Genomic DNA, 137,707 nt, shown 5'->3' with positions numbered 1-137,707 from the left:
GCTCTTGTGAAATTATGTAGATGCCTACTTTTGATGAAATTACTGTATTTTCTCTGCAACAACCCACTGTGGTTTTGCACATAGATGATAAATCTCTTGCATTTTATGCTTCCAAGAAACGAATATTTCTTCTTGCCTTTCTCTGGGCAGCTCCCACTGGATAAAAAAGGGGGGACAGCGGAGACCTGACATCAATTTGCAATCCTGTCTTGCAGTTTTGCATATTTTTATAATGTTTACAAATTTGCCAGATGTACTTAGAAGGAGATATAAAGCTAGGAGAATCATGACATTTTTGTAACCTACAGATCAATGAACGCTGAAGACTGGGCTCCACCTCTTGCTTTAAGCGTAGCATGTCACTGATTTTAGGCTACTGAAAACTGAGGTTTGGTTAAAAACTGCAAAATTATACAGCATGGATCAGATGCTTCCCTCTAGACTTGCCTTTTTGATATAGTTTACCACAGATTGTATGTCCTCTCAAACCAGGGTCAAGTTCTGTGAATGCCAAAAATATGCAGTATTTCTTCTATAATTGCAAATGTTTTGGTGGACTTGGCTGACATGTCTATTACCGATTTTACATTCAGTAAACATGGAGCGTATCCTTAATGTCTAGCAAGCAGGCTGAGCGCGTTCCCTTTTCCGAGCCAAGAAATCTGCATTTTTGTCACATCCGTGTTTACTTATTAGCTGTCCTCATCTTCTCTTCTTTCGCTGGCATGCTGTTGTGATTCTTGTTGTTTCTGCCAGTGTAGCATGCAGTGCAGTCCAAAGTAACACACTGCTGTATTTACATTGCAAGTTAATTCAGTCACATTACAGTTACTATTGAAACAGCTATTTTGTTTCTTATGTTAAATAAGTTTTTTTTTAAATATCTCCGTTTGCAGCACAATGAGACTATGTAAACGTGTAAACTTAACTTCACAAAACTATGAAGGTTAGCAGTTTAGCATCAGTCATGTGAACGATATAGTTTTTAATCTATCTGCCATTTTCTTATCACCTTTCCTAAATGAATACAGCCATCATCATAAATAGATGCTAAAGCTGCTGCTTCATGCTACATGTACAGTCATGTGAAAAAGAAAGTTTTTATAGGACTTTACACGGTCTTAGTAGCAATATCTTGAAGTAATCGTTTTCTGTATGAGTTTATCAGTCTCTCACATTGTTGTGGAGGAATTTTGGCCAATGTTTCTTTACAGCGGTGTTTCAGTTCATTAAGGTTTGTGGATATTCATTAATGTACAGATCTTTTAGGGTCTAACAACATCATTTCAATTGAATAGATGTCTGGACTCTGACCCCAACCGATCACAGCACATGGCCCCGCCCCTCCCTGAGCCTGGTTCTGCCAGAGGTTTCTTCCTGTTAAAAGGGAGTTTTTCCTTCCCACTGTTGCCAAAGTGCTTACTCATAGGGGGTCATATGATTGTTGGGTTTTTCTCTGTATCTATTATTGTGTGATCTACTGTACAATATAAATATAAATATAAATGAAGCGCCTTGAAGCGACTTTTGTTGTGATTTAGCGCTGTATAAATAAAATTGAATTGAATTGAAATTGAATTGACTGGCTCATTGCAGCACCTTGATTCTTTTCTTTTTCAGCCATTATGCTATATACTTCCTGGTGTGCTTAGTGTAATTGCACTGTTGCATGACCCAATTTGGGCCTAACTTTAGCTGTCAGATGGATGGCCTCATGGTCAACTCAATGACTGCAAGCTAACATAAGCTAACATGGTCACATAAAACCAGGACAAACAGGTTCAGGGATAGCTTCTTTCCCAGAGCTATCACTGTAGTAAATAAGCACAAAAACAATTGAACCTGCTTAGCTATACCATACCGTCACTGTCATTATATTAATGCTGCTATCCTGTATATATCGTACTTACTATTGTTTGAGTACTTGCGATTATTTTATTGTACTTTTTATATTTTACATTTATATTTATTATTTATCTTGCACCAAGGGAGTGGCACTCCAATTTCATTGTACTCTGTACAATGACAGTAAAGGCTATTCTATTCTAACCACGTTCTGTGGCTGCAAGGCTGCAAACAAGCTCAAATCATCACTCCTCCACCACCGTGCATGATAGTTGGTGTGAGGTGTCTCTGCTGATATGCTCCGTTCGGTTGTCTCCAGACATGGTGCTGTGTATTATGTCTACATATCTCTGCTTTAGACATTGTTCCTGATGTGTTGTGGTTTATTCAGATCCAGCTTTCCAAACTGAAACCATGCTGTCATGTTCTTTTTACAGAGAAGAGGCTTCCTCTTGCCAAAACCTTCCTAACAAGTCATACTTGTTCATTAAAAAAACAAAACAAATATAGCGCTGCCATAAACGTAATTATTTGACACGTTAACTGAGCTTCTGAGATCTACATCTTGGGGGTTTTGCAGTTATTCTGAGCATTGCACAGTTTGATCTCAGGTTGGATTTGCTGGGATTTCTACTGCCATAAAATTCTGGTTTTATAGAGACGCTCACAGTTGCTGATCAGTGAGTCTAGTGCATTTGATTAGCAGCATCTGGCTGCTATTAATTCCTACAGAAGTATTAAGGGTGGACTTTGTTTTTTTGAAAAATGTATTTTTCCTGCTAATGTAGGACTCTACATTAGCAGGAAACAAAAAACTGTTGAATCGGATTTATTAAGCAAAGGGAAACTTGATGAGGGGTGTCTTCTGCTGCATTTCTTTCAGACTAAGTGTGTCTCCTGGAAAATATCTTTACATCTACTGTAATGTTTTGGTTGTCACTGTTGTGAAGTTTACTTGTAAGGAACGAGCTCTAATAAAAGTAGTGGCTAAAAATTATGCCTGTCTGACATAAATAGAGAAATTCAGCAGCTGTTTGAGGAGCAGATGAAAAATGTGAGTTATATGTGTACGTGTGTTTGTGTGTTTGTGTTTTGTAACAGTAGGGGAAAAGGAAGCCGTTGGTGGTGAGAGAGTGGCTTTTTTCCCTCCTCTCCCCTTCTCTGATTACTGCTGTTTTGGCAGCTGACACCCAGTAATGGAGACCTGGCTGTCAGGGAAATTTGTAGCTGTCTGCCGTAGCGCAGCTCTTCATTCCAATCAGCAGCTGTCAGACCAGCCTAGGCTGTTATTAATGACGGCCACTAACTGCCTCACAAATTCTCGGCACTATTTGAGAGCCAGCGTGAAATAAGGTTACACTCTCCCAGTGCGCTGCTGTGGGTTAATGGAGAGATCTCAAATATCAAACAAACTACTTCAAAGCCTTCCCTTTTATTTTAAGGACCGCACGCATCATATGAAAAGCAAGTTTGTGATTTTTGAATGCGAGCAATGAGAAAACAGCAAATTAAAGTGTTGTCCTTGAGATTGGCTTAGCTGTCAGCGCGCTGGCGGCTGCCTCGTCTGGCCAGCGCTGTCCATGTAGTCACCCCGTTTTGATTGACTTCGATAACTGCATCATAAAAGCTTCTTTATACCCTTGTATGGCTGAGGTTGCACTAATAGAATTGTGTGTGACGCCATAAATGCGGCGTGACAGAAGAGGCATGTGTTTGTCAGCTGTTAAACATGGGGCACGGGCATTCAGAACGCCACGCTGGGGAACAGCTGCCATATAAATCACTCACCTTTGAAATGCTGCAGTGAGCTTTCCACCCTTCACCGTCACTCCACGGCTGAACACAGAAGCTATTCAGCAGGGAGCAACTGACACCCGGGACGTGACATCGCCTCTAATCTGCCTGGCCAGCCATATCTCCTAGAAATTATGTTTATATTCAGCTAATTTGCAACAGTAAACATGTTTTAGAAGATTGTTTTTTTATTGAACCCACTTTTAAAGTTGCCAAAATTGTCACTGACATAGTTCACTGATAGTTCACTGACACACAAATTAAATCAAATGGAAAACTTAAAAAAAATACAGTAACATTGTCCACGACTATTGCAGTGAAATATCTGCTTGTAGTGTCTGCATCATTTTGCTTTTCAACATAATCTGGCCAGCGACGAGGTTTCATCACAACAGCAACAAGAAAAACATTACAGTAGATGTTAAGACATAGTCTAGGAGACAGAGTTAGTCAGGAAGGAACGCAGCAGAAAACACCGCTCAACAAGTTTCCCTTCGCTTAAGATTGCTACACCCTTGCTTCCTTTTCGCTCAAGGCAAAATGGTGCGGTGAAGCACCGCCCAGAACAATATAAAGAATTTTACCATGAGCTATGCGGTTTACTGACTCACACGGTTTCCCGATCTTTCATCTGCCTGATTACTTATCCGCCCATTTAGTTTGATAAGTTACACCAGAAAGAAGACTGGTGCACTTGGCTATTAAAGGCCTTGTAAAAAGAGAGAAGATTCCTGCTCGGTGACAGGCAGCAATTAAGTCTTAAAAAGGTGTAACAAGGTTCTGGATTATCCTTGTCAGAGGTCATATCAGAGAACTGCATGCCTGCTATTTGTGAGTTGCTACAGGAGGTTTAAGAAGATGGAGTAGAGATTGTTGGGGATTTTTTCTTTTTGTGTGTGTGTGTGTGTGTGTGTGTGTGCATGACCTTCACAGGTTCACAGGTAATCCTTATCTCGGAAATCTTGAGCCCGTTTCCTACCCTCACTCCCAGGGCTATCTTTCCATCCCTGCACAGGAATGCTCACACCTGTAGCTCTTCACCCAAATGTGAAACCTGTTATGGGAATTCATCGGGGCAAACCTTTTGTGAGCACATGCTGATCAGTCCTCTGATAACAAGCTGTTGTTTTGGCAACAGCTAGACATCTGAGAAATGATAGAGCAAAAGGAGGAATGATTATAAGAATAATAGTCACTGTTATGCGAGGTGCTGGCGCCCTGCAGTCTTGTGGCTGTTTGTGGTTCATTAAGACCTGTTCTTCCTCCACTTCAGCGTTCAGCTACATTCCACAGCGTGTTAAGTTGTTTGTTAGTGGCTGTGTCGTGCAGCGGAGGGTGGAGAAGCTTGTGAGTCAGCCGCTCCCGAGATCTGGGATTGAGGCTGTATGACATGCAGCTAACCACTCTGCCATTTGTCAATCCACACACTGTTACCACCCCACCCTGTGGGCACATCACAGGATAACTACTGGAAAAAACAGGATGCTGTGGACACAGTTTCTTTAGCAGGAGGAGCGAAAGGTTTTCTGTGGTGTCAGAGTCAGGTTTATAATCATGTTGTGTTGAGCCGATGCTCCTCCGTGGAGTTGTCCTTCCTTTGGCTGAAAAGCGAAAAGACAAGAAGCAGCTAGCAGCGTAACTGCCAGATCTAGATGTGAAATAATTTCTCATAGAAACTATTGTGGTGGTTGGTTTGTGGTTTTAGCAACCCTCCCATGTACAAGACAAGGCAAAACATTCAAACAGCCTGAAGGCATAGTCACCCACAAAGCAGAGGAAAGGCTTGCATGTAGTTTCAAATACAGCATCGGCTTGTCTAGTGCACAAAGTCAGGTCCATGGGTTTTTGCCTCTCTGCATCGCCACAGTAGAATTTAAATCAAACAACCAAGATGTGATTGAAGTGCAGCCTTTCAGCTTTAATTCAATTAGTTTCACAAAAGTATTACATTAACTGTTTAGGAATTACAACCATTTTCATACATAGCCCCAGTCTGAAAAGTAACTGGACTGACTTCATTTTAAATATAAGGACTTTTTTTAATGATTGGATGAACATTTTTTGACTGCAGGCTGTAGGAAGTCTAGAACCTTCCAACATCACAAATTCCCGCTTCGTCAAACAATTACATGTAAAGTTTCACGTTTGACGCTTCCTTTTTGTTTATTTGTAATCACAGTCAGACCTGTGACGCCATGACACGTATGAAAAGATGAAAGAGAGACGTGCGACAGAAGGTCAAAGAGCCCGAGGCAGACAACGCAGGAATGGACTCGGTGCACGTGTTTTTTCCTTTGCTTGTCTCCTGGCCTGCACCTTCTGAATTAAAATGTTCTGTTCCACATGTTCAAAACAGACTCAAAGACAACTTTCTTACAATATTATATCATTTTAACTCATTTGTGGTTGAATTCATTTAAAAAACAGACTATGACCACATTGGCTCTTTGAGGCTGTAGTCCTGAATATAGCCTAATATATTCACTTTATTTCAGCATGCTGGCAGGCTGTCTTGTTGGTCCAATAATGAGCCAAAGATTCTTGGACAAGGTGTAATTTTGATCTCATGATTGTGGTAGCTGAAAATTTAATGGCCTGCTTAACTTATGATTGTGGGTAATGTAAGCATGCCAGCTAAAAAGACCCAGCATTTAAATGAAGACACTTTCATAAATAAACTTAAGCAAGTGCTGGAAGGATCAGGCTGGGAAATTGTCCACAGTTGCAGTTCCTCGCAGCAGAAAATGGTTTGTTTATTATGTATTTACACTACTGGAAATTCTCTGTTTTAGATGAGGGGTGCTGCTTGGAAAGAGCCTGCAGAAGGCGCAGGCATATAACGACTACTCGCTCAAAATTTACTGGCCTATCTGTCCGCTGGCCTCGCATCGGCACATTCAGACCATTAAATGTACCGCCATTATTAACTTCTTCTCCCTGAAGAGGTTAATGCCACTAAAATTGTCAAAAGTAATGCATCTTTACTGGACCTAGTAACTGTAATGTAATGGCTGAATTTCACATTGTAATCCAAACTATAAAAAGCATAAGTATCACTATAATGTGTTACTGTGCTGCCATGCTGCTGTTTTCTTGTGTGATGCTAAGCTGCCACTGGGATAACATGTATTTTCAAGCATTTATGATAGGCTTCAGAAAATACAGACATTTCCTGTATTTTTTGTTGACATTTTTATAAACCCGAAGACAGAAAACTAATAAAAAGATGAATCAAATTATTTTTTCAAGGCTCTAAATTATGCCAAGATTGGGTAAAGAAAATGCCATATGTTCATAATATAACTGTACTGTATTTGTTCTGTGGAAAATTATCTCACATGTGTAAGTAAGGAGATATGAGCAGATTCACAGACTAGTGACGCTAGGCTCTGCTAAATCCATCAGCCTCTGTTAGTGTAACACCAGACTGTTGGGGGAAATGGTAAACCTCACTTTTGTACATGTCACAAAGCATGATGAACAGCCATAAAACCACACAGCATTAAAACTTCACTTTTCCCATGATGCATTGTCACAGAGCACAGCACGTCTGCAGAACCGCAAGACTATAACTCTTGCACGCTCTATAAACTAATCACTTCCAGGGTTTCCTGATTCCCAGGCAAGACTGTTTCATCCGTGTGGCAATGACAAAGCCCGAGGTTGTCAAATTTACCCTCGCTGATGTATCAGCTTATTCCAGAATACTCAGTGGGCAGAGAAACACAAAAAACGGTTTCTAAAGAGCCGTTACATTCACAGAGTGTCTGCACTCGGTGCATTTTTATGAATCCGGTTTCAAACCCATGAAATAAGATGCCTCTGTGAGGGTGAGACCTAGACGTTGGTACCAGTGGGTGTCAGAATTAAACATTGGGAAGTTGTTTTAGCTCTGATCTCTGGAGGAAAAGAAGCAGTTAAAGTGTACAGTCTCAAATAAGAAAAAAGAAAAGAAAAAAACTGGCTTGACTAACAGCTACTCAATCCTGAGTGGATTTCACACTTCCATGCACTTGCATTTAAATTTCTTTGTCTGGATCACTCTGGATGGGAACGTCACGAAATGAACCCTTTTGGCTCATAAGGTCGTTTCCACTGTCATTATATCTTTAAGTGAATGTATTTGACCATTTCTTAGGGGAAAAAAACTGCAGTGTGTTACACTGGGATCGACATCACAATGATTTTAAAGAGTGCAGAATGGGTAGACTCTTTCACAAAGTGGAGGTTATTGATTTATTCAGTCAGACATTGGATTGTTCACGGGCTACACATTACACAAATGTGGAAAGTTTGGCATCATAGGGCTCGGTTTGTCATGCTGGTGATTCTATTCGCGTCCCATTTAGTTCTTTCTGGAGTTTTTCATTGTATTCTGACATCATGAAACATTTCACGCTGAACTTCCTGTATGAGAAGAAAAATCTGAAATGATGCACAAGTGCAGCTACAATATAACAGCAAAGCAGCAACTGGATCCCTGCCACAGACTGACTGCCATTCACCTTCGAGCTGACTCAGACACATAAAGGGGGCAACGTGTAAATCACAAGATAGGCACTACCTAAAGCGCACAAGAATTTAGTGTCCATTTCGACTCCAAAAGTAACCAAATGTGCATCTTGTTGTATTTAAGAGTTCATAAACACATCATGATGATGTTTACATGTGGAACAAATCAGTTACAGAATTGTTTTCTTCTAAAGCTCTGTACAGTTTCGCTTTTTTTGCAGCCCCTGCTGACCCTTATGAAGAATCCAGATTTGAAGCCTTTCCCCATTGGCTTCACCCTCCAGAGTGAAGTGGGAGGTATTGTAACGTGGGTTGTACTCAGTCGTTGAGAGGAGCAGTAGAAACACTTAGCATGACAATCAGAAAAACACACGACCACACTTGTACTGGGAATTCCACAGTGCTTGTCCTTCAATGCACACTCTCATCATCAACCTTACAAGGCTCGGTTGAACGGCTGTTTATCATACTGAAGCACAGTGTTCCTACAACCCATAACGTTGCAAATTGTTAGACAGGTAAACATATAAAGTCCATGTCTGTCCATACACTCACGTGCAAGCACGATGCTCTCATACTCCACAGAGGGCAGTGGCGCATACTTCTGACATCACTAACCCTTACACACCATTGTGACTGTTACAGTATGCTCATCGTTTTGACCCTTGTGTGATTAACAAGATTGCAATCACAAATAAAAATATGTTGCCAGTCTTGCGGATGATCCACCTGGTCAGATCGATCTGTGTCCTGTATTCAATCATACGTCTCTTTAGCATCACTTATTTCAGGCTTCTGTATGAAAGAAGAGCAGTTATCTGCACTTTTCTGCTGGTGTTCGTTTAGTTGAAGTAGCGCTCCATGATAATGGGTAGATGTTTCCAAGTACCTGCCAGGCCTTTTTTTTTGATAGTTCACTCTATGGCTTTGGACCACAGCCAAGCAAACACTAAAGTTATTTTCAATTACTAATCTACAACCATTAAATATGCGCACTTTGCAAGCAGTGCATTACTCTAGCCATATCACTAATGTTGTGCGCACTTTCCTCCTCAGATCTTTAGCAGCCTATGGAGCCTGAATTGGCTAATGGATAACTGCCAGATCTTAAAGTCTGTTATAAAATTAACAGCAATCTGGACTGAGGATAATATGGAAGCTAATATGTCTCCTAATCCTCGTTAAAAGTGTGGCTGTGATTAACGGCATTACAGCCAAGTTGTTTCATGGATTAAATCACATTATTACAACCCACATTCCACAAGAAGGGTTCCTAAAATGCACTCTGGTTTTAAGAGTCACAGATGCATTTATCATGGAGGGGGAATTTTACGCTGCTTGTAGGCTTTCATGACAGCATACATGATGGAGTGTCGTGTAGAAGCCGGCTTTGTGAAGAGGCACCCACAAATATAGTGGCCTGTTTCCCTGATGGAGTGTTTTGTGGTGGTTTAAAAAAAAATGGATCGTGTGCAACACAGCAGGCTGACAGAGTGACACCAGGGAGCCAGAGAGGAATATCTGCCTCAGTGCATCTGTTATACACCGAGAGCGAACACTCAAACTGGGAAAGAAAACCATGGAAATTAGCAATTTTGTGGCTAAGCTATTAGTGGCTTTTTGGCTGGCAATGCTAAAGATGGATAGCTTATCTGACTTTAATAGCTGGCACAGCAGCATTAGTGCTGAGCTGGAGCAAGGAGAGGAACAATACGGCACATTAGAGGAACAGCCAGCACACGCCAGAAAACTGCTCCAGACTTCTAATTAGCATTCATTAACAGTAGGGGAAAGAGCGATTATGGTCTTTAAGTAGTGCATTAGCTAATGTTGCTTTTTCTCATGTCAGCAGATTTAAATAGAAGTAGTGTTCTGCCACATCCGAGCTGGCACTTTGTGCTGAGTACAGGGTTTCAGTTGATGCTTGTGATGACCCTAAAATACACTGCTGCTGTTTGTTTACACTAGTTATTACCACTAACAAGGCCACAGATTCTGTCAGACATGACTGAGAGTTTGCTACAATCACAGCTGCTTAGCTAAATGTGACACAGCCTGCTTGCAAGTTACAGTAAAACGTGGATATTTAGTCTGATTCTCAGCATCAAAAAAATGCTGCTCATGTCTCAAATTCAAATAATAACTCTGGAGCAATTTAGTCAAATGATCAGGCCTGTGGTCTTTTTTTGCTGTTGGAGACCGAATGTGAGTAGCTGCAGGAACCAAACCAGTGGCTCCAGGTGACCACTTTCCATTGCACAGGTCCTCGAGTGGGAGGCAGTCTGTCGACAGGCAGGACAGCAGTCCAACTCTGACTGCGTGCAATCACTCTCAGACAGACTGGTGAAGGTCTGCAAATAATTGCCATCTTGTTTATACACAGAGAAAAATTTCCATCATGTTGGAGTCGGTCTGCACCAGTGAGCATAAGTGCAGCACGTCTTTCAGTTCAGTTTTATTTACATAACACCAAATCACAAGAGCACTCACCTCTTATATCAAATCAAAGACCTTACAATCTGCAATCTGGGCTTGTATTCTGGTTATATTCATATATAATGAAGAACTAATGTCATTTTGCAGGTAAATTGGCATCCTGCAGCAATTACATCACTATTTCTATTTTAGTTCTGTAAGGTTCCGGCTGGACTCTGAGTGTAAATTTCTGCGTATGCTAACAGGAACAGACTTAATAAATGCTTTGGTACTTACAATATAGTGTTTTTCTTTTCTAACTGAGCACGCAAAGCACTTTTTACTAAAAGCCTCATTTACACAAGCACTTTTTTTTCTATGCCAGGAAATCGATCCACTGACCTTTAGTTTATGGACCTTGGTATTGGTCTCGTGAGCCCACAGTGAAGCTTCGTATTATCACATATTGCAGGTAATTGTCAACAAAGTCTCTGTGAGTGGTCACAGATCTGCTTCCCGTCTTAGAAGCAAACAACTCCAAAGCACTGAGGACACATGTTCACTGTGAACAGTCACAGTGATTTTGGTTGTGCCGCAGTCTCCAACCACTTTGCCTATTGTGACTGTGGCTCTGTTTTGATAGCTAAATGCTCCACTCTTCAGCTAACTTCCTGCTTGCTCTCTTATCTGTTTGTCCTTGTACAGTTTGTTTGTTTTTTCATAGCAGTTATGAAAACCATAACTGCTAAAGTTCAGCCAAGATCATTTCTATCTTTGTTTATCCTGTATTGTCTTTTTTTTTTTTTTGCTAAATTAATTAAGCTCAAAATACAAAAGTACTTAAAAATCATGGCTCTTTACTTCAACATAATGTAATGACATCATGGACTTTACTATCCATGACACTCTACGCTAAGTGGAGAAGACCACAGAGGCATGAATCACTGTGGTTTTTATCAAGTGCTTTATTGTTGTGGGGAATTCAGTCAAAGCTGACCCAACACTGAGGTGTTCCAGCTGCATACTCGAAATCAGTTTGCTCAGCAGCCTGGATTTTAATCACTGTAGTGTGTGTTGTTAAACTGGTGAAGATGCTTTCTCAGGCGGCTTGTGTTTTTTCCCACACTTGTTTTCTTAAGTTAAAAAAAGAAGAAGCACTGAGCAGAAAACCATTACTTCAGCTTATTGCTTCCAAAGGTGGTTCGTGGGGTGTACTTTGTTTTTTCCACAGCGCTGCTTCTGCGCTTTCACTTCATTTCTGTTAAACAAATAAGACACACCGGAACGTGTCGTGTGTTGCTGTTCGTCTGAGGTTGCGTTTAAATCGTTTTAGAACCTGTTAAAGACCAAATTATTTCTGTTATTATGTCCTGATAGAATTGAAACTTTTACCATGGCTATATTCATGACTATCAAGCTTACCAATTCCAGCTACAAATACTGAAATATCAGCTTTCTGATGTGGATAGCAGATCTGTTGGCTCACAAATTGAGCACAAGACTAAGACACTGATTAAGCAAATGAATGTATTTATGTTATGATTACATTTGTAATAGAAAAGAGTAATCAACAGGCAATAATCAGAGTGTGTGGCAGATGCAGAAGCCTGATGTTTTTCTACACCCCCCCCCCCCCCCCCCCCCCCAAATTCTCCTACTGAATGAATCCCGAACAAACAGAAGGTGCAGATAGCTGATGGGCTCATAATTTCCTCTTATTCAATAACTGCAAATGAGGCAAAACTCAAACATTATTTAGCTGCCCTCTGTAATTAAAACTTCATTCAGCCACAGATATGCTTTATGCCACTACTTGTTTCATGTTGTGAAATCACAGTAATTGAGCATTAGTACTGACTACACTTAAAGTTTACTCATCCACACCACATTTGTTGAGTGGAAGAATTAATGTGGTAGTTGTGCAATGCGATACTGACGGTATCATAATGAGGCTGTTGATATTGGCAGCTGTTTGACCTGAAATAAACTCTAATAAAACCTCTTTAAAGGCTGAGCCAAAGTGCTGAGCTCTTTGCGTAGGTCTGTCAGCAAGTCCAGGCTCGACTGCAGAGTGTCCTCGAGCGAGGACTGAGAAAGGCCGAACGCAGGAACTCTGACGTCTAACAATAACATCCACGAAAGGGTGATAAAAGAAATGTCACTCTTGGCGAACGCAGAAGCCGCTGAGGCAAACGTAAGCAGGAGTTTGCCTTCTTCCTTTTTCTTATTGCCTTTATTATTATTGCCTCGCCGTGTGGTCAAGGTTCACTGATAGAGTGCGCTTAACCATGTATCCTGTCACATACACAGCCACCAGCACGCACACACACACACACACACACACACCTCCTGTCTCTCCTAACACCGGGCCTGCTCTGTGTGCTCTGCTAATATTGACTCTCCTGACTAACACTGCCTCTATTGAGTCAAACACAGAACTGTTTGACTAGAATTAGAACATCATTGAGATAACAGCCGTGGACCTGTCCAGGCTGGAGCTGCGGCGCTAATGCAAAGCAGAGCAGGAGAGCCACCGCCGATGAAGGCGCAGAGGTGGAGCTCGCAATCTGCTCCCTGCTCAAATGTTTTCTCACTCTGACTTTTATCGCCAGCGCACAATAGCAGCCACTTGTGAAATGTCTTCCTGTGAAATCACACGCCGCATTCTTGTTCCATGTGGGTAGAGCCGTGTTTATGTGCGTGGCACTTCTGTCATTAAGCTCATTGAGTCCTTGAAGTTGTAAAACTGGCTCGTCACTGGGGCCATTGTGTGTGTGCGTGTGTTTGGGGGGGAGGGGGGGTTGTTGTGCAGCTCTGAGATGAAAACAAAGTGCTGTCAAAGTTGTTGGCAGCGGGAATAAAAGCCTGTATTATGTGCCAAAGCACGTTTTTTAATCTCAATGCAGGTATTAAATTCTTATCTTCAGTTACACAATGCAGTCATAATGTTAACAGCTCTACCCAACCATAAAATACACACACACACAAAACACACAGATAAGAAAGCCTACTCGACTATTCACCACATGCAGGCCTACTCGCTCGCCTTATCGCTCTCTATCTCTGTCTCTCACATTTCACAGACTAAGGCTCTGTCCGAAATCACTCCATATTTACCAACCGTATTTACACCGTACCATTTTTCCCTGCTTGCATTTGTTCGCTATAGTGGCCTGAAATGTTTACGCATCCACAAAAACAGCAGTCTCCGTGGCACACAATGCATAATGATGCTTTACGGATGCAGGAAAACATGTAGTCCATTAAAAAAATAGTAAAAAGGGGGTGTAGGCTGCTTTATGTGACTGCATATATGGCTTTGTACTAAAATTCTGAGGTGAAAGTCAACAGATCCATTCCATTTAGCATCTCCATGTAAGCACAAACAAACAGATACAAACAGTACTCTTCTACAATAGTTAGTCATACAGTTTTAAGTATGATGAGAAATAACTCTTTAGTTTAGGACAACCCTGCGTAGCATCTTACATGTTACATATTGTTTTATATTTTTCAAATGGTTGTTGTAGTAAAGGCTTTCAGATGATTTCTTTTAAATGTGGACTGGTTTTACAAAAAGGGTCCCATTATGCATTTCCTTTATGCTCCGCCATATTTATTCTGTTATGATGGTTGATAGTCATATTCTTTCGGTGCTTGGATTTGTCTGGCGCCCTTGTCATCTCAAGTTGGTCATCTTTGAGCAGTCCCGCCCACGCGCTGTTGCGGATGGTCAGTCAGTGGATGAACTGGGAAGCTGTGCCAAGGACCACTATAAAAGTCTGCACGTGAACAGGACATAGCCACTGGTTGTGAGGGGGAAAAGTGTATTCCCAGAATGGTTAGGGAGTGGTTTCTGGAGGTGGGTGAAATCATAAAAAACATGGACTTAGCGTCCTCGTTAGAAAATTAAGCCGATGCAGACGTGCCATTGACCTGCATTCTATCCGAGAGCCACCAGATGCCGATAGCTGTGGCTACAAAAAGACTTCCAGTCCTGTGGAAGTCTATGGGGAAACAGTAAACATTTTACTGGCAGGTTTATGGGCTCAAGCACTCATTTTGGGTTAAATTGAACTAATTTAAAAATGAAGGCAATTTTGTGGTGATACTATGTTTTGAAATGAACGATTATATGTGGCATAAAACTGCACATCACTGGCTAATGACTTGTCAATTAGTCAAATGCCACTGAGTATGTATCACAGTCATATGTGCCCTGGGTCTTTGCGACGAAGATAAGGATGACAGAAATTTTTACTTTGAGGCTTTAAAACCGGACTTTGAAATCCAGTGTATGAGTGAAATCTGTTGCTAAGAGGATGCTGCACACTGGGGGGGAAAAGTCCTCAAGATTGCTTTGGTCACTAAAAGGATGCTCAGGCTGTATTTTTACATGAAAGACACTATTTTGTGTGTAAACAATTTAACTACTAGCCAAGTGGTAGTAAACCTCGAAAAGCTTTTACTTTTTCAAGGTGGGGCCTTGTTAACGTGACCCAAAAGGGTCACATGTCCAGACAGATGTCAGCTGGTTAACAGTCACGTGACTGCAAAACATCTTAAGACAAAGAAGGATTATTTTGGGTTGTGAGCCATGCTAAGCTTCTCTTAGCATCCAGGAGTGAAAATACAGAGTTGAAGTAAGCATAAAGGAAAATATTTCACTTAGCCAAAGTCACATGTAACATTACTTAGTGTGTGCAGTTCAGAGTCCTCAGCATTGCCCCTTATTCCTTGGAAACACCCCCCCCCCCCCCCCCCCCCCCCCCCCCCCAGAGAATTTCCACACAGACACAGCGAAAAGATAGAAAAGCACCTACAGCTTTTATACATTTGGCATTTGCTCCTGCAGACCCTTTAAATACCAATGTCTCTCCTATATTCACAGGCACTCCATGTCAATATGAAGAATCATGAAAGGCCAGGTACTAACTTTAACTGGGCAGTTCCTGCAGGGGGATATTTAGGGAATGGTCAATTCAACAATAATTCACTGTTCTATAAATCATCACTCGCTGTATTTAACTGATACACATTATTAGCCCAGCCATCTGGGCGAGGGAGCAGGCCGCGTTCGTCAACCACATGAAAGGGGAAGAGCTGAATGGCAAGTTGCTGCAGATGGCAGTGCGGCAGTGTGTTTTTTTTTTCTTTCTTTTTCTTTTTTGCTTATGTGGTTTCATTTTATCCCTACAGGCCCTCATGGTATTTTGAATTGCCCTGGGTTATGTATTCACTCGGTCATGTAAGCTAAATGAACCATCCATAATGTAAATGAGAAAGAAAGTGCAGACTGAGAAAGGGAGACAGGGATGTAAATGCAGTGGTGCCCCTGGTGTTAGCCAGGAAGAGAAAGAGATGTCAGCATTTTCCCACATTTCACTTTCAAATGAGCCTCAGCTGACTGGAGAGTCAAACCTTCCTTCTGCATATAGCAAATAGCACAATTACTTAGCAAAAGATGCAACAATTTGGAAGATGCAAACGGCTTATTGTGCAATTCGTAGCAAAGAGCTTCTCATCCTTGTCTTGCAGTGGAACGAAGAGAGAGGGAGATGATTCATCACTCTCTGGTCCATCATTTAAAGAGCTGCTGACTCCCTGAATAGCTGGCACGAGCTCTGTGCTTGTGTTTATTGTGGTTGAACATCCACCCTCCCCTCTCCCCCTCTCCCTTGCTTCTTTTATACCCACAACCTCCCAAATGCACTGTTTTCCCATTTAAGAGAGGCACTTTGTAAATAGTTAATAGCTTCCTGGGGACACGGGTCATGTTTGGAGTGCAGAATAATCACTGTTGGAAATTCTTGTCTGGTGGTTCAAGGCGCAACACAAGGTATGCATATTACAACACTGCTGTTGTCTGCACTCCATTTCAATCAGCCATAATTACCCGACATATTTGCACTTGGCACTGCAAAAACATGATGCAAGTTATTTTGTGTCCTTGATGAGAAATATTTCCTGGCATTTCACTGCTTCCAAAATGTTACAGCCAATTTGATATTAGATAAATATTTGAGCTGGCATGCAATGAAGCGTATGTCAGATGAGCAAAAAGCACTGGCACTACGGATGCATTTAGCTGCTCAAAGGGAGGGAAAAAGACAAGGGAGAGGCCTTGTCTGTTCTCCATTAGAATCCACTCAGTTCTTCTCCAAACAGAGAGGATGCTAGCCAAACAAGCTTATTCAAGGGGGGTTCTGTGTGGACCGTGTTAGCTCAGCAAATCCAGCTCCACAAACATGCTTCAAAGAATCCTGCTATCTCCGCAGAGCCTTTGATGCGGGTATTGATCATGCAGCGGTCTGTGAGAAAGAGAGGGATGCAGTACAGGTTTAGTATTCTGTCCTGGCTCAGATTGAATAGATAATAGCAAAAACATGCACTCCCATCACGCCGCGCTGTGCTTCAGTTATGACAGCTGTACAACCATTTTCGAGCTCTGAGATGGATGTGATTAAGGGTAAAAAACAAGGGGAGAGCAAATCAGATCATCTGCCCAGAGGACAGGTCACGGCGTATTATGTTTACCACAGTAGAAGAGGCCCAGCAGAAGCAGGGGGGGGGGGGAAAACCCAATCACTTGACAGAGAGGAGCGCCTCACCTCCAGGTGACAGTGGAAACAGTTGGGGATTTGTCTGTGCACTTCTAAAAGCGTGAACACGTTCCCATATTGTGAGGTCACCTTATTGTCTGGAGATAAACAAGTACAACAACAACATTTTTCTGCTAGGTTTGGGTGTTGCACCAGAGCGGCAAGGAAAGCAGAGCAAACACAAACAAAGCTAACATTTCCAGAATCACACAGTCACGCTGTATGCTATAGAAAGACAAACAAAGTCTGTTCTTCTTAGCATGGTAAAACAACCACCCACAGCCCTGCTCCTGTCTCACACTGAGACCATTAGTCACAATGATTTCTCTGCCAGCTGTCCTGGTGTTTGCTTAAGCTAGCCTCACAGGCAGTTTGGGCCTCATTTGAATTCTCACTTCACTTTATTAGGCGTGCACCGACTCATTAGCACCCAGCGATTCTGATGCAGATGTGTAAGGTCCAAATGCAAAGCCGAGCAGCCATTAATCGTGTGGTTAAGCATACCATGAAAACATCATGCTTTGTGCAAACCCAGTCATCTAATGGTTTTTTTGTTTGTTAGCTTTTTGCCTTTTACAACAACTCTCCCAATCACCTTGTCAACAGCAATCACTTCCTACACTCTAATCTTATATGTGGGCCAGGATGCTGTAATCTCAGCCTTTATACTCCTACCTGTCCTTATGTGATAAAAGTTGGCGCGCCATTAGAATGAATGAACTTTGCAACTTAGCCGGATCCAATGAATTAAATAATAGCTCCTTAATGTCTATGTGTAATTGCCTAGCATTTACAAAGTGCAATGTGCAAGGTACTGGATAAGAGCAGCAGTGCTGCAGACTATTTTAAGATAAACAGCTGATGTGTGTGTTCAAAGAGGCTTTTGTGTTTGCTTTCCCGTAGGAGTTTGTGTGGAGGGACCTGACTGAGCTTTATGCAGATATGAAAATCATGTGGTGCCATTTCACCCTCCTCCAAATGCCACCTATGATTGTTCACAGATAAGCTAGCTCCAGTGTGAGTAATTTGCATGAAAGCACAACAAAGGTATGAAATGCCGTTCTCCTCTTTTCTGTAGCGAACAAGGACTATAGATATCAGTTAAGTGGGTTAATGCTCATTTATTCTTTGTCCTTGCAGCACAGAAGCTAGTTGAATCAGTCTCAAGCGCATCCAAATACCATTTAGTCATCATACATCATCCTGCATTGTACCATTGTCAGTAACAACCATTTCTGGCATCTCCTCTCATTTCATCAGCAAACTGCTTGGAGCGCTGCTTAAATAATCAGCCAACTGCACGCAAAGCCCGGTTACACCGCGGCGTTAACTAGATGAGATCAACCACTTGTAAAAAAGCTCCCCGACTTTTCTGTGAAGGACACGTTGTGGTCGCGTTGAAAGTGAGTCAACGGAAATCAGTCATGGCGTACTGTCACCACAGTAAGGACGCAGCCAGCTAAAAGTGCAGCCAAGCCACATATACTGGGCAAAGAGAGTACACTCAACTGACAGCTGCAAGCACTTAGTCGGCCGCCAAGAACAAAGACAGAGAGGAGAGGGGGGGGAAAGCCTCTATTCAGTCCAATTTCCTACAATGAGCCAACACAACAATAGCTTCCAATATTTTCAGTAAGAATTCAGTCATGTCTTGAATTGTGTTTGTCAGAGGTCAGCTCTCGCTGCGCTCATGTGTAACCACAACAACAAGCACGGCAACAAATAGATTCCTCATAACAACTTGAGCTCTTAATGATAACTTGGACAGGAGGAAATATAATAGGCAGTGGCAGGCATCTGTTCTAGTCATCTTTGGAAAACTCGTCAACTGCTTAAACTAAGGAATAGGATCAGGGAGGTGGCTCACAGTCTGAATGAAGCAGCTAGAAGGGCTATAAAGCAGAGCTGGGAGAGGAGGCAGCAGATGGGATGAGGGGTTCTGAACCACTAACCACATGCACTTAAGGGTCAGAGCAATTCTCAGCCGGCGCGCCTCTAAACAGCTGAAAAACCAAACTTTACCTCCGGGAGTCTCTGTGAGCTTGTGACTCGTAAACCCATCTGTTTGTCACAGCCGCACCAGCAGAAAAGAGAGCGTGGGAGCTTTTACCTCTTATTAACACTGAACACGGTGCCTCGTGCCTCCACGGTGCATGTTAGTATGCATTAAGGCAGATGAGTGTGAGGCGAGAAAGCAGTGAAGAGGAGCGCCGTTAAAAAAGCCAGATGAGTCCCGAGTGCCGGGGCGATGGGCTGAATGACAATTGACTGGCTGTCAGCACTCATCTGCATTCGCGTATCTTTCTGGCCCGACTCATTTAGCTGGCAGACAGCCACGGCCTCGACATATGAAGATGTAGTGTGCAGACCCCGCTCGGAGCTTTGGTTTGCAAACTCTGCTCTCGTGCAGTATTTACGTGTGTTTCCCACTAATTGACTTTAATTGTCAGGGATTGTTATCCTTGCCACTAAGAGAAAGCAGAAAGCCGTGTAATGGGTTTTGGTTTAAAGGACAGCTGTGGCTCTGATTGAGTCACTTGCTCCGACATGCCCTTGAAATTAGTAACCGTTGGCACATCCAGCTTTGGAGGTAATGCAAACAGCCTACTTCAGGTGCCCCGCACAGCAGGTTACGCTTTCATCACACCTATTTAAACTCATGCTCACTTTTCAGTGCCTGATTCAGCACAGCATGTTAACCACGTAAGCAGGTAGAGGTCATAGAAAGTACCTGCTACTCGAGTCAGATCGCACAAAATAAACTTGAAGGCACTGTAAGTGATATTTTTATATGAAAAGTTGGATAAAATAGCAGCCTGAGAAGTCATTCTCATAGTTTTGAACCACAAATAATAATACGTGATTTTGCGGTACCCCTTAGCGCTGTGCAGCTCTTTTGGTTTTCAGGGCAGTTGTGTCGTTTTGCTCTGTAACAGACGCTTTGTTGTTTACTGATTCCTGATCAGGTTTCCATGAAAAAGAAGAGGAAGACAATACATACTTAATAAACACAACTAAAATATAAAAAATTTGGTTTATTTATTTAAAAAATGAATCATTAAGCAAAATTTGCCTGGTGCAATCTGAATGTATACCATTCAAATGAATTTAATTTCCATTAATTAATGTATCCATAATGTAACATTTTCCATTGTATTTATTTAAAAATGAATGTGGAAAATTGACATAGTCAAATGAGTTAAAGTCAGCATTTTAGGTAGATTATTTTTTTAAGTGCAGGTTTTCATCAACAACACAGCTGTTTTATTTCTGAATAGGCTTTCACATGACCCAGGTACACTGTATTATGAGTATTATGTTGTTTTGCAGAGCTTGGCTATCAAAAAATTATAGGCTGGTATTGAAAAGCAGTGAAAATCTGGTTGGATTGAAAAATTTGTTACTGCTTCGCAATTTCCATCCCTTACTTTACGCAACCTGTTCTGTGTCAAACACCAACCCAACGCAGCTACGAGCCTGTGAATGTTGTCCGGCGTTCTAGCTGCTAAAGAGCCAAGACCAAAAACAGACCAGGAGGAGTGGATTTTTGAGCTAATGTGCCAGATGGATGCAAACATGATCGCTCGCGTGTAGTGAACACATTAGCATTGTGCTGAATGTGTAAACAGGCAACTGTTTGCCAACAAGTTCATCATACAAATGTAATAGCTGAAGCTATGTCACTGTTGGGTTGGCAGCTTGTTTTCTAGGTGCTGGTGACCAAAGGCAGGCTCCTAATCTATCAGTCAGTACAACAACATATAATAAAAGCAGAAATTATACACTGATGAGCCACAACATTATGACCAGTCTGTCTAACATGCTGTCGCTCACCAAAACAGCTCAGTGAGGCATCAATTCTAAGAAATCCTTTTGGAAACGTCACAGTAAGCCAGAACTTAATATCCAACAAATATCATATGCTGTTAGAGCCTAATTAACACCATTTTCTTCCTCTGCTATCGGTCATAATGTTTTGGCTCAGTGATGCTCTTTCAATCATAAAGGACTTGAGAGGAAATTATTGCATGACAGGTAATATAGTGGGCGATGCTATTTTGAATAACTGAAATATGAATGGCCCTCATCAGCATCCTAGATGGCTGTGAAAATTACTTCATCCTCCCTGTGCCAAAAGGCAGCTTAAGACCTCTTTATCAGAGTCATTCAAGCAAAGAGTCAATAAAACACTGCAATTAGGGCTGCTCTTTTAAAATCTGAGACAGTCTAATTGACTGTGTATTCAAGTAGAACCCCAGAATTTGCTTCAGCAAGTTTAATAACATTGATAAGCAGCATAATGCATAATCATAAGCTCAAAGCTGTGGAATACAGAAAGATGTAGTCTCACAGTACAGCTGGATGAGGAGCTTTGTCTTTGACAGTCGGCCTGTGTTTATGGCAGGTCTCTATGTGCAGTTTCATTTATTTCCCTCAAGTGTCTCTTTGAAAACTGGCAATGTTGATCAGGGGCTCAACAGGAGCTTCATAATAACATCTTTATAATGCTCACACCACTTGGTGGTGGAGGGCATGCGGTGAGGAGCCGGGGATAATAATGCAGTACAGCACATCAAACAGAGCCTGGTCAAAAAGCAAAGCACTCAGTATCTCATAGGAGTGAATTTAATGGCCACTGGTTGCTCTGGGCTCTTGACCCTCTCCAAGAGGCTCCATGTTAGTCACTCTCCAGCGCTTTCCAATTGAAACTCAGCCAGACTGGTAGTAGATGAGATTTCAACTGTCTACTCAAAGCCTGGATTACTATACCACTAGCTTCAGCTGGTCATCACACCGGCGGTGCTTGGCTCATAAGACAGTTACTCGTATTTTCAAACTCCTGTCTGCTTATAATTTACATCATATGTTGTCCTCAAATAGTGGTATTGAGAAAAGCTTTGAGGTACGTGTACTTCACTTGAGTACTGAGGTATGTTTCTCAAAGTTCTACTCTACCAGATTTACAGGTGTATTGTACTGGACAGATATTTTTCTGTTTCCCTTCAAGCTGTTTTCTCACATTAACCTTAGACAATCTTGGGAGCATCACATAGGATACAGTTGCTGTTAGTCGCATGTGGCACAAAGCAGGAAATAGTCTGCTTCCAAAGCAATCACACTGCCTGGAATACTGATTTTGGGGAGGAGGCTGCCAAATGTACAACCGTACAGATGTTGAAGTGGAAATTTGACTTCTATGGCCGTATTGTAAGAAGTTATTTCTTTGTGTGAAAAGAGCGTGAAGATGATAAACCTTATGATAAACAGTGTTCAAGGTCATGAGGCACTTTGTGTGTCTTGAAATAATTCTCAGAAAATCAGCTTGTTTTCGATGCTCAATTAATTTTTCCACAATGGAAGCACATGATGTCGGTGCCCTATTTAATATAATGAGCATCTTATTAAGCACAGAAAAGCAGTCTCAGCAAACTAAAATCTAAGTGTATTTGTATGATAGAATGTTGCACTACTCCGGCCACCCAGTGCACTCGCTTAACATTAAATCTCATTTTATAATTGTGAGATATACATTTGTTTCAACATACCTGCCTGTCAGTGATTCTTTAATACAAACAAACAAAAACAAGGTCTAAAATTTGTTTACATAAAAAAAAAATATGATCCTCTTTGCGTGGTGTATTGTTCTCATGCCTACAGAATAGTGCAGTACTAGAGGCCTGCTTGCAGTCATCCACCCAGTGACTGAGGATTTATAATTGTCTTGCGTTCCTGTGCTGCCATCTAGTGAAGAAAAGTGAGAAAGGAGTAAAATGAAGACAGAAACTCACTTTTTCCAAACTTGAAGCTCAGTTAATTTCACCAAATCAGACAAATTGTATACAGGAGACAAAAATCATTACAGGGCAGGTTTACAATAACTTGTGTGCAGATTAACATATGTGCAAACAGTTTGTTTTTTTAGCTGTAGAGCCACAGTAACTAAAGATGCATATATCTGAGTGAACAGATAAAGTTATATGCCAAAACAAGCTTTGGTGACTTAGGTATATTCTCTTCTGCATATTTATATAAAAACATGAAAAGCATTTAGCCTGAAGCCTTCACTTCACTCAAGCAGGAACGCTGGTGCTACTGTAGTGATGGCCAAATGAAGCTTTCTGAAGCATTGAAACGCTTCATTCCTCGAAGCCTTTCAACAGTCCTCTCTGGTGACATCTGGTGGCCAAAAATATGAAGAGCAGCTTGAATCAACCAAATAAAATGAACTGCTTCATTATGACCTCTATTATGACCGTGTGAAAAAATTGTTATGTTTATTTGTTTAATAAATAATTTTCATCAATAAACTTTCCTTATTTAAACTGTGGTGTGGTCTATCTTTGCTTGTGACTTCTTGATGTTGGTAAATACAATGGATGAAATGGACATGAAAAAAGCATTTAAACTGCATTTCAATGCAAAACAGAGAAAAAAAATATCCCTGGCCAAAATTGGGCAAAGTGCCATTTTAAGTACTTTAAGTACATTTTCAAAATGGTATTGTCTTTAAAAAAGAATAATAATAATAATAACAATTTCAACATAAAGTGCAGCTTTTCTTCTTAAAAAATAAGGCAGAAACATAAAAGTTTATTTGACCAGCTTCACCTTTAAACTCTGAGTAACCTTAGCCAACATTATTTTGTATATTAGGCTAAAACACGGTGATCATCAAACATTTTATTGCAAAAAATAACAAACCCATTGGACTCACAATACCTCCATGCTTATTTACTGTCCGTCTCTTTCAGCCAGTTACTTAGACAAACTAGCCTGTTCACATTTTTAGAGCTCAAGGCAGCTCTATTTTTGTTACTATGTGATCTGCAGGTGAGAACAGTCTCTCACGTGGGACAGAAATGGCAGGACTAATGAAATACTTCCGGGCCAGGACATACAGCTTTGGGTGGGTTGCTGCTTGACTGGAACACCACTGCAGCGTGGAAAGTCTGTCTCACTGATGGATGATTCTGCTCTGTAGAAACTCAGGGCCCTGTTACACAGGGCTTCCTCATCTGAATCACAGTCTGAAGACAATGAAGAGAGGAGGCGGCTCTTTGTGGTGGCATCGTCACACTGTTCCTGCAACAGGGTCTCAAGGCTGGACCATGGTGTGATGCAGGTGGCAGAAAGCAGGCAGAAAGCTAGCGCTAACAGCTCCCACAGTTTCTGTGCTTGTTGCAACATGTTACGCATTTAGATGATACCGTAAGGTTGAAGTGCTTTGGTGGTATGCAAACTCTTTTTTGCATTTTGCACAAAACCACGCTTTTATCAAAGCTTCCGTCGGGTAGTCTTTTTAAATGACATTTGCCTCCGATCAGTCGTAGTAACGTGCTATCTTCTGATTCTTCATTTTTGTAGCTGTAAAATCGTGCATTGACAAAAGTTCCCCTTTGCTTGGAATGCAAAGTACGATTAAATGCGTAAATTTTTTAACACGTTATTTTTCGAATTAATTGATCGCTATTAACGCGTTAAATTCCCATCCATAATTATAATAATTGTTTACTCAATGTCCTTGATTCTCTAGTTGCTGTAAAAACCCAGTTTCCTTCGCGTGTTCTGCTCCATGGTTTACCATTGACCTCTAAGCATTGAAGGTCAGTCTAGGCCATCTTCTCTTCATAATATACATCCTCCCTCTAGGGAATCAAATTTGATCTTCAGTTTACCTGTTTTGCTAATGACATCTAGTTCTATCTCTCCTGCAGGCCTGATTCCTCCTCCCTCCCACCTTCTTCCCTTGGAGAATGCCTATCCGAATTAAAATCCTGGTTCAGCTCTAATTTTCTTAAACTCAATGAGGATAAAACTGAAATCCTCCTTATTGGCACTAAATCTAACCTATAGCGGCAACCTTCGGTCCTTCTTTGCCGCTTCTGCAGAACGTAAAGTTTCTGACTCATGCTCTTGTTAAGTCTCTTGGATGCCTTCCGGTAGCAAAAAACGAGGCGAAGGAAAAAAGGGGCAAAACATTTATTTTCCTTACAAATCGAAAGGTACAAAATAAATGCCTCTGGTGGGAGCTCCGTTTATATTCCCTTTGTGTTACAACAAAAAATGACATTAAAACAGCGACGGTCAGAAAACTGTTGCTCCACGTCCTGCTTGCTTACCTAACCTTTTACCCACACCCCTCCGCATGCGGTCAAATACACACCCCCTTTACGACATCCACCAACACTTTACAACAACAACAGACTAACAAAGCAGGATTAATTTATGGAGCACAGCATATTACATTATAACCTAAAATGATCAAGATTATAATAAAAACTTAAAGATCATGACAAATACTTAAATATGGCATGATGTAACTGAGTAAAATATTGGCCTGGACTTGGCTCCAACATAAGCTTTTGAAGCCAAATCATTTCTCACTCACTATTGATGACTCCACAGTTTTCCCTTCAACTCAGGTTAAGAGCATTGGTGTCATCCTAGACAGTTCACTATCCTAGAAATCTCACATCAGTAATCTCACTTGTTCTGCCTATTTCCATCCACATTAACCATTACGTCCTTCTTTCCACCCAGTCTACGCCCATTCTCGTTACTTCCAGCATTGACTATTGCAATTCTCTCTTGCATGGTCTCCCCCAAAAATTCCTCCATAAGCTTCAACTGGTTCAAAACTCCGGATTATTACAAGAACCCCCTCCTACCAGCTTACCTTTCTGACCTGTTAAGCACTACCTCTTCTATCCAGCTTGCTGTGCCTTCTTTCAATCTCAGCACTATGGGGAAAAGAGCTTTCAGTTGCTCTGCACCCAGGCTGTGGAACTCTCTAGCCCCAGATGTAAGAAACACTTGTTCTCTCCCTCAGTTTATGTGTTTTATTCTATTGTTAAGTGTGCTTGGGTGTCTTGAAAGGCTCTTTTAAATACATTTTTTTTATTAATATTATTTTTATTATTGCACAACAGCCAGGTGAGGATAAAGGGGAGTGGTCACTGTTGATCTGTTAGCAGCTTTTAGGGTTTTCTGCGCCTGTAACAGAAAACCGAGTGAATCACAATCTGTAGTTATGTATTCTGCTGAAAACAACACTTTACTCAGAGGCGATGCAGAAAGTTGACAGCTTACTTGGTGACTGCATGATGCTCCAACCCAGGTCCCAAGTTTGATCCAGCCCTCATCGCCACAGCCACAGAGCACTGCGAAGAGGGAAAAGATTAGGACCTAAATCTATTTGCAAGTGTTCTGAATAGCTCAGCCTGATTCTGATACTAGAAGGAGAGTTTTTTAAATCAGCTTACCCTCGTCTCCACATCAGTCAAAGCTCTATCTCCACTGGCTGACACGCCTTCTGAAGACTTCCTCTTCCGCCTTCAGAGATTGATACGTAAAAACATTAGCACACCTTCAGCAGCTTGGAATCATATTTAACAACTTAAAAAATGTAAGACTCAGGAGGCACGTTAGGTAATGCATGTACAATTATTAACAATATTAGCAACAATAACAATATTAACAATACTAGTTTGTTTGTTTTTTTACAAAATTCACAGCAGTAGTGAAATAAGATAATCAAAATGTCCGATGCTGTGTCCTGCTGTTATGAATTAAATAGAATAAGAGATGAGTTTTTGCTCAACTGAGCTATCAAGTTGATCTCAGTCAAAGACGTACTCTAGAACAATCCCAGCACAGAAAGCAAACCCTAGTTTTTTTTGTTATCCTGTTATTACAGAGTGAAATATATTTAAACCTCAGCAACACAACGATTATAACATTCCAGAATGGAAATAAACTTGGTGGTTAAGTCTTATTTTCTATTAAGAAGAAGAAAAGTATTATCTGTTTTTTGATAATGTGGCAGTATCCAGAAATCCAGTTCACCATATGGAACATTATATGGTCAGGTAACACATCTAAAAATGTTAAACATTTTTTTAGGGTGCAAATTCAAGACATTTTTATAATTATAAATTATTACCTTGGGACTGTAGTGAGCTCCTGTTTCAGTGTCTCAATGTCAGTGAACTGGACAGCTTGCCCCCCTCCTCTCGTTTTGATGACATCGCCCTAAAGAAAAAAAACAAAAAGAACCACCATTAGATATCTTTGTTATTTAATATTTAATACAGTGCGAAGCCCTTCTTGTGATCAGTAATTCAACCATCACAAGAGTTTCCTTTCTAAGGATAAGCATGCACGCTACTACAATCATGCAACAGAACATTGAGAACCACTTTATAGAAATTATTTAAATTCACTTCTTAAAACGGACAAACTTATTCGAGCAAAGTGTAAAACAAACAGTTACAAAACCACACTGACTCAAACTCAAGTTGGCAAATATGCTGCTGGTTTGCTGAAAACTTGCCAGTGTTGGGGAGTAACGGAATACATGTACCGCCGTTACGTATTTAAAATACAAAATACGAGTAACTGTATTCCGTTACAGTTACCGTTTAAAAAGGTGGTATTTAGAATACAGTTACTTTGTTGAAATAAATGGAATACACTGCAGTACTTTCCTGTTTCATTTTGTCGCGGGTCAGGACTGTTTGGGTTTTGTTTGACAGCTACGTTCTGTTGTCCCAGGCGGCAGCGTTACGGTTGCCATGGTTACAGGGCGATGCTCTCTCTCTCTCTCTGCGACTGTGTGTTTCCTGGGTGAGAGAGGCCTTTTCGTTGTTGTTGTTGTTGTTGTGCTAAGCTAACAGGCAGAATGCTACAAGCATAGCTCTAAAGAATGTAGCATCATGGGCAGTGTAGTCCGTGTTGCAGGGAGAATGGACTGCCACACACGTTATGGGTCTGTGAGCGCGAGGAGGGAGAAAAAGGCGAGTGGAAAGGTACGAGTTGTCATCGAGGAAAAACGGGAGCTGGAAGCATGTAAATATAATAATAACCACTGCAGCCAAGAAGAGTGCCTGACGAGCCCAGTTGTAAGTAAGCTATTAAGACTCGACTGTACACCGTGTTCGTGTTTTCCTCCGAAACAATAAGTTCCGTTGGAGCAGCCTTTCAACGCCTCTCTCTGTCTCTCGCAAGAAAAGTTGACCCACACAACAAAGTAAAGCTATTTTTCGGCTACGAGCCGACAGGGACCCCGCCGTATTAGTCAGAGGTCCCTTTACTACAGTTCGGAGACGCGGACCTTCAGTAACAGTAATAAATCACACAGCAATAGTACATTCACGTTGTTGTAAAAAGCATGATAATATATTAAGTAATCCAAAGTATTCAGAATACGTTACTGCCATTGAGTAACGTAACGGAATACGTTACAGAATACATTTTGGGGCATGTATTCTGTATTCTGTAATGGAATACATTTTAAAAGTAACCTTCCCAACACTGAAACTTGCTAATATAAATGTCTGCATGAGTAAGGAAGTGTAACCAAATATATCATTCTGAATATCAGTAATATGCTGTGCTGCATACTTGACCTTTATAAGTTTGGTCTGTATCTCGCCGTCGGAGGCAACTTCTTGGTGCGTTAGCACGTATCTGTCACACTTGGACAGAGCCTTCTCGCTGGGTGCAGACACCTGGATGGCGTTGGGGATGACCGGCTGCAAAACTGTGCCCAAGTCCATGCTAGACGATGGCTTATGGTCCACCCACTTCTCCCCACCAGCAGAGCGGGAACAACGGTGCAGCAGGCGTACTGGTGTTGTCGTCTGAACAGATCAATGGGAAATGATTTAAAAAGGGAAAAATCCCACAAACAGAGTGAACAAAAACACAGAACTTGACAAAGCATTACAAAGCTTGACAAAACAAATCATAAAACTTATACATTTTGGGGGGCAGGGTACCCCACACCCTAAACTTGTAGGAGCCAAAATCCTGACACATTACAACCTCATGCTGCTGCCTTTAGCTAACTCACTGACCCTGTATCTTCTTTCAATTAGGTCTACATGAAACGAAGGGGAAGGGAAGCAGTCTCTCTCATCCACGCTGCTCAAGCACACAGCTCTCCTCCTGGCCCGGCTGACTGAAGTGCCCGTTGAGGCCTGGGGTCTTGTGGGTGTTCTTGTGGGTGTACTAGGGGAACTGTAACCCTGCATGCTGTCCTGAGCTGCCTGCTCCTCACATGCAGATCTAGCCACAGACAAAAAGGTACTTCTGCTGGGGACGGGGCAGGTGAGCCTTGGGTTCGTCTCATCCTCCTCATCACTAGCAGCACTGCCTGACTGTGACTCTGGCTTTGGACTGACATGAGGGGAATCGACTGGGCACTGGAGAGTGAAATGGAAAGACTAAATGGTCACAGTTAGACATGCAAAAATTAGACGTTATAGGAACGGGATACATTCACAGTCTAATGTAGTCAAATGCAGCAACCACTTTATGTAAAGTACAAAGTTCATGTTTTTCCCCATACCTGGTGAAAAACATGAACACTGAAATGTATATTTACTTAAGCTGAGCTAAAATGTTCTGTGAGTTGATGCAAATTTATCTGCAACATAATTCATTTTACAGTTTGTCTTATTTGTTGTAAATTCAGTATCTTTGATTTTTAAAACTATAGATTCAGACCAATAAATTTAGAACAACCTACTGAGAAATCTACAGCATCAAAATAACTCTTACACATTCACCAGGAATGTAATTTCCTCAGTTTCACAGTGGTACTTAATTGCTGAAGGACTACATGATCATATGCATGAGGCGTTTATTATAACCTGCCTGCTGCTGTGGCACTGGGATTAGTGATGTTAGTAGATTAAGAGAGACGAGTGCAGTAGAATTTAACTTTGAATGGGCAGAATACCATTCAACACCCTTAAAAACATTCATCATTATGGTTTTTAAACACAACATACAGGGACAGGTGAGGGTGATGCTGATCTCTTTGGCGGTAGGCGGTCCTCTTTGGAGGGTCGCTGAGAACGGGGCTGATGCTGTGGTTGTGGTAGAGGCTGTGGCTGCGTCTGACGGGGTGGAGGTTCAGGGCGACCTGGAGTCTTGCTCTCTGTCACGATGGCCTTGAGCTGCTTCAGCTTTTCGTCTTTCACCCACAGCTTATTTTGCATCTCAAGCTGCAGTGCATTAACACGTCTCTCCTGCACAGTGAGGATATTGCAAAATGTTCAAATGCAATATTATCCAAGTTGCTTGAATAAGACAAATTAGCTTCCACTATAAAGACTAAAACAATGACCAACAAGGGCTGTTTGCAAAACTGATAGTAAGATCTAAATTTTACACACATTTCAAAGTAGGTCTTTTTTTGTTTGTGGTCTTTATTGGAAATCTATACATTGTTGAATAAAAGGAAAAAAAGATATTTGAAACTCACACATTCTTTCTCCCACTTGAACTGGGTGTCCGAGATCACGCCATGCATGCGCTGCTCCATGCGTCTCTTCTCTGACAGCTCTCTCTGAAGCCTCTGCTCTCTGGTTTCCAGCTCATGCTGCAGCGAGCGCTTGTCATCTTCAAAGATTTTAGTTGTTTTCTGCAGGATGTCAATCTGAAACAGAGACATTAATATTAAAGAAAAAAAAGTGACAACCTTTAAATCTGCAGCGTGAATGGATTAGTCTCCCACCTTGTGTTCTTGCATCTTTGTTTTCTTCTCTAAACGTTCAATCTCTGCCTTGTTGCCTTGGATGATTTTGTCTTTCTCTATCAGTTTGCCGTTTTGTTCCTGAATAAAGTTGTCTTTGGAAATTAGGCTGGTATCCAGTTCTTGGAGCACAGGCTTCATCATGTTGGCTGAAATAACATCAAGAGAAATGTGAGCCAAGAGAAAGAACACTATTCAAAAACGGATCTTTCAAAGCCAAAAAGTATCAGGTGAGCTAAAATGAGAACAGACACCTCTTTTACTGTAGTCCTCAATCAGCATCTGCTTGATCCTCTGCCTGTTCTCCAGGGCTTCAATCAGCCTGGGCAGCGTGATGTCATCATGTGGGTCAGTCAGCTCACAGGAGGGTAGAGATGGGAGACTGAGGATCAGAGTGTTTGCAGCAGCAGCAGGCATGTCTACAGAAGACAAGGAATCACAAGTCCTTAAAGCAATTGTGTGGTTGTTAATAATCATCACACACAATACTGTTAAAACATTTACACAATAGTAGTTCAGATTAATTGTGTTTAATTTTAATGGAAATTACGTTTGCAAGAGTTTGGCTTGTCCGGTAATTTGCATGTTTTGTGTTTCCAAAGAACTTCTTGAAAAATAATGCATTCTCTCATTTTCAAATTAAACCTTTACACATAGTAAGTTGATGCCCGAGTTTTCTAAAATTGTGAATACAAGGCTGAATAATACTTTAAATGTTGCTACAGTTAACTATGGTAAATGGACTGTTTCTTATATCGCGCTTTTGTACACTGAGCGCTTAAAGTATCTTCCCCAAGGATATTTGGCATCCAGACTGAAGCAGCCAGGGTTCGAATCACCAGCTTTGCGATTAGCAGATGGCCTGCTCTTCCTCCTGAGCTACAGCCACCTCCAACTACAATTCTCCTTGAGATGATAAAATGAAAATGAAAAGTCTATGTAAAAGCTGCCACTGTGCAGCCATCTTATTTGGGCTGTTATTTTGAAGTATCAGCTAAATCATTGTTGTAATTTCAGAGAAATGATGCATTATCCTGACATTTCTGGCCATTTAATATACAATTCACAAGCAACCGATGACAGTGGGAAGAAAAACTTCCATTTAATAGGAATAGGAATGAGGGGATGAGGGGAGGAAGACAGCATAAAAGATGTGCTGTGGAAGAGAGTGAAAAGAGGTTAGTGAAGAAGCCCACAGCAGCCAAGACGTATTGCAGCATAAACAAGCCGCATAATTAATGGACAGTTTACAGTCATCTGATGAATACCAAACTATAAGAAAGTTTTAAGCCTAATCCTAAAAGCAGAAAGAGGGTGTTTCAAATTCAAACTGGGAGCTGGTTCCACAAAAGCAAATATGCCCTCTTCTGAGATGCTGTTGGCACTCTCGCTGTTCTGGATCAACTGAAGGCTTTTCAGGGAGCTTTTGGGACAAGTTGATAATGAATTACAAGAGTCATAGTAATAAATGCATGAAGTAACTTTTCAGCATCACTCTGACAGAGGAGATTTCTAATTTTAGAGATACTGCACAAACGCAAGAAAGCAGTCCTACATTTCTGTGTGAAGCACTTTGTGATCTTTGTCTTGAAAGGTGCTATATAATCTGAATTTGGAAGCACACAAAAATGTGTCCAGTGGATTATTAAATATAACAACAATTACCAGAAGTGGAAAAACCCTCATTATACACTTGGTGTTTAAAAGGTTGAGTGTAAAACTTCAGTGCGCCTAAATTTAGGCTAATCACTTGATTAATAATAATAATGGATTGGATTTATATAGCGCTTTTCAAGGCACCCAAAGTGCTTTACAATGCCACTATTCATTCACTCTCGCATTCACACACTGGTGGAGGCAAGCTACAGTTGTAGCCACAGCTGCCCTGGGGCAGACTGACAGAAGCGAGGTTGCCATATCGCACCATCGGCCCCTCTGGCCAACACCAGTAGGCATGAGGGTAAAGTGTCTTGCCCAAGGACACAACGACCACAACAGAGAGGCCGGGAATCGAACCGGCAACCTTCCGGTTACAGATATGCTTCCTAACCCCCTGAACCACGGTCGCCCCAGGGTGTTAAATAAATAAATAAATAAATAAAAACTTAAGCACAGTATTAATTTTTTTTACCAGGAATTATTGGGCCACTGCGTTCTTCCAATCTGTGAGACAGCTCATCTTTGAATGCCTGGTTTCTATGATGACGGCCTGGAGTAGCGCTACAGATTGGTCTGTCCGCTGGCCTGGCCACTTCCTCCACTTGCATCATCTCTGCAAACTGCACCAAAAGCTACACAAACAGAGCATTTCCTTTATGTCTGGAAAAAATAAATAAATAAATAAAATTTCGGGTTAATTAAAAAGACACAAAGTAAGAGGGCAGGGTCAAGTTACCAGGGTTTCCTCATAGTCATCAGTCTTGGGATCGACACAGACAACCATTCTAACTTTTCCCTCTCCATCGAAGTCGTTTTTAAACCGGTGGGTTATTTTGGAGCTTCCAAACAGCTCAAGCCGAGCTGTTTGTCTGATACTCATTTCTATTCTTGGCCATTCTGGTCAGTTTCAATGAAAATCTTAACATCTTTAACTCTGCCACCTCCAGCACTGCCTCCCATCTTTTTTGTCAGTGCCACTGTCTCCAAACCATACATCATAGCAGGTTTCACTGCTGTCTTAAAGTTTAAAACCTCAGTTAGATGGCAGTCAGGTGGCACTCCTCTCAATAAAACTCTTCCAGATGAAAAAGTCTAAATCTGTTGCCTTTGAGGAAGAAAACTGATGGCTGCAGAACGAAACTGTGGGCTCACATTCAGGTTGAAGAGAAACTGTCCAGAAGAATTTTCACTCTGTCAGTAAATTACTCCACTCTAGGTTTAAACATTCCCTTACTGGAATTTTTTTCCCACCCAGTGGAATGTATGAGATTCACATCTGTGCTGTCTGCCAAGTTGACCTTCTTTAAGAATTCAGGGACACTCACCCCAACTGGGTCCGTCTGGTTGCTGGAGGGTTTTTTTGGAGGAGGCCTGCTGGGGGTTTTAACCTTCCTGTAAAAGTAAATAAATACAAAGTCATTCACAATTCAAACAGAAGCGTAAGCGTTAACAATTAATTACTTTATAATGGCTTAACAAAGCCACTTGCTAGATGGCTAATTAGCCCCCTGCTAACAGTAAAGCAGAGCGTCAGCGTCCGTTGTTAACTCCTTAAACTTAAATTCACCATTTAGTGACAGGGTAATACACACAAACAATATAGCCTGCCTGCAACATATATAATATAAACCTATACTTACACTTCTCTCGTCATTGTTACGTGGTACCTATGCTGAATTCACCGTTTCTATTTGTCTAGTTTTAAATCGTTCCTCCACCTCGACGCCTCTTCTTCTTCTTTTAAATTTGATTGACGGTTGGCAAACAACTGAAGGATGCATTACCGCCACCAAAAAAACCCTCAAATCCTCCCAAACAATTTACTTTCTTTTAAAAACTGAATTAAGGCCTGATAACTTTCACTTCTTGAGACCATTTGCAGTAAATCAATAAGATCTAGCTTCATTTTTATGTTTCTGAGGTTTCGGGTCAGTTGTCTTTTCTCCACCTGATACTTCTGACAATATAACATGTTCTCTAGTTTCCTCTTCTCCACAGTAGTCACATTTCCCTGTATTATGTTTCCCTATCATGAATAGTGTAGTGTTTAAACCAGTATGTCTTATTCTCGATATGACCACGATATGTACCACCTCCTTTCTCCTACTCCTTCCTGTGGTTCTCATTTCTCCTACTCTCCGCTAAATTTTATAGGAGAGTCCCCTCCTTTCCCCTCCCACTGTTTTCCCACCTTTTCTTCATTTCTTGCCTTACAATACTCTTTATCTCTGTCTTACAGAAGTTAATAACCAGGTCAACTACCCCATGTTTTGTGGCTTCCTTCGCAGCTCTATTTGCCATTTCATTTGCTTTTACTCCACAGTGAGCCGTAATCCATAAAAAGACAGCTGTAAATCCCATCATTTGTATTATGTAAAGTGTTTCCTGAATTCCTGTTAGAACATCTGCTCTACTTTCCGAGTGGCTACACTGTAAACTGGCCAATGACGAGCTTGAGTCTGAACAAATGACTGATTGTAACAGCCTCGTGTCTTCTATCCACTGAACAGCTAACAGAATTGTGAGCATTTCTCCAGTCTCCTTCTCCGACAGTCCATCATTGATCCTTTTCCCTATTTTGACTTTAAACTCCAGAACAACACTGGTTTGACTGGCTGTATTCTTTGATGCATCTGTATATATTTGTACATAATTATAATACTGGTCAATGTAAACCTGTATGTGAGTTTAAACTAAATGCCCTTCCTCCCAGCAAGGTTTCAGTACCTCTTGTGTTGGGTGATCCTGTCCATGTCCCTGTAGATTTGCCCAGTAATTGAGTGTTAGCTGTTTTCTTCTGATTCCTAGTGGCATCTCACCCATCTCTACCTGTAAAGCTGCTGTTGAGGTTGTTTTAAATGCACCTGTGCAGAGTCTTAGTGCCTGATACTGACTGAAGTCTAACTTTAAAAGACTTGTGTCAGCCACGAAATTATATGCTACACATCCATAATCTAACACTGATCTAATCAACCCAGTGTATATGGCCCTCAAAGACTTCCAATCCGCTCCCCAGTCCACCCCAACTAAACATCTCATTATATTTAATACCTTTCTGCATTTATCCACTATTTTCTGAATGTGTACAGCCCATGTTATATCCAGCCACAATCCCAGAAACTTAAATTTACTTGTTCTTTCTAACTCTTCACCATATTACTTTAGCTTGGCTTCCTCACCAACTCTTTTCCTTGTAGAAAAAAATATTGTCTTTGTCTTATCAACTGCACATTTATTTTACAGGCGTTAAATATTAAAGCTATAGGTCTGCAATTTCCTGGATTTTTACCATCGTTTCTTGGCTTACCTATGGGCACAACCACTGCCTCCTTCCGGCTTTGCAGCAGTTTCCCACCCTCCCAAACTCTGTTATATAACTCTAACAAAAGATCTTTAGCTGACTCACTAAGATGGTTTATCATGATATAGCAAACCTGATCTTTTTTCGGTGCTTATAATTTGGATTTCCGAAGAACTCGATTCAATTCTGACTTTGTAAAAGTAATATTTAATAAACCATCTGTATCTTCTACTTGTTTCAGTAAATCCTTATTCTCTATGGTTGTCATTTCTCTTCCACTTCGCCCTTCTCCACTAGCATTGCCTGAACTATGGATTTTAACAAAGGTTTTGCTTTTTCCTCATCTTTTAATGCTGTTGCCTTTCCATCTCTCAAGATTGGATATCCATACTCCCTTTTTATACCATTCATCCTTCTAATCATTGACCAAACATTGTGTATTTCTGTCTCCCTCCCTACTGGATTACAAAAACCCCTCCAGAAGTCCCTCTTTGCATTTTTAATTGTTCTTCTTACCTTAGCTTGTAATTTTTTATATTCAATGAAATTCTGAAAACTGCGATTCCTCTTTAATATGTTAAAAGCTTTATTTAATCACTTTATCACAATCCTTTGTCCAACAAGATACAATCTTCTTTTCCCTTCTTTCCTCTTTATCGCCCAGTTTGCTGCCTCTAAAACTGCCTTACAAATAGAATAATTTAAATCATCAACCCCAACATTCATATCAATCTTTTGCATTTCACTAACTAATCAAAATGTATCCCAATATGCATTACTGAAACACCACTTCTGCACACCCCTATGTCATGTTTCTCTACACTCAGCTCTATCTCAGTCATTATAGGATAATGGTCACTGCCTACAGTTGTCTTTTTTTATTACCTGCCATGAATAAATACCTGCCAATGAGTGTGACACTAATGTAATGTCACTTGCTGATTCTGCACCTGTTCTAACTTTCACTCTTGTACCACTTCCATCATTCAGACACACATTTTTTTTTTTATCTCTATCAATCACTGCTCCATTCTGATCCTTACAGTTACCCCATAATGTGCTGTGTGCATTAAAGTCCCCACACCATATTACTTTCCCACTTAAATATGTGCCAAGTTCCTCTACTGATAACAGTGTTACCCGGATTCAAAAAATTGACTACTCTGATGCTACTATATCTTGACCAGATTTTCATTACAAAGTATTCTGTGTTCCTATAGCTAGGACTCTATATTGGGTTCCTTGCTTTACAAATTTTACAAACCCTCTTCCATTACCCTCATTTCTATCTCTCCGGACATCATCATAACCTTTAATAACAAAATCCAAAGTAGGTTTAAGCCAGGTCTTCTGAATACAGATTATTTATTTTCGCATTTTTTGATGAATCCTTTGAGCCCTTGTCCATTTGCAATCAAACTTGTGGCGTTCCACAGTGATCATACTGTCCTCTCATCTCCCTCTCCTCCAAGTCTTATATTGATATGTTCCCGAGATATATCTTTAATGCCAAAAGACCTCTCTGCTCCTTTCACAATTATTATAAGTTTCTGTTTTGTGTTTCACTTGATCTATGCAATTTATAACATAGGCAATAAACAAAATCATCTTCTCCACTGTCAGTCCTGTATGAGTTCCATGTGTCTGCACGAAATCTGATGTTGACATCGGTTGAGCCTTTCCTGTTTCTTCCTGTGCCTTCTGTTCCCTCTTGACAGCCTCGGTGTAACTTGCGATGTGAACTACTTTAACTTGTTTGACCTCCATGGCCTTCTTTCTGACTTAACAACCCCATAACTTACCCCTTGCTGCCCCCCACAGTTACTGCATTTATCCTACACTATCCCCACATTCCTCATATCTGTGTTCACCTCCACACACACTACCCATTTCCCATTTGCAAACTGTAGAGATGTGCCCATATCTTTGCCATTTATAGCACTTGAGGGGCAGCGGAACATATGCTCTAATCTAATAGACTGAACATCCTTACAGAATATGTTAGCATTAAAAGACTCAATTATGTTTAGATGGGAAATTCAAATTAGTCAACCTGGATACACAAAATCCTTATATGCAAATTCAGGAACCACTCTATTGGATTTTCTTTCAGTGTAGTGAAGAAAAGTGAGAAAATTATAAAATGAAAACAAAAACACTTTTTCCAAACTTGAAGCTCAGTTTAATTCACCAAAATCAGACAAATTGTATACATGAGACAAAAATCATTACTGTGGAGGTTTTACAATAACTCGTGAGCAGAGTAAAATATGTGCAAACAGAATTTTGTTTAGCTGTAGAGCCACAGTAACTAAAGAGGCATATATCTGAGTAAATAGATAGTTATTTTACACAACAATGCTTTGGTGACCTATGTATATACTCTTCTGCATATTTATATAAAAACATGGAAAGCATTTAAATATCATCACTAGAACTAAACATAAAAACAGAGGTCAGACTATTGCACAACAGCCAGGTGAGGATAAAGGGGAGTGGTTACTGTTGATCTGTCAGCAGCATTTAGGGTTTTCTGCGCCTGTAACAGAAAACCGAGTGAATCACAATCTGTAGTTATGTATTCTGAGAGAAAACTACACTTTACTCAGAGGCAATGCAGAAAGTTGACAGCTTACTTGGTGACTGCATGATGCTCCAACCCAGGTCCCAAGTTTGATCCAGCCCTCATCGCCACAGCCACAGAGCACTGCGAAGAGGGAAAAGATTAGGACCTAAATCTATTTGCAAGTGTTCTGAATAGCTCAGCCTCGAATCTGAGGAGAATTTTTTAAATCAGCTTACCCTCGTCTCCACATCAGTCAAAGCTCCATCTCCACTGGCTGACACGCCTTCTGAAGACTTCCTCTTCCGCCTTCAGAGATTGATACGTAAAAACATTAGCACACCTTCAGCAGTTTGGAATCATATTTAACAACTTAAAAAATGTAAGACTCAGGAGGCACGTTAGGTAATGCATGTACAATTATTAACAATATTAATATGTTTGTTTGTTTTTTTAAACTGGATACCAAACTGACAACAGTAGTGAAATAAGCTAATCAAAATGTCCGATGCTGTGTCCTGCTGTCATAGAATAAGGGATGTGTCTTTGCTCAACTGAGCTGTCAAGTTGATCTCAGTCAAAGACAGACAGGAACTGGATATCGGTTCCTGTCTGGTATCTGTCTGGATACCAGACAGAAAGCAAATCCAGTTTTTTTGTTATCCTGTTATTAAATGCCTTTGTTCCCCTTTTGTTAAAACATAGAAAAACACTACACAAAAATACTGCAAAAGGAAAAGGTTGCCTTATAAGTGTATAAACTCAAAATGCACATTTCACTTAAAAATTAAGATGTGCAAATGTGAATAAATCAACTTGTTCGAGATATTCATCTCCTGCTGAGAAACAACAAAACAAAAGAAAACTGCACCAAACACCCAAAAAATAAGAATAAGTCGTCTCATCAGATACTGATGCTTATTTCCTATATGCCACAAAAAAAACAACAACAACCCTTGACATTAAAATTCAAGTGTATTCAAGGATTTCAAGCACCTGTATAAGCCCTGTATTAAACATTTCAATATATATTTTTTTGGTTAAGGTTATAAATTATTACCTTGGGACTGTAGTGAGCTCCTGTTTCAGTGTCTCAATGTCAGTGAACTGGACAGCTTGCCCCCCTCCTCTCGTTTTGATGACATCGCCCTAAAGAAAAAAAACAAAAAGAACCACCATTAGATATCTTTGTTATTTAATATTTAATACAGTGCGAAGCCCTTCTTGTGATCAGTAATTCAACCATCACAAGAGTTTCCTTTCTAAGGATAAGCATGCACGCTACTACAATCATGCAACAGAACATTGAGAACCACTTTATAGAAATTATTTAAATTCACTTCTTAAAACGGACAAACTTATTCGAGCAAAGTGTAAAACAAACAGTTACAAAACCACACTGACTCAAACTCAAGTTGGCAAATATGCTGCTGGTTTGCTGAAAACTTGCTAATATAAATGTCTGCATGAGTAAGGAAGTGTAACCAAATATATCATTCTGAATATCAGTAATATGCTGTGCTGCATACTTGACCTTTATAAGTTTGGTCTGTATCTCGCCGTCGGAGGCAACTTCTTGGTGCGTTAGCACGTATCTGTCACACTTGGACAGAGCCTTCTCGCTGGGTGCAGACACCTGGATGGCGTTGGGGATGACCGGCTGCAAAACTGTGCCCAAGTCCATGCTTGACGATGGCTTATGGTCCACCCACTTCTCCCCACCAGCAGAGCGGGAACGACGGTGACGCGGGCGTACTGGTGTTGTCGTCTGAACAGATCAACAGGAAAACGGTTTAAAAAGGGGAAAGAAAATAAATTTAAAAAAAAATCCAAAGTGAACAAAAACACAGAACTTGACAAAGCATTACAAAGCTTGACAAAACAAATCATAAAACTTATACATTTTGGGGGGCAGGGTACCCCACACCCTAAACTTGTAGGAGCCAAAATCCTGACACATTACAACCTCATGCTGCTGCCTTTAGCTAACTCACTGACCCTGTATCTTCTTTCAATTAGGTCTACATGAAATGAAGGGGAAGGGAAGCAGTCTCTCTCATCCACTCTGCTCAAGCACACAGCTCTCCTCCTGGCCCGGCTGACTGAAGTGCCCGTTGAGGCCTGGGGTCTTGTGGGTGTTCTTGTGGGTGTACTAGGGGAACTGTAACCCTGCATGCTGTCCTGAGCTGCCTGCTCCTCACATGCAGATCTAGCCACAGACAAAAAGGTACTTCTGCTGGGGACGGGGCAGGTGGGCCTTGGGTTCGTCTCATCCTCCTCATCACTAGCAGCACTGCCTGACTGTGACTCTGGCTTTGGACTGACATGAGGGGAATCGACTGGGCACTGGAGAGTGAAATGGAAAGACTAAATGGTCACAGTTAGACATGCAAAAATTAGACGTTATAGGAACGGGATACATTCACAGTCTAATGTAGTCAAATGCAGCAACCACTTTATGTAAAGTACAAAGTTCATGTTTTTCCCCATACCTGGTGAAAAACATGAACACTGAAATGTATATTTACTTAAGCTGAGCTAAAATGTTCTGTGAGTTGATACAAATTTATTTGCAACATAATTCATTTTACAGTTTGTCTTATTTGTTGTAAATTCAGTATCTTTGATTTTTAAAACTATAGATTCAGACCAATAAATTTAGAACAACCTACTGAGAAATCTACAGCATCAAAATAACTCTTACACATTCACCAGGAATGTAATTTCCTCAGTTTCACAGTGGTACTTAATTGCTGAAGGACTACATGATCATATGCATGAGGCGTTTATTATAACCTGCCTGCTGCTGTGGCACTGGGATTAGTGATGTTAGTAGATTAAGAGAGACGAGTGCAGTAGAATTTAACTTTGAATGGGCAGAATACCATTCAACACCCTTAAAAACATTCATCATTATGGTTTTTAAACACAACATACAGGGACAGGTGAGGGTGATGCTGATCTCTTTGGCGGTAGGCGGTCCTCTTTGGAGGGTCGCTGAGAACGGGGCTGATGCTGTGGTTGTGGTAGAGGCTGTGGCTGCGTCTGACGGGGTGGAGGTTCAGGGCGACCTGGAGTCTTGCTCTCTGTCACGATGGCCTTGAGCTGCTTCAGCTTTTCGTCTTTCACCCACAGCTTATTTTGCATCTCAAGCTGCAGTGCATTAACACGTCTCTCCTGCACAGTGAGGATATTGCAAAATGTTCAAATGCAATATTATCCAAGTTGCTTGAATAAGACAAATTAGCTTCCACTATAAAGACTAAAACAATGACCAACAAGGGCTGTTTGCAAAACTGATAGTAAGATCTAAATTTTACACACATTTCAAAGTAGGTCTTTTTTTGTTTGTGGTCTTTATTGGAAATCTATACATTGTTGAATAAAAGGAAAAAAAGATATTTGAAACTCACACATTCTTTCTCCCACTTGAACTGGGTGTCCGAGATCACGCCATGCATGCGCTGTTCCATGCGTCTCTTCTCTGACAGCTCTCTCTGAAGCCTCTGCTCTCTGGTTTCCAGCTCATGCTGCAGCGAGCGCTTGTCATCTTCAAAGATTTTAGTTGTTTTCTGCAGGATGTCAATCTGAAACAGAGACATTAATATTAAAGAAAAAAAAGTGACAACCTTTAAATCTGCAGCGTGAATGGATTAGTCTCCCACCTTGTGTTCTTGCATCTTTGTTTTCTTCTCTAAACGTTCAATCTCTGCCTTGTTGCCTTGGATGATTTTGTCTTTCTCTATCAGTTTGCCGTTTTGTTCCTGAATAAAGTTGTCTTTGGAAATTAGGCTGGTATCCAGTTCTTGGAGCACAGGCTTCATCATGTTGGCTGAAATAACATCAAGAGAAATGTGAGCCAAGAGAAAGAACACTATTCAAAAACGGATCTTTCAAAGCCAAAAAGTATCAGGTGAGCTAAAATGAGAACAGACACCTCTTTTACTGTAGTCCTCAATCAGCATCTGCTTGATCCTCTGCCTGTTCTCCAGGGCTTCAATCAGCCTGGGCAGCGTGATGTCATCATGTGGGTCAGTCAGCTCACAGGAGGGTAGAGATGGGAGACTGAGGATCAGAGTGTTTGCAGCAGCAGGCATGTCTACAGAAGACAAGGAATCACAAGTCCTTAAAGCAATTGTGTGGTTGTTAATAATCATCACACACACAATACTCCACTATTAAAACATTTACACAATAGTAGTTCAGATTAATTCTGTTCAATTTTAATGGAAATTACATTTGCAAGAGTTTGGCTTGTCTGTTAATTTGCATGTTTTGTGTTTCCAAAGAACTTGCCCAAGGATATTTGGCATGCAGACTGAAGCAGCCAGGGTTCGAATCACCAGCCTTCCGATTAGCAGATGGCCTGCTCTTCCCCCTGAGTTACAGCCATCCCCAACTACAATTCTCCTTGAGATGATAAAATGAAAAGTCCATGTAAAAGCTGCCACTGTGCAGCCATCTTATTTGGGCTGTTGATTTGAAGTATCAGCTAAATCATTGTTGTAATTTCAGAGAAATGATGCATTATCCTGACATTTCTGGCCATTTAATATACAATTCACAAGCAACCGATGACAGTGGGAAGGAAAACTTCCATTTAATAGGAATAGGAATGAGGGGAGGAAGACAGCATAAAAGATGTGCTGTGGAAGAGAGTGAAAAGAGGTAAGTCAAGAAGATTGCTCAGTGTATCATGGGAAGTCCACAGCAGCCTAGGCCTACTGCAGCATAACCAAGCAGCATAATAAGGGACAGTTTATGGTCATCAGATGAATACCAAACTATAAGAAAGTTTTAAGCCTAATCTCAAAAGCAGAAAGACAGCATCTCAAATTCAAACTGGGAGCTGGTTCCGCAAAAAACAAATATGCCCTCTTCTGAGTTGCTGTTGACACTCTCGCTGCAGAGTTCTGGATCAACTGAAGGCTTTTCAGGGAGCTTTTGGGACCGATTGATAATGAATTACAAGAGGCATAGTCATAAATGCATGAACTATTTTTTCTGATTTTAGAGCTATTGCACAAATGCAAGAAACCAGTCCTACATATGTGTTTAATATGTGCAATAAAGGACATATTCTGGTCAAAAATTACTCCCAAGGTTCCTCACAGTGTTACTGAAGGTCAAGGTAATGCCATCCAGCTTAACCTTGGTTTTATCTGAATTTAGAAGCACACAAAAATGTGTCCAATGATATTAGTGAATATAACAACAATTAGCAGAAGTGGAAAACACACTTGGTGTTGCTCTTGTTAAAAGGTTGAGTGTTCTTACATTTCGGCTAATCTTTTGATTAACAGGATGTTTCACACACATACCAGGATCTATGGGGCCACCACGTTCTTCCAATCTGCGAGACAGCTCATCTTTGAATGGCTGGTTTCTATGACGACGGCCTGGAGTAAAGCCACAGATTGGTCTGTCCACTGGCCTGGCCACTTCCACCTCTTGGGTCATCTCTGCAAACCGCATCACCAGCTGCACAAACAGAGCACATGTTATATGTCCGGGGGGGGGGGGGGAATTAAAAAGTAACAAAGTAAGAGGGCAGGGTCAAGTTACCAGGGTTTCCTCATAGTCATCAGTCTTGGGATTGACACAGACAACCATTCTAACTTTTCCCTCTCCATCGAAGTAGTTTTTAAACAGGTGGGTTATTTTGGAGTCTCGATAGGGGACCATCTGGAAGAGAAAAATGTCAATTATATACATATTTTATCAGGAAATGAAATCCAAGTCCATCTTCAGTTTGGCAACACATACCTTGTTTGTGCCACACATTTGGTTTTCTCGAAGTATCTCGATGCATGTCCTCAGATTCAGCAAAGACTGATTTATGTTACCTGAAAGGCAAAAAGTGGTTAAAGCTCAAATGAACCCCAGCTAAATCAAAGTCCATAGGCTTGTATATAAACAGACTTGTCTTAACAGATGGCCAGCAGGAGACAGCCCTTGTATGCTACATAAATAAGTCATATATGAATAAAAGAAAGTGACAACTACTACTATTCAGGTAATCTGTTAACAGACATACGTGTGTTTTTTTTCTATATCTTGTTTTGTAAAGTATAACTAGTTTAAGCATATTCTTCTGGAATAAAAATAAGTTTTTAGGACACTTTTGGCTAAATTGTAACTGATAAAAAATCAGCAGCCACTTTTATAATGTCCATTATTTTGGAGCATTATCTAAATTAAAGGTCACCACTGCATTCAAAACTTCAAGCAATTCTGCTTCAAGTTTACCGAACTTGTCCAAAATAAGGATTTAAATATTAACAAACCTGCTTCACGTATACGAGTGCCTTCTGCCCCTGTCCTGCCAGTTCGCTCGCTTCCTGCCAAGTCCACCAGGCACAGCTGACTAACACTTATCTGGTTCTTATCCTAACAATCAAATTAAGAAGAAAAATATTTGTCAATTATGGTTTATCCAAGTATGTTACCAACAGGGCTCTGGTGTGGGGAAATTTGGTTCAACTTTTAGCTGACCTGGAGAACGTTGTCGCCATCTGCATCAAGAGGCGCCTGAGCCAGTTTAATAATGAACACACTGTGGGAGCGACTGGACTCTCTATTCAGCCGGGTGTTCGCAACCTTCCTCTTTTTTTGACCTGGAAAAAACACAGTACAGGCCATTTCTAAAACCACATTTCTTTCCAGACATTTTTATGCACAATTTAAAAGCCAAACTATTTCAGACACAAAACTCATACTGAGCATTCACATTCCTCAACAACCTGCTCAGAGAGAAGATTAACTGAGGTCATTTACTGGCCAGAGCCGAACCCAGAGGGCAGCAATTCCAGGTCAGTCACATCTACGATCATCACTGCAGGGTACTTTATTTTTTCTTTACATTCATATGAGAACAACTCACCTCTCCAGAACACTTGAAAAGCCTCCTCGGCAGATTTGACTTCAACCTCCAGACAACCGGCCACATACATGATGTGATTCTGATCCTCTCTGAGGATTTTAGACTGAGGCGGTCTGCATTTAGAAAATAATCATATTAGGGAACTGCTTTTCCTTCAATCTGCAAGATGTTGCATACCAAGCATGGCAGGGAGTCGAAGACATTAATGCTGGTTGTTTCCAGCCACAGAAAGTAACCAGTTACAGTCATAAAGCATCACAAATAGATGTAAGAACATTCAGCGTTGCCAGAACAAACACCAAAAGCAGCAGGGGGAATATAAGGATTTAAGGCTAAAGTAACACTCATCAACACTGGAGACATTACCTCCCATCAGCAGCTCTGTTATACATGGTTTGTGCGTGGTTCAGAATGAATGTGTCCAAAATACATATGTTTTACCACTGAATGTGCTCCCAGATTTATACTTTTTGCATGACGTAACTCTGAATTTTGGACTACAGCTGATTATTTTAATAATCAATTCAATTATTTGCAGACAAAATAACTGATAACTTGAGCTCAAAAAAACAAGAGAAGCTTCAAATTTTGCACACCAATCATCCCAAAAATATAGTCAGTGTACTATTATTTAAAAAACAAAACAAAAAAAAAAAATCATCAAAACTCATTTTTATGACAGCAAAAACATCTGTGAAACTTAGGAAATGTCTCCAACACTGACAGGTTACTTTTTTTGCACATCTGTATGCAACAGCAGAAGCTCAGCTAAAAATCAGGCTGCTACAAATATTCACTGGTCACATACATCAACTCGGTGTTCTGGCGCACTGGTGTGCCTCCACCATTCCACCTAGTAAAAAGAAAAGACAACAGTTTTGTCTCCTGGCTAATCTGCCATAGAAAATAAACTGAACTACACCTAATATTTTACTCTATTACTCTAATGAGATAAAACATGATCCACATACATACTGTACACATGAATTGTGTTCCTTTTGTTGTATATTTTTCTAAACTCACTTTGGCTTGATTGCATCTTCCTGAGTTTCCTCCAGGAGATCATAGATGTAGTTGTTGTAGATTTCTACGTAGGAGACGAAGACGCTGTAGCTGCTGTCGTCATCCACGCCATCTGATTTAGAGGTCTCCTCTGGCTTAATCATGTCAGCAATTTCAGGATCAGCCTTTAGCCTAAAAATCAAAGTAGAAAGTTGCACATTAAAACCAACATCCCACTATACTCAGAACTGAGGCAACAATGCAAGCTTAACAAACCCAAAATATCTTTCTGTTAACTAGATTCACTTATCCTAACATCACCAGTCAGGTGAAACAGTGACACAGAAATAAAGTCTTAGCAATTTTACAGTGCTGATTCTTCCTAAAGGGTAAGAAAGACTCTTGAATCAATTGGCCAATAGGTGACAATTTGATTTTAATTCTAATTTTGAACATGATCTTCTCCACAGCAGTAGCAGCACAAGTTACTCTGGAATAGTTAATAAACCTAGGACTGACTTATTCAGGTAACTTCCGGTTACCTGAATAAGTCAAAGTCCTACTTCACAGACAGTGATGATTTTTACAACATATGTTTCGTTTCTTGCCATTCCACTGGATGGATAAAATGGGTCTAATAAAATCTAAATCTGTGTCAGGCTATAGAACATCAGTTTGAAAGACAGATTATTTAGTTGTACAAAGTAAATGAAGTGTAAGAGCAAAAATGTGTTGATAATTCTTGTCATCCATGACTTTTACACTGTTGAAATGCAGGACTGTACGGCATGTCTTTATTGTCAAATTTGAATGCATAATTTCATGTGATATTGGGATTTGGAGTTTTGCAAAATTTTGCTGTAGTCTTTCTTTAGCAACAAAGCTCCAAGTCAGTAGGCACATCTCACCATGGGATGTAGATTTTTGGATTGCTGACCGCAGATTCCACCACATCTTTCTCAGTAATGTGAACTTACATTTCACACCCATAATTAAAAAAAAATGTAAAATGGGCCTTTACCTGGTGGAGGGTGTTTTAGGAACAGACAAGTTGTTGTCCCGCCTTTGGCGCTCCAACAAAGCATCTACTTCAGTCTGAATCTCAATACTGTTTTTCTCATCAGTCTTAAATACCTGAACAAAGAGAAAAAAGGAAATTAAATTAATAAATAAGCAAATTACTCAGTTATTCTGGTGCCAAACATAATTAACCATTTTTATGTGCCATTTTCGTACATATCTCTTGGCCTGGTAAGGACCTATACTGTTGAAAATCATGTCAAGGGAGCGAGGCAGAAGTCCACCCTGGCCTGGGGAGCCTGTCATGGTGAAAGTCTTTCCACTTCCTGTCACCCCGTACGTGAAAAGCAGACCTGACACAAACAGAGAGGAAATCAGCTGCCAATAATGAACTCAAGGCTAAAGTAGGTTAAAATGCAGCTGTTAAGAGGGGAAACAGGTCACTGTAATTTAAAATGTTACTGTACTTTAAAATAATCATTGCATATTACTGATGTGGCCTTTGCTTTTACCATTTTTTCCACGGATGAGGTCATCAACAAGAGGTTTCGCCACATGCTCAAAGAGCTCCATCTGTGATACTGAAACTCCAAAGACTTTTTTGAAAGAGTACTGTGTCTGTGAACCAAAAGGGATTACAAAAAATAAATACATAAAATAAATAAATATACGTATGCATGCTTTGCTTGTTCTGGAAGACCAAAATCAACCATGTGTTATTTTTTCTCTTGTACTTTCTAAATTCTTCAGCATTTCTGGGGATACGCCTGAAATGAAGCCTTCTACAAGGCTAGACAAACCACTTCAGCTATGCTCATTTATTACAGAGGATGAGTAGTTCTATTCATATCTCCTTCTCGATGCCTAATCTCCACTCTTGAAGGAGGTCATCTAATCCGGTCTGAGAACACCTTGTTCCCCACATCTACAAAAGTTCAGTAACTCCATAAACAATGCATTGTACAATTTAACAGATATTGATACATCAAATTATAACAGACTATATTTGGGATATGGAGATGCAGCAAAATGATGTGTACTGAATAAGAAGGGATTGATTTTTATACATGATGGTAAATAAGTCAATCTGGGTAGTTAGCTAGCATGGTTAAGACTGTTTAATATTCAATCTGATTGCTTCCTACTTTTGCATTCTCACAGCTCTTTTTAGCTTTTTGTTCCATACCACTAGGTGTGTCTATATATCTGTTTCCCACTATCATGTGCAGTTACCTGAAAGACCTGTGAGAATGCAAAAGTATGAAGCAGTCAGGTAACTGCACATGATAGTGGGAAACAGATATATAGACACACCTAGTGGTGTGGAACAAAAAACTAAAATAAATAAATAAATTGTGGTCTTCAAGGCATTTGTAGCTATGAGAGGTGATAGCAAAAGTCACAACAAACTGGGAAGTGTGCCCCCACCTGTCCAACATCACTACATCTCATGTAAAATTACACAAAGAAAGGCATCAGGGCAAAACAGGCCCAGTCCTGGCACTCTATTGATGGAGGGAAAAAACAAAAATGGAATAATTTGTCTTTAACAGTCGTAGAGTTTTATGACACAGGAGTAAGCTACGAAATTTCCAACGATGCAAACAATATTTATGACTGGATTTACTTATTGTTGTTTTCAGTCTTTATGCAGCTTTTCCTGACAATGACAGAAACACATAATCTCACTACCTTTAATCAATTACTACTCCAAACTTATCGGATTTCTTACCTCTTTGTATTCTCCATTGCGATTTGTTTTGAAGCCCTCCGGGGTGTGCATCTGGATGGTGGTACTGCTGATCACCTCAATGCAGCATTCCTCATCCTCAGCTCCCAGGGGTCGCACACGGCAATATACCTGAAGAACAAAACAACACACATTAAAACAAGCTCTAACGGTACATTTTGAGCTCGTTACTACTGCAAAGGTATTTAATTTGCCCAAGAATATCTGATGAGCGATTAAAAAAACAAAACAAAAAAACAACCACCAAACAGACTGACATTCTTGGATGCAGTAGGATTTTTGCTACCATTTGTTTCAGCTTATTACCACTTGGTGAAACTTTTAAACATACTTTTATTAAGAAACTGAGGAGTCTCGTTATTCACAGCCAGAGTCTTTATACTGTTGGGTTTTTGTTAAAGAACAAAAAGGGGGGAATTTTGGTTGGCCCAAAAAACTGAGGAGAGATAGCAATCGAAACTTTTATTGCAAAAGCTTCTTCTTTCTGCTGCTAAAAGTCTAAATCTGCCTTTGAGGAAGAAAAGTGATGGCTGCAGAGCGAAACTGTGGGCTCACAGTCAGGTTGAAGAGAAATTGTCCAGAAGAATTTTCACTCTGTCAGTAAATTACTCCACTCTAGGTTCAAACACTCCCTCACTGGAATGTTTTCTCTTCCACCCAGTGGAATGTATGAGATTCACATCTGTGCTGTCTGCCAAGTTGACCTTCTTTAAGAATTCAGGGACACTCACCCCAACTGGGTCCGTTTGGTTGCTGGAGGGTTTTTTTGGAGGATGCCTGCGGGGGGTTTTACCCTTCCTGTAAAAGTAAATAAATACATAGTCATTAACAATTCAAACACACTGTAAGCGTTAACCATTAATGACTATGTGATGGCTTAACAAAGCCTGTTGTTAGACGGCTAATTAGCCCCCTGCTAACGGTAAAGCAGAGAGTCAACGTCCGTTGGTAACTCCTTAAACTCGCCATTTCGTGACATGGTAAAACGCATAAACAATACAGCCTACCAACGACATATATAATATAAACTTGTACTTACAGTTGTCTCGTCATCGTAGCGTGGTGCCTGTGCTGGTTTCACTGTTTCTGTTTGTCTAGTTTTGAATCTTCCCTCCGCCTCAAAGCCTCAAATCAGCGACTTTTTCAAAACGGACCCGAAGCAACCAATGGGATCTGGCAACGGCAAACACGTGTTTCCGCCTTCACCTCCGAGCCTTCACTTCCGAGCCTAACCCCCCCCCCAAACAAACAAAAAACAAACAAACAAACAAATAAATAAATAAATAAAAAGTTGGCAAATGCAATAAAAATATAAAATATAATGTACAAACGTCTTTCAGCCGCTTTCATTCTTCATCTTCATAAATAGTCCTTGATGTCTGCACCAGCGAAATGTAAATCCTTTCTTTGTTTTACACAATTATTAAATATTTTATGAAAATTATTTAGTTTAATAATTTAACATGACATTGACATAACGTGACATTTTTATTTATTTGAGCAATGAATTACTTCGCAATCTTCTGTGAGCATTTCGTTGCCGTTACCTTACTTTGTAGTTTGAGTTGTTTGAACTCCAAACATGGTGCACACTGAGATTTCATGGTGGCTCTACAGTGCCACCCACCGTTCACCAGCTTTAACAGACACAAGTTACAAAACACACATTTTTCAGCACATAGTCACGTGTACTGTCGTGTTATGCAAACAGAGAAGTTCTTGCTGTTAAACTGCAGGGTTAAAGCACTAAACATCACAGGTAAGCAGCAATATGAACATTAGAAGTGCAGACAAGTGCACAATCGTCCGCGTTGTGACGAGTAACTGTTGCTTTGTGTGTTTACAAGGTAGAAATGAAAAGCAAGCCCACGAAGTCAGCTGCAGCTGGATCAAAGAATAAAGTGAAGAAAACACCTGAGGGCGTCTCCGGTCCAACTCTCTCCAGAAAACTACGAGACAAAACAAATGGCGAAACATCAAAATCAGGTATGAGGCTCTGAAAACACCTCAGTCCAGTGACAGCACTGTCTTTGTGACACTTGAATGGGTTCGTGTGTCTTCTAGCGACTGCTCTCAAGTCTGCAGGAGTCCAGAAGAGAGGTTGGGACGGGAGCATACTGCACTATATCTACAAGAGCACTCTGGGCCAGAGTTTGCACTCACAGATGAGACAGGTAAGAGAGCCTGATGTGGTGCTGGCCCCAATGCTGCTCAAAATACTCACACCTGTTCCAATAGTAATTAAAAAAAAAAAAAAATCTAATCCAGGGACAAGTTCATAAGTCATAGTCCATCTGTTACCTCTCGTTTCCTTTTACTGGATTTATTCAGTGCAGGTGTGAATCTAGCTCTTTTGTCTCTCCAGTGTCTCCAGGAACCTTTCGTTCGCTCTCTGTCATCCTATCATTTCCACGGTGGCAGCAGCCCCTTCAACCGCAGGATCACCTGTCTTGAGTGGCATCCGATACATCCTACTACTCTGGCTGTGGGGTCCAAGGGTGGAGACATTTATCTGTGGGACTTTGAGGCGCCTGCCAAGAAGACCTTTATTCAAGGGGTTAGTTCCTGTTTAATGGTTTTGATTTGTTCTTTCGATTGATCAAAAAGACATTCAGCAAACTGATTTTAACAGAGGTCAGATGCATCTTCAGGCTGTGGTGCATTTCAGAGCGGTGCGATGTAGCTGTACTTAATGAAACACTGTTGTTGGCTCTCTGGTTAGATGGGGGCTGGAGACTCAGTGACAGACATGAAGTTTAACCACTTAAATCCCACTCAGCTGTTCACCTCATCTATGGGGGGTACGACAGCACTTCGGGATTTCAGTGGGACAACGCTAACAGTGTTTGCCAGCACAGAAACACTGAAGTAAGACTGGAGTGTCCACTTGTTTTTCTTCTGTGCACTAAAATCAAAAAGCGTTAGGGGTTAGTCTAGCATCAGTCTTCTTACAGAGAGTTCAGAGATCTCTCAAGGGAAGTTGTAATCAAGGCAAGGCAAGTTTATTTATGTAGCACAATTCAACAACAAGGTGATTCAAAGTGCTTTACAGAGACATTAAAAAACAAAAACAAATAAAAAGCATGATTTAAGGCCGGTGCTGGTGTGAACGTTTGTGTGGTAGTTGTAGTCATAACTGCTGCCTGGTGACAGACCTACATTTGTATTTGTGTGTGTAGAACGGAGCAGGAGACTTTATCGGAGGGATGAAGTTTTGCCCCACAGACCTTTCTAGAGTCTATGTGGCCTCTGGCGAGGGCACACTGACCGCACAGAGTTTTGAGGGCCGCGCACCCACTGTTCTGTCCAGAACTCAAGACTGCGGCCACGATCACCACAATGTTTGGTGAGAAACTCCTAAAGAAGACTGATGCTCGGCATTATGAAAAAGGGAAAGTTCTTTCATTTCCCTCTACTGTGTCTGTAGGAATCCTGCTGCCACATTTTTTTAATAGCATTAAAAAGGTTTCATATTTCTTTTCCTATTTTATGAAATGTAATTTGTCAGGGCTATAATACAAAAAAAATAAATGGCAGATTTCAAAAAGCATGACTATATGCATGGGTAGACATCAGTAGAGGTAAATGAGAAAACATAGATAGCGGAGAGCATTGTGCATATATAATGTTATCTCTTGTTGAAGTGTCACGTAGTATAATACATCCTATTTTCAATTAAAGCTATGATTTGTGGAAAACATTATTTTGTAAATTCTTACATGTAGCTCTTTTCTTCCGTAGTTTTTGGTACTGCTGCGTTGACGTGTCTGTAAGCCGACAGATGCTCGTGACAGGAGACAATGCGGGGCAGCTTTTACTTCTGGGTTTGGATGGCCAAAAGGTGTGTGCCTCTTTCTTAATGAGGGCTTTCACTGGTTTTGATAAATTAAAGGATCAGTTATAGTTCTTATTTAACACAGAGCACTTTTTCTTTCGGCCCTTCCCTTTAGGGGTCGCCCAAGCCAATCATCTGCTTCCATATCACTCCTATCGATTGCATTCTCCTGTGCAAGTCTTCCTTTGTTACATCCATGAATCTCCTCTGTGGCAATTTAATGTTAATTGATTTGCTCTGTTTTAATGTTTCAGATTTTCAGTGACAAATTGCACAAAGCCAAAGTGACCCACGCAGAGTTCAACTCCCGATGCGACTGGTTGCTGGTGACGGCCTCAGTTGACCACACGGTAAAGCTCTGGGACTTGAGGAATATGAAGGACAAGAAAAGCTTCTTGTACGAAATGCCTCACGAGAAAGCCGTCAACTCAGGTAACACTTCCTCATGGAAAAACCTCTCATGCTTACTACTTCAAAAAAAATTAAAAAAGAAAGAAAACGTTTTCTAATTGTCTTTAATTCATTTCTTTGATAGATTTTTAAGTTCTAAACCTAAAAGATCTGCAAAACCTCTTGACAAAGATTTTCATATCTCCTCACAGCCTATTTCAACCCTTTGGACTGCTCCAAGCTGCTCACCACAGATCAGTACGATGAGATCCGCGTCTACTCATCTTCTGATTGGTCAAAGCCTCAGCACATCATCCAGCACCCGCACAGGCAGTTTCAGCACCTCACACCCATCAAGGTTTGGTTCCTGTCTTTGGGCTTAAACTGTTCTTTTTGCACGTTGGAATTATTGTACAACATACATCTTTAATGTCTTTAACAAACAAGAATTGCGTGCACAAGTAGTTTATTATAGATTTTTACACAGAGTCAAAAGTATACACACATCTGCACTAGTATTCTGGCTGGATATTTGACCACTCTTCTTGCAAGAACCGGCAGAGTTCATTTAAATCAGCCGTTTGCCATCGATATAGGGTATAAGAATTTGTTGGAGAGATGTTAACATTTTCATATAATTGGTGACAACAGATTTTTCTGCTTTAATTGTGCTGTAGGCCACATGGCACCCTATGTATGATCTAATTGTGGCCGGCCGTTACCCCGACGATCGCTTCTGCGGGGCCGACCTGAGGACCATTGACATCTTTGACTCCAACACAGCAGAGCTCGTGTGTCAGCTGTACGATCCCACTGCTTCAGGGATCAAATCTGTGAGCATCATTTCATTGTAAACATAAAGAACTAGAACTTTAATTATTTTAAGATCGCGGCTTCTGTTTTTACAGATCAACAAATTCAACCCAATGGGCGACGCAATTGGATCTGGCATGGGTGAGCACTTGGACAAGTACTGCACATTATTAACAGCCATGGTTTTTATTTACTTCCCACTAAAGCGCTGTCCTGCTCACTCCCCAGGTATAACTGTGCTGGTCTGGGACCAGAACGAGTCACCGATGGGCGATCACCACGTTCAGCAGGAAGGACCATTGAACTCAGTTTTAAGAGGGCAGCGGAGGAGTCAGCCACACTCCAGTGGGAACCGGAGGGGTCCTGCTGTGGATGCAAAGCTTAAGAAAAAGCTAGCTTCACTGGAAGAAACTGAGACTAAAACCAAGAAGGGCCGCACTAAACAAAAACAAACACAGATGAGGAAGAAGTGAACTATAAAACAGCCGAGGTCTTAAAAAGCTGTGTTTCATATGCTGTTTATTCATTGTTACTGAGTCTCCACGTTCAGAGATTGTCTGCATGTTTAAAAAGTCTTTATATATATAAATGTGTTCAAAAGCAGTGTTTTTTTTTTTTTTGTTTTTTTACTGTATGACAATAAAGATGCTCATTTCATTTATGGCTGAGTCATTCTTTGATTACATATTTCTTATTAATACAAAATCCAGAAACATTTAAGGCAAGTGGTTAATTGCATGCAACTTTATTTTAAGAATATCTGAAGAGATGATTCCCTCGGAGTTCGTGTACCGTGATGTTTGCCAGCTTGAGGAGAACTTCACCCCAAGCTTCCTGTCTCTCTTTCCTCTTCTCGTGCCAAGCCTGATGCGCAGTGTACACCATGCTCAGCACGACATTTTCAAACTGCCGCTCCATCATCGGTCTGCTCCTCTGGCCCTCGAGTGCATCTGCCATCTGCTCCATGGAGCTCAGACTTCTGGGAACATTGTCATTGATCAGAGACAGAAAAGCTCGCCCCTGCCTCATCGACGCCATCTCCTCATCGAGCAGGACGATGTTGTTGTCCTGATCGAGCTCCACCCCACCCAGCAAAAGCTGCACGAGTAGGGGGGGGACAAATGTTCATCAGTTATTTGTAATATTTAGCTTGCCTAAGTGTAGCCTTAAGTAAAGCAAAGAAAAGTACCTCATAGATCAGGTTTGCATTGGAAACTAGTGGGTCGGTGTTCTGAGGAGCTGGACTTAAGCCTTCAGCCACATCTAAACAGGAAAACACTGAAGTTTAGCTGCACTGTAATCAAATTAGTCAGTGGTGACAAACTGTCAGGGTTCAAATAAACATCTGTTCATCCATTTTGATACATACTGCACAACTGCACGCAGTATTCAGTGACAACATTCAAATTTCTCTCTTTTCTTCGCAGCCATGCCAGCGGACCTTCTGTTACTCACCCTGCAACACCTGCTCAAAGCAAAGCCACAAAAGGACCTGGAGGAAGATTTTCAGTTGGGAGCTCGCGGTCATTCTTCTTCTGATTGTTATCGGCAGATAATACACTCCTCACCTCATCTCCTCACCTCTACTCTTCCTAGTACTCTTTTGTGACTTCAGGCAGGCGCAGCTTAGACTGAATACCGTGCATTTTTCCACCTTGGAAAAAGAGACCAAAAGCCAGTTGGCAGTGATGCAGAGCAGACAGAAACGGATGGAAAGCTTTCAGCGAGCAGAGCTCAGAGAGGCAACTAATTCTGTTGTTCTTTTATTGAGCAGATTTCCAGCATGAACATCAAACATAGGAAGCACGTGAATGCACAGTATATTCATGTAAAACAAGAAAAAATATAAATACATGAAATTAGGTAAAGTGGATTCAAGGTGAGGCAACTCTCAACATAAATAATTCAAGGAAAGAAAAATGGTGAGTCCGTATTTTTTTCCTTCCTAAACTTTAGTGTTTTTGTGTAAACTTCTTATCTCTACCAGGACTTCCTGTCAGTGAGTCAGCCAGCTCTGCACATGTAAGCAGAATTCCTGCACTGATTCACAATCTTTTATGCAAGAATTCACTGCATGGATGACATTCATTCAAGTTGTCAGAGCTCACCCTCTTTGTTAATAAGTGCAGCTCGATGGAACACGTGTCCCTTGCTATTTTTTTTTAAATTATGCATGATCAAATGTTGCTGTCAGTATAAGCAACACAGAATACACGTATGTGAATGACAGGGAGACTCCTGTTCCAATGAAGCTGCAAAGAGAAAAGGCAGTTAAGGTAGTTGAGTTTCAATACTGGTGGTTAGCAAGGCTGAGATGGTTTGAATGCATGCGGATGAGGGATAGTCTATATATTGCACAAAGGATGTTGAATATGGCAGGAGGAAAAGATAAAGACCACAGAGAAGATTCATGGATGTAGTGAGGGCATGCAGATGGTTGGTGTGACAGGATGCTAGGGATGGGCTGAGATGGAGGCAGATCTGCTGCGATGGAAGGAGGAAGAAGAAGAACATAAAAGGCAAGACGAAACTGGCAAACTCCGAAAATATTGTAGAGGGTCAGGGCTGTTCGGGGTTCTGTTTGTACAGTTATATTTTGTTTATGTTGCCAAAGTGACAGGTGACGCCCTCTCGCTGCGACGGTGTGTCCTTCCGGGGTCAGAGGGCGCCCTGTGTTGTTGTTTTTTCGCTGTGCTGTGGCTGCGCTGAGCATTAGCTAGCGGCAGAGTTTTCTAGAATTGTTAATAAACGGCTGTGCTCCCTGGCTAGCTCACGGAAGCAAGACCAAACGACACCTCCGTCTCCTCCTTTTCTGAGCTCGCCACAATATTATTCAAGAAGCATGCCACCCATACCAAGACAACACACAGATGTACATACCATCCTAAGTGTCATAGCTGTGAGAGAGAGCGAGAGAGAGAGAGAGTACGTCGACATGCTAGAGTGCATGGCATGAGTTGCTGTATGTGATTGGCAGATTAGATAGATAAACAGGTGTGTAAACCATGTGGCTTTGGGGATTCGTTTTGACGTAAACATTTAATTAGGATGATTTTTTTGTATTTTTTTGGTTTTAATTTTTTGTATGTTAAGTGAGTTGTCGCGCCCCACGTGTAGTATCCTTAGGGCCCAGCAGGGGGCTGTGGCACACACTTGACTGCAAGTTGAAGAAACCGCAGTAACACAGCTTAACCACAGGGATGCAGTAGCACCCATTGGTGCCGGTGAATGTGTCATATTTGCGTTCTGAAAAAGTTTATTTACTTCCGGTGAACAGTTTAGCTCCTTCTGAATGATAGAGTAGTGGAGATAAAGGTAACCGTATTTGTTTGTTACTCACATTTAAAGCCTTGCGTTTTTATTTTTATTTTTTTCCACATTCACAGCCCTAGTAATAACACAGTCGACATAATTTTACGGTGGAATTTGTGCTCCAGAGGATTGTAGTCTGCTAACTGCTTTAGTGCTAATGCTAGCTAATCCTATCCGTGAACGCAGCACAGCTAACACGATTAACGTAGTAAATATAATGTAACTGCAGGGTTTTATCGTTACATTTAATGGCATCTTGACAGAGTTTTGAGCAGCTAGCATGGTATCTGCACTCACTGAGTTGTTTATTTGTGAATTAACTCGCTAAATTCCTGATGTTGGCGACAATTTAGAAACATTTGTGAATGACACTTAATCGGCCAACGAATAAAATTTACAAAGCATGTGGCAGCAACTTAAAATAAATGGCAAGGTTATGTGTAAACGCTCTGAAAGACTTTCTGTTTTAAGTTTTAAGGATGTATAGGACAGCTATTCAGAGTTACATACTTAACCGTGTTAGAATGGTTTACATTTATGTTGTTATAATAATTCAAATAGTCATTAATTTTAAAGAGTTCGAGAGTTTTCTTTATCATCTGTTTTTAGTTTATACTCCAAAAGTGACTCATTGCCTATTCACATATACTTATGCGAATAGGCTAGTTAGTTACATTCACTGAAATTTGAACCATATCATCTCATTGGAGACAGGTTTTATTGGAAAATTGGCATGTTATTATTAACTAGATATGCTGAAAATATACTGACATCTGAGTATAAACATGTCGATCAGTGTTTGTTACTTTTTCACAGGCGAGCAGAAAAGATGGAGTCCAGTGAGGAGGGTGGCCTCAGTGTTGGGGGATCTGTGGGCGAGGAAAACTACTTCCTGGGGTACACGTTCACGGACCGCTCCCACTCGAGCCGAGTGGTGAAGAGTATTATGGATCTCTGCCTGGAGGACGGCTTGTTTGCTGATGTCACCATCACCGTTGACGGCAAAGAGTTTCACCTGCACCGCCTGGTGCTCTCTGCGCAGAGCAGCTTTTTCCGCTCCATGTTCACCTCCAATCTCAAAGAGTCGCACAACCGCATTATCGAGCTTAAGGATGTCAGCGCTACCGTCTTCCAGCTGCTGATTGACTACATCTACCATGGTACCATTAAACTGAGGGTGGAGGAGCTGCAGGACACCTATGAGATGGCGGACATGTACCAGCTGACTGCTCTGTTTGAAGAATGCTCGCGCTTCCTCTCCCGAACAGTGGAGGTCAAGAACTGCTTGCAGGTGAATTATTGTTTTTGTAACACCTGTTCTCATAGTCCTTGCTTCTTGGCAATGGTGCTGCAATACAAGTAATTCCTTTTTCATCTAGGTGATGTGGCTTGCAGACAGACACAGTGATCAGGAGCTGTATACTGCAGCGAAGCACTGTGCTAAAATCCACCTGGCCCAGCTGCACCAGACTGAAGAGTTTCTAAATCTGCCCCTCTGTCTGCTACTAGATATCATCAAAGGTATAACATTTTGCTTCTCTGTCACCAGACTAGCAATTGTTTTTACATATTTATTAAAATACATTTAGGATTTTAATGTTGCATTGCTAATTATTATTTTAAACAAGGGTATTATTATTGGCTTTGAGTTCAACAATTGATGCATTAATATTTATTTAAATCCTGAAAGTAGGATGTGTGAATAATGAACACTGTGCCTGAACTAATCTGAAAACAACAACAACAAAACAACGCTAAATCTAGATATTCTTCAAAAAAAGGCCTTTTTAAATTTTTACAATCTTAACGGAGAAAACATTTTTATGATCCTTTAACAGGAAAAAAACCCACATCTTCTGATCTAGTTTCAAACATGCCTTGTGTTTGTGTTCAGATGGCGTTCCAAGTTCTCAGAATCCAACAGTGGCCATCGAGTCATGGATAAATCACAATAAAGTTGAGAGAGAGGAGTTTTCTTGCATCCTTCAAGAAAATCTTAAGGTAATTTTCTCTCATATGGAGCTGTAAAATATTTTAAAAAAACATTTACATTGCTGATGTTTCCTTTTCTTCGTCTTCAGGAAATTGGTGAGAATGTCCATATTTACCTGATTGGCAAGGAGGAGACGAGAACTCACTCTCTGGCCGTGTCACTGCACTGCGATGAGGATGATGCGATCAGTGTGAGCGGCCAGAACAGTTTATGTCATCAGATCACCGCAGCCTGCAAACATGGAGGGGACCTATATGTGGTGGGGGGTTCTATCCCGCGGCGCATGTGGAAGTGCAACATGCACACGATGGACTGGGAGCGTTGCGCACCACTTCCCAGAGACCGCCTCCACCACACTATGGTGTCCGTCTCCACTGAGGATGCCATCTACTCACTGGGAGGTAAAACGCTGCAGGACACGCTCTCTAATGCCGTCATCTACTACACAGTGAAGGACAACATGTGGACAGAGACCAACCAGCTGGACACTGCAGTGTCGGGGGCTGCTGGCGTCAACCTGGGAGGCACCATCTACCTGCTGGGAGGGGAGGAGAACGACATGGATTTTTTCACAAAGCCTTCTCGCCTCATTCAGTGCTTCGACACCTCCTCCCAAAAGTGCCAGATCAAACCTTACATGCTGCCGTTCGCCGGCTGCATGCACGCAGCAGTCCACATGGACGTGATTTTTATCGTAGGAGAAGGAGACTCATTGGTGTGTTACAACCCACTGCTCGAGAGCTTCACACGCCTGCGCTTCCCCGAAGTGTGGAGCTGTGTCCCGTCACTGTGGAAGGTGGCCAGTTGTAATGGCTGTATTTACGTCTTCAGAGACAAATGTAAGAAAGGAGACGCAAATACTTTAAAGTTTAACCCGGCGACGTCTGTCGTCTCCGTAATCAGAGGTATTAAGATCCTCCTCACAAACTGGCAGTTTGTTTTGGCCTAACCTCTCCGCGGTATGTTCACACTGTGGTCAACACACCAGCCACAGAGAATCAGGGAAGACTGTTGGTTGACTGACCAAGACTTCACTCATGGAGACGTCCTGTGAAGAAATTTGTCCACGAGTTGTATTTACTCAGCTGTGTCACTTATTCCATTCAGACTCCACCACCGGCCCCACAACAACAGTTCAGCGGTGTGTCGCTTGTACTACAACGTGTCTCATTGTCGGCTCCTTTGCCGAGAATCTAATTTGTGGTGATGCTGTGAAAAGTGATGAACTAATCTATTGTTTTCTGTGCACTCCTCATTTACTGACACGCATGAACAGCTTCAGTGTAAAAATATTAATGAACACAAGGCATCTGTCACTATATTGTAAGTGTGTCATGATATTGTAGGTCAGATAGCATAAGATGTTTTTAAAGTGCTCATGTTATACTTGTTTTCAGAGTCTACTAGAATAAGTTTACATACTTTAATGTTGAGTGTGTACACGGCCTTTTCATTCCAATAACTATTGCCCTGTTTAAAGCCCACTCCGGAGAAAAACACTTTGCTCTGATTGGTTTGTTAGAATGATCAAAGCAAAGCAAAGTTGCCTAATGTACATAACCCACAATGGTTATGGAAAGCTTAAGCTATATTCAAAATATATTGCAGCATCTGACTTTTTCTGAATGACTATTTTTATCTGTAAATATAAATATTAAACAATAGCTCCAACTTATGTGAATGGTCATCACATTTCGTCACACAGTGTTGCTGTTAGCAAGATTTTAGCCGTGAAGAGAAAATATTGATTGGGAATTTGCTATTTTAAAAAGAAGCAAAACAAAACAACAGCTGTTTTAGTTTGAACATGACAAGGTGGGACAAAATATTAATAACACAGTATATATCATAGGTAAGAAATTCACGGGGAGCTAAATATAATGAATTGGCATTAAAATGTAAATCTTACTGTAATGATTTTAATAACTATAGGTTTACAAAAAGATTATAAATCTTAATTCTTTTCATTTTTGTGTCCATCTGTTTCTTGTTTTTTGACTGAATTTTGTTTGAATCACCACTGAATCTGGAATGAAGGCTTGAAGCACAATGTGCCAGTAATAATAAAAATAAGAATAATACATGTATTATTATTGACACCACAGTGCTTAAATACATAACTCATACTTTTTAATGCCTTTCTAGGATTATTTTTCTACAGTTCCACAGATGTGAAGTATTGCAGAGGATACTTGCATTATGATAACCATTGTTGTAGTATTGTACCAGGAAAGTTTTTTGTGATTCCCAGGAAATTATGGTGGATTGTGGATGTAATTCAGGCACCTTTTTTAAATTAAACTAACCATCGGGCGGGTATTATGCTTATGTGTTACATAAGATAAGTCACAGAACAGAAGGTAGGTTTACATGCACTAAATGTGTCAGACTGAAGGTTAATGGAAACATGAAAGCATAGTACGGGCACTTTAAGTTGGTGTGTGCAGACATGATAACAAAGGGTGTTTTTTAACTTTTCAGATTTTCTTGTCTCAAGATTGTATTTTTTGATGTACACCATACATGTTCAAGTTAACCATTATCTGAAATGTTAAATATATTGCTGTAGCTACAAGCTTTGAGTGGTTGTTTTGATATTTATAACCTTTAATGAATTAACAATGCTACCATTGATCCTGTGTTTAGATACAGTGATGCACTTACAAATTGTGCCTGTGTAGGTCTGGAAAACTTTTCCTGAAAAAAGAAAAAGTACTTAATTAACATTTATCTGTTTATGTCCTTGTGAGATAAAAGGGGCATCGAAGGAGAGAAAGCAACCACACAGACGCCAAAACTTTGATCCCATTGATGTTTTGCAGGAGGCTATGCAGCTGAAACCCAAGCCCAGTAACATGTCAGACTTTGTGAACTATTCTAAGCATCAGTTGATGAGGGGTGGGGGTTTCTGGGGCCACATATGAGTCTCCATAAGGACTCGCAATAGGAATTGAAGCTAAGAGCACCAGTAAGACGGGCGCAGTTTGAATGTCTGGATATAAGCTGCTCGCGAAACGGTGTCACAGTTCACCGCCGCCCATGTGAGGATCTGGTCGGATGTTTTTGCAGATGAGTGCTTTTAAGTCTACAGAAGTTTGTGATGTCACTCGTGTAGTTAGTCCTTGAGTAATGTTTAGTGTAAAGGTAGATTGCTAGGAGCTGTAGTGACCTTGGGACGGTTTGCTGAGGGCAGAACATAATTCCTGAAGGGACACATGGTCTAGAGTGACAGGGCCATCTGCTGTAGCGCCAGCAGTAGGAGGAAAGCGGAGGGGGGCGGGTTGGACACCGGGGTGCTGAGAATTCCTTTCGGTGGGTGTGGAGGGACTAGATATTCTGGGATACCACTGCTATCACACTGCTTGGGAAACATTTTTCTTTGACGTGTTTCGAAAGGAAATCTGAGAGAGAATTTTGCAAATGCTTAATGGTGAAGGGGAAACGTGGCTCGGTTAAATGGGGAGGATATTTGCTTGGCCCTTCAGCTCTCCGTAAACCGTTTGGTAATAATGGTCTTGGTGTGTCGCCTTCTCATTTTGGTGGATCCAGTTTCCTTTCCATCTCAGCACAGCCGGAGCTGATAGAGCGGGATCCTGTGGGCCTTCTGGCACAAACCTCTCAGAGGGATCATCTTCAGGGGATCTTCTTTGGAGTTGTACTGTTCATGGCAAGGATCTATTTTCTTGCTGCCTCACTGAAATTGCATGGCCTAAACGAATGAATATTTTTATGAGGCACCTTGCACCAGAGATGGGCCAGGACCAAACCAAGCAGCAGATAGAGAAGGGTCTAAAGTTGTATCAGTCCAATCAGACAGACAAAGCTCTGCATGTGTGGACAAAAGTGTTGGAAAAGACCTCAGATCCCGGAGGAAAGTTTCGAGTGCTGGGGTGCCTGATCACAGCTCACTCAGAAATGGGAAAGTACAAAGACATGCTAAAGGTAGGCTATCAAAACCACAGCGAGCCACGTATAATGGTATAGTATATCTAGCATTTCTGTAAAGGAGTAAAAAAATCTACCTCAATAACCGTAGCTCATACTTGTATGACTCATATTCCAGGACTAAACAGCCACGCTTTATTTATATTACTAATGTTAAGACATTATTCACATTTTGCATACTGTGCGATTACATTTTTCTTAATGCAAACAGCAGTAGGCGTGTGTGTGCAGTTCCTGTTCCAGTTACTAAATGTCACTGAATATCTCATAATTTTAAATGTCATCATGTCAGCTGTGAAGTGCCACCGTTTACACAGTTGTAGCATTGTAACATTTCCGCAATGTGTCATTGATTATTTCATGAGAAGAGGTCAAAGGTTACCTTCTTCCAACCACAGCGAACTTGAGAAGCATGGGTTAATTTGTGGCTTCCACATGATGCGGAGTAAATAAGTGCTCTGCAACCTAAGTATGAGTGTGGGGTGTCTTGTTGACATAATCATCCTTCCTGAAGCAGCGCCCGCTCTCACTAACTCGGCTTTAATGAGAACTGTAAAAAAGTAGGGGTCTTATGTCTGAATGAATTTAACGAATTAAAAAGTCTTTGAATCTGCGTGAAGTTGAAGACTATGCCTGTTCCCTGCAACATTTATCCTCTTACTCTATCTGCAGTATGCCCTTGAACAAATTGACACAGCCAGAGAAATGGAGGACCCAGACTACCTGACGGAGGGCTACCTGAACTTGGCACGCAGCAACGAGAAGCTGTGCGACTTCCAGAAAACAGTCTCATACTGTAAGACCTGCTTAAACATGCAGGGCACCACTGTCAGCCTGCAACTCAATGGCCAGGTATGTCTTAGCATGGGCAATGCCTTCCTGGGTCTCAGTGTCTTCCAGAAGGCCCTGGAGAGCTACGAGAAAGCCCTGCGCTATGCACACAACAACGACGACAAGATGCTGGAGTGCAGAGTCTGCTGCAGTCTGGGAAATATCTACGTCCAGCTTAAGGTACTCAAAAAGCTGTTTTTCTGACAAGCGATTCTTGTTTTCCCATCATTACATTTTGCTCAGTTTCAATAAAAATGAGCGATTACCGATAAATAAATGTAAAAATCGTACATACTTTGGCTGTTCCAAACGTCTCCGCTGTGTTATTTGAGTAAAACATTCACTGGACTGCACGTGTGATTCCACAATCAATGATTTTGCCAGCGTATTCACAGAGTATGACAACACTGCAGAACATCTGAGCCAACATCATCAATGCTTAGCCTGTGTAGTGCTGGGCATTGTAAAACAAGAGCTGAGTGAGTTGGCCGGCTGGTGTGTGTTTTTTTCTTTTTTGTAGTACCCTTGACATCTGAGATTTGTATATGTAATCCTCTGGCTTCCCAGAGAGGATTGGTTTCAATGGGATAGTGATGAAGTTCTGCTTGAAGAATGCACTCATGTGTCACGTTATTTTATGACACAAAAAAATATTACATCCTGCATCGCAACGCGATTTAATATTGTCTGAGTGCTCTTGTTAAGAAGATTAAAAACCAAAATGCTAATGCTAGTAGTATCTAAAAAGATGTGGCGCCCTTTTCTGGTGTCACCTAAGTGGTCATTCACATGTGCCTACAGGACTTTGAGAAAGCCCTGTTCTTCCCCTGCAAAGCGGCCGAGCTTGTCAATGACTACGGCAAAGGCTGGAGCCTCAAGTATCGAGCCATGAGCCAGTACCACATGTCTGTAGCCTACAGGAAACTGGAGCGCCTGCCAGATGCCATGGAGTGCTGTGAGGTATTGTTTTATAACACATCATTACTGTCCTCAGAGACAAACTTACATAACTCAGAGCCTTCCTCGCCATCTTGCTGACCCAACCCCCGTGCCTTTGATTGCTCTGAAGTTGGAGCTGCAGAGACAGTAGATGCTGCGCTGCCGACAGGTGCAAGTGGCAGTTGTTCTTTTGTACGAGGCCTTAGACCCTGACAAAAATATGCTCAGAGAGGCTCGGTTTAAAGTGTTAATGAAGAGGGTGGATTTAGTCTTTGCTCTGTTCTAATTATGTACTGGGGGGGTGAAAGATAACTCGATTTCATTGCCTCTGAGTGTAGAAGTATAGTAACAAGACAGCAGGATGCATTTCAGATTTATCACATTTAACCCAACAGTTTATGCATCCGGACATACTCAGGATACCACGGACAACGGCTCATATTTATTCTATCACATCTCTCTTTAAATGCACACTGCGATACAAATAAATCTGTGTAACTGCAGTTGAGAGGATGCAGCTTAGAGTTTCAATTTAGTTCAGGGTGTTGGTGTTACATGATGGAGGTAGGACTCTTCTAATGTCTGCTCTTTACTTTGTACCAATAACTAATCTGTCTTTTGCTTCAACAGGAGTCCATGAAGATTGCCCTGCAGCATGGTGACCGGCCTCTTCAGGCTCTGTGCTTGCTAAACTTTGCAGACATTCATCGCTGCAGACATGATGTTGATGTACAGTACCAATATTGCATTCACATTAATGTAAAATTTCAAAACTGGTCATCTACAACTAGTCTGTGCATTTACCTTTTTGGGTTTTTTTCTCTTCATATGTTCAGAAAGCATTCCCTCGTTATGAGTCTGCGCTGGGTATTATGACTGAGATAGGAAACCGTCTTGGGCAAGCACACGTCCATCTGGGAGTGGCAAAGTGCTGGCTTCTGCAGAAAGAATTTGACAAGGTGCCCTACAGTTTACACAAATATAAATTCTGACAGTAAAGGGACACAATGTTTTATTTGTACTCAAAATAATTATCTGGTATTTATAAAGTGTTCCTGTTCCTGTTCATGTTCCAGGCTCTTGATTCTTTGCAGCGAGCACAGGAATTGGCGGATGGAATGGGAAACAAGGTAACTGAACAGGAAAAGAGCTGCAGGGATAGTTTAGCCATTTCTCATTCTAGATTTGTTTTCTTTCAGTCGTAGTTGTAAAGATGACTGTTGGTTAAACAAAACAAGACACCTGAAGATTTTAAGCACTAGTTTCTCATGCTTTTAAACTTTAAAGCAATGACATTGTGATTCTTTCTCTTATACAAGCTGTGCACACTGAAGGTTCACTGCTTGAGTGAAGGGATTTACCGGAGCAGGGGGCAGCTGAATGAGGTCAGAGAGCAGGTGGTGAAGTTCCTCCAGTGTGTCGAGGAGCTGGAGCTCTACTGCGGCATGTGTGGAGAGTCCATCGGGGACAGGGACCAAAAGCTGCAGGCCTTACCCTGTTCCCACATTTTCCATCTCAAGTGGGTGTCTGTTCAAATCTCGCCTGGTATTAGTTACATTACATTGGAGAAATGCAGTGTTTTCAGTGGGAGAAAAACGAGGCACTTGGACGAATGATGAAATGTTTTGCCACTGATCCTACTCGATTGGGCATGCATCACAACTTTGCAGAAACAACAAAGTGCCGATTGTGATTCGGATTTTCTTCACCTATAAATTGTTCTCATAACCAAATCTAGATGTAGTTTAAAGAGTGTATTTCCCATATTTCTTTGTCTTTCAGGTGTCTCCAGACAAATGGGACAAAAGGTTGTCCTAAATGCTTCAAGTCCTCCATGAAGCCGGGATTTGTGTGATTGCGAGGCTGCGTTTGAGCGTTGGATCTGCAGACACGGCATGGTGCCTCACAGGCTCCTGACTGATCTGAGAGACGCAGGTAGCCTTAGGAGGTGCTGAGGAGTGTTTCATTGCTCTGAGCAGAGGATGCTGAACTGAATCCAGAATGTCGAAGCATGTTGCTCAGAAGACACGATCAAGGCATCCATCTTTCTTAGACAACAGTCTGAAGCTGACAAAGGAGGTATAACCGATGGAAGTGTTGCAATTCGAGATAAGCTGAAGAGCCTACATGGTCTCTGATGACTGGCCGTCTGTTGCAGCATTTAAACAGGAGACCGACCGTAAAAAGAACATTTACAACATAGTGTGATTGTTATTTTATACACTGGAATTGCTTAGTACAAAGTGAGACGAAATTACATCTCCCCAGACTTAGTGTCGTGACTTTTTGTTCAGATTCAAAGATTCAATGCTGACTTTTTACAGCACAACAGTTGAGCCATATTTATTACTGAAACCTGTGTACATACTATTCTCATGTTAATTTCTTTTAAAAGTTTGATTTATTTGACGTGTTTTGTAAGTCCTGAAACGAACTAAAATCTCTTAACCATTCAAAAACTAGTATGTCTTTACAAAACAGGTACATGCAACTGTTTTCTTCTGTCCTTATTCACAGAAATCCAGGAGCCAGCCAGTTTCCTTTTTCCTTTCATTGCTGGGAATGTTTCACATTCATTAATTCAAAACGGTTTTTTTGGGTTTTTTTTCTTTGCCTGTCCCATTTGGTTCTTTAGCCGTCAGAATTGTTGCCTGAAGACCAACAAGGATACCCAATGGATTTACTTTGCCAAATGGATCATCATGGCCTTGTCGTATTGGTCCATTTGATCGACCTTTGTTGTTATTATTTATTTTATTATATTTTCAGTTGTTACAGACGGGACAGACATGACTGAGGGATAGGAAACGGAGAAAGAAAGATGAAGGAAAAGAAAAACGGAAGGGAAGAGGGACAGTGAGAGAGGGCACTTAAAAAGAGAAAGAAGAGAAAATAAGCAAAAAAACAAACAAAAACAGAGCAACATACTAAACCCAACACCATCACATTAATCTAGCTAAGTGTAAACAGCAGTAAATACGAAATGTTGAATGTTGTTGTGTAGCAAGCAGCGCACATTGTGCTTGGAAATAGCAGCCAATAAAGGTGTAGTTTATGTCTATGAACAGTGGACACCCGTGTGCACACCTGTTTTCACCTGTTCAAAACGTTTTGAGAAGAAAACCCTACGGGGAAAGGATCTTTGACCAATCACACACTTACACACAGTTATTTGGGGGCAAATGCGTTCAGTGTATTTTAATGTATTGTATTTGTGAAATGGTGAAATCTCTGTATATTTAAAATATTTACTTGGAAAGGTATTTTAGCGAAGCCACTTTAACTGAGATATCATGTCAGTGAGGGGTTGCATGTTTTTTTTATTTTATTTACGATGCAGAAAAAAAAGTTTAGATACTTCAAAATATGCACCCATGTGACTGCATAAGTATTTCTTTCTTTCTTTCTTATTTAGTGGCTTTTATTATTCGTATCCCCTATAAATCATTTCTAAGGAACGCTATGGAAAGAGCTGTCATAGACTGAGGTTTCTCACGTAAAGCCACTTTTTCTCAAAAGCTAAAACTCCTTTCACTAAAGTTCCTGTTGAGATTGTGCTTGTAGATAGCTTTAAAGTACTCCCGTGGCCGTTAAAGGGACACACTGATAAATTCAACAGCATAGTGATAAGGAGATAAAGATCTGATTTTGTGTTGACAAATGACAGGAGCCTTTTGAAATACTTTAAGTGCACATTGGAGATAGAGAAAAGTGAGAGCAATACATTTACACAAGTGTTTCTGAACAAGCACTTATATCTCTGATTATAAGAGCACCATTTGACCTTGCTTTTAAATGGCATCTGAATCTTATTTGAGCTCTCTGCATTCAAAATAATGCTGATTCACTGTTTACCTGTAGCTCACTCGCTGTAATGCACATATATTATCTGCCGGTTATTCTTGTTGTCTTGTCTGTAGTATAAAAAAAACAACTTTACTGACAGTGCAGCCGCCACTCGTCTTTTAACAATTTAAACTACCTCTGTTTTTGCCTTTGCGGATTAATGCAGTAATACCACAACATTTAAATACATGTAGATTTGTTATGTTTTTCTAGACGTCATGATATAAACATGATTTATTCGATAATGTCTCAGCTGTCCAGACATGGATTGAGCCTGGATCATGGAGACCTTCACTAAAACTTTCTTTCTGTCTCGGATGAGGGTTAATCCATGTCTGAGAAACTGACTGTAAGAGTTTGACTACGATGCATTGTTAGTAAGTTTATGCATTTAGTCAAATGTCCTTCTTGTGTTTAACATGATGGTAAATAAAAACACTCTTGAAGGTGACGACTGTATTTTTGTATTTTTGTTTGGTAATTTGGCAACAAAATAATTTTTCTGACCCACTACCACAGCTTCAGGGAATTCTGGATGACTTGCACGATTAACCAGAAATACCAGTTGGCCATCTTTTACTGAAACCGCCTACAGTCACAATGCCTTGAAATTTAAAGGAAGTTTTCTTGTAAACTCACTCGATAGAAACCCTTCAACCTGATGGCTGCGAAAACGACGGTTCCTGAAGAAGACATAACTTGCCCTCAATGCACGGACATTTATTGCCTTCCAGTTCTTTTAAAATGTGGCCACAACATTTGCAGAGTTTGCCTGTTTAACTACTGGGAGTGGAAAGGATTGCGAGAGTGTCCCGTCTGTGGCATCGTGTCTGACACCAAGAGACCTCCTATTAATCTGGCACTGCACAATGTCGCAAAGGAACACAAAGTGCTTATAATGACCAGCAGTCAAAACAAATGTTGTCAACACAACGAGATGTTGAAGATTTTTTGTCACAACGACGGAGAGCTCATCTGTCTTGTCTGCCAAGTTTCAAAAGAGCATAAAGTCCACGAATGCAGCCCAGTAGAAGAAGCAGCCGAACAGAAAAAGGTTTGTGAAAATAGAAATACTTCCACCACAACACAGTAGAAGAAAGTCAGTTATATTGTCTATTTGTTAAATTTTAATAGAAAGAATCTTAGGAGGCCGGAACTGATGAACAAGACTAATCAGCTGTTTGTTTGAGCTCTGAATGTTTAATTTCTTCTTGAATTTCAGGCAGAAATATCAGCCAGCCTTGAGTCTTTACAGAATAAACTCGAAATACTGAAGAATACAAAGGAGAAATGGGAGGAAACTAAAACCTATATCAAGGTAAAAAACATTTCCAGTGCCTCTAGCATTTTGACCACGACTCCAAGCATGCAACTTTATTTTGCCTCCAGCTTAGATTGAAAAATCCCTCTGCGTGACAACAATTCTTTCTCTTTACTGGCATTAAAAAAACCCACATTCCTGAACTTGCAGACGCAAGCATATGAAAATGAGACAGCAATCAAGGAGGAGTTTAAAAAGTTCCACCAGTTGCTTCAGGACGAGGAAAACACAAGGCTGAAGGCGCTCAAACTGGAGGAGGAAACCAAAACTCAAATCATGCGTAAGAAGCTGGAAAACATCAGCGACCAGATCAACACACTCTCCTCCACCATCAGTGATATTGAAAAAGCCCTCAAAGCACAGGATATACAGCTTTTACAGGTACATTTACTGTCATTATTTACAGACTGCATTTATTTATAATAACTTCTAGATTATTTGTCATAAAAACAGTCAAGTAAAAATTATTTAATTAAAACAACAACAACAACACATTAAATATGAAAAACAACACAGTAGTAGTAGAGAAACATCGGATGTTATATATGGCAAATAAACATTTCTATGAAGCTTCGCTGTGCACAGTCCCGACAGTAACTTTTTCCTGTTATTGTATTTTGTTTAAGAGGAAAGGCTGCATACAAAAGATTAACCATGGCATAATGCATTTATCATGAAGTCACCTTTTGAAGCTTTTTGTTTAGAGTCTAAATCGTGTTCATTTAAAACCACAGCTTTTGGCTACAGCTACCTGTGCACGCATCCACCTATCACTTAGCAGCCACACTCCTAATATAACACCGTCACTGAGGGGGAGGTCACTGAGGTAGTTAAATAACTCTTGGGTGGTAGGGCCACCGAGGATGAATTCAAAGCTCTGGATATTGTGACTCTGCGGTGGCTGACATGTCTTCGTAGCATTGCAAGGAAGTTGAGTACAGTGCCTCTGGATTGGCCAACTGGGGTTTTGATTGACCTTTTCAAGAAGGTCAATCAAAAGTGTTTTCCAGCTTCGAAGAAATCAGACTTCTCAGCCTCCCTGGGAAGGCACATCAGTTGATCCTCAGATTCAGGGGGAACAATGGAGTTTCAGGCAATTTAGCACTAGATTAACTTTTTGTCCTCCTGAACATATTGGAGGGTCGGTGGGAGTTTGCTTAAGTAGTCTAGAGGTTTGTGGAGGACTTTGAAGGGTATGGAAGAGTTACTGCTTCAAGTATAGGAATTTAAGCATCTTGGAATCTTGTTTATGAGTGAGGGGAGAGTGGTGTGGAAGATTTGGCATAAGAGTAAAGTTGCCAATCTACTTTCCCATCCTGTCAAAATGCTTGCCTGGTGGGTGGAAAATGGATGAATGGATGCTGGCCACTATATTAATCCACAGTACAATCTGAGCAAATTAGGTGGTTCGTTGTATTATGTTTTGCATGTTCCCAATTGATACAAAACTGTATAAATCAAACTGATGTGAATATTATAGTTTAGAAGGCTGTTCGATCATAAACAGTATTGGACACACTGAAGTTCGGCCTAATGGTGGCGCTACAGAGTTAAATTTCAGCAAACTGTCATCTAATTATTATGATCATTAGTATCAAGCATAGCATAAAGTTTTCCAGACAAGTTCAATTGTTCAGAATTATTCAGAATCGTTCCTCTCTGTTTCTAGTTGTAATAGTTGCTGTTGTAATGCAGTGTATCACCATATGTCGGCACCTCCTGTCTCATTGTCTGTATCTGAGTTTCCTGTCGATGCATCTGTCACAGTTTTCACTGTGTATGTCTTAAATTTAGGGTTAGGAGGTTGATGACACCTGCCATCATAGCGCAATTTATCGTTTGTACATATACAGTATGTGTAGTTTTGAATTATTGTACATGTTTGTTACCTTTCAGTCAATAATTTCCGATAATACAGCTGTACTGCATATGTGATTTTGTAATGCAGCATGTCCTTAATGTACTCTCTTTCACATTCTCTCTTCAACTTAAGGACTACAAGAAGACAAAGAAAATGTAAGCATAACCCACTATCTACCAAAATCAGCATCAACCCTTTCCATGAGAGAATGCTGTAACAATTTTAACATGTTTCAGGCTCCAGTGCAGCATTGGAGAGCCAGAGGTAATCAGAGATATCCTGATAAACTCTGCAAAGCATCTGGGATCGCTTAGTTTTCACATTTGGAAGAAGGTGGAAGACATTGTCAGATGTGGTGGGTTAAAGAAAAAATTCAAGTTTACTCTAAATTCTATCATATTTTCAACTAACTGAATTTTACGGTTTCCAGTTCCTGTTGTTTTGGATCCAAACACTGCCCAGTCCAACCTAGAGTTCTCTGAAGAACTATCCTGTGTGCAATACAGCAGCAAGAAGCTCCTACCCAACAATCCCGAACGCCTCATCAACCGTGTTTCTGTGCTGGGAGCCACTGGTTTTACATCTGGAAAGCACAGCTGGACTGTAGATGTGGGCCAAGGCAAAGACTGGTACATCGGAGTGGCTCTAGACTCCATCCAAAGAAAGAATACCATCTTCCTCAGCCCTGCTGAGGGTTTCTGGGTAATTGGCTTGAGCAATGGAGACTCACTGTGGGCACAGACCACACCTCGCTCCAAGCTCCCAATGAAGGAGAAGCCCAACAGGATTACAGTCGAGCTGGACTATGAGAAGGGAAAAGTCGTTTTCATTAATGCTGCAGATTCTACAAAGATCCACACATTCAAAGACAAATTTACTGAGAAGGTTTTCCCCTACTTTTCCCCCGGATTGTGTGAAGACAAAAAAAAATCAAGCAAACTGAAAATCTGTCCCCAGGTAATAAAAGTACAAGTAGAATAGTCAGAGGCTACATTTTATTTAACAGGCTACGCTGACTGATAAATCAATGCTTTACACATGGAATTCAGGAGGAAACAACTGTCTGAGGAGTGGAACTCAGACACTGTTTTTCTTTTGTATGTGGCATAGGTATAACTATGGGAAAAAACAGAGACATGTTTTCAGGCAAAGTGATATTTTAGCTTCATTTTCAAACATAGTGACAAAGGTTAATAATAAAAAACATTAGATTAGAATAGTATAGAACTGTATTAATCCCTATGATGAGGTCAGTTTATTGTTCATTCTTGAGGATGTGGTTTCTGTGTCTGTTCTTCCCATCCTCACATACAGATCAACTTTTAAAAGCAGTGCAACTCCATGGCTGCAGATGTTTGTATGTTTCCTGTGTTTGCTAGTACTTCTTAATTAAAGGATCTAAGCTTTTTTTCTTTCACCGCCCAACAAAATTCAAATAACTACATAAAAAACTGAAACAACGAAAAAAACAAAATAACTTTAATCCTTTATCAAAGGGAGATGGAGAAAACAAGAAGCGAGACAGGTTCTCTCTCTGAATATTTATAGTTTCCCTTTTCAAGTATTTCTAGCACACACTATGACAGGCAAGGACAGGTAAAAATAAAAACCATTTTTAGATTTTAAAATAAAATGTTTTATTCATCTAACTGTGCAAGAGGTTGGAAAAGTAAAGCTTCAGTATCTTACCCAAGGATACTTCCATATGTAGAAGAAACCAACAAACAACATGAAATAGCTGGCATCTAGTGTAAAGGTTAATGACATTTCTGTGACAACACATATTAGGAAACTAAGCCATGCTGGTAAGCACTCAGACACTCTTATTAGTGCTGTCAATTCCTGAATAGTGGAAAAAGGTTATCTTATGTGTGGGCTGCAGGTGTGTTGTTCTGTGACATCACCGTAAACGTTTCCGGTTTAAAAGCCTGAGGCTTTTCTGTGTGGAGTCAGACATGCCAGGGGCAGGATGATTAACTGACAAACTATTATTGCAGCACAACACAAAACTGAAGTAAAAGGATTTCCGTGAAGGTAAAAATCAATAAAATCCATTCATTTAATTTTGAATTCAAGTTTATTTATATGGCTTCAAATGCAAACAACAGCTGCCTGTCTCTAATACTGTAAGGTGTTAGAGACAAGGCCAGCAATCTGATGATCCCCTATGAGGAAGCACTTGGCAACTGTGGGGAGGAAAAACACCTCTTTGGAAAGAATATTGTAGTAGTCCTGTTATTGTAGTAGTTGGAGAGTCTCCTAGTGTGTCGAAGCTTTACAAATTTGCAATTATATTTGCATTTCAAGTTATGACAATGATTCGCTAAACATGTTTGTGTTTGTTACAGTAAAAAATATAACTTTTTTCTACGCTGATTTTATGTTTTTTGTCTGAATTTAGATCAATTGTGTTAATATAGTATGTCAAAATGAAAAACGTGAGGTTGTGCTTAAAAAATGAATGATACCAAACAAGGAGGATAAATATTCTTTAAAGGTGAAACGTAGAGATGAAATCAAAAGTAGTCAAAGATCCTGGACCACAACTAGTCATATTACTCAACTTTGCAGACAAACATCACTGCATGTCTGCATCTTGATGTAAGGTGCCCAGCTGTGGGTCGTGACCGAAAGAACGAGATCGCGGATACAAGCGGCGGAAATGGGTTTCCTCCGAAGGGTGGCCGGCCTCTCCCTTAGAGATAGGGTGAGACGTTCGGCCATTCGGGAGGGGCTCAGAGTAGAGCCGCTGCTCCTCCACATTGAAAGGAGCCAGCTGAGGTGGTTTGAGCATCTGACAAGGATGCCTCCTGGGCGAGGTTTTCCGGGCATGTCCCACCGGGAGGAGGCCCCGGGGCAGACCCAGGACACGCTGGAGAGATTATATCTCTCGGGTATGCTCAACATTTAGAAATACATTTTTATATAAACTTGTTAAAATTGTTTATTATGTTATTATAAAGCAGCCATGTTCATGGTGCAGGCTCTATATTTTTGCAGTCAGTAGATGAAATGGGGAACAAGATAAATAATCGGAACACGAGCTGCAATGGTTATCAGTAGCTGATACATCAGTAAGATTAATTCAGCCATTTCTCATTCATGATTTTAAACTCAAACAGAACAGGCACATTATTAAAATAAAGGAAATGAACGTAAAGTTTCTGAGAACTTTTTTATTTTTAAGCATGTATCGAGGACATTAGTCAACTTCTGCATCTATATCATCTTTGGTTATGTCTGGATGACTTGCATGATTACCCAGTTATACTAGTTGGCCAACTTCTACAGGAAGCTGTAAATATTCCCAGTTGTACCGCCTACTGTCACAATACCTGAATCAAAGAACATCACTTGACAGAAACACCTGAGCCTTCAGCCAGGGAAGTGCACCACTGTTTGCAGAGTGTGATTATTTAACTGGAAACAGAAAGGATCTCAGTTATGTCCACAACTAATCAAGACAAATGTTTTCTCCACAACCAGAAGCGGAATAGTTTTTGTCACAATGATGAAGAGCTTGTCTGTCTTGTCTGCCAACAATCGAAAGAGCACAAAGTCCATGTCTGCTGCCCAGTAGAAGAAGCAGCTGAACAGAAAAAGGTTTGTAAAAATATACATTTAAAAAAACTAATACTGGGATGAAGTTGTTGGTAGACTTACATCACAATGTAAGAAACAGATCTTTAATTAATGACTTCCATCATCACGTAATGTGTCATTTGTTCCACGAATTCTCATTATTCTTATGTCTGTAAAATGTAAGAAAATAGTGAAATGAGTGCACCCAATATGACTCAAATAATTAACAATTTTAATTCAATGTGATATTAAACAAAACCACAAAGAAAACTGATTATCAGGAACTACACAGAAATGCTATATTTTAAAATTCTTCTTCGTACATTTCAGACAGAAATCTCAGCCAGCCTCGAGTCCTTAAAGAAAAAACTCAAAGTACTAATCAACACAAAGGAACAATGGGAGGAAATAAAAACCCATATCCAGGTAAATGGTTTTGCGTTTCGTGAAACAATGCTGACTTTTACTGGGGCTTTTTAATGTTGCTTCTGACGAAAAAATCCCCAGCATGACAAACATTCCTTCCATTTACTAGCTTAAAAAAAACCCCACATTCTTTAAAATTACAGACGCAGGCATGTGAAACTGAGACAGGAATCAAGGAAGAGTTTAAGAAGCTCCACCAGTTCCTTAAGGAGGAGGAAAACACCAGATTGCAGGCACTGAAACAGGAGGAGGAAACTAAGACTCAAATCATGTGTATGAAGCTGGAAAACATTGAAGAGCAGATCAACACACTCTCCTCCACCATCAATGATATTGAAACAGCTCTCAAAGCACAGGATGTACAGCTTCTACAGGTGCATTTACTATCATTATTTACAAGCTGTTTTTATTTATATTAACTTCTAAGTTATTTTTCCTAAAAACAGTCAAGTAAACAGTGAAAATGGCTAAACAGGACGCCCAGGTGATAATGAACATCAATATAACACACAGCATACAAAACAGTAAAATTAAAAGTATTTAGTTAGTATACATGCAAACAAGAAAATTACTGAATATTAACCAAAATCATATTTTGCATAAAATGTTTACCAACTTTATTTATTAAATTTGAAATTTCGTATTTCTTAGATTTCTTGGATTCAAACTTGGATTAGTTTGGATTAAAACATAAAATGTCAGACAAGCATTTCTCACAGACCTATTTTCCATAGTCTGGATGTAAAATGTTAGTATGCTGTATTGGTTAATCAGTATGGTCAGTTTTAAAGACACATGTAGCGTCTGACAAGTGGGGCCGACTTCAATGTGCCTGCGTTCTTTTTAATGGCCACCAGGGGGTGATCCCTGTGATTGCAAAAAGACTTCGGGACCCATTGAAGTCTATAGAAATATCGTTTTCTACCTTTACCACTGTTAACACTTTCCTGTTGAGTTCATGGTCTCAGTTACATATTTAGGGTCATATTAAATTTTAAAAAGGAGTTAATATCATACATCTTGGTTATACTGTTTGTCAGAAAGGAAGTAACAGTTTGTGATTGACAAGTTGTTAGTCAATGAGCGTGTTACGACCCCCTCTGCTAGGCGTCAGGGAGGGAGTAACATACACGAGCCCCCCAACACAAAACTGAGTAAAGCAAAAGGTTTTAATTCCAAACTTTAAACAGAAAACCGACAGGGCTGTGCAACAGACCACTGGGCAGACAATTATTACATAAAGAAAGAACAGTCACGAGTAAAAGTTAAAGGGTAACTAAGGCAGGCTGGCCGCACACAAAATAAAAGCTAGGGTTTTAACTAAGGCAAGCCAGCTTCACGCAATCCTACTCACAGCCAGCTAGCAGCTCAAAACTCTAATCAGGCTAGGTTTAAAGCATGCACCAAGGTTCGACAAAGGTCAGCAATATGAATAAGGTCAACAAAGATCGACGAGGGAGGCATGAAGGGCAAACTGCATGTTCAGTCCTAAGCAGCCGCCACTGAGTGAAGGACCTCCAGCCTTTTGTAGCCACAGGTGGGTACGATCAGCCACTGATTGCCTCTTGGAGCATCATGGGATCCCGGGGCAGCCAATCGTCCGTGTGGTCTGGCACACTTCATTCTGCATAAGTGAGGATTGGCACGGGTCTCCCAGTAACCAATCACACACGAGTCCTGGAACACATTGATTTACCTAGAGCAAACACTGTGGAACCATCCTTTTGCCTACTTGATGGCAGTGGTGTTTCACGGCCCAGGCAAGCCTCTTTGTTTTATTCTGATGCCATAGTTAGCTTCCATGGTCTGCTCACAGACAGAGGGGGTTGTAAGTAATCCAGAAAAGTTGGAACACTTGTAGGAAATAACAGCACCAACTTTCAAGGCTTGATCAACCTCTATTACTGCAGAACAGCTTTAAATTGTTAAACCATTTTGTGTTTCCTAAAAAAGAAAGAAAAAAAGGCCTTTTTGTATACATTTAAAATGTACATTATTTTTTAGTTTTGGGTAACCTTATCTTTTTTTAGCCTCTGGCAGTTCACCGCTTACCTTTGTACCATTTCAAGCTATTCATTGGAGTTGAACGACTTGAATTGCAATACAAAACTGAAACTTTTGAACGGTAGTGCACATATGTGTGTCTTTGAATTACTGTACAGGTTTAATACTTTCAGCCGTTTCCAGATGTGCAACTCTATTTCACACATGATTTCATAATGTACTCTCTTTCACATTCTCTCTTCAACTTAAGGACTACAAGAAGACAAAGAAAATGTAAGCATAACCCACTATCTGTTAAAATCAGCATTGATCCTTTCCATGAGAGAATGCTGTAACAACTTAACATGTTTCAGGCTTCAGTGGAAAATTGGAGAGCCAGAGGTCATCAGAGATATCCTGATAAACTCTGCAAAGCATCTGGGATCACTTAAGTTTTCACATTTGGAAGAAGGTGGAAGACATTGTCAGATGTGGTGGGTTAAAGAAAAAGATTTTACTCTAAATCTATCATATTTTCAACTAACTGAATTTTATGGTTTCCAGTTCCTGTTGTTTTGGATCCAAACACTGCCCATTTCAACTTACTCTGAAGAACTGTCCTGTGTGCAATACAGCAGCAAGAAGCTCCTACCCAACAATCCCGAACGCCTTGTCAGCCGTATTTCTGTGCTGGGAGCCACTGGTTTTACATCTGGAAAGCACAGCTGGACTCTAGATGTGGGCCAAGGCAAAGACTGGTACATCGGAGTGGCTCTAGACTCCATCCAAAGAAAGAATACCATCTTCCTCAGCCCTGCTGAGGGTTTCTGGGTAATTGGCTTGAGCAATGGAGACTCACTGTGGGCACAGACCACACCTCGCTCCAAGCTCCCAATGAAGGAGAAGCTCAACAGGATTACAGTCGAGCTGGACTATGACAGGGGAAAAGTCGTTTTCATCAATGCTGCAGATTCTACAAAGATCCACACATTCAAAGACAAATTTACTGAGAAGGTTTTCCCCTACTTTCCCCCCGGATTGTGTAAGGATGTGCAAAACGCGAGTCCATTGACAATCTGTCCCCAGATAATCAAAGTGAAAGTAGAATAGCTTCCCATTTCTGTAGAGTTAAAAGGCAGGCTCCATTACGTGTCATAACAGTACTAGTAATGTATGCAATAAATATTGTGACTGAAACACAATGAAAATGTTTTGTAATTAAAATTATTTATTTAAATAAGAGTTTTTCAGCAGGAAATTGTACTTTACTGTATCAAACTGAGGTCCAAAGAGCAAGAAAATAAAAAATTTCAAACACTCTTTTAGCTTTCTCAGAACGAAGTCTTTAGATTTATTTAAATTTAGTGTCAAGTTAACCATTAACCATCCTTCTCTTTGTTTTTTGGCTTCCTCTGTGACGCCATGTCTTTTAGCTTAGAGTCCAATTTTCTTTGCAGATAGGCCTTCTTATTGTGGTCCATAGATTTGTCTTTCTTCCCACTCCCAGCATAAAGAACACCCTCTTTACTTATCCTCATTCGAGCATGAGACTTGGCTTTATCTCCACAACCGTGAACCTGAAAAGTATTTGCAAGACGTCAATCAGACTTTCACATAAAAAAAACATAAATTCCACAGATGCTTGGCAGGTGTTACCTGTTAACCTACACGTCAAACATACTACTCAGTTGAGGCGTGCCTCTTACCTCTGGTATATGATGACTGAGACAATACTGCCTGTTACAGAACAGGCAGAGCTGCCCGAGTGTTAGCACAGATGCTTTGCACTTGACAAAACTACAAACACTGTCGGCCTTCATGACACTACTGATGAGTGTGTCGAAGTCGTCATCTGGAGCAGAGGCAGCAGCGATGTCGCAGGCCCCAGCCTTGGTTCGATTTTTTCCTGGGGTTGAAACATGATGCAGAGTTAAGCTGTTAGAAAGCTGATGGGTAAGAAAACACCTTTAAATGCTTTGTTTAGACTCTTCTGATGCAAACCTTTTGCTTTTTTTGATGAGTGGCCTTGAACTGGATGAATGTTGTTCTGTTGCTTTTTTTGTTGAGCGTTTTCTTCCCTTTTCTTCTGCTCCCTCTTCATCCTCTCTAAATGTAAACTTTTCAGGTCTAAGGGGGGTTGAGACGATGGCTCACTTTTTGAATCTGGGATCGTTTCCTCTTCCTCTTCCGTTGCTGCTCGTGCTTCCTCTTTGGCTGGTTTTGACACTGGGGGTCTGGAGACAGTGATACACCTCTCACTTCCCTCTCCTTTGCTCTCATGAATGAGGCCCAGCTCCTCAGCGATCTCATGGACCAGCAGCCGGTCATGAGAGTTAAACGATGACGGAAACTGTAGCTCACTCTGGTTTAAGTCCTTCATAAACCTTTCCACCTGCTCTCTGATCTCAGCGCGTCTGCCCTTACTCTGCTCTTGCTCTGCTGATGTGCTAGACTTTGTTTGCTTCTCTGAACCAGCTGCATTTTCCTTGCTGCTGCTACCACCAGCAGATTTTTTCTGTCCTGGCTTTGCTTTACTGGAGGGCTGATCCTTGACCTTGTGTTTGGTAGATGTGGAGGTGCTGGAAGAGGCTGTTTTCGCATCTTTGTGGTCACGGGTGTAATTTTGTGGTACGATGTCTTGAATGTACTCGAACGCTGTTCTGACCTCACCAAACTCAGTCATGTGATCAATCAGGGATTTCAGAAAACCGTGATTCTGAACGGTTTGAGTGTCACACACGACAGCGATGTGTCGTCTTGCACGCGTAACGGCAACATTTATCCTTCTGTCCTCTGCTAGAAATCCAACTTCACCTAAAATAAATGGAATCAGTGGGAAAAAAAAAAATTGTGATAGCCTGTTGTTTATGTTTAATGCAGCTAACATCTGCAATTCTGTGACAGAATTAAAAGGAATGTCATGAATTACCTTTTCTGTTGGATCGAACTAACGACAACACGACAGCCTCTTTTTCCCTGCCCTGAAATCCATCCACTGATTTTATCTCGAGCTCTGGATGCTTTGCAGAAAGTTTTTGACGTAGAAGATCGACCTGTACGGAGAGAAAAACGGTTGTTATATTCAAAACAGCACTGTTATATCGATTTTCCTTGGCAGCTGTGGTTTAAGTGGTATAACGGAATGTCTACCAATTAGAAGGTCGGAATGACGGAATGTCTGTGAGCCCGAGTTGCCACCAATTGCAGTGTGAGTGTGTGAATGTTAGATAAAAGAACTGTATGAATGTGTGTGATTGGCTGAATGAGACTTAGAAAAGGCTTTGAGTGCTCAAAATTAAGTAGAACGACATTATATAAGTACCAGTGTGTTTACCATGTACCATTTAAATGATAAAGCTTCGGGTGTTTATTTTTATCAAAGGGAAAGATGTTTTTACATACATACATGCAAATTTATTGCACACTGTGGTCAAATGTTTGTGCACGTTGGAGGTATTTCTTCTCTGTTGGGGGAATTATTTATTTTTTATTTTTTTAAGCAATGTAATACAAATATCACTTTTCTTTAAAGTAATGCATTAAGTTACTTAAAAGCTAAGTCATTCTTTATACTAGTCTTTACATCCTTTTTGCATTTCCCTAATCACTGTGCTATGATGATCTGACCTTCAGGAAAAATTTTTTAATAATTCTCCCTGGAATTTTGAAACCAATCAGTTACTTTCAGTGCTGCCAGTCTCATTTCTGTGACTTACTTGTAGATTGTATGGAGCAATAACAGCTATGTCTTTAGCTTTAACTCCAGCTTCAGTCAGAGCTTTTATGTGCAGATCGACGATGTCGACCTCACCTGAGGAAACACATCACACGCTGTTAAACTGTCATACCACACAAGCAGTAAACATAGATGGCTTGTTTACAAGCTAAAATTAAAAAAGAATAACCTGTGTTGCCTTTGGACTGCTCATCTGCGACCTCCATTTCACTCAGACCACACCCTGCTGTGTCAATAAGAAGCAGCGGCGTGCTGGTCTCTTCAACGCATGCGACTCCTGCTAGATCTCTGTTTTGAGCGACATTTTTAAATGAATCCAAAGATTCATCCGTCACCAGAACTCAAATATGAGATGCTTTAAAATAGTACATTGAGTCTCACTTCAGTAAATGTCCCTCCACAGAGCTGTGAGCGGTCAGTCTTCCATGGTACATCTCCTTGGAGGCCCACTGCATAATGGCACTGTTCATGCGGTACTGAACTGTCAGCATACGAACCACCGAGTCCCCGTACATCTGGATAAGTCTCTCCATAAGACTCAGAGATAAGCCTTTTGATGCAGCCCTGTATGCAACAGAACAACATAAAAATTTTAGAGATTTACATTTTAATTTCTGAAAACCAGCCTCATTCGCATTCACATCAACGGCCAATTTAGAATACACATTTAACCCAACCCCACTAACTGCACATCTTTGGACTGTGGGAGAAAGCCAGAATACCAGGAGAGATCCCTGCTGTACCCTGCCTCTCGCCCTGTGACAACTGGAATAGGTTACCGCCCTGCACAACCCTGAATTGGAAAAGTGGAAAAAAATGGATGGAGCATCGATGACTTCTTTCTATAACTGATTTGATACTGGGATTAAAAGTGCATTAGGATGAGATCTCTGAACCACCAGTACACACAGAAGAGCTGATTAGAGCTAGAAAAACCTGTTTCGGTGTTTTAAAAAGCAACAGACTGGAAAACTATGAAACCTATCCTTTAACCAAGCTTGTTGTTTTTATAATCAGAAATCTGAATGCTTCAGAAAATGTGTCAAAAGTGCTTTTTAAAGGAAAAATTAAAATTCTAAAAACTATTTCTAGTGACATCCTTTGGATTTTGTCCTCCACTTTTAACTCCAGAGGCTTAATAAAAGCAGGCGGTGAATGTCTCATTGTTCAGGTTATGTTACAATTCATTTACATACTGGCAACAGATAAATGCTACATCGTGTATTTTAAGGTTAAAAACTTCTGGGACTTGAGGAAAAAAAGTCACAACGGTATAGATATCAAATGCTGAATATTATGAATGCATAAAAAACCCAAACTTGAATTTTTTACATTTGTGATTTAATGGTAGGTGGTAACTGCTTGTAGTCTCCAGCCAGGATGCACTTGCGCGCTCTAAGCAGGGCGATCCAGCAGCTGCTCTCCAGTGCCTGAGCACACTCGTCTATCACCACCCAGTCAAAATGTTCAGCTGGCAGGAACTTCAGAGGCCCGTCATCGCAGGCACCTGCACACACGCAGACAAGCGCTCTCCGATTACCTTTCATCATTACTCCAGCATCTGAATGACACTGTCATCGGGCCATTACTCACCTGTGTTGGTTGATAACACAACGTCAGCACTTTTAAGGATCTGGGCGATGGCTGCTGCCTCTCTGCTTTTCAGCTCTTTTCTCAGCTCTCCTATTTCTCGTTTCATGTTCCCCCGTTCTCCTTTCTCCTTTTTCATTCCCGTCTTGGAACAATCACAACATCACAAATCATTTGAGACGGCACTAAAATGACATGTTAGCGGGACACCACACTATAATACTCACAAATGCTTTATCAATGTCCTTCCGGATCTCAGCGATGATGTTTGCGTTGTCACTCTGAGCCAGGATGGCATCCAGTGAATGTTTCTGTATGGACTCCAGTAGCCTGGCTGGGTGACCCAGCCTCAGGACCTTGGCTTTGCCCTGGGCTAACCTCTCCACTAAATTATCCACCGCCACATTTGAAGGAGCACAGCACAGGATCTGCACAGTCACAAGAGCCAAAGTGATCCTGTCTAGACTAGAGTTGTGGCATTGATAACATTCTTCTTTATACACTAACAAATTCACATTTTTGCACCTTTTGCCCCTGTTTGACAGCTTGCAGGATGATTTCCACCACAGTGGTGGTCTTCCCAGTGCCCGGAGGCCCATGAATCACTGCAAGCTCTCTCTGTGACAGAGCGAAGGATACAGCTTCTCTTTGGGAGTCATCCAAGTTTGAGTTAAAGAATTCAACCTTATCTGATGAAATAAAACAGAGGCAAACACCAATGCGCTGAATGTTATATATGCATATGGAAACTTAGATTTCTAAACAATCTTTTAATTAAAACAGGAGCTAATATTTACTCACTTGGTTGTGACTGAGAAGTAGGTTTTGTGTCTCCAAAGAGGACACTTATTAAATTGGAAGCTGGTCCATTGTTGTATCCATTTAATGTATTCAAAGCACTGCAAGCAGAAACCCCATGGGTTAAGTTTCAAAAGTGTACTGATTCACATGCACCGAGGTATTTTTGGTTACAGATATTCCTCACCGTTTCATTCGTTTGTAAGTGACGTCGTTTGCTAACTTTAAAAGGTTGTAAAGTGCATCTGAATCTAAACTGTGGCCATCCTTTAAATCATCAAAGGCCACATTTACAGATGCTTGGCCGACCCTTGTCACAATCCCAGTACTGATCTGTGAGGCTGCAGTGCATCCAGTAGTGTCATACAAGCCAACTATATCACCTGCAAAGACAGACACATACCTCACTGTAATATAAACATAATTTAATTACATTTTATTTATATAGTGCAAATCAGAACAACCATTTCTAAAGGTGCTTTATATTGTGAGGTAAATCTCTATAATAATGGAGAGACAACCCCCTATGAGCAAGCACTTGACAAAAGTGGGAAAGCAAAGCTTTTAATAGGAAGACACCTCTGACAGAACCAGGCTCAGGAAGGGGCAGCCATCTGCTGCGACTTGTTGGTGTTGAAGAGAGCCTAGTCTTGTTACAGGATAACTAAGTGAGGATTCATGGTCACCTGATCCAGCCTTAACTATAAGCTTTATCAAAAAAGAAAATTTTAAGCCTCATCATAAAAGGAAAAGGGCCTCAAAGCTGAACACTCTGCCTCATAAAGTAAAAACAGACGTCAATCTCACCAGGTCCGAAGCTGTTGCTTGGCAGAGATGAGAACCCAAGATGCTTTCTTGGCTCCAAGATGACGACTGTGCGGCCGTAGAGGCCTGTGGACTGACTTCCTATCTGCAGTTTCAGCAGGCAAACACCTTTGTTTTGAAGATCCTTGAGAGAAATGTTCTCCTGCCATACCCTGAGGGCACAAAAAAGGGAAATCACGAGTGACAACTGTTGATAACAACATTTGGTTTTAGATTATTTTCAGGAGAAATCTCTGTGTTTAGAAACAAATCCATTTTTTAAAACCACACCTTAATCTCTCTGAAAACAATTTAAATACAAATAATAAAAACATCTTTATGTCGCACAGTTCAGCAAACTAAATTCTGCAGTGTGACCGTTTGACAGTGCAGATGTGACATTACATACCTGGTCTCCTCTATCTCAGCCTCCCGCTCCTCCTGCAGAAGCTCGAGTGTCTTTGACACAAACTTTTCCAAGGCCATTACTCACTGAAATGGTAACAGAACAAGATGTTTCTAGCACATCATCTGATTTTTAGAAGAACATCTCTACATGCTATAATATTTATAATGTGCAAAGATTGATAAATAATCTTAATTTTGTGATTTATGGATTAGTTAAATTGACATTTCATCCACTTTAATACTAAAGTATAGTTTTGCTTCCAACGTTCATGCTTCTTCTACCTTCTGTTTAACTTTTTTACAGTTTTATTTCTATACACCTTTTCTCTGGGTTACAAAAAAATGATTTAATGTTCTACAAAAAAACTCAAACAAATAACAAACAAAATATTCAAAGCAATAATAGTTATTCATGATCATACTACTACTAAGCTGCAGCAGCTTCATTGGCTCCCAGTCAAATATCGTATCAATTTCAAAATACTCTTGTACACATCTATGGCTATTCATCATCTCTCTCCTGCATATCTCTCTGATCTGGTTCAGATCACCACCCCATCTCTGTGTCTTAGATCTTCTTCTCTTTCTCTGTCCCCTCTCCCCGTCTTGCCACCATGGGGAGCAGGGCTTGCTCTGCTCCTCGACTCTGGAATTCCCTACCTCCTGATTTAAGAAATATCACTTCCTTCTCTCTCTTTAAGTCCCAACTCAAAACTCACTTGTTCAAAATAGCTTATCCCACATAACCTCTCCACTCTGCTATTTTAAATTTGTTTTATGTCTTGTGCTTTTATGATTGTGTAAACTGCTTGCTTTTAGTGTTCTGCTGTGTACAGTGTCCTTGAGTGTTCTGAAAGGCGCTTTCAAATAAAATGTATTATTATTATTATTATTATTATTATTACGACACAGGTTAAATTGGTCTTAACCATATTTAAATATTTTTGTACTTTTTCTGTACTTCTCCTCCTAAATAATTCGTCCGAAACTGAATCTACTAGCCTGTACACCCACTACTGTATTTATTTTATTTTTAATTTGGGGAAAACGACAAAAACAACAAAGGAAAAACTGTAAAATTTAAAAAAAAGCTGTAAAATAAAAAGCACTAGGACCCACACTTAGTTATTATAGATGAAAGTAACCCTTAAAAAAGAAGCAGGGTATAGGTAAATCGTTTCAACGCACAAACATGTTAAAGCTAAATGCTAACATCACAGCCACGGTCATTTTACTTTACGAGCAGTTAGCAAGCGAGAACTGCACTCACCTGTTAGCGCCTGAAACCTAAAGACGGAAAAGCCAAATTTAACGTTAGTTAATCATGCTAAATAACTTGGAAATGTAACACCCTCTCTATCATTACTCAGGTGGATTTGTTTGGTTCCTGTTCTCTTCCTTGTTTGTGTTTTACTGGTTGACAAACTCGGCACACTGCCACCTATAGGCTCGGATGTCACAAACACGCACCTTTTATTTTGAAAAATGCAAACCCCGGAAGTTTCCTGGCGAGGCTGACGCTTCAGAAGCACATTGAGATAAGTTGTCAGTCAAACAGACACCAACCGCCTGACATCAAAAGCTTTCAGTCTGTTTATGGTTATTTAGGGTAGTATGTTTTAGCAGGACGAGCCGGGCCGCTTTGGGTTACTGCTCTGCTTGATTTTAGGCCGCGGGAGGATATGGTGGTTTCTAATCTCACACATCCCAGTAAAGGAAGGAAACACTTGCACTGCAAATCTGCAGACCTCAGCTAGCCAATCTTATATTTAACTGCTCTGTGTTTTTTAAATTGGCTTTTTGGAAATGAGAGCCTCGTTGGTCTTCCTTCATATCGTCTCAAGCTGCTGGCTGGTCAGTGCCACACTTTCAAAAACCGATGCAAAGAAGTCGCACAAAGCTGAAGCTGAGGTGAGTAACTTCAGGTCTTAATCTTTAAACTGGTTCGAGCTGTTCTGTGCTGTCAGGTCAAACAGGTCTGAATGCGTTTGCCTAAAATGTCCTTGGTCTCCTGTCTCCGTCCTGTCGTGGTTATCTGTTACTGAAACGGGCTCTTTTCTCTTTGATCTCACTTGTTTAGACATCTCCAGCAGAATTATCTGTACTGGAGAGAAACCTTGTTGTGTCAGACCCGCACTGGAAAGACATAGCGAAGGAGGAAAAGAGATACTGTGCACACATCAAGAAAACGTTTCAAGGACCAGTGCTTGGATATGTGACACCCGTAAGTCTGAAATCCAGTCACAATTATATCTCCTTGTTCTCCTGCTGAATTTAAACGTTTGACAATAGTGTGTAAGTGATGGGACAGACCATAGCCATGTGGACTCCAGTGAGTAGATTTATCAGTTGATAGATAATGAATCATTAACTGGTTTGATAATCACATTCTAATTTCTTAATCTTTATTAGCTGTCACCAAAAAATCTATCCAATCCCCCCTCATCTATGACACTGGTAAAACTTTAATTTAATATGCTTATGGTCATGTAAGAAAATTAAAAACCTGCCCTTTAGGGTTTCATATGTACGTTTTAGCACAGTCAAAGACACAACTTATTTTTCTCATCCTGCAGTGGAATTCCCACGGCTATGACGTTGCCAAGATGTTTGGGTCCAAGCTAACTTCGGTGTCACCGGTGTGGCTTCAGCTGCGCAGACGAGGACCTGAAACCTTTGACGTTACGGGACTCCACGATCACGATCCAGGCAGATGATCCACTTTTTTCCTTAACTTTATCACTGATTAAAGCCTCACCTTAAGTCACGGATGAACATGAGGTAAAAGAGTGTCTTTTGATCTTTTCAGGCTGGGTCAAAGCTGTACGCAAGTCTAACAAAAAAGTCAGGATTGGTGAGTGAATGCCAACTTTACTGCCCACAGGTACTCAAGTCTGATTGTGTGGATTCAGATTAGTTCATTTTCTTTTTTAACCATCAGTGCCTCGGCTCTTATTTGATGGCTGGTCCTACCAGGACTACATGGCAGTATTTGGAAGTGAGGATGAAATTGACGAGTTGGGAACTGAGCTGGTGGATGTTGCAAAAGTAAATAAGTAGTGTTTGTGTCTTTAATTCCAATAAAACCTTGTTTTTGGTTTATTCGGTGACTGATTAACGTAAAAACCGTGGTTTTGCAGACTGAAGGTTTCGATGGCTTCACCTTGGAGTTGTGGAGTCAGCTGGGAGGTAACAAAAGAAAGTGAGTGATTCTGTTGCAAGCCCCGATCACAAGTTTTGCTTTGTCTGAGGTTAATCAATAATCAAGCATTTCTGATCTACCCACACAGGGAACTGGTCCATTTGGTGAAACACATATGCGAGACTTTGAAAGCTAAAAGATTAGACTGCATTCTTGTTATTCCACCAGCAGTAACAAGGTGAATTCATTTATTTTGCATTCAGCAGCTATAAATGCTAAAAAAAACAAACAAACAACAAAAACAATCAGTGTGATTGGTTTAGATTTGTTTTTCCTGTGAATTATCAGCACAGGGCAGCCGGGTATGTTTGGCAGGGAGGAGTTTGAGCAGTTGGCCCCAGTCGTCGATGGATTCAGTCTCATGACATATGACTATTCCAGTGGTGCCAGGTGAGTACATGGCACAGGTGATGCAACAAGAGGATTCAAACTGGCGTTAATCCAGTTTTCTGAGTTGTGTGCTGTTGTTGTTATAGGCCGGGCCCTAGCTCTCCGCTGCCCTGGGTCAGAGACTGTGTCCTCCAGCTTGCACCAAACTCTCAGTGGAGGGAGAAGATTCTGCTTGGACTCAATCTGTACGGCCTTGATTTTGCAAGCCAGGGAACAGAGCCAGTCCTGGGAACAAGGTGAGCTGAAACTCTAGCTATTGCTGCAATACTTTAACCTCCTAAGACCCGAACTCTTCCACGGCATGCATTTTTAATTTCTCTTTGATATTTGGGCTGATCTGAAAAAGTCTTTTCCTGCTTTTTCACACATTTTCAGTCCAGTCCTGACAATTTCCATTACAGTTTTTTTGTTAAACCACTTAACCCTGATCTATAAATCACTCAGCATAAAAAAAGGTACCTAACTCGAAGGACGCACTAGTGTTGTGTCTGCACATAGTAGATGACTTGGCAAAGAACCAGTTTTGGAGTTTGACACAAAATCATATTTTTGCAATAAAAAGGTGATTCTCAAAGAGTAAACATAGCATACCTCGACAAGGTGTGCAGCATCCTTAAACATTTACTGCATAGCATTCAGACTGTGTTGACTTTCAAGCTCATTAGAATTGTAGAAACTCTGGTAATTCCACGTATGTTTGCATGGATTTAAAAAAAAAAAAAAAAAAAAATTGGTTCCCTTTCTTTTAGCAAAATAAAAAGAATTACAGGGTGGCTCAGGACTTTTTCACAGTACTAAACGTAATTTTCTGACTGCAAGTAGCATGAGCTTTTTATTTATAGTAAAAAATGGCGATAAGTTGGAGTAAAGAGTCGATTGAGAACTTTGACATGGACTTGAAGCCTCTTACCGCACTCGTCTGTGGTTTCCTGCAGGTACATCGAGATCTTGCGAGAACACAGGCCAAAGGTTCTCTGGGATGAATACTCTGCAGAGCATTACTTCACTTACAAGAGGTATTAATTTAATAAAACATCAGGGTTTAAACAATATTTCGAGGTTATTTAAATGTCCCGAGAGCTTTTCTTGATTAAATATCCTGTCCTTTGCCTTTTATTTTAGGAACAATGCAGTTAAGCATGTGGTGTACTACCCTTCACTGAAGGTAAAACTGTTCACTTCTGCAATTAAAAGAATAGGAGTATTAATCATCAATGAGTGATTAATATTATTTCAACTGTTTTACAGTCAATCGACCTGAGGATTTCTTTAGCTGCTGAACTGGGAACAGGAATTTCCTTGTGGGAATTGGGACAAGGACTGGATTATTTCTATGATCTGCTATAAGAGTTGGACTTGTTGGCGAACACTGTGAATCTCGGATTGACACAATATATCTATATTTTTTGTCATTGAAGTCAGTGCCGTTTTGTTTTTTTTCCTATCTCGACATCTGCAGTGAGCCACTGACGGGGTTTAATTAACGCTCAACTTGTTTGAGGGTCGTGAATGTATCGAGCTCTTGAATGACACGGCGGTTTATTTTTAGGCATCTGCAACCAACAAAAAAAGGTACTTCAGTGTATTTTATTTATTTTCTGTGATGATACGATTTAAAAAAAGAAAGAAAAAAAGTACAGATTAGTACATCTCTGCATTCAACAAAAGAAGCTGCATGATTATCAGTATGTATCCATTTTAATTAAGGGTTTATTTATATTTGGAGGCCTTCAGACATCTGCAGCATCGCTTCAGTCCAACGCCTAAAATCATCTGTGCTCTTAAAAAGATTCATCCATCAGCAACAATACATCTGCTCCTGATGCTTTATTTTTTATTATGTTTGAATCTACACAATCCTGTTGCTTTTACTCGGTTTATAATAACAGCATCAACAAATAACCAAGTGGTATGTTGCAGTTTTGCCAAACATCTCTTTCTGACCCAGCATTTTTCTGATACTTGTTCAAAATAAATGTTTAATTACATGAATATAAAAGTGGGACGACAAAGCTGTCGAATCGGAGCATTCCTCGTGTATTATTTCAGGTTTTTATTTGGCATTACAGAGCAGGATTAGATTATTTACAGCGAGCAAGGTTGATTGCATGTTCTGTCCAGTTATGAGGTGCCTGTCTACGACCACATGCATGGCATCTTCTTGACTTGCTGCAAAAAAAAAAAACAAAAGCCCACAGAGACGAACATCAGACTGTTTTAGAAATAATTATTTGGTATTTGACTCTTCTGTTATTAGCAGGGTAAGCTCACCTGTGTACGATCCACCGCTGTCTTTCACGAAGTCTTCTACAATCAAGGGCAGGTTGGCAAAATCAGGTTCCCGCACCAGTTCAAACACTGAAGGCTATTAAGATCAACAAGTTGGTGTTACTAAATACAGCAAACATGTGATAGCTGAACAAATATATGGGTTATATTTCCCCTAGTGAGTTCACCAAACACTAACCCCTGTTAAGCTGTAGCCACTGAAAATCCACCTCTGTCCTTCAGTGGCACAACACAGTGCAGACACTCCCTGTCCCACTGCACACACCGGCTCTGCACAGAGGGGAAAAAAAACCAAGCAAACCACATGTACATGTGTTCCTAAAAAAACAACAAGAAAAATACATACAGATGTTAAAACAAGCCCCAAGCTCACTTTGTTGAGAGATGAAGTGCGCGAGAATGCGGTGCAGAGAGCCGCTGTGTGCCAGGTCATTCAGCGCTCCAGGGCAGTGTGGGATGAGCAGTGCCTGGTATCGGGCACCTTAAAAGGGGTCATCGTGACACAAGTGAGCAGATAGTAGTTAAAGCAGCAGACATGAAAACGGCCGAATGGGCATGAAATAAATATTCTCACCATCTATGGATTCAAGTTTGGCTGGTGTTGCGTAGGGTTTCACACTGAAGTCCTGCACCCATCTAGCTGTGCTTTCATCAACCCCAACAAAGTCTATTGGCTTCCCCTGCAACCACAGAAACACTTCTGTACAGGGTAACATCACACACCCAGGGTAATGATCACAAAGTGGACAAGAACTATTTCCAAGAACTGGGTTGCATCTTAAAGCGCATGTCCGTGACCTTTCAGATGTAGTAGTAGGGTGAAAGCAGGGTATAAAAGACAACTTTTTTTTCGGGTGTGTAAGTCCATCTCTACAAACATGGATCTAATAATGTATCTTTGTTGCGATAATATTTAAATTCTTGAAACTGGTGGTTGATAAATATTTTAAACTCAGGGTTCTGATCATTTTACCTGCCCTACCAGGATGAGCTACCAGTAGGAGAAAAAAAATGGATTTTGCGATTGGCAATGTAGCTGCAATTTTATAACAAACTTGGATTTCAGGAAAAAACACTTTTTTTTTTTTTTAGTAACACCCATATATTTGTATAAATGTGATGCTACTGTTGCACAGGGACAATGGGTGTCACAGTGAAACGAGGTACTTGTTTGTCCTGGAGTTTCTTTTTCTTCTTTCATTCATCACCCTTGATTATACCGCTGGTCTTTTTTTTTTTCTTTTTTTTTTTAAATCCTACAAGATACATCACTTTCTAATTTTAGCAACACTCCACTGACTAGAAGCACCACTCTGTGGTCCTTTTGGTAACTATCTATTCTACATGCACCTATTTCAAAGTTATTTGAATGAACTTTAATTTCAGTACTCACCAGGACATAAAAACCGCATACAAGGAATCACCACAAAAGTTTAGTGATAAAGAGATTGCTGAATTTCCCCAAAATAAGGTACCCCCCCCAAAGAAAATATCGTGGAATTTTTTTTCTTTACCACCATATTTAAAAACAAACAAACGAAAAGAAAAAGTAAAAAAAAGAAAAGACGTGTTTATTTATTTATTTAAATTTCTCCTTTGATTTTTTTTTTTTTTTTTTAATCTGCGCAGTTGTCATGGAGACTGTCTACGTAAGTACGGACTAACGCGCTTAGGTCACGACAGCTGTTCGTGTATCTGCTATTTGCTTGTCAGGTGGAGTCTTACCCCTGGTGTGGCTGTCTGTAGGTTAAAGACCGGACTACAAAGGCTGAAGGACTGATGGAAAGATTTCGCAGACACCCCTGAATAAACAAAATGTGTGAGATAAAACGCTTTAGAGAGCTCATGCTAGTTCTGCAGCTCTAAGTAAGTCAAAGCTAACGGACAAATTCATGAATGATTGAGAACAGCCGAGCTGTTCAAAGTAAAGCTAACGGGCTCACCTTGAGAAGAAGCACTCGCCACTATCAAACACGTTGGTTTCGCTGACATTTTAATAATATTTGCTTTAAATTATAAAGAAAAACCTTGAGGGTGAGACGATGCAAAAGAAATACGCGAGGAGGGTGTACAGTCAGCTGACAACAACATCCGCTTATAAGTTTCAAAATAAAAGTTCAGTCGGAGAAATTATCTGAGAATTTGGGTGGAAATTATAAGGAAGTATCTTTTATTTGCATCCAACAAAGAAAAATAGTTCTTTATATTAGTTTTTTAAATACACATTTGTAATGACTATACATAAAAAAGCAATTAAAAAGACAAACAGAGAAGCGGCCACAACATGCTCATATTGCTCTGCTTTTTAAATATACACCACTCATTTTAAAGAGTTAAAAATCCTTTGTGACCTAAATTAAAGAATACATAAACACATGCAAAGCTGTTTTTGCGAGAACAAATGAGCAGTGCTGTCCTGCAGCATCGCAGTGTTTGAAGTAACTATGCAGCATCGTAGGACTGTGGGAAAAAATACTTTTTTGGGGTGGTGGGGTTATAATAATTTGGAAAACATTTTAGAAGTTGTGTTAAATTTTGTTATGTTTAAAAAAACTACAGTGATCCCTACAAGGGTGTCACAGTGGTGTGGTGGTTAGCATTATCATAGCAAGAAGATTCTGGGTGCAAATCCAACCTGGGGCCTTTCTGTGTGGAGTTTGCATGTTCTCTGCAGGTACTCCAACTTCCACCGACAGTGTGCACAAGGTTGGGTTAATTGGTGATTCTAAATTCTGTTGGTGTGAATGGTTGTCTGTCCTCATGTATTAGCCCTGTGACAGATTGGTGACCTGTCCAATGGTGTACCCTCCCTCTCGCCATATGACTGCTAGGATAAGCTCCAGCACCCATCCCCACGGTCATGAATTGGACAATTGGAAGAAAATGAATAGATGGATGGGGAGGGGGGAAGTACAAAATTAGTATGGATCTTCTTTCAAATTCCGGTAAAGGCAGCATGTAAACATCATCCCCAGAAGCTGAAACAAAACAGACACAAAGACCTCATTATTTCCAGACTCCATTAAAATAGATGTTCATATTTATCTCCATTTTGCTCAGCAGTAAAAGCTTTCACCTGTAGAAATGCAATCCCTATACCAACTGCACTGAGAATATATAACTGACTCAAGAGGAATTCCTCTAACTTCATGATGCAGCCTCCCTGAGAGCACAAGAACAGGGGAGAAAAAAAAGAATAAATAATAATATCTTGTTATCATGTGAAATTTAGCCACGCTGCGTCGATGGAGAGCTTTCTCGTTTTTACCTCCACTCTGTAGATGTTGGAGGGATGGTCCCTGCGGCCGCAGAGTTCACCTGGAGTTTTACAGCAGCTATCGGGAACAAGACGCTCGTTCTCTGCTGCCTGGATCCACACACTGTCGCTCCAGTCTGAGAAGTTGTGGCTACCACAACACTTAAACTGAGAGGGAAAATAATGAGAAAATTGCAGTTAACACAGAATTTCATTATTAATCATGTCCAGTCTTACTGATGTTACTCATTTTTTATTCGAGCCTTTTTCTGAAACAAATTCTCCTTTTCCACACCTCCTGATGTAGTTTGTCCACAGCCTGTGTGATGCTCTCCTCTCCTGGCTGCTGGTATTTCTGCTGCATGGTCACTTTCAGGTTCTGTTTGAGCTCTTCATCCAGCTGTGAGACAGGAGAAGCTCTTTAGTACCTCCCATCAACAAAAATAGCTCCTGATCAAGTTTCCTCCTTCCCCCGTAACATTCCTGTCTACCTGAGCAATACCCACAGATAACTCAAAATATATGAGCACAGATTCTATGACCTCACTCCCTGATTCTAATGAAGACTCTTGCAAATAAAAATAACCTCAACCTGTCAGAACTAAAACAGACTGATATAAAGGAGAAACACACTGCAGTAGATTACCTGGTAGCAGAAAGGGAAACACTAGAGCAAGAAAAAAAGGGGGAAGAAAGAGAGGCGTGAGAAGGATGGGGGAAAAATGGACAAATGAACATGCACAGAAAAGCATGTAAAACACACTTCACAAAGGAGTGCAGCAACTGAGTGGTTGTTAGATTTGACATTAAAATGATGCAAAGCTAGGAGAAATACTTGAAAGGAAAGTAGAATTAATAAAATACACATAATGCAAGCAGAAAGACAAAAAAAAAGACATTTGTAATTTCTGGGGTGAAATTTAAATGATGAATAGATATAACCATAAAAAGTACTGGAAGCTGTGCAAGTTATAGCAAAATAAACTGTATGTCACTATTTACTTTTGTCTCTATATACAAACAGATACAAATAGAAAGTATGGCACCTCACCTCTTGGTAGTTAATGTATGCCAGAACACCAGCAATGATTTCCAGAAGGAAAATACAGAGCAACAAGATCAGATACTGTAGGCAGAGACATAACAAAAATGACTATGAATACAGTGAAATGCCATTATTTTGCACCATTTTGCAGGTATAATGTCACTGAACATATCTGTGCATGGCTACAAAATACAAACATCATACTCCAGAAAATAAGTGATTAAATGGTGGGAAAGGAAGGTGCTCATTATAAAGATTGCGGGGAGTATGACCATAGAGATATACCACTGAGTCTGAGTGATATCCTCACAGACCCTCTGTCTGTCTGTCTGTCTGTCTGTCTGTCTGTCTCACTCACACACACTCTTAAGTCCAAGCAGCAGCTTGTGATGCCCTTCATTCCTCTGGCATGAGCCACACTCTATATCTAAACTCTTAAAGACACACTGTGCATGACTTTATCTGTTATATCTGACAGGCATGCCTGGCATAATGAGCTGCACTGAGTGCAGGCAGACGAGACAGAAGGTCACCAAGGATTAGCTTTCAATACACAACCTGGACCAGGGGGTGAGAGTGTATAAACATGGACTTAAAAGTGCCATGGTTTCTCATGTGGACTAATGAAAAAAGGATTTCAGCTTCTGTGGAGTGAAGTGAAACGGGCAAGAAAAATCAGTTTTTCTGTAACAGGTAGTATTTTGTGGGCGTGGTCACCGTACCACAATCAAAAGACTCTTCATCTCGTTCAGCGTGGCACAGCAGCCGATTATCCCGGTCACTATCACGATGACTCCAGCAGCTATCAGGATGTACGCCGAAGTTGCATAGAAGCTGGAGCTCAGCAAACTGATGTAGTCGCTCTTTTCCACCAGAGTCCACACGCCCACCGCCAACACAGCCCCACCTGCCAGCTGACAGAACATACCGTTACCAGCTCAACTCAAACCAGATGCTCGTAGTGAGAATGCAGCACATAAGTTATAACTTTGCTCTTAAAATGTGATCACACTGGACAACGCCTCATTCTTTCAGTGTAAGCCCTGAGAGACTAGAACATCAGTCTATTCTTAAAGCCTAAAGGAAATTGCAGTTAATAAAGTAAAAATAAGTAAATAAAAAAGTTTGTATGTTTTTTTTCCGTTTTTTTTTAATGTGTCTGTGTACAAAGGAAGTCATCTTAATGTCTATGGCATTTTAAGCACTGCACAAATTTAATGTTGCAACTTTAAATCAATTACAACTGACTGAATTAAGATGACATCGTTCAAAAGTTGCTGGTATTGATGGTATCGTAAAACCATTAAAATATATATTCAACTTGTCGTTTCAAAAAGGAGTTTTTCCACAAAAAATGAAAGTTGCTAAAGTTATTCCCATTTACAAAACCGGTGAAAGACATCATTTTACAAACTATAGACCAGTGTCAATACTCTCCCAGTTCTCTAAGATACTGGAAAAAGTCTTCATAAAAAGATTTGACAGTTTTGTGGAAAAATATGAATTAATGACAGATAGTCAGTATGGGTTCAGAAACAACAGATCAACAGCTTTGGCACTGATAGATCTAATGGAAAAGATAACGGAATGTATGGATAATAAGAGGTATGCGCTCGGAGTTTTCTTAGATCTAAAGAAGGCGTTTGATACTGTTAATCATGAAATTCTATTAAAAAAACTGGAAAAGTACGGGTTTAGGGGAGTGGTTTTGGAATGGTTAAAAAGCTATGTAGGGAATAGGCAACAATATGTACAAATAAATGAATATAAATCTAATTTGATGGATATAGCTTGTGGAGTACCTCAAGGTTCAGTACTGGGTCCAAAAATGTTTATTATGTACTTAAATGATATCTGCAGAGTATCGGAGATTTTAAAGTTTGTAATATTTGCAGATGACACAAATATACTGTGTGCAGGTGGGGAATTGCCACAGGTTTTGGAAATGATCACACAGGAATTAACGATATTAAAGAAGTGGTTTGATATAAATAAATTATCATTGAATCTAGATAAAACCAAATTTATGTTGTTTGGAAACCAAAAGAAAAACATCGAAGTAGAAATATGTGTTGACAATGTATATTTAGAAAGAGTAAATGAAATAAAATTTCTTGGGGTGATCATTGACCACAAGCTCTGTTGGAAGCCACACATTACTTATGTTCGGGGGAAATTGGCACGGGGCATTGCCGTCCTGGGAAAAGCAAAGCATATGTTGGATCAGAAAGCACTGCACATTTTATACTGTGCTTTACTACTGCCATATATGAGCTACTGTGTAGAGGTCTGGGGAAACACATACAAAAGTAACACACAAACAATAACTATAATACAGAAAAGGGCCATTAGATTAATAAATAATGTAGGGTACAGGGACCATACAAATGCACTCTTTGTCAAAATGCAAGCTATTAAATTCCAAGACTTGGTGAAGCTTAAAACAGCGCAAATAATGTATAAAGTCAGAAATAAATTGCTTCCCAAAGAAATCTGTAAATTGTTCATAGAAAGAGAAGGTGGGTATAACTTAAGAGGGAAATGGAATTTAAAAATACAAAGTGCTAGAACAACTTTAAGAACTATGTCAATCTCAATTGCAGGAGTTAAATTATGGAACAGTCTAACAGAAGAAATAAAAGACAGTCAAAACATAAAACAGTTTAAAGTAAAATATAAAAACCTAATTTTAAATAAGTATAAGAATGAAGAAAACGGGGTTAACCCAGGATGGTAATGTTGCTGGTAATGGTGTTGCGGTTCTTTTTTGGTTGTTTTTTTGTTTTTTTGTTTTGTTTTGGTTTGTTGTTTTTCCATAACTTGTGTATCTGCAAATATACACATTCTGTATTTTTCATATGAAAGAAACTATACTGTGGTGGGGCTTGCTAATTTCTTGTTTTTGATTTATGTATGTTATGTTTTGTTTTACTTCATATGTTTCATATGTTGTTTGTTTAATTTAAGACAAAAAAAAAAATTAAATGAATGAGAGGTAAAACTTGAGGGGGTAGGGACAAATAAGTAAATACTTCAGCCTACTCCTTTTCAAACAAATAATGGAATGATATTTTGTAATGATTGTGAAGGCACATGTTTGAAATGTTTGAAATAAAAATGAACTGAACTGAACTGAACTGAAAAAGTTGCTTTTGTAATCTAAAATTCAGTGAAAATCTTTGCACTTTTATATTAACCTACCCAGAAAAGAACATTGAAAAGAAAAAGAAGATACTTCAGACAAATCGTCCCGCAGGCGTGCTTTTTTTCACGTCGAACTTCCATTCTGTTAAAAAAGGGGAATTATTAATGTTAGCAGTGTTCAAGCTGATACAGTAAAGAAACAACCAAATATTCGATGGCACATCTCAGTCTCCCCCTAAAGGGATTACTACAAGATACTGAGAGCAAAACTGCAGGCTATACCCCCCCCACTGCAAGATTTACACAGATTTCTGTTCCTATCCTTTATAATGGAAAGCTGTATTAGTGTCATATGTGATGTAGTTATACATGCAGTTTATTTGTATATCAGTTTCCTCTTTCAGTTCCCTTTAGTCCTGCCTTTGCCGTGGGTTGCAGAACAATTGGGCTTTTTGTGACAGCTATTGTTGAGATTGTACCTTAGTCTTTGTGCAGTAGCTCGAGGTGCTATAAGAGTGCAATGGAAAAGAGCTCAGAGATGAAATCAAATATGTTGTGGGGAAAACATACTTAACGTCCTGTGTCACATATCATCCAGCAGACACACATCCGTCCCCCGTTTCAGTAACATAATCTGATCGTCTCATTCTTCAGTGATTTTGTGTTAGCTTTTCACTCTTTACTTCAGGCTCAAGTCAAATGTTGTTATTCTTGCCTAAACAGAACTTTCCTGGTGCTTCTATTTTGAGAGAAGTCATGACCCTGAGCATCATGGGAAATGTTTTTCTTTTCTGTTTTTTATATTTTAAACACAAATGAACATCTTTGTTTACAAACATATATAAAGAACAGTTAAAAAGATAACACGTATAAACCTGATTAAAATATACTTTTAAGACAATCTTAATGTGTAAGTACGACTGAAAACAATATCACCGTGGTCATATTCAGAGTTATTTTTAACTCATTATGTCATGGAAAAACTGCTCTGTTTTCACACAGACCAAAATACTCCTACCTGGTTTAGATGGTGGACCTCCCAAAGGATGTAGATTATCAGGGTAACGTCTTCTCAGAGTCCGCCGACCTCAGCGTCCAACTGTCTTTGAAGGTTGAGCGCAACAATGTAAGTTCTCAGCTGACAGTCACACTCGAGCCTCCCACTCAAGGGTCTGAGCGTCTGTCCTCTTTTGGCACAACAGGCTGCTCGCCCCTCTGCAAGCTGTACTTGTCTGCCCCCAGCTGGTTTCCCATGCATACGAGCTCTACTTGCTTTAAAGCATGCAGCTTAAAGGTTTAACTGATTTTTTTAAAGACACATGACAAAAGAGCAGTCATCAAAAATAGATTTTATTAGACATTTCTGAAAGATGCATAAACCCAAAGGAAAACATTATTCTATTCAGTAAACTTGTTCACAGAAAAATGCCTGATGTGACGTCACGACGTGGTGATCTGCTGTTGGTGTGGGATACAACGTGGCTCCACTGAACCAAAGAAGAACACCTGGAGGCAGTTTCAGTCTTTTCAAAAGCCTGTCCTCAACTGTTCATGCACAGCAACTTCTTTTAGGCATGGTTTCAGTCAGTAGAAGTGCATCTTCACACTGGCGTTCATGCTGAGTTACCAACATCCTAAAACGTACAGAAACCGCAACATATGAGAAGAAAAATCTGTGATCTTACTGTAATATCAGAGGAAGTTCATCCAGCTACCAGTTTATTAGGTAATTAATAGATTAACAGTAGTGGAATCTATTATGGAATCTGAGATAGAATATATGTATGCTGAATTGCTTGCTACTTTGATCCCTTTGTCGATTCGTCAGATAAAACAACTACCATGGCAATTTTAAAAATGTTACCAAAGCCTCCCTCTGAAGATTTGCGTGCATAAAACAAACAAAACAAAACAAAACAAAAGACAACATTTACACTCAGCACCTCCCTCTTCTCATTTATTATTAGCCTTTGATAGGATGTTTAATAGGGATTACATTTAAAAGTCACAAATGGGCAAAGCTACAACAGAAAAGTACAGAAGGATTATCTGTAATATTATATAAATGCTCCAGAGGATTTTCATAATGTGATTCTGTAAATCACAAATATGTGATGCCATACCCTGCCAGGTGATTCATTAGTTCCTCCACGTTCAATCCATTCCTGGCACTGCACTCATAAAACAAAGCTTGATGTTGCTGTATAACCAAAAAAATAGACTTTTCTTTTTATACATTTGTGGCTTTCCAATTTTAGAAATTTGGGTGAATAGTCTAATGCGCCTCACCTCTGCCAGTTTTTGACCCTCTTCTGTTCTCACTTCTCTACACTGATTGTCAGCCAAGTCCAGCTTGTTCCCCAGCAGCATTAGTACAGCACCTTCACACATCTTCTCCTGAGACAAACATACAGCGGGTTTATAGTACACGCTATACATAAAGGAGATACACCAAAGAGGTCACCCCAATAATAGTAAAACTGAGCAGCTCCTTCAGTGGGAGACTGCAGCACCCACGGTGTGGGACGGAGAGATTTCGCAGGTCTTTCCTCCCCACTGCTGTCAGACTCCACAACAAAGACTTTTGCAGCTGATCAAACCCTCACACGTGCAATAAGACTGCTATATGTGCAATTCTAAATGCTATATGTGCAATTCTTATACAATTCTTCTTCTGACGAAGTTGTACTTTTGTATTTTCTTACTCAGTTGTATATAGCATTTGTATTTCTATTTTATTCTATTGTATATATTATTCTATTCTATTTTATTGTATTGTATATAGTATTTTATTTTATTTTATTGCATTCCAGTGTTTTTCTAATTTCTGCTACATAACTTTGCACTTTTGCTGTAACAAAACAAATTTCCCACCTGTGGAACTAATAAAGGTCATCTTATATAAAAAAGGAATCAAAGTTAGGACTGAGATTCGTGCATTGCCATTACGTCAGTAACTTTCACGTATATTCAAATAAAGATCCACTGTTTTGCATGCTTTTACATCAAACCATGGTAGTGCCGCCTACTCACCCTGATGGAGTCCATCCATCCTCTCACTGCAGTGAAGGAGGCGGAGTGCGTTACATCATACATGGCAAGGATGCCGTCGGCCTTTCGGTAGTACTGCTCGGTGATGCTGCGAAACCTAAAAAACAGATTCGATGTAAAACATTCTGCACCTCGGATGATTTTGTGTGCTTGTGTAAACATGTCTGACCTCTCCTGCCCTGCAGTGTCCCACAGCTGCAGGATGATGGTGGTGGAGTCCACAGTTATAGTCTTCATCTTAAAATCTATACCTATGAACAACAAAGCCTTATGACTTCATGCTCGACTTCAATACATATATCAAACATTTACTTCAACATACACACAGTAGTTTTCTATACACTGATGAGCACGTACATCGCTGTGAAAAGACTTACCAATGGTAGTGCTGACTTTACTGTCGGAGCGCCCTGTGCAATAATACTGGATGAAGGAGCTCTTACCCACCCCCGAGTTACCCAGAAACACAACCTTGAACACTTGCTGAGTACTGACAGCTTTGCTCTAGAATTCAGATAAAAGAATCAAAGGTGACATTTTGATCAATCTAATATTTGAAAAGTTTAATTTTTATTTTTTTTTGAGTGACCAGTGGTTGTTTAAGCCCTAAACCAAAAGCCTCAAAACATAATTTCCATCATTACTGCTCAGTTTTGTTGCTGCATCTGCGCTATTCAATAATTATTTCTCAGATATATTATGTGTATTTGTAGATTTTACATTTTCCCTACCTGAGTTTGGGTCTGTTCAACATTTTCACCCCTGACTCTACATGACGGTTGGTGTTTCTTGGATGATATTGTCACCTCTGTCTTTTTGTCCTGCTCCAACTCATCAGCAGAGCATGGCTGTCTTCAGAATCAATAAATACACAAAATTAGTGGCTGCCTATATCCATCTGCTACATCACTGCAAAAATGACAAACAGATGCACTATTTATACAAACCTTTTCATTGGCTTGTCCTCCAGTAAGTAGTTACCTATAACTGACCCTCTCTTCTGCAAAGCCTGTGTGACATTTGGAGTCTACAAGGTTTTTGTAGAAAGTGAGGCAGAAGAAATATGTAGCATTAAGATTTCATACTCGTCCACAGATTTATAAAGTATTAAAGATTTATGGATGTAGCATGGTGCATATCCAAGGTAAATGCGCTTTGAACCGAACCGCTCAGTGCGATGTCTGGTGAAAACCAAACACAGGATATCAGCACAAAAGCCTCATGTGGTGGTGGAGGGTTTATGATTTGGGTGTTTTGTAGCCACAGACTTGGACATATTGGCTTCATTCAAAACGACTACTTCAAGTTATTGTGCTGAACTCTACAAACTACTGAATTATGTCTATGGTGTACTTGATTTTATCACAGGACTGCACTCATGAGTGTGTGATCTCTGTAGTAATTCCACTTGCTTCCACTGGTAAACTATTTACAGTGTACATTTAAAATGCAGGAATGCAGTCCAACTATGATTATTCATTTATTTTTAACTTTGCACTCGTGTTTGTAGATTTAAAAAAATACAATAGGTAAATAAAGAAAGAGGCAGTCTTTGCGTCAAGGTTGATTTTTTTTTTTTTAAATAAATACTCATGAGATTATTTGCACATTTTATACAAAAATGCTTCATGTTTGTTTTGTGAAACAACAAGGATGAGCTGAACCTGCTGAAAGTTGCTAAATTAGATTATCAGTCATGAAAAGTCTGAGAAAAAGTTTTATTAGATTGAAAAAAAAATACTTAGTTCACCTGAATTTGTACAGTGAAATGTGACCAATAAACATAAATATAAATAGAACATTTTCTTTTCCTTCAAGTTGACACAGGACAGAATAAACGTCTAGTCAACAAAATCCTTCAGTTCACTGAGCACATCCACAGAAAAACAACATTGCAAAAGGCTGTGTCAGCAACATTAATTAATAACCAAAAAAATAACAGCTGCCCATATAAATAATAACAGATGATGTAAAACATGAATCTATTCCAAGTTTTAGCTTAGGGTGGATCAACCTGCTGTGTCCACAGCATACAAACATCTTCACTAGGTAGGTAATATGTTAAGGGCAGAGGAGGAAGGACAGCATGTCTGTGACTAACCCTCTTCTGAGACTGTTGGGCGTCTTTCTCATCTCGCAGCCTTTTGTTCATATCCCTGACACACACACACACACACACACACACACACACACACACACACACACACACACACACACACACACACACACACACACACACACACACACACACACACACACACACACACACACACACACACACACACACACACAAGAAATCTATTTAGAGACATCCTCACATGGTGAGACCCGTGTCTCAAATGGTGAATTAAATTTAAAAAAAAAAAAAAAAAAAAGACCACGGGTAAGTTTGAATAGTGCATTTTCCTTGGGAAGCTTCCTAACTGAGAAATGTGAAAAGGAAATATCTGCACGGCATCCGCAGTAGGAGCTGTTTGAACTCTCCAAAAAATAAGGAAAGGCGCTTTGATGCTTCCTTTATTACAGGATACACCGGACCAATCTTATTAAAGGAGACAAGATGGTGCTGTCCCAAAATCATTTCATGCCATAACCTACTGATATGTTTTGAATTTTTAAAAACAGCTTGTTAAATGCACAGGAAAGGAAACTGACATTTGATAGAGTGGGTTTCACTTTACATTAGCAGTGTCTATTGCTGTATTGCCAATGTGCTTTCTGCTACAGGTCTCATTCAATGAAGTGATATTTTTCACTGACTGTTCTCATTTCTATGACCTGCATAAAACAACAAGGTGAGATGAAGATATGAGTTTTGTAGTTTATCTTATGGCGGTGTTAAGGAGTCTAGTGTAAGTGTGGCGGGATTTTTGGACTATTCAAACATACCTGTAGTCTGTGAACTTGGCATTAACTGAAACAGCAGACAGTTTTAGACTTACCTCAATATCTCCAGTTGTCTCAAAAGACTCTCTTTCTCTTTCTTCATGTTCCTTGACACCTTCATCACGTTTCTAAGTGAAGCAAACAAAAGATTTGAAATCTTTACTTGATCCACATGTCTTAGCTAATTACTGACCTATTTCTAATCTTTTATTTAAAGAAATCTTGAAGGAGTTGTTGTAAAATGGCCAACTGATCATTTGCAAGTAGAGTTCAGCCTTCTCACCATAGCACAGAAACAGCACTAGGGAAGGTTACAAATGATGTTCCAGTGGCCTCTGACAGCAGACTCATCTCTATCCTTGTCCTGTTAGACCTCATTGCAGCATTTGATACCGCTAACCACAACATTTTACTAGAGATTAGAACACACTGCTCATCTTAAAGGGCCTTTAATACATATGGTACCTGGTAGAGATATATGTGAGATGCACTGGTTTAAATCATAGATAATCATGAAAATGGGGAATCTTTTTAAAACATGGAAGTTAGTCATGGAGCTCCACAGGGCTCTGAGTGGGAACCAATAGTTTTTAATATTATGCATGCTTCCCTTAGACAATATTGTTAAAAAAACACTGCATACATTTTCATAGTTATGAAGATGATACCCAGCATTATTTATCCATGAAGCCAGATGATAAAAATCTACTACTATCTAAAATGGGTTGATCTGATATCCTCGTGTTGGTGTTGTTCCCAGATCATCATACTAAATGTTGCTCCAGGATCAACATTGCAAGTGACCAATCAGAATGTTGTGACGTCATACTTTTGCGACTTCGGGAAAAACCGGCGTAAAACAAAAAACTGTACTAAAGCTGCGTGAAACCGCCTCTGTCCGCCGATCAACGGACCCTGACCCTAACCCTAACCGTAACCCTTTAATAAACAGTAAGCAGAATTGATATTGTCCTTGCAACATTGGAATTTCATAAATGCACGAATGGCTTGGCGCGCAAAAGAATAACGTCACAACAATGTGATTGGTCACTTGCAATGTTGAACCGGGAACAACATTTTCATGATTGTCTGGGAACACCACCAACACGAGGATATCAGATCATCCTCTAAAATACGTCCTTCAGCAAGCACATTAAACAAATGTTTTCTTTAATTGCTGCTTTCATTCATTTGCACAGTGCCTCTAAAATCAGAAGCGTTCCTGTCTCAGAGTGATTCTGAAAAAAATAGCTTCTACATTTATTACTTGTAGGCTAGAGTATTCTAATTCACTGTCATCAGGTAGTTAAAAACTCCCTGATAAGCCTTCAGTTGATCCAGAACACTGCAACAAGAGTACAAACCAGGACTAGAAACAAAGAGCACATGTTTCTCCCATATCAACTTCTCTTCATCACCCGCCTGTTAAATTCAGAATAGAATTTATAATCCTTCTCTTCACACTCAAACTCTTGACTGACTCAGATGTCTGCCCCTACCTGAGCCTGGTTCAGTCAGAGGTTTCTTCCTGTTAAAAGCGAGTTTTCCTTCCTTTTGTTGCAAAGTGCTTGCTTATAGAAGGTTGTGTGATTGTTGGGGTTTCTTTCTAATATTATCTCCCTTACAATATGCAGGGCATGGGGTCTGTCATTGTGAATTGGTGCCAAATAAATTAAAGTAAATGAAATTAAAATTAAAAAAAAATTTTTTTTTCAGCCATACCACATGCAGACAATGTTTTTAATGACTTCAAAGCTGGTGCTAAGGCATCATCTGGACCTTGGTTAATCACCTCTGTCTGGCCAGTTGTTCTTGCGCATTGCTGATCTGCGCCAAGTTGAGCTGAGCCAACGCAGCCTGCAACTGTTCTTTGTTGCGCTCCACCTGCTCCTGTAACTGCATGTTGAGGTCCTGAAGCTGCTGGTTCTGCTCTTTGATGTTTACTTGCTCGTGGCTCAGCTGGCGCATTCGGGTCTCAAGCTGAGAACAAAGACAGATCCTGTTCGCATTAAAATATAACGCCCTTCATAATGGCATGAGTACAGTTCGGATGCCTACCTCCGTCTGTTTTTTCAGTGTATTCTCCAACTCCTGTTCCCGCATCCTCAGCTCCTCCTCAAGTATTTTCCCTTTCTCCTTCTGTTTAATACTGTCCTTGATTTCACAATAAATTCATTAAATGCTAATTTGAGGTACACCTGCTAAAAGGAACAACAGTGCAACTACCACATATCTATACCTGAGCAAGGAGCTTCTCTCTCTCCTCTCTGATTTGACTTTCCATTTCCTCATATATAGACCGAACAACCTGATCATGTTCGCTCTCCCGTCTAATGCAGAAAAAAACAACAACACAAAATCTCAGCATAATCCAAACACTCACAGTTAAACTACTTAAAATGAATGTACTGGAAGGAAGGTGTGACCTGCGTAAGGCTTGTTCCAGACTGTCTCTCTCTTTCATGGTGTCTTGTAAATGGGACACTGCATGGACCAAGATGCCCTCTAGGACGCTCAGCATCTCTGGTCGGTCTCTCTGGAGCTCACACCACAGAGTACACAGCTCCTGTTGACTGACACACAGCACAATACACAACTGTTAATGTGACCGAAAAACAAAACTAACTGTGACTGCACGACATCACTTGTTTACATGAAAAGAGAAAGTGCTGAGTTTAAATGCTGAACTGCATAAATACATTTACATATTGAAGAAGTCCTTGAAGATTCCTTTAAATAAACAGTCCTTTGAAACATTACCATCTCCTAATGCACATTACATTAAACCTTGAAGTAGCAGAAGACCACGCCTGGTGTCAATTTTTCAGTCAAAAATAAAACTCAATCGCAGGAGATGATGCATTTAAACCATTTTATGAGAACAGTATGAACATAGTGTATATGCTAACATTTGAGGATGAAGGTGACGTTACTGTACACAGCTGCTGCAGTGAAACTGAATGGGGAGATCTTGGTGGACAGTTTAAAGGGAAGCTAATGGTAAAGATTTTAGGGCAGAGTACTCACTCTTTGAAAAGTTTGTCAGTGCCAAGTTCCATTAGTATGTTTACAAATCTAACAGCACTGGGGTCCTGAGAAAAGTCCGCCTCGTCCAGTTCTTCTTCTGCTTCATCATGATCCAGGTCTGTCACCTCCTCCAGCTCCACCTGCTCACCTACACCACAGAAAATAGAACCGAGGAATAACATAATGTGCTTATTTAATCATCCGCTTTTAAAACTGTTCTAAAATGACTGAGTGCAGCGTGCTCACCGAGCCCAGTGTTGAACTCCACAGGAGTGAGGTAACCATTGCCCTCTCTGTCCAGACTGTCAAAGACTGTTTCTAGCTGTTCAGGGGTCAGTGGCAACTCCCACTGTAACCTCTAAAAGCACAATAATATTAGTAATAACAAGAAAAACTTTAATCAAATATCAATTTGATAATCAGACTTTCGAAAGTGCTGTGAGAAAGTCAAAAATAATCAGAAGGACAAGGTCATGAAAGCTGAGAATAAGTTAAAATAAAGTTAAAAAGTAAGAAAGAGAACACAAGAAGAAAAGGAGGATCATGAAAATACAAAACATTAGTGCATAGAAAACTGAGCAAGTAGAGGAGATGACAAAGTTCAAGACTCTGCAGTCAGTCTAAACGTTGCTCCTCTACCACATTAGCTGCTCACCTGCATGTCCTGCTTTGTGATGAACCCTTTTCCCTCTTTGTCACAGAGCAGAAACAGCTGTTTGGCCTTGCTCATGGTCTTTGCCAGTGGGCTCAGTGGAACTGGCTCCCTGCTGCGGGGTGAAGCTAGCGGACTACGCCCGTGGCCTGATCTGGGGCTCCCAGGAGGCAGAGTCCGCGCTCTGGGGCTCAGTTGCACTGCCTCGCCACTGCCTTCACCCACCAGCACCTCATCATCGTCCAGCCACTTAGACATTGCTGCACAGAGACAGATGGGTGTGGGTTTGAATGTGTCTATCATTAAGTACAGGCTATGTAAACATGCTTATCTTCTAGTATATCACATGATAGAGAACACACGATCGTAATAATATTTCAGCTATGCTAAATTTATTCATCCAGGAATAACGCTGCTTGTCCGGCACAGTTTTAGAATTACATTTGCTTACATTTTTGGGTCTAGTTTTTAGTATTGCAAGATAGTGCAAGAAACAGGACCTTGACCCTCCCTTGTCAAACAAGAGGTGCAGAAAAAACTAGCTATTGACTCTACACATCATGTGAGCTCCTGTGACCGGCTGTCTGATCAGTCGTGTCTATGCTACATTTTAGGACATTTTTTAGGAATGCAGTGCGACAAACTTTGATAAAGAAAATGGTTTTCATAGAACACATTTTGTTCTATAAACATTTTCATAGATAATTTTGAATCCCCTGAAAGGCTTGACAAGAACTCCTCATTCAGATGAGCCAGTTGTCCTCACTGTTTATATAGATTAAAAAAATCTAACCTATGAATGAGCACCAGGATGCGTGGAAGGTAAAAAAACAGGATGGTGTCATGTGAAAAGAATTAGTGTCCTCGAATGGGAGGGAGGATAGCTACGGGAGAGGAGATGCAAATTAAACATTTGCAGTTGTTTGCATTGTCAGAACAACCACAATTGCAAACAAATTTTACTTGCAGGAATTGTTGGGGGAAAAACAGCCTCCATGACAACATGACTGTTCATATAAAACAGTGATTTATAAGGGTTACCAGCGTCACACATGATCATTCTTCAAGTAAGATGACATTGCTATTACTCAGGATAGCCATTTCAGTGTAAACACAACTAAACATACTACTAAACTGATCCAGAAGTAAGAACTACTTTCTTTCTGGACATCCTTACGCTACATTGAATTAAAAAAAAGGTCTGCCTCAGTGGTTGATAAAATATTGCCTTTCTTTCCATGGCGTGCTATCTATGAAGGCATAAAATCCAAAACACTGATTATCGCAGTAAATTATCGTACTGATTATCTATGAAGCCTTCAAAACTTGGGTGTAATAAGGGATATACTGCAATTTCAGATAAGAGACCTGTGTAAACACTGTATGCTGAGGATTTTGTATGACACCTCAGATTCCCAATAAGCCAAAGGTCATATCAAAACTTTTAAGCACTTAAAAACACTTCTTAGTAAGCTCTAAGTTTGGTGCAAATGTAGGAAGCCCCGGGGAGTGAGACAACATGCTGTAGGGTACAAAAATAACTGAGGCAAACTTAAGAGTCAAGCATTAGATCACATCCTGTCTGACTGTGTGAATGTATTTAGAACATATGTTGAACATGTGCTGAGTTCCTCTTCATTAAATGCGACAGTTTGTAAAATGCAGTTCAGCGTTGATGGCTGTAATTTAGCAAGATCACTCACAATTAATTAAAGTGAGTAAATATGCCCCGTTTTAGAGCAAAGTGTCAAGCACGGGAAACTAAAACCAGCGAAAGGAGACGTGTGCATTTATTATTAACGGGGGAGAGAACCTGCACTACAAAACAACAGGTTGTCAACTTGACACAACACAGAGAAGGTGGCGATTAGCGCGACGAATAGCATTTCTAAATGACTCGCTTTACTGCGCTGTTTGACAACTCTAGGAAGTTGAAGAAACTTTCACAACTTACCTGCGGTGTGCTGAACTCAGGTCTCCAGTCATTACCTTTGATCACCTCGGAGGCATTCAAAGACTTACTCACGCCGCTGGGTGGCAGTGACGACCTCGCGTGACAGGGAGATTACCGTAATATATGCCGCAGCACGGCGGATTTGAGACACTCGGAAATTTCTACTAAGTTGTTACGCTTATTCGTTCAGTTTTTAGAAAGCAACCATCCAAGTTTCCACGATACACATTAATGCCCTGCCAAATTGGTGAAAATTAATTACTTTGGGAATTTTGTATTTTTGCTTAATTCTCGGAAAAAAAGGTACTACCGTTATTACGGTAACAAGAAGCGTTACCATGGAATTAGCGGAAATACATCTGCTAATGCCGAAAATCAGAAGTAGATGCTTGAATAGCGGCGTTTGCGAATAAAAAGAGAGGTTTTTGTGATTTATTAGTGCTTTCTGCCTCACGCAGACTTGGTTTCATCATTTTTGTCTCGTAAGTATATGTCAGTTAAATTATGTTTGTGAAGCCTGCTTGCGTAACAATGAGCAGCAATGTTGTGTTTGCGTAGCAAACGTGTCTGGGGGGAGTTCATCGCCAGACGGGTGATTTGTTGTGGAAAAGATAAGCCTATAGTTCCTCTATTATCCGTCTTTTGGATTAACTCCAGACTGGACTAAAAGGGCAGCCGTAAGATGTAGATTAGATAGATGAAAAGAAAACAAGAACGAGTACTTCGAAAACAGCGACTAAACAAGAGGTGTTTCAGTCTGAGTAAGTTTACTTCGGTCAGATCTATAATCCTAGTAGTGACCTTTCCATGCCCGCCTGTGTAACAACACGAGCATGTTGACCTTACGTGATTAGGTTCAATGCTTATTTGGCTCGACTGAGACAGAAATTTCATCAACCCCTCGTTCACAGTGGAGATGGCTAGCGGGCTAAGATATGAGTTGGACGAGGTGGGCATTTTCATCGCTTTTAAAATGTCTTTGTTGTTTCAGTTGCTTCTCTTCTTCCTCTCAGGTAGTGCAGCATATCTGGAGATTTCCCACATCTGAGATGTCAGCATGCTGCTTTTGGCAGGATTGAATACATTTCATCAGATATCTTGGACAGGCAGCACTCATCGCAGAAATATTTTTTTCATCTAGGACAACTAACATGTTCAGTGACAGCGGAGCAAACCGGATTGGAGAATATAATATGTACAATTTAACGTAAAAGCGACCAGTGCTTACTGCAAATGGATTATTGTGGCTCATTAATGTCTTGCTCCAGATAAGTCGTTTATTGCTGAAGTATGTAGGAGGGTAGAGTTGACCAAAGACGTCGGTTTCACCACCAAATACCAAGAAAAAAGGAGACTTTGAAGAGAATACACCGTGGAGCTGTGGGGTTGCACCACCAGCCCTTGAAGATGCTTCAGACCGGCAACTTCTCACTGGTGCTGCTGATCCAGCTGACACTGTTGGCCTATGACCTCTTTGTCAACTCTTTCAGTGAACTTCTGAGAGGAGCAGCTGTCATCCAACTTGTGCTTTTCATGTGAGTCACAGAGCTCTGTGCTGATGAGATTGAATTATTTTATAACCGATTAACAAACACATGCACAATTTCTCGATTTTTTTTTTTACTACATACAGAGTTAGAGATATTTGATGTCATCTTTCATTATATGAATTGAGATCTCTAGAATTTGATAGATGTTCTAACAATGTGCATTTTTTTGTGTTTATGTCACTTGCTTTTCTTGTTTTTAGTGCATTATAATGAATGTTACTGCTAAATTTAATAGGTTAATAAGTACTAAAATGTGATGGTTACATTAAATATTTAACGTTTTCAGATGCAAGTTAAGCCCTTGTTTATTAATCATCTAATTCTTCTCATCTAATGCAATAGACGACTTAAAGCCCAGGCTTATGCTGATTTAATACTAAAAAATCTATTAATAATAATAAAATAATACTTTTATTCCTGAAAGGTTACTCTTTGTACCATTTATGTGTCATTTATTAAGTGGTTGGTTTCTGTTACATAGCCAGTTTTCCTGACATCAAACATTTTGCACTCATTAGAAGAATTCTTGGCTGTTACACGGACAGCGTCTCACTTTAATGTCTGACATGCAATCTAGTTTTTGTCGGTATGATATCAATAAAAAAGAAAGCCGTACTTAAAAAAATTAACTATTAAAAAAACTGTGTTTGCAGCATCCAGGACATTGCCATCTTGTTCAACGTGATCATCATCCTCCTGATGATGTTCAACACGTACGTGTTCCAGGTCGGCCTGGTGTCGCTGCTTCTGGAGAGGTTCAGGGCCCTGCTGGTATTCTCTACTCTTTACCTGACCCTTAGCATCTGCTTCCACTGCTTGGTGCTGGTATGCTTTCAAACTGTTGTTTGCAAATTAGAAGTCATATATGAAGATCCATCTTCTGAGACTTTTCTTTTGTTTTCCTTTTTGCCAGAACCTAAGATGGCTTAATTCAAACAGTTTTGTTTGGACAGATGGTCTCCAAGCTCTTTTTGTTTTTCAGAGAACAGGTAATTGGCGAATTAATTTCAGAGCTACATCTCCCACCCCAGCTATTCTGTTGTCACTGACTAACTGTGCTTCTTTCTGTTAACAGCGGCTGTGTTTTATTACTACTTATACAAACGTACAGCAGAGTACATGGGAGACCCGAGGCTGTACGAGGACTCTCTGTGGCTGCGTGATGCCTTCGCCAGAGCTCGTCAGTGAAGCAGAGACACTTTTTAAGAAACTGTGGAAAAACATATCACTGGGCATCACTAGCTAATCCTTCCTTTGGATAATTTTTTTTTAACCCATTTTTATATTTGGAAATCCTTTCACTATTAACCATATCTAACAAAGCAACACTGACATGTGTGTGTGTGTGTATATAAATATATACATATATATATATATATATTTTACACACAAATGGAACTTAATAACTCATAACAGGGATGAAGCAAAGTGTCAACCGCTGTTTGTTTACTGGCTCTTTGTAGCCAAGAAGCTGTGGGTTAAATGGTTTACAGTGGCAGGTAAGCCAAGTGTGGCTTGTGAGTATCGTATTAATAAGGATGAGTCAGTTAATCTATGTGGCCTTGTAAATCAGTTTGGGTTGCAGACAAGACTGCAACACACTGAGAGAATGTTTTGAAAATGACCAGGTGTAAATGCAGATTTTGCCTCGTAGAACAAGTTCTTTTTTTTTTAACTGTTTCAATGGGTAGCTTTTAGAAGAGCATATGCTCATAGTTTTGTTGGAAAGCAGGTTTCCCCTGCAGTGAAAGATCAGGTGGTCTCTTTTGCCTTATGTAAGATTAGTATGTGCTGTTTACACTATTGTTATTTTAATAATTCAATTTTCACTTTGAATTGTGTCTCCGCTGCTTTTATTAAATAAGCCATCTCTAATTCCAGTGTAATCCTTTCATCTCGGGGGTATTCAGTATTATCCAGGAGACAAGGTGAAACAGACTGCTCTATTTTTAACACAAAGATTAATCAGGGATTGAGGGTTTTAGGCGCCACTACTGAAACACACCGCGAATAGCCCCGTGTGTGTCAAAATAACCTTGGATTTCTTAAAGAAGTGACAGGTTACGTTCCACCTCAGGTCTGGGCAGATCCCAACACATCAACACTTTATATAACCGTAAAATCTGTTTCATTATGGGATGTGTTGATTACTGTAAACACTGAAGCTGTCAGGATGAACAAAGAAACACACCAAAGGTTGTACAAATCCCCTTTACTTGTGAAACAAAATCCAGAGTCCATGTGATCCCAAAATATTGTCAGTGCAGTCCAATTAATCCAAAGTCCAGTTCATGTTGTGTGTGATGTCCTTTGTTACACTGGAATGTGTCTTTCATTTCTTTTCTTTTTTTTAAAGTCAGTCACCTGAAACGGCAGAAAACAATGAGTGTTGATGGTTTCAGCAACTCTAAATTAAAACTACTGCATTTAAAAAAAAAATAAGGACAGAGTTTGAATGTACCTTCATACATATATCCCAACCCAGAGTAGTAGGAACAGCACACCAAACCCCATGAAAAGTGATGCCACGAGGGAGATCAGCAGCTCTTTGTAGACGTCCCGTGTGTATTTTGTTGATGTCACCTCATAGCTGATGAAAAGCTAAGGCCAACTCAAAGATTAGAGTCTTTGTTCTATTTTAAGCCTAATCTCTTATGCAGCACTGCTGAATATAGTTATGCAACCGGTTTATTATACATGATGTACTGCCTTCATTATTTAAAAAAAAAATTGTGACAGCTCAATCTAAAATTAAGATTTTTAAAATAAACAGATTGGATACCACTGCTTAATTGGCATGAACTAGATGTTTATCTAACATCAAAAACTACTTCTTTAACAACCACTTATTGCAAAAATCCTTAACTCATAAAGTCAACATTAAAGTTTGATTTATACAGTATTTTTCAAAAAATAGCTGAATAAATAAAAATATTCTTATGGCGTAAAATGCTTAAAAAGTGAACATATAAACAGGGTGGTTGGCATACATTAATTATCTAATTCCACTCACCGGAGCCTCAGTCATTTACATAATCTCTATATCATCTGATAAAGAAATCTAAACAGACTAATGAAATGAAATCAACTTGCAAAACAAACAAATGGGTAATGCCATGAGACGCACAATAACATGTTAATCGTCCTTGCATAACATGGCTTGATTCACATCCTGCAATACTTAATTTTAGACATATTCCCTACCCCAGTTTGGGAGACAACCTCTTTATTTAAAAAAAATTAAAATAAAAATAAAAATCAGGCTTGCAGCTTTCTTTTCATAAAGCTGGTAGTTTTGCTAGATTGTTTGACTGTGTAACTGCTCATTATTTACGCTGATATAGGCTCAGAATACTGAGCTGTTTCTACCCCACTACTCTGTGTTGATAACATTCATCTTTCCCAAAGTCTGTCCTCTATGCTCTCCTCTTTTGTCTTCCTTCCCCTCAGGCAGTCGACAGCTGTCCCTCCCTAAACCTAGTTCTGCTAACGTTTCTTCCTGTAAAAAAATGGGTTCTTCCACCCCAGTGTCTCCAAGTACTGGCTCACAGGCAATCATCTGATTATTGGGGTTTACTGTCCAATGGCATCGACTATGAAAACAAGTTCCAGTATGAAGTTTTGTTTTCTTTAATTACTGCACTTAGTGACGACTTTGGCCAGCTCTGATGCAAGTTAACTTACAGTAAATCGACTGCAACATTCAAAAATTAAAAAGGATACACGAAGAACCAGGCGGTGAAGAACATGCCGATAGCCAGCAGCACCACAGTGAGGTGGGGGAACACAGCCGGGTTCACCGGGCTGGTGTATCTGGTCATGGCCTCGAGTTCCTACAGCCACAGAAGAAAAACAAAACAAAACAGAAACAAGCCGGCACAAGGGTTAAAAAAAAAGTTGTTGCTCTAATTCACACTCCAGCCATAATACAGAGAATCTTCAAAGGAGTGCTGCAAATGAGCTAGTATCTCATTTAGCTAACACATCGGCTAACGTCAATGATTTTCACTGATAACAAGGTTTCATATAAAACTCATTTTTTACTGGTTCATTGCAGAATCACATTCAAAGATAAAACGTCTATATTTAAGAGTCAAAGTAAATTAAATAATATTAAAGCGACAGTTGCTACCATTTTGTAATGAAGCGGAGCTCCTGCTGCTGCACAGATGAAAAGGCCACGTACTGACTAACACTTCCTGGTATCCTGACGCACAGATGACGTTTAAGGAAGGGGACATTCTCCCTGCTCATTTTAGCCTTTCAGGCGCTTATTTCTTTGAGTGTGTCTTTCTCCTGGACTGTCGATTTTCAGGTCTACATGTCCACTCTACATGTGCCGAAACTGTCATATTCCGCTATGCTAATCATTTGCTGGATTTTGCTGTGTTGATTGCCAGCTACCTACCTGCTACCTACCAGGCAAATTTCAGGGTTAATTGTTGTGGTAAAGACTGTTCATAAACCGTCGACTGCCATCTAACGGGCTGAATGAACAGCTTTTTTTTTTTTTTTTTTTTTTTTTTTTTTTAGCTCACCGTTTGTTTCTTTCTGATTTATCTCGGGTTAGTAGCTCGAAATTTCACAGTCACTTAGAAGTGAGGGGAATTTTCAAGATACTTAGTAAGTGAAAATAATGAGATAATAACTAAAATGATTCCATACACATCCATAGTGGTCTTATAGAGCAGGTAGACTAAACAGCATAAAATGAAATAAAACCTCAGGAAATGTAATAGTAAATTTATTTACTGCATGCATTTATAGTGTTACAGCATATTTATTGACAAAAGCTTTGAAAATGAAAAGTAGTGATATTAATGTAGTCACTGAGCTTTAGTCTTTTGCGTTTTTTTTGCTTTACACATGGGCCTTTTAATATATGCATGTTTTAATGTTTATCAATCATTCCTTGGCTCCAGTAGCTGAAAGTTAATATATTATTGATATCAAAATCAACTACAAAAACAAACAAACAAAAAAAAAAACCAACAATATGCTAAAAACACACCCGATAAAAAGGAGCATTGGTAGTGACAAAAAAAATGAAGCTATACAGTTACAAACAACCCAGTTCTACCAAAGTGTCTGACACCAGTCTGGTGCACTGGATACAGCAAAAGCCTTTTTCGTATATATATATATATATATATATATATACAGTGCAAAAAGTGCTACAGTGGTTTCATTATGCTAGCTGGTGAATTATAAATAAGCTAAAATAATACCATATACCCACTGAAGTCATAATAATTATAGTGAAAGCATGTACAGAATTTTCATATTATTACAGAGTCCATAAACTTTATCTGATGGCTTTTCCTATTTAATATAAATGTGTTTTTTTTTCTTCATAAAGACACATACGGGACAAGGATTGAAAAGCAAATTTCAGTAAATGCAACAAAACCACAACGTCTGAAGTTAAATGGAGATTTCCTTTGAGACAAGTGAAGCTAATACAAAACAAAAACATAATACAAATCAGTTATATCAAACATATTATCACTGCATATACTTAGCTGTATAAGCAAAGGAAAAATTGTTTTAAAAAACATCCAGAAAAACAGAGGAAAGAGTCCAGTGTATAGAATCCAGTTTTATATGTGTGTAAATGAATTTCCTCGTAGGTTTGTGATCAAGGCATTAAGACAAGAACTTCCAAGCTGGAGCAGCATCTCAGCTACAATGTACCGTTTTAGAGAAATTGATTGGGCATGCACATGAAATGACATATTTCATATTCATATTTATTGCCTTACCAGCATTGTCCAGTTAGCAAGATACAGTGTAAGCTATTCCAGTGTTTCTTGAAATATTGTCAGTGCTGGACTCAGCGAGCTCTCAGTGCATCATGTTATTTTCCTGTGATTTCTATGCTTTCCAGTCTTAACATATTAAATCCTCTAAGGAATCTGCTACAATGTGCACAGCTCAGAGGTTTTGAGGTGTTTTTAATGCATTTAAGAAGCAGTTTCTATGTAGTAATAGGCATTAACATGTAACAACTTGGTGTTTAATTCAGTGTCACGATTGAGACAGAAATGCCACAGAGTGTGCACACCTCTGTGCACGGCTTTTAGTCAGGGGCTGCATTAGGATAGGCAGTACAGTTAACTGCTGCAGACTCAGCACAAAGCCCCACTGCAGACACTGTGCACTACTGAGGTATCTTTTCAGTGCTAGCTGCAACCATTTACCGTGGCCTTCAGCAGATCTCCTCTCCAGTGTATAAAAGTATTGAAAAGTACTCTTCCAAACCAGTTGTGACTGGTTTTGTTGTACATACAGATCCATAGTGTATGTTTGCAGTGCCTTCTGTTGTAACATCGTAGCCTGGACTTGATTTAGAAAATTCTGCTAAAAACAATGTTACGGCTTATATTAGGAATGGAAGACATAGTGACGAGTAACAAATTTAAAAAATAAAAATTGTTGAGCTATGAACTAAGTGCGTTACTTTTACATTAGCAGTTAACAGTGGTACGACACAGTTTTCAGTTTCAGTCATCAACAGAAAAAAAAGTCATATACAGTGTTTCAAACTCCAGTGATCACAGCAAAAGGAGATGTCTTAATGCATATACATATGAAAGGGACTACAGTGGTGGTACAGTAAATCATTTGCTCTGTTTGAATATCTTTAAAATAATGTACAATAATTAGACAAAACTTGATCCCATCATAACCGCATACAAATGGAGAAATATGGTATACTGTAAAGGGACTGGGATGCATCATCTGCTTCCTCACACGCAGCTGCTTTCTATGAGAAAATGGTAGTCAGAGTACGGTGTAGATTTTCCTTCAGTGTCACAGCTCACTCTGTCACTCTGTTAACAAAAAAGAGTGTAAGAAAAACAGAATTTATTACTCACTTCTGACTTTACCAAAACAACCATGAACAGATTACAGAACGCAGAAGAGCATCCACGATGACTGTATGTTTTGGAGGACCAGGTTACTCACAGACAGGGAGACACGAAAGTGATAGGTGATGTCTTGGTAAGGCAGCACAGGCACCGACCACAAGTGATGAGTCCCCTTAGAGAGAAGCAGAAAGAACATAGGAATATCTCATTCAAAAAATGAGAAAATTACAGTAATGTAGGAAATATTTTGTATAATATCAGTATTATATAATTAGGGCAGCATCAACTGACAAAACAATGAAAAATATTTTCATTATATGAGAGATGAGGAATATATAAATGCCATTAAGTACCTTTGTTGATGTACTCTGTTCATTATAGAGCTGTGTTTCTGTGTGGTTGGGGCATAAACGTCCCTTGGTGGCTCCACATTGTCGTACCCACAAGCTGTTTGTAGACCTGTGTTGGTAAAGCTTTATTTTATCTTGGTCTTTTATTTCCTGATAATCTCCCAACAATATCTCGCATGTTGAACGTTGAAAATGTAAATGTGCAATTTGAAGCTTAATATATGAGAAATTATTTCATGAGAAAGCAGCTACAGTAGTTCCATCCATTAGTTTGTAGTTAGTACCAAACCCCACAAGTCTTTCTAGGAAACGTAAAACATTACTATGAATTCATTTGTTTATAAATCAAAACTTTGCTATTGTTATTACAGATGGCGTTTGCGTACTCACGTCATGTGTAACGTGATTTGTGACATGGAGGAATTTCTTTTTCCATGAAGTGATACCGTGTAGCTAGAGATGAGACAGAGAAAAGGTGCATTAACATGCAACATTAATAATGCAAAGTTGTAATGCACTGATAACGTAACACTCCAGATGATGAAGCGATACTGGGTTGATAGTGACCATATTCCCAACTCCAGCCATGTTAGCAAAAAAAATAAAAATAAATCCCTACAATAGGGTTCAAAAACATCCAAGGCACAATAAAACTGTTCTTGTTTCTTTCTTTTTAGTGTTTACTTGTTTTTCATAGTGAAAATGTACACATAACTCTACATTAGAGTAACCTTTGTGTGTTTACCTGCAGCTTTTGGCTGTTGCACAGTTTTGCAGTTTGATTTCTTGGTTTGTCTCCATGATATATAAGCTACTGAGAGAGGGAGACGATTTCACTCCTGAAAAAAAGAGGGAATAAAATAGCATTAGACGCTAAACTAATAGCATTCCTTTGTACAGCATGCAGACAATTTTTGTTTGCCATCGTCAAACAAAAGGCTTTACTGTGTTTGCATACTGCATATTATGCGTGTCAAGAAAGTGCTCTGGCTGGGCTGTGATTTTTACCCTTTGTGTGCAGGCTGCGTTGTCTGCGTGGCAGTGGATGCTGCCCACCAGGAAGACGGTTGATGGCTCCCGCTCCATCCGTCTCTTCAGGGCTCGGCCTTTTGGACTTGGCAAAATAAATGGGTGCTGATGTGTGACTCAGACGGTTTCTGTTGTGATCTTTGTCCATTAGTCTGGACTTGGCCTTCTTGTTAATCAGGCCGGGTGTAGGAACTAGGCTGCTAAAAGCTAGAGAGGGAGAAATAATAAATGTGTATGGACATTCAGAAACAAGACTTTTTTCACATTACCAGAGACTTTGATACCTGGTGTGGATTGGTTGTTACTCATTGTTGAAACAGCAGCTGATTGGTTGTTTATGGCTGTGGTTGAACAGCAAGCTGCAGGAGTTTTGAGGAAGCAGAATGAAATCAGATAAGCAAAACTATTCACACTACTACTTAACAGTGAAAGTTGATCCCGCGTGGTCATTTGATAAGAGCCTCCACTCACCTGGTGCAAGGGTAGTGGACAATGGAGTATCTGGACCCTTGCGGGAAGATCCCACTTCAGCTCTTGACCTGCATCAGATTCATTGGTACAGGAGGAGGACATGGTTTAGTTCAAGTAATGATACACTTAATGTAAAAGACAGTTTAAGAATGCTTAGATATGTGACTCATGATCTCCTTTCAGACAGAACAAAAGAAACGCCCTACTAAGCAATCAAAGATAAGACTGAAAGAGCAGATCAGGAAATTTGAGTAGTAGGACTGGGTGTTGATTGTGTACCATGGGCAGACAGGTGGACAGACAGTTATAGTGGCAGTGAAGATGGGCATCCAAGAGATGTAGAGAACACAGGAAGGAACATAGCTACAGAAAGCAGGGACAGATTATATAGAAAGGCATTAACAAAGAAGTGAAAAATGAATTTCATTTTACTACAAGGTGTTTGTGTGTTAAAAACACATACCCATCTTTCTCAGTGACATCTCCTCTGTGGTGAAGAGTGAGTACATAAAGGACAGACATGGAAATGACACTGTGGACAAATAAAGATCCAATAAATCAACATCATCATATCATGTATCCGTTTTTTATTGGCCCACTCATAGACAATATAAAAAAGATGGGCGTTGCATCTGCTGTTTGACTGGTTTAAAAACATTCGCATTGTTTATAATGGTCAGCAGGGGGCGACTCCTTTTGTTGCAGCAAGAAGTACAGTTACATAGAAATTTATCAGAAAATTGCTCTTTTTCTCACTTAATTTATGAACTTGGTAAACATTTTGAGTTTATCATCTCAGTTGGTAGTTTCAACTCTGTTTTGATTCAGTCTTATTTGGTTTGAGTGAAATACTTTTAGAGTAAAATACATGACAAAGCGAAGTATACTTTAAGGTATGGCGTATTAAATCACTGTAATAAGAGCATGCATTTTTCAGAGAGATCCACCACTTGCTTGTGATGTTTAGAAAAAGGGGAAAAAAACAGCCAAAATTCTCAACTTGAGGCATAAAGTTGGGGCTTGAACAAATGGATGATGAATGGTGTCTATTTCCATCTTTTAAATATAGTCTAGGGTTTAATGTCCCCTCACCAAACACATTATCTCCTCTAACCTGAAAGCCATGACCACAACCAGTGCCAGGATGGTTCCCTGCACGAACTTCTGACTGATGCAGCCCTGATCTGGAGGTAAATTCTGCAATAAGCAGATCAGATGTAATTAAATGAGCACATTTTACTTCAAAAACAGAACAATAACAACAATAACGAAGGGAGAAAAGAAAACACTAGTATCATCACGCACCTTGCTTCCTGGGTTGACTGTCTTTTTCTTTAGTGGGCCACTTCCTGTCCTGCTAAAATAACTTCCTGACTGGCTACATTAACAAGAAAAACACAAGTAATTTCTTTAACCTTTACGGTCATACTGTCATTGTGTGATAATGTGTAAATGAATTTTTCTTACCTGACCGTGCCCCCGCTCACGGTGCTCTTCATGCTGTCAAAGCGACGCAGTTTGGCCAGTTTGCGGCTCCAACGCTCCAGCTCATCGATACGAGTCTCCAGGTTGTCCGTCAGCTTACACAGCTCCTTCACCGCTCCGACGTTCTCCATAAAGATACGCTCCTTTGAAATTAGAGGAAGCAATCAGAGTTGATGGTAATGACTTTGAGCACGGTACTGTATGCATGCCTGAACTTTCATTACCTTGTTGACAACTAATAGGTTGGAAATAGTTTCTCCATTTGCACACACCACATCACCCCCCTCTTTCACTGCCTCAGGCAAAATTTGTTGAACCTCTTGAGCAATCACTCCTGCAGAAGGATACACCAAGCAAGCCCTCACAGATTAATGCAGGATATACTTAACAATGGACTTATACTAAATGAAGACATTGAGATGATAGCATGATATACTGCACAAACAAATGAGATGCTGAAATGCAAGATTTAAACTTGTACAGTTTTTTTTAGGAAGTTGTTACCAGTCTCTGCAGTGTTCTCTATGCCCACGGTGGCAGCAAACTCAGGCTTGTATTGATAATGGACCAGCCTCATCTGAGAAATCCGTTTTAAATTGTCTGTGGTGTCGACCTACACGCAGACAGAATGTGCAGATGGTATGAAAACACAACGCTAACGTTGCAGATGAAGAATACAACATGACATGACTTGGATGGCATGATTCACGATGGTGTGCTGAAAACACACAATGACACGCTGAGAGTTTTGAGGCACACATGTACTGTGAGTGCCATCCTGACCTCCTGGACATTTTCTTTGGCCCTGATGTCAGATGGGTGCACAAGGGAGCCCATGACCTTCAGGTTGCCATGGACAACGAGGGCCTCGTCCGGTCTGTCTGTATTGACACCGACTCTCCCGTGGTGGTAGACGGAGTCTGGCAGTTGTCCACGCTGCCACAGCACCTCGTTGTCGCTTTCAAACTGGCCTGGGTTGGATGCCTGTCGCAGAGAAGCAAAGAAGGAGATACAAAGAAAACGTGTGATTGGGATTTTGAAAATGTTATAATAAAAAAAGCTTTTTTTAAAGATAGATGCAATGCTCCAAAAAACAGGTTGACATTTAGGAATATATGCTTATTTGCTTTCCCGCAAACAAGATAAGAAGATCCAAGCAGACGTTTTCTAAGTGAGTCATTATAAAATGATGACTCTGCCTTACAACTATAAACACTTTTCATTTGTTTACATGGGCAGGCAACACATCATACAAACAACCAAAAGTAACCGAGCTGTTCCAGTTCTGTATTGCTGCTATGCTAGGCTAAGCTAAGCTAACCGGCATTACCGTGCAGAGATGTGTAACATCTTCTCATCTTGCTTTTTGCAAGAAAGCAGACAAGCTTATTTAGTGTTTAATAAGTCATTGTCTAACAATAAGCAAATGTACGTGTCACAGTCAAAAAGCTCTTCTAATATTTGCTATCATACTTTGTAATCATATGCTTTACAAATCTACCCAGATAGCATACATATTAGATATGTCAGGATTACCTTTGCCACTTATAAGTCAATTATATCAGTGTCAAATGTTGTAATGGCCTGATGTGCCTACGGTCTGGCTCATATACAGTGTTGTGCAAAAGTCTCAAGCCACCCCTCATTTTTTATATTTTTGCTCTCTGTCAAGATGGACCCATTCTGCTTCAATAATACTGAGATTCAGACTCTGGGGAGGTCGATTCATGACAGACTGTGATCGTGGTCATGCTGAAAAAAGAAGCAAGTCAGAGGCTTTCTAGATGGTATTGCATGGCAGATCAAAATCAGAGAGATTTCTGGATTCATACTTCCATCAATTTTGACAAGTTCCCCAACACCGCTTTCTGAAATGCAGCCCCAAACCATGAGTTTGGAACATATTGCTGAAGATTTAAAGATTCACCACTCCATCAGACCTGTTGCCATTGATTTTTAGTCCAGGTCTTGTGTAGTTTAGCGTACCTCAACCTTTTCTCCCAGCTTCCCTTTCCTAAGAAGGCTTCTTGACATCTTTTTACTGGGGTCATTTCTGGTCAGGCTTTAGTAAACAGTAGATGGATCAGTATATTTTTTAAGGACATGACTTTAAGACGCTGTTTATATGCTCGAGACCTGCAACTTATTGTTTTGTCCTACAATTGTCCAGTTTTCATACATTTTTAAGAACACGCTCCACACCATGCTGAGATGTGCCAAGTTTTTGTGCTCTGTGGAAATCACCTTGTTGGTGCAAAAATGTTATTTTAACCCCATCAAACTATGTTATTTTTGGCATTTTTTGTAAAATTGAGTGAAGAAATAGAAACAAATGATCTGTTTGGTAGTGAGTGCCTAAAGATACAATTTAAAATTGACACACCACCGGATCTTCCCTTCAGTTAGGTGATTTTTTTTAACACGTTATAGGTATGTGTGTGGCTTTACAAAAAAAATATATTATTCTGAAAATATCAGGTACAAAGACTCGAACAAAAATGAGGGGGGAAAAAAGCCAATGTCATAAGAATGCTCAAGACCACTGTCACAAACTGGGTAAAAGTAGGTGATAAGGAGAGAGTTTAAATATATTAAAATATAAAATGATGTAATAAACATAACCTAATCAAAACTTCATCAATAGGTTGTGTCAGGTGGAGTAGAAGAGAGACTGAGCAGTTCATCTGGGCCAGCTTTTATAGCCTGCAAGACACAGGTACCCTGCATTAGCTGATGGTTCTCCCATGGCAGCCAATCAACAGCAAGCCATGGCTTTCATGAGTGTGGGAGCATCATAACAACCACTTTTAAAAAATTACAAGAAAGTCTGTCTCTTTGGAAGCAAAATATAATGAAATGAGGGTTACTGTTTAAGGTGTGGCTGAATTGAGATAGCAACGCTCATTACTGTCAGTAAAGGCTAAACGTGAACCACAAGAGAACCACATTGTAAGCAAATATTGCTATCTGAGTAGGTTAATGACAACACTGTCACTGTCCAGCAAAAACAATTGATTTCAAAATTTGGGGATTTTAACATTTTAGATACATTCAAAAGATATAAAACGTGATGAATTTAAAATGCAAGCATAAATCCAGACTGTTGTACTTAGTTCATGAATAGTAGGTTTTTAAAAAAGATATACAGTTGTTACAAGACAGTAACAATGCGCTTTGTTTCATAATATGAACTCTTCTAAACAAAAGTATTTGAGGTGTAATGAAGATTACAGGCATGCAGATAAAACTAATGGAAAGAACAGAAAAGAGAGAAGATGATGTGAGAAATAGTGTATTACAGAAAGGTGTGCATAGCAGACAAAGAGTAAGGTGTCACATTCACAAGGGATATGATTGTTGTAGGAAGCAGACAGACATGGCCAGACGTTACCCTGACGATGATCCTCTCAGACACATGAGCAGCCACAGTGTAGCTCTGATTGTGGGACTGTGCATGGAGCGCCACCACCAGCATGAAATACCTGGAAAGGCAGAATAATCCGAGGTAGATGTGACTACCCGAACTTGGCCTGTGAGCAAAGCGTGTGGTATTTTTACGTGCAGTGGCTTTTCACCTCTGATCAGGGTTTGGCTTGCCCTTCTTTCTCATGTTATTTGCTGTGGTCTCGCTAAAATGGAGCCGTCCCACTGTGACCTTAGTGACCTGATCTGAAGGCAAAGTGACACTGAAAGAGACAAAAATCAAGAGATTATTTAAAAATGAAAAAACAAAACCACTACAGCTATTTACTGTTTCTCAATTAAAAACCTCAAACTCACAGGACTGGCTTGAAAGGTCTCTTGCTGCGGTCGGACTGCGACTGCTCCACACTGATGGACTGATTCATGGCTTCCACCTGGCAGTGAAGGCAGAAATAACCCATGCAGTCAATATACTACAGAACTAATAAATACTATAGCCAGTCACAATACTGCTGCCTCGATGTTGCCTTCACCTTTACTCCATTAAGTTTGAGATAAAAACAATCAATGGGCTGCAGTCCTTCGCTTGTCTTGACATACTTGGGATCTCCAAGCATGCCGATGTATACCGTGACCTGAAAATGGTTCTTCTTCTGGCAAACAAAAGCATCATCAGCTAAGGAGAAGTTGAAGCCTTTGTCAGCGTCAACACGGTAGGTTGGCATCGGGCTAAAAGCAGGGAAAGAGAAAGCATCTTAACACTAGGAACACACAGGAAACTTCATAGTTTCCGTATTTTTATCACTAAAGATAAAGACATGCACGTGGATTTATCTGTCCTTAACATTAATTTTAAATCAATTACACTGTAGCCTAATAAAATAGGTGTACGTATTTGAGATTCCTAAAAGATCTGAATAAAAAAAAGAACTTCATAATAAATGAAAAGACTCTTTCTTTGTCTTTCTTCTCTGTTTTAAGTAGGCATGGTGTTCTAAAAGTTGTGATGGTCAACCAGGTGGTTTTGATAACATATCTGAAAGGTCTAGTGAGTTCATTCTAACCCTCCTCCCTACCTATACTTCTTTTTATTTTGGCACTGTGAGTGCATAAGAAGGTGCACGCTAATTTTTTTCCCTATACCCCCTCCTCACGTTGCCTTTCTAAGCCGAAACCCTGTGCTCGTCACTCCCCCGCACAGCTCACCACTGAGGAATTTAGAGGCCTTTTTTGCAACACTCCTATTCCTTTGGCACTCCCGCTATACACTTTGTTCACATTATCCATTTAACTAATTAAGACTCCTCTCATTTTTGAGCCTCTGTGGGGGTATTTCTGCTCTTTTCGTTCCAAATAAACATTACAACGTGTGCAAGTGAACTTCCACCCACAGCTCTTTGCAGTTGGCATCATATAGCAGCGTCCACTTGTTCTGCTGGTGAGGTTGCCACTTAATGCACTGATAATTTGGGTCCAGGTAGGCATTGTCTGCATCCTGCATTAAACCTGTGAAAAACAGTTTGAAATGTGGGCTATTAAAGGGTGACCAAGGACTGTTAATAATGTTCATATCTGTTCTGTAAGCGTCTATATCTGTGTTAGAGTTTAAGGGCAGTGGAGAGAAGGTGAAGTAGAGGAGGTGAGGAAGGGGGGAAAAGAAGATGCCTGCCTACCTGGTTCTTGTTTGATGATACCTGTGAGGATTTGGGAATTCAGGGTGCTGTTGGGAGAGTCAGAGTGCTTCCTCTTCTTTGCTTGATGAGCAGGAACACTGCTGTGAGAGAAAGAAATTGTAAAGATTAGCCATCATTCTCTCTGGGCAACGCAATCCCCCCCAACTCCTCAACCCTGTGCATCGTCATGACTCACTCTTGACCCTGAGGGTGCTGAAGTAACTGATGAAGCATCTGCGTCTGCTGCATGTCTCCACTTCCGCTTGCAGCCGGTCCAATGGCGTACTGGGATATCATGGGCTCAGGCTTCAGGTACATGTCCCGATGCATGCTGGGATAGTGCCCGTGTGGTGGGAGAGGCGGCGTTGGAGTCATGTGGCACATGTTCTCTGGAGTCATGGTCCTGATCATGTGAGGATCTAAAAAAAACCCATTGGGAAAGGAGAATTATGGTTACATTGTTCTACAAACTGTCGGCCCTTGTGGCTCCTTTTTCACACTCAGAATGTAAATTTCCTCCTACATATCAATCCTCCTGTTTTGCATTTCTTTCTGTAGTTTATTCTGCTGTCCTCCAACCTTGGCTAAAGGTCTTTTTCTATTGTTTCAAACTGAAGGGGTGCCCATCAGATAACACCATTCCACACCTTTTTCACTAATACCAACACAGGTGTTTGAGCGGCATAGAAATGTGACTTTGGGCACGGCCGGTATTCAGCTTGTACGCTGAACTGAAAAGTGCACCTGAAATGAACGTGTTCAGAAAATGTAGAATATTAAAACATTAATAAATACCAGACCCCAGCTTCCTTTAGTGTCTTGTTAGGTATCGAATTGTTTGCAAATGAACTCGAGTTTCTGCTTGTTCAAACACACCAAACTGATGACTAACAGATATTGACTCAGAGAAGTTTAACCTGTGTAAACCTTTCATATTTTCTCCCACTTTCTTTGATTTAAAGCACCACTTCTTTTCCTTATTATTGGAGCTCGTTTGACTTTTCTCTTTTTAAGGAGAGAGAAAAAACACTTGTTACTCACCATTCACCTGTTGGGGAGAGTACGGTTCTGAGCTGGAGTCTGGGGGTGACTCAGGTAGTGTCCTAATAAACAAATATAAAAACAAATAAGGTAGTAGATGTTACCCTCACAAACTAACAATAGCAAGATTTTATAATCAGAGCTATATTTAAAATTCTACCATGCTAGAAATCGTCCCCATGCATTCTTCTTGTTTTCCAACTGCCATTATATCTAAGGCAGAACCTGGGATCACTCTCATGTACAAGCCCTTTACACGAGATGTGTGTGTCTGAATTTTTTTTGCAGGACGTAATTTGACTCTCTTTCTCTCTGGCTGTTATCAGTCTCCCTCCCCCTCTTGAGCGTCTGAAGCTTTATTTGTTCAAATGACGCTTGATTAAGTATTGATTGCATAATGGAGCTGTAGGTTGTGAGGTGCCAAGAGCATCTAGGATCTGCACTCCTTTTCATCAACTCACGTTATGTTTTGTGTCCTCCCTGTACCTCTATCCATCTAACACCATGCTATTGTGCTCACCCTGGAGCGTAATGGCCCCTGTGCTCAGGTTTGACGTGAGCCTGCTGCTGTTGCTGGTGTTGCTGCTGCTGTTGCTGTGCCAGACAGGGGTAGCCGTGTCGGAGGCCCAGCGATGGACCTGGGGGGTAGGCGTTCTGGCAGCTAGGGGGCCCAGGTGGAGGGGCTCCTTGGCGTAGTGGAATAGGGGGGCTCACACCACACACCAACCCTCCAGAGGAGGACACTCCTGCTTGGGGAGATGAATAATTTGGTCCTGGGGTGCTGTGGACCTCTGAGAAACAGCTGGGAGAAAAGAAGAAGAAAAAAGGATTAGCCTTATCAGGAAAAACAAATTCCTTTGTAACAACATGATCTGATGTGGTTGGCGGATGTTGTTTTGACGTTGCTGGGTTGGTTCAGAGTCCCTACTGACATGTCAGCACTATCGTCCTCCTTGCTGATGTACTCTTCCAGGATACTGGTGTCGATGTTGGCTGGTTCCAGAGAGCTGGTAATATCATGACCTGTGGTGAAGGCAGGGTTGGGAACATGGAGGGGAGATAGAGAGCATCTGGGGATTAGCAAAAGGAGTCTTTCAGCAACTTCACTCAGTGCCACGAGAGTTGCGGTTTCCACATAAGCCTGTGTTGTAACCATTCCCTATCTAAAAACATAACACAAAACGAACATTAAAACATATTATAAACTCAGTAGAGCATGTGATATCAACACATTCATGGATTAAAAGGTCGTTATGTTTTCTTGAACATATAATTGAAAATCGTGGAAAAAGAAGAGCTGTGATTGGCTTTTAAACAATTTAAACATCATCATTTCAGGAGTGAGCAACTAGGATCTGGTAGTTATCATTACATGCTTATGATTCAGTGCCACTAAGTGGTTACACATATAGACTGGAATGGTAAATGGATAGCATGTTTCTAATCTTACACAAAGGAACTGGAATCACTTTACGTCACCGTTTCAACCTTGGACAAAATCCTTAGAATTTTTTTTTTTCCTAAACAGGGAAAAATTCTAATTTTGCTTAAGCATATAAAATCAAAGGTTTATTTGTTTAAATAATTAATCTTTAATGCAAACTGAATGTGTACAAATCAAGTCAATTTAATTTAACCAGACTGCATTAAATTGAATGTTTAATATTGTACTTCTGTAATGAAATTACATGGAAAATTTACACGCAATCAAAATTTTGGGCATACACTTGTTTGAGTATGACTGCAGGATTTTATTGTCAGTATTTTTCTTCTTTGTTGAAATTTAAGTTCATCTTAAAGGTGAGTTAGAAACACATTTTCAATCATTTCCAAATCCTTATTCCAACCCTGCGGCATTTTTACCCTTTGAGAGGCAAAGCCTCACAAATCCCAAACACATGACCCCACCTAATCTTTAAAATGCCAATATGTAGGACGAGCACATTCTTATGGATATATTTAGAAAAGAGTAAACCAGGTTATAAAAACTGGCATTTACTATGTCAAACAGAACATTCATCTCGAGTGCTACACGAAGGTGAGACTTTCGCTAAAGCTGTCACTAAAATTGTCCCAAACTGTGCTGGGCACAGTGTGGTTGGGAGGGGGGCTGGTATAGTGGGTGGTCAGTGAACCTCAGACTTTCTTTCTCTTGCTCATTCTCTCTCTTTCTTTCACCCCCCCCCCCCCCCCCCCACACACACACACACACACTCACACACACTCACACATACTCTTCCTCTGATAGATTAAGCAGCTACTCAGTTGGGAATGCAAGGAATTTTTGTGTTAACATTGGAAAATGTTTCTCACTTTCCTTTTAAAATAAAAACATCTACTAACTTCGTTCAGTTTACCTGAAACCAAACGAAAAGGTCGCTTTATAGTACTCGTGCCACAGTTTCTCTGAACCCACTTTAAACATTTTGACTCATCACCACAGACAGTTTATTAGACAACATTGTATTTTGAATAAAAACCCCAAAGTGTACAGCAAAAAAAAAAAGTTATAAGTCTTAATCATTAAGGCAACAGACTAAACCGCTGGTCTCAAGCTAATCAAATAAAATTCGACAGTTTGACATCATAAATCCTTATGGTGCACTATTTATGATGTAAACTGTCTTGTTTTCACTGGGAAGAAACAGATGGTGAATGTCTCCTAATACATGCCAGTGCAAAGGGAGAAAAGCAGGATGGTTCCCCTTAAATAAGATCCAGATGTGCACCCCACCCAAAGAGGCAGTAAATTTGAGCTGGCAGGACTGATAAGAAAAAATTGAGAGATAGAGGGAGAGGGGAGGGCAGATAGATGGAGGCTAAGGAGAAAGGGGAGAGAGGGGGGCAGGATGGGCAGAATGCAAGTTTAATGTCTAAGGGTTCTAGCTATAGCGGAAAAACAGAGAGGAAAACTGAAGGGAAAATATGAGACAGACCATCTTTCTGCCCAGTAGAAACCGATCCCTACCAAACAGAGATGCGACTTAAATGTATTTATTGAATTATGCCTTTGTCTCTAACATAACATTTATGGACTTCAATTACTTAAATCTGCAGTTATTAGATTTCTTTTTCACTCAGCAGAAATTTAAATAGTTCAGGAATACAATAGTTGGATAATGTCAGCTTTTAGGGTGGCATAGCAAAAGCTTGTGGGCAATTTGAAAAATCATTGTGGCCGGTTAGATAATGTAGAGCTAATATTTGCTCTCTTTCTGTTTTGGTCTCTACCAACTCTTTAGTTCCTCCACTTTCACTGAAAGTCTTTGTGTTAAAAAACAGAACAAAAAACAGCTATCTGCTCCAGCTGACAACACCATAAGTGTTGCAGCAGTCCAGTTAACAGTAAAGCAGTGGAAGAACAGCTAAACAGTGAAATCTCACAGGGTTAAAGGGAGCTATATGTTTCAACCTTGTTTGTCCATATAAGCAGCGACTTTAGAAAATAAATGGAAAATCACAGTTAGCTCCATTTATCACTGTGTTGAGAAGAAGGTAAGAGTAAAATCTTTGCAACATGCGATTCAAACCTGATACAACGACTGTGACTTAAATAAAGACTGGACACCCGATAGAGACACCAGTACAACAGCACAGGTCTAAATATTGGGGCTAAAGCAAGAGTAAAGTTCAGTTATCGTCAGACAAGGATGTCAGGAATTGGAATACACTTTCACTGTTGCAACTTTACCCCATCACTTTGTGTTTTACTACTAATAAAAAATGCACCGATTATTAAATCGCTTTCTCTTCAGTTGTTGTGAACTGGATGTATACATTTCCCTGTCCTCCATGTTTTTCGTTGTCCAGCTGTGCTCAGTGAGGAACAGTGAAGTGATTGTCAGTCCAACTTCGATACAGACTCGCCCTTTGAGAGATTAGGGGCTGAGAGGGATGTATGTGTGTGTGTGCCTGTGTGAGTACGCATACGCGTGCACATGTGAACACGCACTTGTTTTTATGCTCATGAGTGTGTGTGTTTTGCCACCATTTCAATGCCTTGCTTGTAAAGACAGAGGACTGAGTGTGGGAGAGCTTGTTAATCACAGTTTCACTCATAGCATTTGGTTAAACGCACAAATTAAAATTTTCTTTCCATTTTTTTTTTTTTTTTAAATTATACCTCCCAAGCTGCATCGGCATCACTTCCCTGTGTAAAATAGGACAGTGGCCTTGGCTGAGGTTGTGCTAAGTCAAAGCATCATGAAGTTAGAATCCCGAGTCACATGACCTCTTCAGTTAAAGTGTCATGTTACTCAGGTGTTTTGTTTTTGGCACCACATCAAGGTTACTCATCATCCTCTTGGGTCACGGTCTTAACATCTTTCCAAACTATACATTTATCATCAACAGTGTGAATCGACTGGACTGTTTTTCCATTACATGCAACATCTAGATCCTTGAACAGAGATTCCTCCTCAGTTTTTCCCTCCTTTTTCCCTAAACGGAGGGCTCAAGGGCACCACTTCCAATTGGAGGACACATATGTAAACTATTATCAAGGTTAATGACAGTTAAGAAAAAAAGCAAACAAAAAAAACAATTCTAATCTTCAACAAATTTTCTAAACGTTATTGATTTTCGCATCCAAATGAGATTTGCATGCGCTTGCATGAACATGTTAATAATTAAACACTTAGTGAGTATCTTAACTAAGAGTGAACAAAGTCCACCTGATTAGCAAACAGTTGGACTACAGTGAACTTGGCCGCACATACGCACACCAAGAACACAACGCACGATTAACCAACAATAATAATTACAGTAAAAAAAAACTAAAAAAAAACTTTTTTTTAACGAGCATTAAAGTTATATTTGTAGAAAGTATTGATTGCTAGAGTCTGGATTTGGGATTTCATTGATATATAAGCCTGCTTTTAACAAAAAGGTTCTCTATTTATCTGTTTTTCACCGTCCCATTTGAACTAGCCCCCTCCCCGTAAAAATCTATAAAAAAACCTGATGCATTCAGATAATGTCAATTTCATCCACGCGCACAGCCTAACAATAACTCAGCTGCTCTCAAAAATGCAGCTCAAACTAGAGACATGGGGATAGCACCTACAGATTACAGTTAATGTGTGAAATCATCAGTAGAAGGCGTTAGACTAGCTGGACATAACTCTAAGGTTACTGGTCTTCTCTATTTGTTAACATGACAGAGTTACCATTAAAAGAGTGCAGAGCATCCCTTGGACACAGATATTATTGAGTGAGATGAACAGAAAGCCCCCTCATTGGGTGCAGACTAACAAGTTGAATCTAGACAGAAACAGAGCGGACAGAGCGGCTCAGAGTACCTGCACGTAGCCAAAGCATGTTGAAGTCCTTGAGTTGAAAACACCTGAAACAGAAGATGAGAAGAACAATTCCTGTCTATTTTTCACATGTTTCCCTACTCGGGCTAAAAAACCTTTCTCCTGCAGACCTGAAAGCCGTAGATTAGAGTACCTAAATGTGTGTGTGTGTCATACTGTGTATATGTTCACGTGTGTGTGTGAGAAAGGCTGTTATAATGAGGATTATTTCCCAGTCATGAGAAAGGGCTGTACCAGGCTACCACACACAGCCCTTGTCGCATACAAGCACTGGTCGCACCGGTGGACCTGGCTCAGGAGATTATAGGAGTAACACGGCTGGGACCGGGACACAGAGAGAGAGGCTGGAAAGCAGCGAAACACTGCAACTGTGAGGTCGAGGGTCAGTGCAAGACAGAGCTACAGAGCATGGCGAAACAAAGAGGGAGAAGACGCTGAAAAGGGGAAAAAAATAGAGGAATAAAGATAAGATGCGGAGCAACGTGTAGCAGACGATGAAAAAAAAAGGTTTTCTTATGATAACGCGTTTAGACACAGAGAAGTAAAGAAGACCTCAGTTATTGCTTACTAATCAAATATGGAAGATGCAGTCTAAACATCCAATAAGAAGCAGAGTCTTCACAGCAAATTTGTTCTGTTAACACTATCTGTTACCTGCCTGCAAATTATTGCACACAAACATGAACTTAATCTCCTGATGTTGAGTGGAGCCGTAAACAACATTCGCTACCTGAGGATTAGTGGGATGGCAGTTTGAAGTGAAGGGAGTGGGGCGGGACAATGAAAAATAGAACCCACTTGTAAGCGCAGTAAGCCTGGCTGCTCAAAAACAATAAACTCCTCAACCAGCATTTCATTGCTAAATCCATGAATCAGAGGAACCATCTAAGTGACAGCCTTCTTATCCATTATTCACCGTGACTGTGGGAGTACTGCAGGACTTAGTAACCCAGGTCATGGATTGCTCTTGAACCAAGAAAATTATTAATCCACCTTTAGACTTGTTAAGTGGTTATAGGCTCAAAGATTGTTTTTTTGTTTTCATTATTTCATTATTTCTGGCAGGTACAGAAATAACAGCATCCTCCATCTGCATGGGTACGTTTGAAAGTGATGAAACTGATTTGTAACCAAGTGCCTGGAAAGCCAGCAGCATTCATTAGCAATATTTTTATATCACTTCATCATTTGTGCCCTTTTGTTCCAAGGTTCCAGCTTGTTAACTGTGTGAACTTGCTGGGTTTCTTTATTTTTTGTGACTGTAGACTGGATATCTTTGTGTGATTGTGCTGGCTCTTTGTGTCATTTTGAAAAGAAAGTAATGAATCTTTTAATTGGGAAAATATTTTACAAAAAATGATTTGATGAGTAAGGTAGGCGTCACTGATTCCTCTGTGTAGGTGCAGCTACACAGGCCCGCTAACACGCCTTGTAACGTCAACTGGATCCACACTTTTTTTCCTCCCCACCATATTTCGAACTCATTTTGAGGCTGGAAAATCTCACACAGATGATTCAACCAATCGTTTGTTTACCTGATGGAGAAACCCAAGACAACAGCAACAAATGTTACTGTTAAACGTTGCGCTCACACACGGCTCGACTTCGAGTCACTATAGTGAGTCAGAGAGGAGAAGGTCAAGTTTTGAGGGGGTTGGTGCTTTCGTTGGGTTTTCCCTCAACCCAGCCAGTTTCTCTCCACCCTGAGCCTGCACTATCTCACCTCCTCGCCCTGTCTGCTAACTGTCACTCTAATGGAGTCAGAGAGAAAGAGAGCGAGAGGCCAAATACCCGAGGAGAAACACCAGTCTCACCTCATTGCATTTAACAGCTACCAGGGCTATGTCAGGAATGTACATTAAAGTGAATGTATACATATTTCACCATTACAACAGTTTACCTGGTGCTGAAATCCATTATAGAGCTGTGTGTGTGCGTGCACGTCTGTTTGTGTTTCAGGCATGACTGAAAGACCCCAGCTTAATTATCTCATGTATTCAGATTTGCAGATTTTCGACTTTCACTCCACTTTAAAGTCAAATCTTCAATTCAATATCAGACGAACACTTGTGGCATCAAAATCATAAGGGGTAGTTAGGAGAAAGAGGACAATAAGCACGTACTTTATACTTCTCATGGACAAGTTGACATTTTAGCCCAAGCGAGAGCGGCTGAAATAAAGCCAAAGTAAGAACATCTCTCTTACTCCCAAAGCAAGAATGTAAACACACTAAATTCCTCTCAGAATGGCGAGAAACCTCTGACAGTCATGGATGGCTGTGTATATTTAAGTCAGCACTAAGTGTGTACTATAATAAAGTGCTAAGCCTCTTCACAGATAACTTGTCATGTAGAGTGTTTTTGTATATGTGCACCTGACGCTCCCTGGAAAAGTTATTTATTCAATTAAAAAACAAACAAACAAATTGGTAAAGTGTGAATTTGTTATGTTGACTTATTTTTTTTTTCCTTCTGTTGTGTTTCTTTTTTTTTTGGTCTTCGTTGTTCTTTTATTATTTACACAAATTACACAGTCACTCAATACACAGGGAAACTCTTGTAATTTGAATAATGGGGTTTTCTTGTGCCACATGTGATGAGAAATTTCAGAGAAGAAAAAAGGCTCATGAAGTCAGGCAATTACTCAAATTGCGACTGAATAATTGAACTCAAGACAGGCAGCTCAACCGAGGACGTCAACGTCACAGCAGAAACCAAACAAAGAGAAACATCAGTTTAGAAAAATAAAGTCTACCTGCTGAAATTACACGAAATACAAGTCTGAAGACTGATTTTGTCCAAAGCCTTGCAGCATAACTGCTGGCTAACGTGACACATTTGTTTGCAACATGATGATCGCGTCTCTAACACCAACAACACACACACCGTGCCTGCAGCACATTTACAAAACACAACATTTATCTTCACTTGAATTCCTACCCTTTCAACCCTCAACCCCACCCTCCTCCAACTCATTTTTTGCTCTTAGGATTCCCAGTTTTACTTGATCTGTTCCCCATCACCAGCACTTTTGCCCCCACCTCCTCACCCACCGACCCACTCTCCCCGAACCCGTTAACCCTCCTGAATTTTAACAATATAAGTATTATTTTTTAGGAGGGCAGCATATAGGAAACATTTACTGTGAAAGAGAAACTTTCTCATATGACCACCCAGTCTATCATCTCATGTTAACCACCTGCCGTATCCGGTAAATTAAAACAGCGGAGGGGTTTTTCACACTGATGCTGTGCGTAAAAGTGGAATTAACAAAAAGAAATATTCAAAAACAGATCGGCGCTTATTTTCTTCACGAAATGCAGTTTTCTAGAAGTAAGGTCGGGTTATATAAATTTAAAAAGACCACTTTTCTCTGAAGTTTTAAGAAGAAACTTTATAATAATCAGAAAGTCTTACCTTCAAAAAATCTCTGTAACGCTTCTGTTTCATCTACCACGTCCTGGTCCATCCTAGCGGGTCCCACATAAAAAATCCATGAAAGTCTCCCCTTTTCCGAACGAAATCAATTCGGATCGGGGAAACATTCACACAAACATCCCGGACTCTAATTTACAATTATCGCGACTTTTTTTCTACTTGCGCTTCAATCCACCGTTTGCGAAGAACTTCTTTCCTCCTGTTCAAATAATCAAACCTTGGAACTGGATTAATATTCTGTATGTTCTTCGCCGTTTCAGCTGAATATAACTTTAAAGCTTTAATCTCGGTCGATTTGTTTTTTTTTGTTTTTTTTTTCAATTAAATTGTCACTAAAAGTCTCTGTAAGAAAATCATTAGAAACGTCCCTTTAGTCGCGCCTTCCCTTCAGCTCCCACACGCTTCATAGTAATGTTTGGTTTGCGTTCTTAAAAGCGATCTGCAGCCTCCTGGGGGACACTGGGAGAAAAAGTCGACGGTTAAATGAAAAGTTAGAAAAGAATTAAAAAGGGTTAAAGTTGACTCCCTCAGGTTGAGTCTCTTCCTCCTTTGCTTCTCCCTCTCAGACAGGATGTGAGCAGCAGAGTCGGAGGAGAGGAGCTGAGGCAGGTGAGGGATGTGCTGCTGCGAACATCCCAGGAGAAAAAAAAGGAAAAAACTTTAAAGTTTCTGTGAGGACCCAGATACTCTGTGGTCTGTCTTTACAGATAGTTTCAATATGAATTTGGCATTGCTTCACTCTTATTATCATTATTTTGTTTTAACTTGGAGTTTTCTTTTAGTTTCACTATCCCTTTACAAAACAACTGATTATTTCCTTTAACTAGATCTTATTTTTATTTATTTTGTTTCAGTGTTA

General features: G+C 40.2%; 14 protein-coding genes and 1 pseudogene across 31 annotated transcripts; 6 read left to right on the top strand and 9 right to left on the bottom strand.

Moving 5' to 3' along the window:
* Positions 1-25,097: 25,097 nt before the first annotated feature.
* LOC308391500 (kinesin-like protein KIF23) lies at positions 25,098-34,432 on the bottom strand. Of its 2 annotated transcripts, none has more exons than XM_080874101.1 (12): positions 34,011-34,432; positions 33,696-33,762; positions 32,843-33,002; positions 30,966-31,130; positions 30,694-30,860; positions 30,442-30,615; positions 29,966-30,205; positions 28,577-28,810; positions 27,112-27,200; positions 26,432-26,501; positions 26,259-26,329; positions 25,098-26,162 (listed from the first exon to the last, which is right to left on the bottom strand). In XM_080874101.1, the coding sequence occupies exons 1-12, from the start codon at positions 34,022-34,024 to the stop codon at positions 26,147-26,149; spliced, it is 1,467 nt and encodes a 488-aa protein (XP_080730227.1). In that variant the 5' UTR covers positions 34,025-34,432; the 3' UTR covers positions 25,098-26,146. The 2 variants fall into 2 exon arrangements, with proteins under 2 accessions (XP_080730227.1, XP_080730228.1); XM_080874102.1 differs by having other exon boundaries at positions 32,843-33,030; positions 34,011-34,426.
* Positions 34,433-37,828: 3,396 nt separating this feature from the next.
* LOC308391497 (kinesin-like protein KIF23) lies at positions 37,829-50,081 on the bottom strand. 2 transcript variants are annotated; one of them, XM_080874092.1, is made up of 23 exons: positions 49,929-50,081; positions 49,621-49,687; positions 48,872-49,000; positions 47,652-47,757; positions 47,356-47,492; positions 47,141-47,253; positions 46,141-46,311; positions 45,926-45,970; positions 45,118-45,230; positions 44,730-44,851; positions 44,522-44,624; positions 44,001-44,080; positions 43,800-43,919; positions 43,556-43,715; positions 42,172-42,333; positions 41,900-42,066; positions 41,648-41,821; positions 41,172-41,411; positions 39,769-40,002; positions 39,295-39,383; positions 38,474-38,543; positions 38,308-38,378; positions 37,829-38,210 (listed from the first exon to the last, which is right to left on the bottom strand). In XM_080874092.1, the coding sequence occupies exons 1-23, from the start codon at positions 49,940-49,942 to the stop codon at positions 38,195-38,197; spliced, it is 2,703 nt and encodes a 900-aa protein (XP_080730218.1). In that variant the 5' UTR covers positions 49,943-50,081; the 3' UTR covers positions 37,829-38,194. The 2 variants fall into 2 exon arrangements, with proteins under 2 accessions (XP_080730218.1, XP_080730219.1); XM_080874093.1 differs by lacking the exon at positions 45,926-45,970.
* A 176-nt stretch (positions 50,082-50,257) lies between these two features.
* On the top strand, positions 50,258-54,571 carry ddb2 (damage-specific DNA binding protein 2). 3 transcript variants are annotated; one of them, XM_080874095.1, is made up of 11 exons: positions 50,258-50,648; positions 50,741-50,875; positions 50,954-51,063; positions 51,255-51,446; positions 51,612-51,757; positions 52,631-52,730; positions 52,979-53,156; positions 53,327-53,472; positions 53,792-53,947; positions 54,023-54,068; positions 54,156-54,571. In XM_080874095.1, the coding sequence occupies exons 1-11, from the start codon at positions 50,492-50,494 to the stop codon at positions 54,398-54,400; spliced, it is 1,611 nt and encodes a 536-aa protein (XP_080730221.1). In that variant the 5' UTR covers positions 50,258-50,491; the 3' UTR covers positions 54,401-54,571. The 3 variants fall into 3 exon arrangements, with proteins under 3 accessions (XP_080730221.1, XP_080730220.1, XP_080730222.1); XM_080874094.1 differs by lacking the exon at positions 51,612-51,757 and adding an exon at positions 52,069-52,235 and having other exon boundaries at positions 50,261-50,648; XM_080874096.1 differs by lacking the exon at positions 51,612-51,757 and adding an exon at positions 52,069-52,235 and having other exon boundaries at positions 50,533-50,648; positions 50,737-50,875.
* Positions 54,572-54,666: 95 nt separating this feature from the next.
* Positions 54,667-56,853, bottom strand: LOC308391501 (protein FAM180A). The gene is made up of 4 exons (XM_080874103.1): positions 56,808-56,853; positions 55,383-55,581; positions 55,117-55,190; positions 54,667-55,025 (listed from the first exon to the last, which is right to left on the bottom strand). The coding sequence occupies exons 2-4, from the start codon at positions 55,453-55,455 to the stop codon at positions 54,678-54,680; spliced, it is 495 nt and encodes a 164-aa protein (XP_080730229.1). The 5' UTR covers positions 55,456-55,581; positions 56,808-56,853; the 3' UTR covers positions 54,667-54,677.
* kbtbd4 (kelch repeat and BTB (POZ) domain containing 4) lies at positions 55,645-61,807 on the top strand. Of its 4 annotated transcripts, none has more exons than XM_080874100.1 (5): positions 55,645-55,849; positions 58,056-58,530; positions 58,619-58,760; positions 59,134-59,240; positions 59,321-61,807. In XM_080874100.1, exons 2-5 carry the CDS (start codon positions 58,069-58,071, stop codon positions 60,179-60,181), a joined length of 1,572 nt encoding a protein of 523 aa, XP_080730226.1. In that variant the 5' UTR covers positions 55,645-55,849; positions 58,056-58,068; the 3' UTR covers positions 60,182-61,807. The 4 variants fall into 4 exon arrangements, with proteins under 4 accessions (XP_080730226.1, XP_080730223.1, XP_080730225.1 ...); XM_080874097.1 differs by lacking the exon at positions 55,645-55,849 and adding an exon at positions 56,088-56,799; XM_080874099.1 differs by lacking the exon at positions 55,645-55,849 and adding an exon at positions 56,788-56,921.
* Positions 61,808-62,175: 368 nt separating this feature from the next.
* On the top strand, positions 62,176-67,406 carry rapsn (receptor-associated protein of the synapse, 43kD). Its single transcript, XM_080864585.1, has 8 exons — positions 62,176-63,174; positions 63,850-64,188; positions 64,810-64,968; positions 65,578-65,676; positions 65,784-65,906; positions 66,024-66,077; positions 66,267-66,466; positions 66,730-67,406. The coding sequence occupies exons 1-8, from the start codon at positions 62,950-62,952 to the stop codon at positions 66,800-66,802; spliced, it is 1,272 nt and encodes a 423-aa protein (XP_080720711.1). The 5' UTR covers positions 62,176-62,949; the 3' UTR covers positions 66,803-67,406.
* Positions 67,407-69,445: 2,039 nt separating this feature from the next.
* On the top strand, positions 69,446-79,099 carry LOC308384603 (E3 ubiquitin-protein ligase TRIM39-like; annotated as a pseudogene). Its single transcript, XR_013974772.1, has 12 exons — positions 69,446-69,847; positions 70,016-70,111; positions 70,265-70,495; positions 72,108-72,130; positions 72,212-72,330; positions 72,406-72,955; positions 73,538-73,571; positions 75,402-75,578; positions 75,888-75,983; positions 76,127-76,389; positions 78,341-78,438; positions 78,531-79,099. The product of XR_013974772.1 is annotated as an E3 ubiquitin-protein ligase TRIM39-like (transcript).
* Positions 79,100-79,173: 74 nt separating this feature from the next.
* ighmbp2 (immunoglobulin mu DNA binding protein 2) lies at positions 79,174-86,710 on the bottom strand. Of its 2 annotated transcripts, XM_080864282.1 has the most exons (16): positions 86,573-86,710; positions 85,304-85,386; positions 84,898-85,067; positions 84,278-84,473; positions 84,094-84,191; positions 83,818-83,981; positions 83,520-83,720; positions 83,296-83,437; positions 83,035-83,209; positions 82,084-82,266; positions 81,872-81,990; positions 81,683-81,777; positions 80,896-81,019; positions 79,968-80,780; positions 79,673-79,872; positions 79,174-79,543 (listed from the first exon to the last, which is right to left on the bottom strand). In XM_080864282.1, the coding sequence occupies exons 2-16, from the start codon at positions 85,378-85,380 to the stop codon at positions 79,346-79,348; spliced, it is 2,955 nt and encodes a 984-aa protein (XP_080720408.1). In that variant the 5' UTR covers positions 85,381-85,386; positions 86,573-86,710; the 3' UTR covers positions 79,174-79,345. The 2 variants fall into 2 exon arrangements, with proteins under 2 accessions (XP_080720408.1, XP_080720409.1); XM_080864283.1 differs by lacking the exons at positions 84,278-84,473; positions 84,898-85,067; positions 85,304-85,386; positions 86,573-86,710 and having other exon boundaries at positions 83,520-84,015.
* An 85-nt stretch (positions 86,711-86,795) lies between these two features.
* Positions 86,796-90,334, top strand: chid1 (chitinase domain containing 1). Its single transcript, XM_080868717.1, has 12 exons — positions 86,796-87,213; positions 87,383-87,526; positions 87,879-88,011; positions 88,112-88,156; positions 88,244-88,350; positions 88,443-88,504; positions 88,593-88,682; positions 88,793-88,894; positions 88,981-89,130; positions 89,830-89,910; positions 90,017-90,059; positions 90,143-90,334. The coding sequence occupies exons 1-12, from the start codon at positions 87,109-87,111 to the stop codon at positions 90,239-90,241; spliced, it is 1,161 nt and encodes a 386-aa protein (XP_080724843.1). The 5' UTR covers positions 86,796-87,108; the 3' UTR covers positions 90,242-90,334.
* Positions 90,335-90,475: 141 nt separating this feature from the next.
* On the bottom strand, positions 90,476-93,285 carry gatd1 (glutamine amidotransferase class 1 domain containing 1). Its single transcript, XM_080868751.1, has 7 exons — positions 93,127-93,285; positions 92,909-92,985; positions 91,758-91,863; positions 91,557-91,664; positions 91,362-91,453; positions 91,166-91,259; positions 90,476-91,063 (listed from the first exon to the last, which is right to left on the bottom strand). Exons 1-7 carry the CDS (start codon positions 93,173-93,175, stop codon positions 90,948-90,950), a joined length of 642 nt encoding a protein of 213 aa, XP_080724877.1. The 5' UTR covers positions 93,176-93,285; the 3' UTR covers positions 90,476-90,947.
* A 59-nt stretch (positions 93,286-93,344) lies between these two features.
* On the bottom strand, positions 93,345-99,804 carry cd151 (CD151 molecule). 2 transcript variants are annotated; one of them, XM_080868729.1, is made up of 9 exons: positions 99,647-99,804; positions 98,686-98,770; positions 96,207-96,398; positions 95,491-95,565; positions 95,086-95,106; positions 94,735-94,839; positions 94,452-94,607; positions 94,260-94,346; positions 93,345-94,161 (listed from the first exon to the last, which is right to left on the bottom strand). In XM_080868729.1, exons 2-9 carry the CDS (start codon positions 98,767-98,769, stop codon positions 94,102-94,104), a joined length of 780 nt encoding a protein of 259 aa, XP_080724855.1. In that variant the 5' UTR covers position 98,770; positions 99,647-99,804; the 3' UTR covers positions 93,345-94,101. The 2 variants fall into 2 exon arrangements, with proteins under 2 accessions (XP_080724855.1, XP_080724856.1); XM_080868730.1 differs by lacking the exon at positions 95,086-95,106 and having other exon boundaries at positions 93,346-94,161.
* A 212-nt stretch (positions 99,805-100,016) lies between these two features.
* Positions 100,017-110,253, bottom strand: cracr2b (calcium release activated channel regulator 2B). Its single transcript, XM_080874582.1, has 18 exons — positions 110,199-110,253; positions 108,248-108,504; positions 107,839-107,950; positions 107,593-107,740; positions 106,992-107,138; positions 106,805-106,895; positions 106,624-106,719; positions 106,358-106,545; positions 104,622-104,693; positions 103,781-103,835; positions 102,627-102,706; positions 102,411-102,531; positions 102,057-102,183; positions 101,849-101,930; positions 101,662-101,776; positions 100,918-101,025; positions 100,752-100,828; positions 100,017-100,262 (listed from the first exon to the last, which is right to left on the bottom strand). The coding sequence occupies exons 2-18, from the start codon at positions 108,500-108,502 to the stop codon at positions 100,178-100,180; spliced, it is 1,959 nt and encodes a 652-aa protein (XP_080730708.1). The 5' UTR covers positions 108,503-108,504; positions 110,199-110,253; the 3' UTR covers positions 100,017-100,177.
* Positions 110,254-110,530: 277 nt separating this feature from the next.
* tmem138 (transmembrane protein 138) lies at positions 110,531-114,110 on the top strand. 3 transcript variants are annotated; one of them, XM_080874918.1, is made up of 5 exons: positions 110,531-110,680; positions 111,212-111,733; positions 112,402-112,573; positions 112,662-112,737; positions 112,824-114,110. In XM_080874918.1, the coding sequence occupies exons 2-5, from the start codon at positions 111,606-111,608 to the stop codon at positions 112,934-112,936; spliced, it is 489 nt and encodes a 162-aa protein (XP_080731044.1). In that variant the 5' UTR covers positions 110,531-110,680; positions 111,212-111,605; the 3' UTR covers positions 112,937-114,110. The 3 variants fall into 3 exon arrangements, with proteins under 3 accessions (XP_080731044.1, XP_080731046.1, XP_080731045.1); XM_080874920.1 differs by having other exon boundaries at positions 110,551-110,680; positions 111,467-111,733; XM_080874919.1 differs by lacking the exon at positions 110,531-110,680 and adding an exon at positions 110,752-110,959.
* tmem258 (transmembrane protein 258) lies at positions 113,946-116,037 on the bottom strand. Of its 2 annotated transcripts, XM_080874921.1 has the most exons (4): positions 115,881-116,036; positions 115,472-115,581; positions 114,210-114,338; positions 113,946-114,112 (listed from the first exon to the last, which is right to left on the bottom strand). In XM_080874921.1, the coding sequence occupies exons 1-3, from the start codon at positions 115,881-115,883 to the stop codon at positions 114,212-114,214; spliced, it is 240 nt and encodes a 79-aa protein (XP_080731047.1). In that variant the 5' UTR covers positions 115,884-116,036; the 3' UTR covers positions 113,946-114,112; positions 114,210-114,211. The 2 variants fall into 2 exon arrangements, with proteins under 2 accessions (XP_080731047.1, XP_080731048.1); XM_080874922.1 differs by lacking the exon at positions 113,946-114,112 and having other exon boundaries at positions 114,208-114,338; positions 115,881-116,037.
* Positions 116,038-116,509: 472 nt separating this feature from the next.
* myrf (myelin regulatory factor) lies at positions 116,510-137,458 on the bottom strand. 5 transcript variants are annotated; one of them, XM_080862141.1, is made up of 27 exons: positions 136,828-137,458; positions 133,393-133,436; positions 129,025-129,115; positions 128,613-128,894; positions 128,093-128,154; positions 127,248-127,470; positions 127,052-127,152; positions 126,770-126,884; positions 125,912-126,107; positions 125,736-125,812; positions 125,531-125,641; positions 125,332-125,437; positions 122,739-122,939; positions 122,460-122,568; positions 122,180-122,289; positions 121,938-122,098; positions 121,776-121,848; positions 121,585-121,667; positions 120,934-121,002; positions 120,471-120,538; positions 120,284-120,358; positions 119,979-120,206; positions 119,716-119,809; positions 119,361-119,423; positions 118,974-119,079; positions 118,718-118,792; positions 116,510-118,581 (listed from the first exon to the last, which is right to left on the bottom strand). In XM_080862141.1, exons 2-27 carry the CDS (start codon positions 133,409-133,411, stop codon positions 118,498-118,500), a joined length of 2,982 nt encoding a protein of 993 aa, XP_080718267.1. In that variant the 5' UTR covers positions 133,412-133,436; positions 136,828-137,458; the 3' UTR covers positions 116,510-118,497. The 5 variants fall into 5 exon arrangements, with proteins under 5 accessions (XP_080718267.1, XP_080718264.1, XP_080718265.1 ...); XM_080862138.1 differs by lacking the exon at positions 133,393-133,436; XM_080862139.1 differs by lacking the exon at positions 133,393-133,436 and having other exon boundaries at positions 125,347-125,437.
* Positions 137,459-137,707: the final 249 nt, after the last annotated feature.

This window comes from Rhamphochromis sp. 'chilingali', assembly GCF_963969265.1.
Source record: "Rhamphochromis sp. 'chilingali' genome assembly, chromosome: 2".
In the NCBI taxonomy this organism is placed as follows: Eukaryota; Metazoa; Chordata; class Actinopteri; order Cichliformes; family Cichlidae; genus Rhamphochromis; species Rhamphochromis sp. 'chilingali'.
This window is presented reverse-complemented; position numbering and strand designations above follow the sequence as displayed.

Bases quoted from the DNA above. Each gene is read 5' to 3' on its own strand.
- cd151 (XM_080868729.1), bottom strand. From the start codon at position 98,769: ATGGAAGTTCGACGTGAAAAAAAGCACGCCTGCGGGACGATTTGTCTG. The intron at 96,399-98,685 runs GTAGGTTAATAT...ATGTTCTGTCAG, and splicing joins TTTTCAATGTTCTTTTCTGG to CTGGCAGGTGGGGCTGTGTT. The intron at 94,162-94,259 runs GTGAAAGCTTTT...GTTTTGTTTCAG, and splicing joins TAGGGATTGCATTTCTACAG to CTTCTGGGGATGATGTTTAC.
- chid1 (XM_080868717.1), top strand. From the start codon at position 87,109: ATGAGAGCCTCGTTGGTCTTCCTTCATATCGTCTCAAGCTGCTGGCTG. The intron at 88,157-88,243 runs GTGAGTGAATGC...TTTAACCATCAG, and splicing joins TAACAAAAAAGTCAGGATTG to TGCCTCGGCTCTTATTTGAT. The intron at 89,911-90,016 runs GTATTAATTTAA...CTTTTATTTTAG, and splicing joins CATTACTTCACTTACAAGAG to GAACAATGCAGTTAAGCATG.
- ddb2 (XM_080874094.1), top strand. From the start codon at position 50,492: ATGGTGGCTCTACAGTGCCACCCACCGTTCACCAGCTTTAACAGACAC. The intron at 50,649-50,740 runs GTAAGCAGCAAT...TTTACAAGGTAG, and splicing joins TAAAGCACTAAACATCACAG to AAATGAAAAGCAAGCCCACG. The intron at 52,731-52,978 runs GTGTGTGCCTCT...TTAATGTTTCAG, and splicing joins TGGGTTTGGATGGCCAAAAG to ATTTTCAGTGACAAATTGCA.
- tmem138 (XM_080874918.1), top strand. From the start codon at position 111,606: ATGCTTCAGACCGGCAACTTCTCACTGGTGCTGCTGATCCAGCTGACA. The intron at 111,734-112,401 runs GTGAGTCACAGA...CTGTGTTTGCAG, and splicing joins ATCCAACTTGTGCTTTTCAT to CATCCAGGACATTGCCATCT. The intron at 112,574-112,661 runs GTATGCTTTCAA...CCTTTTTGCCAG, and splicing joins GCTTCCACTGCTTGGTGCTG to AACCTAAGATGGCTTAATTC.
- cracr2b (XM_080874582.1), bottom strand. From the start codon at position 108,502: ATGTCTAAGTGGCTGGACGATGATGAGGTGCTGGTGGGTGAAGGCAGT. The intron at 107,741-107,838 runs GTGAGCACGCTG...TCTGTGGTGTAG, and splicing joins GGAGTTCAACACTGGGCTCG to GTGAGCAGGTGGAGCTGGAG. The intron at 100,263-100,751 runs GTATGGCATCAC...TGTACGTTTTAG, and splicing joins CTAATGAATCACCTGGCAGG to GATGTTGGTAACTCAGCATG.
- LOC308391500 (XM_080874101.1), bottom strand. The intron at 30,616-30,693 runs GTGGGAGACTAA...TCTCTGTTTCAG, and splicing joins CAAAGATGCAAGAACACAAG to ATTGACATCCTGCAGAAAAC. The intron at 28,811-29,965 runs GTATGTTGTGTT...TGATCTGTTCAG, and splicing joins CATCACCCTCACCTGTCCCT to ACGACAACACCAGTACGCCT.
- myrf (XM_080862138.1), bottom strand. From the start codon at position 136,879: ATGGACCAGGACGTGGTAGATGAAACAGAAGCGTTACAGAGATTTTTT. The intron at 129,116-136,827 runs GTAAGACTTTCT...CCTTCACCACAG, and splicing joins GTTACAGAGATTTTTTGAAG to GTCATGATATTACCAGCTCT. The intron at 119,424-119,715 runs GTAAACACACAA...TCTCATCTCTAG, and splicing joins GCAACAGCCAAAAGCTGCAG to CTACACGGTATCACTTCATG.
- gatd1 (XM_080868751.1), bottom strand. From the start codon at position 93,175: ATGTCAGCGAAACCAACGTGTTTGATAGTGGCGAGTGCTTCTTCTCAA. The intron at 91,454-91,556 runs GTGAGCTTGGGG...CCCTCTGTGCAG, and splicing joins GCACTTCATCTCTCAACAAA to AGCCGGTGTGTGCAGTGGGA. The intron at 91,064-91,165 runs GTGAGCTTACCC...TTTTTTTTGCAG, and splicing joins CAGCGGTGGATCGTACACAG to CAAGTCAAGAAGATGCCATG.
- rapsn (XM_080864585.1), top strand. From the start codon at position 62,950: ATGAATATTTTTATGAGGCACCTTGCACCAGAGATGGGCCAGGACCAA. The intron at 64,189-64,809 runs GTACTCAAAAAG...ATGTGCCTACAG, and splicing joins ATATCTACGTCCAGCTTAAG to GACTTTGAGAAAGCCCTGTT. The intron at 64,969-65,577 runs GTATTGTTTTAT...TTGCTTCAACAG, and splicing joins ATGCCATGGAGTGCTGTGAG to GAGTCCATGAAGATTGCCCT.
- LOC308391497 (XM_080874092.1), bottom strand. The intron at 47,758-48,871 runs GTAAGAAATCCG...TTTGGTTCACAG, and splicing joins GCAATGGAGAATACAAAGAG to ACACAGTACTCTTTCAAAAA. The intron at 42,067-42,171 runs GTGTCTGTTCTC...ATGTTATTTCAG, and splicing joins TGAGGACTACAGTAAAAGAG to CCAACATGATGAAGCCTGTG.
- kbtbd4 (XM_080874097.1), top strand. The intron at 58,531-58,618 runs GTGAATTATTGT...TTTTTCATCTAG, and splicing joins AGGTCAAGAACTGCTTGCAG to GTGATGTGGCTTGCAGACAG. The intron at 59,241-59,320 runs GTAATTTTCTCT...CTTCGTCTTCAG, and splicing joins TCCTTCAAGAAAATCTTAAG to GAAATTGGTGAGAATGTCCA.
- ighmbp2 (XM_080864282.1), bottom strand. From the start codon at position 85,380: ATGGCCTTGGAAAAGTTTGTGTCAAAGACACTCGAGCTTCTGCAGGAG. The intron at 83,982-84,093 runs GTGAGTAAATAT...TTATTTCATCAG, and splicing joins TACTTCTCAGTCACAACCAA to ATAAGGTTGAATTCTTTAAC. The intron at 79,544-79,672 runs GTAAGAGGCACG...AATACTTTTCAG, and splicing joins TCAGTCATCATATACCAGAG to GTTCACGGTTGTGGAGATAA.
- tmem258 (XM_080874922.1), bottom strand. The intron at 114,339-115,471 runs GTATCCTTTTTA...GCTTTTCATCAG, and splicing joins TTCACCGCCTGGTTCTTCGT to CTATGAGGTGACATCAACAA.
- LOC308391501 (XM_080874103.1), bottom strand. From the start codon at position 55,455: ATGACCGCGAGCTCCCAACTGAAAATCTTCCTCCAGGTCCTTTTGTGG. The intron at 55,191-55,382 runs GTGAGTAACAGA...TTTCCTGTTTAG, and splicing joins CTTTGAGCAGGTGTTGCAGG to ATGTGGCTGAAGGCTTAAGT. The intron at 55,026-55,116 runs GTACTTTTCTTT...CTACTCGTGCAG, and splicing joins ATGCAAACCTGATCTATGAG to CTTTTGCTGGGTGGGGTGGA.